General features: G+C 47.0%; 5 protein-coding genes across 10 annotated transcripts; 4 read left to right on the forward strand and 1 right to left on the reverse strand.

Annotated features, from left to right (window-relative positions):
• Window positions 1-11750: 11750 nt before the first annotated feature.
• On the forward strand, window positions 11751-29086 carry NALF2 (NALCN channel auxiliary factor 2). The gene is made up of 3 exons (XM_081848556.1): window positions 11751-12695; window positions 21744-21915; window positions 23995-29086. Exons 1-3 carry the CDS (start codon window positions 11910-11912, stop codon window positions 24381-24383), a joined length of 1347 nt encoding a protein of 448 aa, XP_081704682.1. The 5' UTR covers window positions 11751-11909; the 3' UTR covers window positions 24384-29086.
• Window positions 29087-48344: 19258 nt separating this feature from the next.
• On the forward strand, window positions 48345-100587 carry EDA (ectodysplasin A). 5 transcript variants are annotated; one of them, XM_081847193.1, is made up of 8 exons: window positions 48345-48826; window positions 78296-78401; window positions 91549-91575; window positions 94407-94568; window positions 95242-95276; window positions 96078-96129; window positions 96834-96958; window positions 99264-100587. In XM_081847193.1, exons 1-8 carry the CDS (start codon window positions 48488-48490, stop codon window positions 99513-99515), a joined length of 1098 nt encoding a protein of 365 aa, XP_081703319.1. In that variant the 5' UTR covers window positions 48345-48487; the 3' UTR covers window positions 99516-100587. The 5 variants fall into 5 exon arrangements, with proteins under 5 accessions (XP_081703319.1, XP_081703318.1, XP_081703320.1 ...); XM_081847192.1 differs by having other exon boundaries at window positions 48346-48820; window positions 78293-78401; window positions 96834-96964; XM_081847194.1 differs by having other exon boundaries at window positions 48347-48826; window positions 96843-96964.
• A 1666-nt stretch (window positions 100588-102253) lies between these two features.
• Window positions 102254-109670, reverse strand: LOC309333320 (transforming growth factor beta activator LRRC33-like; the record flags this gene model as incomplete). Its single annotated transcript, XM_081846694.1, has 3 exons — window positions 102254-103869; window positions 104905-107781; window positions 109566-109670. 2 exons carry the CDS (start codon window positions 109668-109670, stop codon window positions 105877-105879), a joined length of 2010 nt encoding a protein of 669 aa, XP_081702820.1. The 3' UTR covers window positions 102254-103869; window positions 104905-105876.
• Window positions 109671-111236: 1566 nt separating this feature from the next.
• Window positions 111237-116364, forward strand: LOC309334255 (protein Wnt-11b-like). The gene is made up of 5 exons (XM_081848494.1): window positions 111237-111606; window positions 112501-112730; window positions 113844-114121; window positions 114297-114589; window positions 114935-116364. Exons 1-5 carry the CDS (start codon window positions 111536-111538, stop codon window positions 115107-115109), a joined length of 1047 nt encoding a protein of 348 aa, XP_081704620.1. The 5' UTR covers window positions 111237-111535; the 3' UTR covers window positions 115110-116364.
• A 4430-nt stretch (window positions 116365-120794) lies between these two features.
• IGBP1 (immunoglobulin binding protein 1) lies at window positions 120795-128675 on the forward strand. 2 transcript variants are annotated; one of them, XM_081848532.1, is made up of 6 exons: window positions 120795-121027; window positions 123880-124212; window positions 124694-124889; window positions 126037-126116; window positions 127310-127422; window positions 128195-128675. In XM_081848532.1, the coding sequence occupies exons 1-6, from the start codon at window positions 120825-120827 to the stop codon at window positions 128332-128334; spliced, it is 1065 nt and encodes a 354-aa protein (XP_081704658.1). In that variant the 5' UTR covers window positions 120795-120824; the 3' UTR covers window positions 128335-128675. The 2 variants fall into 2 exon arrangements, with proteins under 2 accessions (XP_081704658.1, XP_081704659.1); XM_081848533.1 differs by having other exon boundaries at window positions 128198-128675.
• The last annotated feature ends 8453 nt before the right edge of the window (window positions 128676-137128 follow it).

Raw genomic sequence — 137128 nt, forward strand, 5'->3', positions numbered from 1 at the left:
TTCCTACTTTATAAGGCAAACCTCTGCCTCTGGGAAACGGACGAAGCTGTGGGGGAATGCTATGTGCTGCTGTCCTGACACCACAACATGGAGACTTGGGATGAACTGGTTCAGGAAGAAGACATTCCCCCAAAACTGTCAGTGCCCCCTCCCTGGCATCAGTGAGGTATAGTGGTTAGACTGTCGGACTAAGGACCAGGGAGAGACTGGGGTTCAAATTTTCTTCCAGCAGTAAAGCCCACTGGGAGTGACCTTGGTAGCCAGCCACTGCCTTTTGACATGACCTACCTAACAGGGTGAGGGATGCGGGTGGCGCTGTGGGTTAAACCACAGAGCCTAGGACTTGCCGATCAGAAGGTTGGCGGTTCAAATCCCTGCGACGGGGTAAGCTCCCATTGCTCGGTCCCTGCTCCTGCCAACCTAGCAGTTGGAAAGCACGTCAAAGTGCAAGTAGATAAATAGGTACCACTCCGGCAGGAAGGTAAACGGCGTTTCCGTGCACTGCTCTGGTTCACCAGAAATGGCTTTGTCATGCTGGCCACATGACCCGGAAGCTGTACACCGGCTCCCTTGGCCCATAAAGCAAGATGAGCGCCGCAACCCCAGAGTCATCCGCGACTGGACCTAATGGCCAGGGGTCCCTTTACCTTTACCTTACCTAACAAGGTTGTTGTGGGGATTAAATGAGGCCCAGGACCTGGAGACTAGGGTGTGACCTTAGGGGCCTGTCTCCGCATTCTCTCAGCCTAACTCACCTCACAGTGGTGTTGTTAAGGATTAAATGAGGAGGGGGAGAACGATCAAAGCAGCACCGCCAGCTCTTTGGAGGAAAGCTGGGGTGTAAATGCCGTGAGTAAATAAGCTAAATGATGGTAAGATGTAATTTGCACTTCTGGAGGCTGGAAGCCAAGGAGAGTGGTGGGGCTCCTGTCCCTTCGAAAGGAAAATGAGGCTAAGGTTGCCACTCATAAGAACATAAGAAGAGCCAATGCCCCATCTAGTTTAACATCCTGCTTACACAGGAGCCATCCAGATGGGAAACCCACAAGTAGGATCCCAGCACAAGAGCGATTCTTTCCACTTGTGGTTCCCAGCAGCTGGTATTCAGAAGCATTGCTTCCTCCAGCTGTGGAAGCACAGCAGAGCCATTGTGGCTAGTAACCATTGAGAGCCCTCTCCACTATAGTGGGCATCAATGCCGTCTGTGGGAATTTCTTTCATCTTTCACAAATCTCCCGACTGCCATGACCGCGCAACCAACGGAATGACGAGCCTGAGAGGAGAGCTTTTTTCAATCCACTTTCTCCATGCCATGTGTAATGGGGTATGGGGTTGCTTGTGCGTAAGGGGCAAACTTCTCCGAGCTGAGTAGTTTGGTTAAAACTTTCCCCAGGCTGGACAGTCAGTGCACCGTGACTGTCTCAATCACTGGCAGAATCCGTCAGTGGGCGTTTCCTGAATTTCTTCCAACATAGAAGTTCTTTCACACCCAATCGCCGCCTGCCTTCTCTGCGCGAAACCTTTCTGCGCAGAGTGAGCGTCCCCAGAGGAGGTCCCGTGCTCTCCCCCGTTGGCTTCACTGGAAGAGTCCTGGAGCCTTCTCTCCGAAGCTCCCTCAGACTCCCCTTTCTCCCTGTTTCCTTCCCCAGCGGAAGCTTCCTCTCTCTCCTTGCTGGTTCCCTCTCCAGCATCATTATGGAGCCTCACCACCACCCTTGGCTCCGATTGAAGTTTCCTGACATCCACCTCCCTCCCAGGGCCCTCCCCACCCCCGGCCCGGTTCCTGGGCGGCGAAGCGGGAAACCCCTGGAACGAACCATTCCCTTCCTCAGAAGATTCAAACATCGTTCTCCACCTGCTGCTGTCTCCTTCCTCTGGCCAATCTCCCCAATCTGAGTCCTCTTCCTCTGATACCTCTCTTCCCTCTCCCTCTGAAGGAGGATACCCCATAAATTCTTCTTCATCATCCGTGGTCCCAAATTGCTCCTCCCAAAATCTCTCCAATGATTTCGGTTTCCTTGGAAACCGGCGGTGAAACTCCCCCAGCAGACACTCATCCCTGATCTCTCCTTCAGGGACCCACGTGTTTTCTGACTCTGGCTCTCCCTCCCAAGCTACCAAATATTCCACCTGCCTCCCCTTCCACCTTGAGTCAAGAATTTCCGCTGCCTGACCACTGAGTTCCCTCTCCTCCACCTCTGGGTGAGTGGGGATCTCTCTCTCTCACCCCGGAAACTCCCTCCCTTCTCGGTATGGTGAAAGTAAAGACCGGTGGAACACCGGATGCAACTTCATGTTGGTTGGCAGTTTGAGCCTGAAAGCCACAGGATTCACCTGCTGCGTTACCTCAAACGGTCCCAGTCACCTTGGCCGTAATTTTTTACAACCTCCCTTGAACGGTAGCCCTTTGGTTGACAACCACAACCCTTATGGTCTCCCCTTCTCTGCGGTGCTTGTCTGCCTGCCTCTTGTACGTTTCCTTTGCCCTCTCCAAGTTCATTTTAAGCTGCTGGTGTAAGGCCTCCATTTCTTCCACAAATTGCTCTGCCGCAGGCACACTCCACCTCTCCTCCCCCTCCCCTGGGAAGGCCCTGGGGTGACACCCGTAATTGGCCATGAAATGACTCATCCCCGTGGACACATGCTCCGCGTTATTGTAAGCAAATTCGGCCAGCGCTAGCTTTTCCACCTAGTCGTTCTCTCTCTCACTGACGTAGCAGCGTAGGTACTGTTGGAGTATGCTATTGGCCCTTTCCGCTTGCCCGTTGGTTTCGGGGTGACGGGCCGTCAAGAAACTCACCTCCACTTGAAGCAAGCTCATGAGCTTCCTCCAGAACCTGGAAGTGAATTGTCTTCCTCTGTCGGACAAAACCCTCAAGGGAGTGCCATGCAGCTGAAAAACGTGATTTACAAACAGCCTAGCTGTTTCTTCTGCCGATACTGCATGCGAGCAAGCAATGAAATGGCACATCTTGGTCAACAGGTCAACTACCACCATGACAGCTCTTTTCCTCCTGGACTTGGGCAAATCGGTCATAAAATCTATGGATACCACCTCCCATGGTCTCCCCGGAATGGGCAAGGGTTCTAGTAACCCTGCGGACGCTGCTTTCTCCCCCTTAGCTCGCTGGCATTGGTCGCACCCCCGTATGTATTCCCGCACGTCTTCCCTCACCCTTGGCCACCAGAACTGCCTGGTGACAAGCAACATGGTCTTGTATTGACCAAAATGCCCCGCCGTGGGGTTGTCATGTAGTTGCTTGAGTACCCTCCTCCTCAAATCCCCCTCTGGTATGTACAATGCTCCCCTGTAATACAATGCTCCTTCCTTTTCCTCGAAACCCCCCTGATTTTCTCCTGCGTCCTGGAGCTCTCTGATCTTGGTTTGTGCGTACTCGTCGTCCCTCGTCAACCCTGCTAGTTCCCTTTTCCCAACCTATATGCCCCCAAACACCCATCGGTCCTCGGGTATCACATGTCGTACTTCTGGTGCTCCCTCTCCTTCCAAATACTCTGGTTTCCGGGATAGGGCATCTGCTCGGACGTTTTCCTTTCCCGGTATGTACCGAATCTCAAAAGAAAATTTGGAAAACTCCTGAGCCCACCGCATCTGTCTCTGATTGAGAACCCTTGCAGTCCTCCAGTATTCCAGGTTCTTATGGTCCGTGCACACCTGAATCTTGTGTTGAGCCCCTATCAACAAATGTCTCCAGCGTCGGAACGCTTCGTAAATAGCAAGCAGTTCCCTGTCATACACCATGTAGTTTTGTTCTGACTTGCTCAACTTCCTCAAGAAAAAGGCGCACGGTCTCCAGTTGGATTGATTTCCCGGCTGGAGCAAAATGGCGCCAACCGCTCTGTCTGACGCGTCTGTCTCCACCCTCATTGGCTTCTGCAGGTCCACGTGCAAGAGCTGCTCTTCCGAAGCGAACGTTCCTTTTAGTTTCTCAAAGGATTGCTGTGCCTCTGCTGTCCACACAAACTTCTTCTTGCTACTGAGACAATCGGTGATAGCTGCAGTCAAGTGTGCGAAGTTCTTGATGAACTTCCTATAGAAATTCGCAAACCCCAGGAACCTCTGCACGTCCTTCCGGTTCTTTGGAGTCTTCCATTCCAGCACCGCCTGCACCTTGCTTGGGTCCATTGCTAAGCCCTTGTCTGACAACCTGTAACCCAGGAATTCGACCTCTCGGGCATGGAATTGGCACTTCTCCAGCTTCACCCACAACTGGTGCTCCTGCAACCTCTTCAGCACTTCTCTGACATCTTTTACATGCTGTTCCTCATTCTCCGAGTAGATCAGTACGTCATCTAGGAAAGCCACACAGTTCTTGTACAAGAGGGACCCCAACATGTGGTTCATGAACGATTGAAAACATGCCGAGCCCGACTGTAATCCGAAGGGCATAACTAAGTACTCAAAAGCCCCCAGGGGGGTGAACATGGTGGTCTTCCATTCATCCCCTTCCCTTATCCTAATCAAATTGTACGCCCCTCGAAGATCCAACTTGGTAAAAACCTTTCCCTTCCTTACCCTGGTCAAAATGTCATCAATTCTGGGCATTGGGAAGGTCACCGGCTCCGATATCGAGTTTAACCTCCTATAATCACAAATCAGTCTAAGTTCTTTTGAGTCTCTCTTGTCCACAAAGAATACTGGACTGCCCCCCACCGCCCTTGATTCTCTTATGAAACCCCTCTTCAGGTTCTTGTCAATAAACTTCCGCAACTCCTGCATTTCTCTGTCCGACATGGCGTACAGCTTACCCACTGGCAGCTGAGCCCCTGGGAGTAGGTTGATTTGACAGTCAAAGGACCTATGGGGGGGCAGTCTATCCGCCTCCTTCTCACTGAAGACTTCTTTCAAATCAGCGTATTGTGGCGGCACCCTCATCTTTTCCTCTGCCTCCATCCCTGCCACTCTGGCTACGGCCACCCTCGGGGTCTCCCCCCCCCCCCGTGACAGTGTTCTACACAGTGAGCTGACCCAAAGGCTACTGTCCACTGGTGCCATCCCACTACCAGATCATGCAGCGCCAACCAGCTCATCCCCAGTATGATTGGCGGCCCGGCCAGTGTGGCTACGTGAAAGGCAATTGTCTCAGTATGCCTGGAAACTCTCATCTTCATGGGAGGAGTTTGGTGTGTCACTTCTCCCCCCAGGATTTCCCTCCCATCAATGGTCGTTACTTGCAAGGGTCGCTCCAAAGGCAGCAGCTGGAGTTGGTGCTCTAGTGCAAAGTCCTTGCTAAAGAAATTGCAGGAACTGCCTGAATCCAGCAGTGCCTTCACCTTAATAGGATGTCCGTTGGGAAGCTCTAGCTCCACCTCTATGGCTATGGCTGGCCGGGGGGGGTCTGGTTTGGGCACTCTTACTGGTTGTTTGCCTGGCTGCTGTGCCTGCTGATCGGCAGCCAAGCGCTCTCGTTTCCCTGCTGTGAATTCCCCTCCTCCTCACTGCCCGCTGCCCCCACCATCCCTTGCCAAGCCTTTCTCTGAGGGCACACCCTGGGAAAATGTCCCGGCTGTTGGCAGAGAAAACACTTCCTGGTCATTTTCCCCTCCTTTTTGCGCACCTCCCCGGAGTTTGAAACCCCACGTGCACGCGCCTCCGATTTCCATTGGCTCCTCTGGCTGGGAAGGTTGCGCCGGCATTTCAGGAATCCGGTTGTCATGCCAACGCTCTGCTCTCCCTTCCCGCCTCTCTAAAGCCCGCGCCTCTTGGCGTATTCCAACCGCCAGCGCCATTTTGGTCAGCTGATCCATCGATTGCGGGCGGGGCGAGCGGGAAAGTTCATCCTTAACCCAAGGGGCTAAGCCTTCCTCAAACAGCATCTGAATAGGTTCCCAACTCACTTCCCACCCAAGTTTGTGGATTAGCATCGAAAACCGCGACCAGTACTCTCTAACTGATTGGCTCCCTTGCTTGCAACCCATCAGTTCTCTGCGCGCCACGCTCTGCTCCACCTCACTCGAAAACATGTGATCCATGGCGCTAAAAAACTTCTTCAGGTCTTTTAAGGCAGCATTGTCCGATGCCATCAAGGGTCTAACCCAATCCCTGGCGCCGTCTTGAAGATGCCCTATCACATAGGCAACTCTTGCACCATCGTCCACAAAATCATCATACTGCAGTTCCAGTGCATACTGCACCTCCATCTTAAAAGCATTATAGTCTCTTGGATTGCCCCCAAACTTATGCACCAGTCCCGGTACCTTCCTTGCAATGGGGGTGGGTTTCCCCTGAGCATCCTGAGTCCGCCTTTCGTCTAGCCGCGCTGCTAGTAGAGCCAGCTGTTGCTCCAAATCTCTGTTTCTCTCCTCCAGAGTTGGTCCTCCCCTGGCTCCCTCTCCGACGCCTGCTCCTCCTCCGGTCTTACTCATGATGCTCTCTCCACACAAACAACGTCAAGGACTGACGGATTGCTGTAATGGGGTATGGGGTTGCTTGTGCGTAAGGGGCAAACTGCTCCGAGCTGAGTAGTTTGGTTAAAACTTTCCCCAGGCTGGACAGTCAGTGCACTGTGACTGTCTCAATCACTGGCAGAATCCGTCAGTGGGCGTTTCCTGAATTTCTTCCAACATAGAAGTTCTTTCACACCCAATCGCCGCCTGCCTTCTCTGCGCGAAACCTTTCTGCGCAGAGTGGGCGTCCCCAGAGGAGGTCCCGTGCTCTCCCCGCTGGCTTCACTCGAAGAGTCCTGGAGCCTTCTCTCCGAAGCTCCCTCAGACTCCCCTTTCTCCCTGTTTCCTTCCCCAGCGGAAGCTTCCTCTCTCTCCTTGCTGGTTCCCTCTCCAGCATCATTATGGAGCCTCACCACCACCCTTGGCTCCGATGGCAGTTTCCTGACACCATGCATCATTTTATAAATTTCTATCATGTCATATCGTCCTCACCTTTTCTCCAAATTGTCCCAAATTGCTGCAACCTTTTCTCCTTGGGGAGCCACTCCAATTGCCTTGACTGCTTTGCTTGCCCTTTTCTGAACCTATCCCAACTCCACAATATCCTTCCTGAGGTGAGGCGGCCAGAACTCTACACAAATGCACTGTAGATTTGCATAATGGGGCATTATGGTACCTGCAGTTTTCAATTTTCAGTTCCTTTCCTTATGACCCTTAGCATTGAGCTTGCCTTTTTCACAGCCACCAAATACTAGGCCACCTCATTTGGATGAAGAATTTGCAAGAACTCGTCCCACAAAGATCTTTCAGATACCACCACAAAAATGGGCTACCTAGTCCTTGGTACTTCAAAGGTACTTCAAAGGTTTTGGCCTAAAAAGCCTTATGTGCCTTAGGATCCCAATACTGTACATCCCAATTGGAACCGCCCCAGTCCCTACGACCATCATTTGAATTCCTTTTCTTCCATGGGAGGTCTGCAGGTTGGCCATGCGTGAATAGGGCCTTTTCAGTAGTGGCTCCCACCTTGTGGAATGCTCTCCCCAATGAGAGCTCTCCTGGCACCATCATTACATAACTTAAGTGCTAGGCAAAAACATTTCTTTTCTGCTAGGCCTTTTTGGCTTTTAAGTAATAATAGAATTGTAGGGTCTGAAGCATTCCAGGGCTCATCTAATCCAACCCTTGCAATGCAGGAATCTCAGCTAAAACACCCCTAACAAGTGGCCATACAACCTCTGTTTGGAAACCTGCAATAGAGCCACCTTAGTTAACATCAATGATATTCTAGGATACTATATCTTTAACTCCCAGGCAAAAATAAATAAATAAAATCCTCTTTTGCCAGGTCTTTGGCTTTTAACTACGACCTTTTTTTGCACACATGATAAGTTTTAATCTAGTTTGTGTGTATATATATATATACAGTGGCGGGGGGGGGGGAGAAAGTATTTGATTCCCTGCTAAATTTGCCCATTTGCCCTCTGATGAAGAAATGACCAGTCCATAATTTTAATGGTAGGGTTTTTTTGTAGCTGTGAGAGACAGAATAACAACAGGAAAACCCCCCCAAACCCAGAAGACAAAAGTCAGAGATTGATGTGCATCATAATGAGTGGAATAAGTATTTGATCCCCTATCAACCAGCCAGATGTCAGGCTACCTGGTATCTTCGCTGTATGTAATGAGCTGAGATTAGAAGTGCCTGCTGTAGGGGTCTTACCTATAATCCCAGCTCGTTACAGTACAGTGGTACCTCTGGTTACGTACTTAATTTGTTCTGGAGGTCCGTTCTTAACCTGAAACTGTTCTTAACCTGAAGCACCACTTTAGCTAATGGGGCCTCCCGCTGCTGCCGCTCCGCCGGAGCACAATTTCTGTTCTCATCCTGAAGCAAAGTTCTTAACCCGAGGCACTATTTCTGGGTTAGCGGAGTCTGTAACCTGAAGTGTATGTAACCTGAAGTGTATGTAACCCGAGGTACCACTGTACAGCAGTATACAAATATTTCTACAAATAAAATAAACTACCCTCTAAGAGACCAAAGGAGCAAGCATACCAGCCATGTTCTTCTCTAGATTAGTTAATTAAACTGGAATTGGAAACCCGTTCATAGAATTATTGGATTGCAGAGTTGGAAGGAAGCCAAAGGGTCATCTAGTCCAACCCCGTGCAATGCAGCAACTTTTCCATCCAAGCTACTATGTGTTTCCTACAATAAATAACTTTATCATTTGCTTACCAACAGGCGTGTATTTGCAACAAGCAAAGCCGACTTTCTAACAAAGATTCACTCGTTCACAAGCTGCTCACTCTGCATACCAAAAAGGCTTCCAATAGGTAATCAACCCTGTAATCCCATTGCAATGTATTTATGAATTGCATTTCTATCCCATCTTTTTCTTGTAAGAGCTCAAGGTGGCATACATGGCTTTTCTGCTCATTTAACCTCCACAATAACCCTGCAAGGGAGGTTAGGCTGAGAGGCAGTGACCAGCCCCCTAAGTCATGCCCAGAGGCTGTCTTGCCTGGGCAGAGGTCCCCAGAAAAACACCAAGCAGGGGGAGTAATAGTGGTAATAATTTATTATTATGGTCAAAGACCAATTCAAGACCAAGCAGGGGGAGATATATCTGGCCTCTGAGGCTCCCTCCTATGTCTCACCTGCTGCTCCCCACCTTGAATGGCCTTCTGCAGGATGAAGCTGTTTTAATGCTGTGATGCAATTGCTGTTGATGGGCACTTGGGTTAAGGAAAAAATCATACCATTTTGGTGTTTTACAACTGCTTAATGGATTTTAAAAATGTCAAAGTGATTATTTTGAGTTTGTTGCGCATTTTGAAGAAAGTATTGGTATGAAAAATGCCAAAGCTTTGGGGGAACTGATCATTATTGGGGAGTTTTTTTAAGGAAAAGAGGTTTTGAATATTGCTGTTATTACTATCTGTATTTCAACCACACTGTTTTAATCATAAGCAACCTTGAGTCCCAGTCTGGGGGGAAAGTGGACTAGGAGAAGGAGAAGGAGAAGTCTAGACAAACCAAAAAGCCAGTGGTGACATAGTGGTTAGAGTGATTAGCTAGAACCTGAGAGAGCCCAGGATTGGAATCTGCACTCAGCCATGAAGGTCACTTGGTGTGACCTTGGGCCAGTCACTCACTCTGACCCACCTCACAGGGTTATGGAATCATTGAATCTTCTCCGGATTAAACATCACCAACTCCCTTAACCGTTCCTCATCTGGCTTGGTTTCCACACACACAGCTTTATTGTAGTCCATAGACCCAAAATGCACAGTAAAACAAATGGCATATATCAACAGTTATTAAGGCGTAAGAGTGGCTTTGCTAGCCAACAGAGGAGCTTTAGCCCATAGATACTGATTTCTGATTCTTCCTGCCTCTGAGAGAAATTGTGCTGCAGCCAGTGTAATAGAATCAGTCTTATCCTCAAAGAGAACTTTAATATAAAAGGAGTCAGCAAATCTAAGTTGTTCTGTTAATATTGGTTTGATTAAAAGCTGTCTACAGTATAATAAAATGTGTTTCATACATTCAACATCCTGGGAACATGGGCACAGCCAGCCACTGCGTCCTAGCCTGTCCTACCTTACATGATTGATGTGAGGTTTAAAAGAGGGAAAGAACCATTATTCCAGCTTGAGATCCTTAGAGGGGGGAAATGTGGGGTATGTCATTATTATTACATTTAAATTCTCTTTACTATTAATTATAATACAAATTATTATTATTAAATAATTGTTACAAAAGGAGCATGTGCATTGATTAAAATCTACATTAAAAATAAAAAATGAAAACTTTAAAAAATCTTTCTTTTCTTTTTTTAAAACTGCATTAAAACATCCCACGCATGAGCAAAAGGCCACAGAAAGCTAAGAATCAATGGCATGGAGAAAAAGGAACAGTTTTTGTTTTGCTTGGCACTTAAAGATGGTGCCAGGCGAGCCTCCCAGGGAAGAACCTTCCACAGGTGGGGAGCCACTTCTGAAAAGGCCTTGTTCTACTGTCATAAATGAAAAATAATAACTATCATTATCCCCCATCAGAGTGCAAAGTTCAAACAAGCAGGAGTGACTGTCTCAGCTGCTTCAGACTCTCAGATGGGGGAGGCACAGGATGTGATAGAGACCAAACAGAGGGGGACCCACAATTGTCATTATCCCCCCCCCCAACCAGCTGGCAGGGGAAATGGGCCTCTACAGGTTCTGGGAGGCAGACGAACTGGAAGCACCCTCCTTTGTAAGGAGGATGCCTTTGAGGGGTGTGGAGGTGCTTCATACAATACTAGAGTTGGAAGGCACCCCAAGGTTCATCTCGTCCAACCCCATGCAATGCAGGAATCACAGTTAAAGAATCCCTGGCGGGTAACCGTCCAAACTCTGCTTTGAAACCTCCAACAAAGGAGAGCTCGCCACCTTCCCAGGGAGTCCCTTCCACAGTCGAGAGAGTGGGCGTCCAGGCGATGTAGGAGCGGCGGCGGCGGCGGCGGCGGCGCGTGCTTCTTGGCCGAAGGCTGGCCGGAGCTGTCCTTTCAGTACCACAGCGCCAGCGGAGAGAGGCTGTCGCGACAATGGAGATGCTCGGGAACCGTCGACGGAAGCCCGAGGCCCTTTCTCCGTCCCTCCCGGGGAAAAAGTTGCCCGGAGAGGGTGCCTGGAAGGGGTAACGGAGGGGGGTTTCTTGAGGGGAGCCAGATTAGAGGGGGACCCCAGAAGGAGTCTCTGCCCGCTGCCCCACTAGCTGTCCGGCCAAGGGAAGGAGGAAGCGCGCCGCCGGCTCGAGGGGTGTTGGGGCCGGTAGCAAGCAGCGCGCACGCGCCCTCGCGCAGCAGCAGCAGCAGCAGCCCACTCCCCACCCCATTCCTCAAGGTGTTCACGGAAGATGGCGACGGCTTGAAGGCGAGCGATGGGCAGGCGGAGTTCCCCCCGGCGCCAGGCTCCTGCTCCGCGACGCGGCTGTCCGGAGGAGAAGCGGGCGAAGGCGGAGCGGGCGCGCGGCGAGCGATCGGGAGCGAGCCGGCCGGCCAGGCCCCGTCGGAGCTGAGCGGGGATGGGGGGGAGGGGGAGAAGGAGGAGGGCCGAGCGGTGACGGACGGACGGAGCCGGAGCCGGGGGATGCCGACGCGCCGGGGCCGGCCATGGTGAGGGGCCTCCCGTCGGCGGCGACGCAGCACCATGCCCTGCCCGGCGGGAGCCCTTAGCAGCAGCAGCAGCCCCGCGGCGGCAGCGGCAGGAAGAGGCTGGGGGCGCCCTCGGGGCGGGGATCGGCGGCGGAGGGCGCGGCGGCGGACGGGGGGCGCCGCTGCCGCGCGTCGCCTCGTGGCCGGGGATGCTTCTGCCGCCGCCGCCCGTCGTCGCCGAGCCACCATGCCGCGGAGGAGGAGGAGGAGGAGGCCGGTGACATTACCGGGGAGGGGGTGCGGAGAGGAGCCCCGAGAAGGAAGAGGAGCCGGAGCCCCCCAGCCGCCGCCCCCTCCAAAAATATGACCGGCGGCGCCGCCTCCCAGAACCGCCGCCGTTGCATCCGAACCACGCCGAACCCCCCCGAGAAACCGTGCGCCGACTCGGAGCGGGCCCAGAAATGGCGCCTGTCGCTGGCCTCTCTCCTCTTCTTCACCGTTCTTCTCTCCGACCGCCTCTGGCTTTGCGCCGCCGCCGGGGCCCAGCTCAGAGCCCAGGATAGGAGCGTCGCCCAACCGGAGGCCGCGGTGAGGAGCGGTGGAGGCGCAGCCCCGACAGCGGAGGCGCGGCTCTGCCCCAACCAGGATTTGAGCTCAGCTTGTGGCCAACCGGCCGCGCCTCCCAGACCAGAAGCCGCGGCGGCGAGCAGCCCCGACGGCGCGGCCCCGACGGCGCAGCCCTGCCTGGACTTAAGCTCTGCCTGCAGCCACCGCCGCCTCTTGCAAGGGCCGCCCGGGTCCGCCTTCCCGGCCGCCGCGCCTGCTGAGGCGTCCCCGCCGCAGCTAGCCTTCCTGGAGCGGCACTTCCGCGGCTTGCGGCTCCCTTTCTGCCAAGCCTACACCGTCTGGGACCTGCTGCTGGGCATGGCCGCCGCGGAGAGCCTGGACTGCAGCCTCCGGAGCCTGTTGGCCGACGTGGCAGCGGCGGCAGGCGGGGCGCAGCGCGGGGAGGCCTGCAGCAGCTGTCTCGAGGCCTACCAGAGGCTGGACCAACACGCTCAGGAAAAGTACGAGGAGTTCGAGGAGCTGCTGGAGAAGTACCTGCAGGCCGAGGACTATTCCGTGCGCTCCTGCCTGAGAGACTGCAAGGTAGGGTTGTCGTCATCGTTGCTTCTGTTGTTGTTGTTAATTACATTTATAGACTGCCCTGTTTTCTCTAAGGAGCTCAGTGTGGCGCACAGACCATATTTCTCCCTGTTTTATCCTCACAAGAACCCTGCAAGGTAGGCTGAGAGGCAAAGACTGGCTCCCAAGGTCACACCCAATGAGATTCATGGCCACGTGGGGATTTGAACCCTGGTATCACCCAGCTCATAATTCAGCCCTTTAACCTCTACACCATTATCCAACCCCGAGTGGAAGCTTTTAATGTTTAACAGACTATTGTATTTTAATATTTTGTTCGAAACTGCTCAGAGTGGCTGGGAAAACCCAGCCAGATGGGTGGGGTATAAATAATAAATTATTATTATAGTATTATTATACACCACACTTGCTCTCACTTGTGAGAATTTGTAGAATGGGGGGTCACCCCAGGAGCTGAGACTGCCTTCCAGGCTCCTTCCTCTCCCATGGAAGGAATCTGGGCTTTCTCTTATTTCATTACATTTATTCATTGCACTTATTTCCACTTTAGGGGCCAGCCCCTCCTCATTTAATCCCTGCAACAACCCTGCAAGATAGGTTAGCTTCAGAGAAGACAGTGTCTGGACCCCAAGGTTGCACCCAGTGAGCTGTAGGGCTGAGCAGCGATTTGAACCCTGGTTCCTCAGATCCTCATCCTCATTGATCCCCACAACAACCCTGAGAGGTAGGTTAGACTGACAAGCAGATACTGTGTTCCCCGCCCCCGTGAGTTTCCTGGAGTCTGAGAGGGGGTTTGAACCCTGAGCTCTCACAGGTCCATAGTCCAACCTTCTAACCATTATACCACACTGGCTCTCTGGGAGTAAGTTACTTGTTTTGCTTTAGGGATGGCTAGCAGACCCTGTTTTGAGCTCAAGGGTGACTAATATAACCCCATTTGCCTGCCTACCTTACTCATTTGAAGTACCATGTGGGGCCCCTGTGTGGGAAGAAATGGAGGGGCTGCTGGTCTTGTATCCCTGCTTGAGGGATGAGTCCAGGTTGTGCGGGAAGTAGCATGGCTTGGATCTAGGTGCAGAATCATGGAATTGTAGTAAAAGCACAGGAAAACAGTAAAAGCAGGGAAAACAGAGGGTCAGTAAATTGGGAGAGGTTTGCCATCAGTGGCTGCTAGCCATGATGGCTATGCTCTGCCTCCACCGTGAGAGACAGGAATGCTTCTGAATACCAGTTGCTGGAAACCAACTCTCAGAAGTTCATGTGTCTTCCATAGCACCCAGTTACATTATGGGACTCAGGCAGGAGGCAGTGGTGAGTGGCTGTAAAAGAGGACTGAACAAATTTTTGAAAAGGAGAAAGCTATTGATGGCTGCTGGCCAGAATGGCTGTGCTCTGCCTCTAATATCTGAGGCATCAATGCTTCTGAGTACCAGTTGCTGGAAGCCACTGAAGGGGAGAGTTGCTCTTGTGCTTAGGTCCTCCTTGCAGATCTCCTTTTGGGGTATCCAGTTGGTCACTATGAGAATTCTGGACTAGATGGGCCTTTGGCCTGACTTAGCAGGCTTTTCTTATGCTCTTGTGCTCATGTTCCGCATGCTGGTTTCCCGCAGGCATATGTGCCCCTGTTGCAAGATGCTGCTGGACTCCAACTCCCATCAGCCCCAGTTGTCAGCATGTCTAGAGGTCAGGAGGGAGGGTGGGAGTTGTAGTCCAGCAGCAAGTGAACAGCTCTGTCCTGTGGCAACGTTATTAATGCTATCATTATTAATTAAATATACCGTACTAGTCTCAAAGTGACATATAATATTTTAAAGGAATGAACAAACATAAATACATGAAACCATTTTTTTAATTAAAAAAAATCAGCTGTGTATGAATCTCGGCTTATTGCTGATATATACAGTGGTACCTCGGGTTACATACGCTTCAGGTTACAGACTCTGCTAACCCAGAAATAGTGCCTCGGGTTAAGAACTTTGCTTCAGGATGAGAACACAAATTGTGCTCCAGCGGCGCGGCAGCAGCAGCAGGCCCCATTAGCTAAAGTGGTGCTTCAGGTTAAGAATGGACCTCCAGGATGAATTAAGTACTTAACCCGAGGTCCCACTGTACTGCAAATAAAAGCAAGCATATACAGTGAGGGGGGAAAGTATTTGATCCCCTGCTAAATTTGCCCATTTGCCCTCTGACGAAGAAATGACCAGTCCATAATTTTAATGGTAGGTTTATTGGATCTGTGAGAGACAGAATAACAACAGGAAAACCCCCAGAAACCCAGAAGACAAAAGTCAGAGACTGATGTGCATTATAATGAGTGATATAAGTTCAGTATTTGATCTCTTTGCAAAAGATGACTTAGTACTTGGTGGCAAAACCCTTGTTGGCAATTACAGAGGTCAGACGTTTCTTGTAGGTGGCCGCCTAGGTTTGCACACATCCTAGGAGGTATTTTGTCCCACTCCTCTTTGCAGATACTCTCAAGTCAGTAAGATTTCGAGGCTGATGAGTAGCTACTCAAACCTTCAGCTCCCTCCACAGATTTTTGATGGAATTGTCTGGAGACTGGCTAGGCCACTCCAGGACCTTAATGTGCTTCTTCTTGAGCCACTCCTTTGTTGCCTTGGCCATGTGTTTTGGGTCATTGTCATGCCGGAATACCCATCCTCGACCCATTTTCAATGCCCTGGCTGAGGGAAGGAGGTGCTCACCCAAGATTTGACAATACATGGTCCTGTCCATCGTCCCTTCAATGCAGTGAAGGTGTCCTGTCCCCCTAGCAGAAAAACACCCCCAAAGCATAATATGTCCCCCTCCATGTTTGACGGTGGGGATGGTGTTCTTGGGGTCGTAGGCAGCATTTCTTCTCCTCCAAACACGGTGAGTTGCATTGATGCCAAAGAGCTCAATTTTGGTCTCATCTGACCACAACACTTTTACCCAGTTCTTCTCTGGGTCATTCAGATGTGCATTGACAAACTGCACACAGGCCTGTACATGTGTTGTCTTGAGCAAGGGGACCTTGCGGGCTCTGCAAGATCTCAGTCCTTCACGGCGTAGTGTGTTACCAACTGTTTTCATGGTGACTATGGTCCCAGCAGCCCTGAGATCATTGACAAGTTCTCCCTGTGTAGTTCTGGGCTGCTTCATCACTGTTCTCATGATCACTGCAACTCCACGAGATGAGATCTTGCATGGAGCCCCAGACCGAGGGAGGTTGACAGTTATTTTGTGTGTCTTCCATTTGCGAATTATTGCACCAACTGTTGTCACCTTCTCACCAAACTACTTGACAATAGTCTTGTAGCCCAGTCCAGCCCTGTGCAGGTCTACAATCTTGTCCCTTACATCCTTGGGCAGCTCTTTGGTCTTGGTCATGGTGGCTACTTTGGAATCTGCTGGGTTGATTGCTTCTGTTGACAGGTGTCTTTTGTACGGGTACAGTGGTACCTCGGGTTACATACACTTCAGGTTACATACACTTCAGGTTACAGACTCCGCTAACCCAGAAATAGTGCCTCGGGTTAAGAACTTTGCTTCAGGATGAGAACAGAAATTGTGCTCCGGCGGAGCGGCAGCAGCGGGAGGCCCCATTAGCTAAAGTGGTGCTTCAGGTTAAGAACAGTTTCAGGTTAAGAACGGACCTCCAGAACAAATTAAGTACGTAACCAGAGGTACCACTGTACTGTAACGAGCTGGGATTATAGGTAAGACCCCTACAGCAGGCACTTCTAATCTCAGCTCATTACATACAGCGAAGATACCAGGTAGCCTGACATCTGGCTGGTTGATAGGGGATCAAATACTTATTTCACTCATTATGATGCACATCAATCTCTGACTTTTGTCTTCTGGGTTTTGGGGGGGTTTTCCTGTTGTTATTCTGTCTCTCACAGCTACAAAAAAACCCTACCATTAAAATTATGGACTGGTCATTTCTTCATCAGAGGGCAAATGGGCAAATTTAGCAGGGAATCAAATACTTTCTCCCCCCCCCCCCCGCCACTGTATATATATATATATATACACACACAAACTAGATTAAAACTTATCATGTGTGCAAAAAAAGGTCGTAGTTAAAAGCCAAAGACCTGGCAAAAGAGGATTTTATTTATTTATTTTTGCCTGGGAGTTAAAGATATAGTATCCTAGAATTATCATTGATGTTAACTAAGGTGGCTCTATTGCAGGTTTCCAAACAGAGGTTGTATGGCCACTTGTTAGGGGTGTTTTAGCTGAGATTCCTGCATTGCAAGGGTTGGATTAGATGAGCCCTGGAATGCTTCAGACCCTACAATTCTATTATTACTTAAAAGCCAAAAAGGCCTAGCAGAAAAGAAATGTTTTTGCCTAGCACTTAAGTTATGTAATGATGGTGCCAGGAGAGCTCTCATTGGGGAGAGCATTCCACAAGGTGGGAGCCACTACTGAAAAGGCCCTATTCACGCATGGCCAACCTGCAGACCTCCCATGGAAGAAAAGGGCTTCAAATGATGGTCGTAGGGACTGGGGCGGTTCCAATTGGGATGTACAGTATTGGGATCCTAAGGCACATAAGGCTTTTTAGGCCAAAACCTTTGAAGTACCTTTGAAGTACCAAGGACTAGGTAGCCCATTTTTGTGGTGGTATCTGAAAGATCTTTGTGGGACGAGTTCTTGCAAATTCTTCATCCAAATGAGGTGGCCTAGTATTTGGTGGCTGTGAAAAAGGCAAGCTCAATGCTAAGGGTCATAAGGAAAGGAACTGAAAATTGAAAACTGCAGGTACCATAATGCCCCATTATGCAAATCTACAGTGCATTTGTGTAGAGTTCTGGCCGCCTCACCTCAGGAAGGATATTGTGGAGTTGGGATAGGTTCAGAAAAGGGCAAGCAAAGCAGTCAAGGCAATTGGAGTGGCTCCCCAAGGAGAAAAGGTTGCAGCAATTTGGGACAATTTGGAGAAAAGGTGAGGACGATATGACATGATAGAAATTTATAAAATGATGCATGGCATGGAGAAAGTGGATTGAAAAAAGCTCTCCTCTCTCGCTCGTCATTCCATTGGTTGCGCGGTCATGGCAGTCGGGAGATTTGTGAAAGATGAAAGAAATTCCCACAGACGGCATTGATGCCCACTATAGTGGAGAGGGCTCTCAATGGTTACTAGCCACAATGGCTCTGCTGTGCTTCCACAGCTGGAGGAAGCAATGCTTCTGAATACCAGCTGCTGGGAACCACAAGTGGAAAGAATTGCTCTTGCGCTGGGATCCTACTTGTGGGTTTCCCATCTGGATGGCTCCTGTGTAAGCAGGATGTTAAACTAGATGGGGCATTGGCTCTTCTTATGTTCTTATGAGTGGCAACCTTAGCCTCATTTTCCTTTCGAAGGGACAGGAGCCCCACCACTCTCCTTGGCTTCCAGCCTCCAGAAGTGCAAATTACATCTTACCATCATTTAGCTTATTTACTCACGGCATTTACACCCCAACTTTCCTCCAAAGAGCTAGAGATGGTGCTTTGATCGTTCTCCCCCTCCTCATTTAATCCTTAACAACACCACTGTGAGGTGAGTGAGATGAGTTGCAAACTTCATGGCCAAGTGGGAATTTGAACCCTGGTCTCCAGGTCCTAGGCCTCATTTAATCCCCACAACAACCCTGTTAGGTAAGGTAAAGGTAAAGGTATCCCTGACCAAAAGGTCCAGTTGTGACCGACTCTGGGGTTTTGGCGCTCATCTCACTTTATTGGCCGAGTGAGCCAGCGTACAGCTTCCAGGTCAGGTGGCCAGCATGACTAAGCTGCTTCTGGCGAACCAGAGTAGCACACAGAAATGCTGTTTACGGAGCGGCACCTATTTATCTACTTGCACTTTGACGTGCTTTCGAACTGCTAGGTTGGCAGGAGCTGGGACCGAGCAACGGGATCTCACCCCGTCGCAGGGATTTGAACCGCCAACCTTCTGATCAGCAAATCTTAGGCTCTGTGGTTTAACCCACAGCGCCACCCGCGCCCCTCACCCTGTTAGGTAGGTCATGCCAAAAGGCAGTGGCTGATTACGAAGGTCACTCCCAGTGGGCTTTACTGCTGGAAGAAAATTTGAACCCCCGTCTCTCCTTGATCCTTAGTCCGCCACTCTAACCACTGCACCTCACTGATGCCAGGGAGGGGGCACTGACAGTTTTGAGGGAATGTCTTCTTCCTGAACCAGTTCATCCCAAGTCTCCATGTTGTGGTGTCAGGACAGCAGCACATAGCATTCCCCCACAGCTTCGTCCATTTCCCAGAGGCAGAGGTTTGCCTTATAAAGTTGGAAAGGTCCCCAACAGTCATCTAGCCCTGCAGTGCAGGAATCACAGCTTTCTTGTATGTTAAAAATGGGTGGGGACCACATATCTCTCTATCCCCATTTTCTGATCCTTTTCAAGGATGTGATTCAGAGAGAAGGAAGTCCTTCATGCAGCACAGAGTTAAGCTGTGGAACTCCCTCCTACAGGATGGTTTTAAAAGAGGATTAGGGAAATCCTCTTATGATTCCTCAGTGCTGCTCTAGCTGCCTGCTCCTCCCTTGAAAAGCAGAGCCGCCTCCTTCATTTCTTCCGCACATATTTGCATTGCAGCATTTCAGTTTATTCGATGCTTGCTCTTCAAATACTCCTGAGTATAGAAACGTAACTATAAAATATACATGGATTAAAATGGAACAATAAAAACAACAATATAATTCTGAGAAGCAAAGCAACCCCCACCACCACCCGCAAAAAAAGAAAAAGAAAATTATCCTTTAAAGACAGCAGTTATTGGGAATTGCAATTTTATTGCGGTCGGAGCATCTGGATTGGGTCTGTCTCATAAATCATGAATGCAGGGAAATGAGCACTGCTAATGAGATGTTTGAGCATCTGTGCAAGCTCGGCACACATGGTAGCCCTTCAAGGCAGGCTAGAGAAGAGTTCACTCTCTTAGGCAGCACAACCTGTGGGTGGGGCAGGTCCACACCTCACATTTCCATGAGTTTTATAGCATCTTTCAGGGATGCTTTAGTTGTGATTCCTGCATTACGGGGGGGGGGGTTGGACTGGATGACTGTTGGGGCACCTTCCTTACAACTCTACATTGATTGTTCTCAAGCAGAGTTTGAATGGCCACCCGTCAGGGATTCTTTAGTGGTGATTCCTGCATTTCAAGGGGTTGGTCCCAATTACCCTTCTGGGGGTCCCTTCCAGCTCTACAATTCTATGAATTGCATAGGAAGCAGGATGGTCCGTCATTTCCCTTCGAAAGCCGCCAGTTTCCTTCTCCTGCTGGGAAATCCTGGTCCAGCCGCAACACTCAGCTCATGGCTGCCATGGCAACCACATCTGCTTCCCAGTGAAATGTGCAGGATGCATGTGGGGGTGGGCACGTCAGGGCAGCGCAACCAAGTTTGGGGGAGTGAGCAAGCGAGTGGTAGCCACAAGCAAAGGACGGGAAGGGAGGAAACAGCCCCTCTAAAAACTTCCCCTTCTCTAGCGTCACCGAAAAAGAGGCAAGAAGGATGTCCCCACCACCACAAACATTTGGAGTCTGATGCTCCTTATTGATGGTGTCATTGCTAAATGAAGCCCTTTATTGATGGTGGTGTTAGCATTATTTTTTAGTGCATTTATTCACTGGTTTACATAATGTAGAATCATAGAATCATAATGTAGAATCATGCCTGGTTGGAAGGAGACCCTGAGGGCCATCTAGTCCAACCCCCTTCAGTGCACAAATTGCAACGAAGGAATCCCTGACAGATGGCCATCCAGCCCCTAGTTAGAAATCTCCAGTGAGGATATTTCTCCAAGGAGAGTTGGTGTTCTTAGATCATAGAACTGGAAAAGGACAGTGAGGGTCATCTAGTCTAAACTTGCAACGCAGGAATTTCCCTTGCAACGCAGGAATCACAGCTGTGCTGTGTTACTGTGCTACTCCGTTATAACATGACTCCATTTCTTGATGAAGACGTTATCTTGCTGTCCACCAACTCTGGTTCTCACAATATATGGAAGCTTAACCATGCATAACTACATCCCAGATTTTAGTTATCCATTCTCTCCTGAATGGAGTTATCACACACCCACACCCATTTTGACAGATAATGAAATCAAACATGAAATGAAGCAGGATGATGGTGCAGAAAGGAGTGTAGACAAAGCTAGACAAAGGGGGGGGGAGAGAAAGAGGCTGCCGGCAGTGGGGAGGGTAGCATTTGGAAGCAAATAACTGTAGTAGAGCATCATTATTTGTAAAGCCAGGGGCAATATTTTGAGAGAGAAAGGAAATGCTCTGGTGCCAACTTGAACTGTGTCATGCAGAGGAAAGTTTAAAAGATAGATTTTATTTACCCTCTGTGGGACCTGTGCACATTGACTAACTACTAAGAGGAGATACCGTGGAGCTTTATTTCTTATTCCTAACCTCTGTGCTTATACTTTGAATTGGTAGCAAAAATGAGTGCGTTCCGGTTAGGTTTCAACTGCTCAGCCTAGTGTTCAAACGTAGGAGCAAGAGGCAGCAGCGTCACTTGCTAGACCCTGGACCCCCACAATCAGCGAAGGCTGAAATATTACAGGAAAAAGTCCAGCAGGAGAAGCTCTCATGACCATAACTTGTAAACAGGGCATTTAGCAGAAGAGTTTGAGGGGGATGCCTGGAATGCTGTCTCACAGGGTCCGTGGGACCAAGAGACATGGATGGTGAGGGAGCTGCTGCAGTGATCTGCAGCACCTGTTCTGTTTGTCTGCCTGACTGAGAACGTGCAAAAGTCCAGGTCCAGAGGCATTCCTTTATTCCTCAATGGTTAGGGGCATTTGAACACTGTGAGAACAAGATGCTAGACCAGCTGGGCCATTGGCCTGATGCACCAGAGGTTCTCTTACGTTTATTCCAAATCCAGTTGCAGGGGTCTGGGTTTACATTCTTTCTGTACAGTGTTTCTCTTTATTCCTACCTTCAGAACATGCAAGGCTGCTCCCTGTTGCGTCCACACCTCTGTCAACCTTGTGGATCCCATTTTTCTAAAGCCCCCTTCTCCTTCCGCCCTTCCTGCAGGCTGTCTACAAGGCATGGCTGTGCTCTGAGTACTTCAATGTGACCCAACTGCAGTGCCAACACCGGATCCCATGCAAGCAATACTGCCTGGAGGTGCAAACAAGATGTCCCTTCGTCTTGCCCGACAATGACGAGCTGATCTATGGAGGGTTGCCTGGCTTCATCTGCACAGGTGAGGCTTAGAATCTATGTTATAGAATCAGAGAACTGTAGAGTGAGGCAGTGCCCCCAGGTGTCATCTAGTCTAACCTCCTTCAATGCAGGAATCTCAGCTCAGAAATCCCTGACAGATAGCCATCCAACTTATGCTTATGAACCTCTACTGATGGAGAGCCCACCACCTTCATCATAGAATTGTAGAATTGGAACCCGAGAGTCATCTATTCCAACCCCTTGTAATGCAGGAGTTGCAGCTGGATAATCCTTGGCAGACACCATCCAACCTCTGCTTAAGAACTTCCAATGAAGGACAGCACACCACCTTCCGAGGGAGTCTGTCCTACTGTCAAACAGCTTGTATTCCCTGATCATTGGGATTGTTGGATTTGTATATTTGGACAAAATATATTCTGCTTGTCCAAGATACTATCCACAGGGAGTTAGCCTTGGACTTGTCCAAAGCCTGTCTAGTGTTGTTTTTTTTAAAAAAAATAAAGATATTAACACAATTACCAACCCAAAAGTGAAGTAGCAGGGTATTGCATCAATCCATATCCAAAGCAAGCAAGCAAACAATAAATGAAAAGAGAAAGAAATGGTGAGACACACCGATAAAAATTGATACATTCCTACTTCCCAAGTTGGCATGGATGGTAAATGTTGAGCATCTGTGTCCAAAGCACTGGAAATGAAAGTCCCACCAGGTGGCATAGAAGCCTCCTGGATCCCCCAGCCTGGAAACACACAGCTTATGTGTCATTTTTTCCACAAAAGCCAAAGTCCTTAAGTTCTTATACCACCCAGCCAAATGCATATTTTTCAAGCTTTTCCACTGCTGGCCCACTGCTGGCCCATTGAAACCCTAGCACTACAGGGGGTTGCAGCAGATGACCATTGGGGTCATAGCTGTCAAGCGTCCCTTATTTAGAGGGACAGTCCCTTATTCCAGCACCATGCCCTGCTGCTGTCCCTTATTGATGGATGTCCCTTAAATTTCCCAGGTTTCAAAGGAAGCAGCTCCTCTCCCTCCCTCCCTGCCAGACAGGGAGGAGAGAGGCTCCAACTGTGTTGCTTGGCTGCCCGGCCCACCCCCCTCCGGCCTCCTCTCACCAGCCTCAGCCCCTGGGAGCCCCTCCCCGCCGGGACTGATGGGAGCCTCGGGCCCTTCCGCCGCCATCCTCCTTGCGGCCGCCAAACTGAGCATCTCTGCCTGGGGCCTCCCCTCTGCCCCTCTGCTCCCGCTCGGCCATACTGCGGCTGTGCCGCCGAAGGACCCAGATGAGATGGGCAGCCTGGCATGGCCTATGAATTGCTGAGGAGCCTTGAGAGGAGAGCGAGGGCAACCATAGAGAAAGCAGTTCAGAGAGAGGAGGAAGTGGAGGTGGAGGCACGGGCAGGTGTTCCAAGGGCTACAAGGGAAGGACCACAAGCACTTCTCCCATAGATTTGTAGTGGTAGACTAGCATAGATGGTCTGATCTGCGGGTTTACTTCGGGTATCCCCCCCCCTTCCCACCCCACCTGATGGAATTGAGAGCTGCAGATGGAGCACGAGAGAAAAGATACAGAACTGCAGCAGCATCTTTGTAGCTTAGACTTTGTTTTGCGCGAGAAGTGGTTGCTGCTTGTAGTTATTTAATTGCAGTGTTTCATCTGCTGGTGTCTTGAGCAGCAACCTCTGGAAACGAAGGGCTAAAAACTGGCGCTGCTCTCCAAAATTATCTGGTCCCTTTTAACTTCGTATTTCAGTTGGTTTACTAAAATCCCTTATTTTGGCTGCTGGTCCCTTATTTTCAAATCTGTAAGTTGACAGCTATGATTGGGGTCCCTTCCAACTCTTCAGTTCTATGATTAAGGGCTTAAATTCACCCTGTTGATTTCCCATGCCTTGTGCATTAGTATAGAAAGGAAGCCACATTCCCTCCAAATGCTTGCTTCTTGCTTTTTTTACTGCCTATTTGAGGGTTCCTATAGTGCAACCCTGGTTTCCTGTACACCAGTGAGATCTCCTGAAGGTAGCTTTTAGCAGACCTGTGCCATTTCTGATGCCACCTCTTCCTTCTCCTCCTTTGTTTCTGTTCTCATTCTGCCAGGGTTGCTAGAGAAGGAACTGCCTGACCAGGAAGCCAAGTGCTGTGATGTGCGGTGGGACTCCTGCGACCGGCACCTGGAAGGCTATCGCAATGCATCTGCCAAATCAGAGCCATTCCACGACCAACACCACAACACCCCCCATCACCACCAGCAACGGCAGCAGCAGCACTACAACCTCTACTATCACCACACCCAGTACCACCACCACCACCCGTCCCTGCTGCCAGTGTCTGCAGGGTCCCGCCTCAGCAACAGCAAGATCCGGTTCTGCGTCCTGGTCCTGATGCTCCTCCACACCATGGTGTCCTTCTCGAGCGTGCACAGCAGCGGGGGACTAAGCTTGGGGGCCTACCCCACCATGGATGAGACCCTCGCAAGGGACGAGTGAACCTCCTCTGAAAGGCAGGGAAAAAGGAAACCTCCAGCTCTTTTCTCACCTGGAGGAATGAAGGGGTTTGGGTGGGCACAATGAAGCTCTCCCTACAGTGGCGGGGGCGGCGGCACAGGACTGGGGGTGACACAGACAAAGCCACCCCAACGCAGAGCCCCCTCCCACCCCCCCAGAGCAGGTCGTCGCAGGCCCCGCCCTGCGGTGGGTGAGTCTCTGAAGCGTTTGGGGGGCTGTGGGAACAAGCGATTGTTCAACAGCAGGCTTCAGACTGGGCCTCTTGGGGGGAAATGGTTCAGTGAGCAGCAGGCCTTAGGCTGGGCCTCTGGAGAACAGAGTTATGTCAGCAGGAGGCCTCAGGCACGGCCTCTGGGGAAAAGGGTTTGATCGGCTGCAGACCTCAGGCTGGGTCTCTGCAGGGAAAAATGGTTCTGTCGGCAGCAGGCCTCAAGCTGTTGGCCTTCAGCCTCATAGAGGCTCAGAGGCCGAGGAAAGGCCCCCAGTGGGGCTTGGAAAGAACTGCCTTCTTAGGAAAGGCAACCCCCCCCCCCCCGGCCCACCAAGGGCCACTTCTCTGGCCGCCACCACACATAACATGTCTCGTTTATGGGGCCACAGTGATCTCTTCCCCATACTGGGTAACTTGCCCTAGGGGCAAAAGAAACGGCTTGGCAGAGATCCGTTGTTATTTTTCCCCTCCCCCATCATCCTCTAAGCCCAATCCAAACTATAATTGTGATGGTGCACTGCCCTGCTGCCCCCTGCCCCCACCTGTAGGACCCTCCATCAGTCACTAATAATTCCCAAGCAACCTTTTCAGTGCTCTTGGTCAAGCCATGTTATGTGATGGGTTGGCTCTTCAGCATTGCAATGGGTTGGACTAGATGGCACTTGGGTTCCTTCCAGCTCTACTATGATACGGTTTTTCAAGTGGGATTCTCTTGCTGCTTAAAGAGCTTAAATTGAGGGCATGCCTGCATCACCCTTGTCCTCCAGGAGATGTCCTAGGACATGCCACCAACAGCAGGTCCACTCCTGCTCCTCCTCCCACCCCCGCTGGTGTGGTCCAATTTTTCCATTTTTGGAACTGGTTTGGCAATTACTGGGAGTTCCCTCATATTTGAAGTAAGAGTTTATTGGCAGAACTGCAGCTTGGAAGGGAAAGGGTTAAATTTATAGAATGGTATAATTGGAAAGGGTCCCAAGGGTCTTCTAGTAAAATCCCTGCAATGCAGGAATCCAATACAGTAAATCACTCCTGCCTTCCCACTTTCTGTGATCCTGATATTGATTTTAAAAAAACCCCACACCCTTTCCATTGCTGCTAGCCAGGCTTTTTAAAGAAACCATTTTTTAAATGAAGTCTTTAAAGTCAGGTCTCGTTTGGCCCAGAACGGTCAAGAGACAGATTCCCCTTTTGAACGTTGAGTTTCTCCTTGTTATTTGAACTGTCCCTGCTCTGCTAAAGAGAATTTTCCCCAAAGTTCATCCAGTAATCATAGTATCATCATCATCATCATTATAAAGAATCCCCAGCAGATAGCCATCTATCTCATGTTTAGAAAGGAGAGTCCATCTACCACCTTCTAACAGTTCTTACCCATTGAAAGTTCTTCCTAATGTTTAGTTGGAACCTTCTTTCTTGAAATTTAAATCCTTTGGTTTGGATCCTCACCTCTGGAGCAGCAGAAAACAAGCTGGCTCCATCTTCCCTGTGACAGCCCTTCAGATATTTGAAGGTCTCTTAGGTGGCCTCTCAGTCTCCCCTTCTCCAACTCCCTCAGCTGTTCCTCACAAGGTTTGGTTTCAAGACCCTTAATCATCTTGGTCACTCTCCTCTGCAAACCTTCCAGCTTGCCAAATTCCTTAAACCTGGGTGCCCAGAACCAGACACAGGATTCCAGGTGGGGTCTGATCAAGGCAGAATAGAATGGTGCTATTCTTTCCCTTGTTCTGGACTCCATAGATTTCTGTTGATGCAGCCTAGAATTGCATTAGCCATTTTTGCTGCTGCATCACACTGTTGATTCATGTTAAGTTTGTGGCCTGTTAAGACCCCATTTTTTTACATGTACAGCGGTACTTCAGTTTAAGAAAAGTCCAGTTTAAGAACAATTCGGTTTACAAACTCCGCAAAACTGGAAGTAGTGTCCCGGTTTGCGAACTTTACCTCGGTCTAAGAACGGAATCCAAACGGTGGAAGGGCACCAGCGGCGGGAGGCCTTATTAGGGAAAGCGCACCTCAGTTTAAGAATGGTTTTGGTTTAAGAATGGACTTCCAGAACGGATTAAGTTCATAAACTGAGGTACCACTGTATATGTACAGTTTTGTGTTTCTTTTAAAGTTATTTTTGTCTTTCACATCAAGGTGAGAGGTTGGGGGGCAATGGGTCATCTGTCAGGGCTTTAGCTAAGATTCCTGCATTGCAGGGGGTTGGATGAGATGGCCCTTGGAAGATACCTTCCAACTCTATGATTCTATGAAATCTGACTTTCTCCCATCATTTGTGATGCACAGAAAATGCTTCTGCCTCTATTTTCCAGTTCTTTGGAACTGTTTACTACAGCCCGAATGAGACAAGGCAGGATGCACAGGGCCCTGACTCCAAGGTCTGTGATTCTGTTGTTATCACCACCTCACCTCCTGGCTGATGGTGTTTGCATTTTTGTTTAAAACTTGCCTTTTCAGTGCAAAAATGTGTTTAGAGCCCTATCATTTTCTGCCCCAAGTTGTGTCTGTTCATTTGATGGTTGGCAATACAAACACTGTCACCTTCTGAGAAGGACATGGCTTTACCGTGATACTCTCCAGTCCAAGAATGCAGCAGTACCCACCCACCCATCCCCAAACTTTAGTCACCCTAAAAAGGCACTTCTAACTTTTCCTCCATGTCCAAGAGGACATTTCTGGAGAAGCATCCCCCAGGAAGCATTGCAGTGGGTTGGACTGGATGACCCTTGGGGCACCTTCCAGCTCTACAATTCTATGATTCAAAGTTCTAGTCCTTAAACCAAACAAGCTGGAGGTGGGAGGTGGCCAGGCAGCCAATGGAACTGGCAAGGGCAATTGGGTGGGGGGGTGCTCTGATCTAGTATTCAAAATGTGTTGTGTGGGTTCATTTTAAATGTTGCTTTACAATGCTTGTTTTATATATTTTTATTTTAATGATCTCATTTGAAAATACTTCAAGGGCCTTTGTGGTGGACTAGAGCCCCAGCACATTGAAATAATGCCTGCCTCTTCTTGTCACTCCACTGAGTGAGATCTGGTGAGCTAAGAGAGGTTGGGGGAATGTCATTCAAAGACCCGGGGCCTGGTTGCTGCTGAACCCTTCTCAAGTGCTTGTAGGCGCCAAGGCCAGGCCTGCCATGGGGGAAAACAAGTCATTTTTTACAGTACATAGTGGTGAGGTTTAAAAGATTAAAGTCATGTTGCTGAAGTCAACATTTTAAAACCTCCTTTCTACTCTCTCCCTGCCTTGTTTCTGTCCTACTTTCTCCTTTCTGGGCTCATCCACACTTTTGCTTACCCCATGCTTTGATTGTGTCACGTGCCAATTAATTTCCTCCAGGTCCGAGAGCTTTTCTCATTTTTTCCACTGCCGTGCCTTGCAAAAAGTCTGATCTTAACTGCTGAATTGGATCTCACCAGATGTGCGGAAGTGTTGCTTAACAGAGCGCTTGTCTACCCTTTTGCTTGCCCCATATTTCAGTCATATCGTGCTGCTATTCGTTCCCATGATTCTGAGACTTCTTGTTGTTGATCCACCGCTGTGCCTTGTGAAAATCTGATCTTACCCACTGAATTAAAGATCATAGAAAAAAAATTATAGAATTGTATAGTTGGATGGGATTCCAGGGGTCATCTAGTCCTATCCCTTGCAATGCAGAAATCACAACTAAAGCATCCTTGACAGATGGCCATTCAACCTCTGCTTAAAAACCTCCAAGGAAGGAGAGTCCACCACCTCCCAAGGGAGTCTGTTCCACTGTCAAACAGCTCTTACCCTCAAAGTTATTTGCTCAGTTAAGCAAAATCTCTGGATTTTCTACATGTCTGATAAAGATCTGATTCAGAGGTAAGATTGGATTTATGCAAGGTGTGGCCACAGAACAAGAAACTAGGAATTAATTGATACACAATACAATCCAAATATGGGTCGAGTGGAAGTGTGGAGGAGCCCTTAAGCAAAATCTCTCTTTGGACTTTCTGCATAGCTGGCAAAATGTGATTTGGTAAGTGGTACTGGATTTTCGCAAGGAGCAACCGTGGAAGAATGAGAAAAGCTCTCGGACCCAGAGGAATTAATTGGGGCACAATATAATCCAAATAAGGGTCTAGTGAAAGTGCAGACGAGCCAACTGTCATAATAAAGCGACTGTGTCTTTGGAAGGGGGTGGGACGGTTTTCTTACACCACTTGACACACTGTGCTTCATCTTTAGAACTTTTTTGCACTAGTTCCTATTACATTTATTTTCCAAAAACAGTTTGGGAGTTGAGGGAGGGGGGAAGGGGGAAAAACCAACCCAAACAACAAAACCATGCTATAATTCAGTTGTATTAAAACTATTATCCTACTCTGTGTTTTCAGTAGTCTCTGTACCTGTAACGCTTTCAGTTCCATTGTATTTTGGATCAGGGGTTTTCTCTGCTCCTTGTTTAACCCAGTAAAGAAATAAAATGTTAAGAATTGATGATAACTTTCCCTCCTGGTGCATTATTTCAGCTTTGCAAGTTGAGTTTCCACTTCCACATAGTAAAATATCAGCCATTAAAACCTTCCCTAGACAAAGCTGCCTTCAGATTCTTCTAAAAGTTGTGTAGTTCTTTATCTCCTTGACATCTGTTGGGAGGGCGTTCCACAGGGAAGGTGCCACCACCAAGAAGGCCCTCTGCCTGGTTCCTGTAACCTCACATCTCACAATGAGGGAATTGCCAGAAGGCCCTTGGAGCTGGACCTTAGTGTCTGGGCTGAACAATGGGGTAGAGATGCTCCTTCAGGTATACAGGGCTGAAGCCATTTAGGGCTTTAGGTCAGCACCAACACTTTGAATTGCACTTGGAAACATACAATAAAAACAAAGGCATACAATAAAAACCATATAAAAATGTTAAAAACAGGTATCAATCATTGTGGAAGGATATCTTCTTCCTCGCCTGGCAGAATAGAAAATATTTCAGCAGCAGTTTAGAAGTTGTCACAAAAGGCAACTGCTGAATCTCCAGTGGCAAGGAGTTCTATGTGCAGAGGCTTTGTTTCTTGTTATCAGATGAACCTTACCAATTGGGGAAATGTCCAATAATGTTCCTGTAGATGATCTTATTGATCATGCTTTCTTGGAGGTTTTGAAACACGGGTTGGATGGCCATCTGTCGGGGATTATTTAGCTGTGAATCCTGAGTTAAATGGCCCTTGGGGTTCCCTTGCAATGCTACAAAACTATGATAAAGGCAACCCAGGCTGGCAGGCTGGGCCAGGTGTATTATGCTTCATTTCCCCCGAAAGCTGGGTGCCTGCCAATCAGCTGCTTTACCGGAGAGGGGTGGGGCCAGGGTTTGTGGAGGAAGGCCCCAGCATGCCTCCTGGTGGGCTCCTGGCCAACTCCATACACAGACATGCACCCGCCCTCACCTGATCCATATCATCTGTCACCTGCTCGATGTTTTGTCCCCTGGGGGGACGTCCTCCGCTGCTTTGCCGCTGATGCATGCTCACACACACACACCACCTTCTTTCAAAAGAAGCCAATTTGTCTTAATATCAGCTGTCTGGGTGCACCTCCTTTGCAGAAGCATAAAGAGTCGAGGGGGGGCACATGGAGAAGCAGGCTCTGTTATGCTTTAATTGCCACCTGTTGAGGTTTACACAAGGCCAAGTTGTCTCGGCAAAACGGGGGGTGTAAGGGCTGATCATAAAAAGGTAGAGTTGGAGGGCACCCCAGGGGTCATCTAGCCCATCCCACTCTGCAATGCAGGGATATCAGCTAAAGAGCCCTTGGCATATGGCCATCCGACCTCTGTTAAGACATCTCCAGGAGAGTCTGCCACCTTCCAACCACCACCATTCAGCCTTGGTTCATTTATTTATTGTATTTGTAGTCTTTTTATCCAAGGACCTCAAGGTAGCATGTGATTCTCTCAATCACGTGATCTCCACAACAATCCTCTTGAGTGAGTGACGCTAGATGTCAGTTCTGATTGGAGATGAGCCACCAGATCAGCAGTTTACTGCACCTCCGAAATCACATCAGAAGCACGTAAAAAATACTTCGGTTTTGGGGAGCAAGATACCCACATGACACTTAAAACGACCAGTCCCAAATTGAGAGCCAGCGTGGTGTAGTGGTCAGACCAGGGTTCAAATCCCCACTCAGCCATGAAGCTCACAGTTAGTGACCTTGGGAGCCGGTTACTGCCTCTCAGTCTAACCTACCTCACAGGGTTGTTGTGGGGATTAAACATGGAGGCAGAGAACCATGCAAGCCACCTTGAGGTTCTTGGAGGAAAAGATTTATTGCTGCAAATGCAATGAATAAATCAATAAAATAAGTTTCCATTGAAAAAGAGTAGGCTGTGGGATTAAAATTTCCCCCCAAAAGAGAGGAGAAAATAAGTTTCTAGACAAGGGCCAGGTAGAATCTGGCCATAATAATAAGTTCTAGTTTCAATTTAGGAATCTTGTTGTGGACTAATTAGAAAAGTCTATGACCAGTGCAGAGTATCCTAGAATTATAGGGTTGGAAGGGTCCTCTACTGCAGCCCCCTGCAATGCAAGATTTGTGGCTCAAGAATCCCTGGCAACAATGCCCCTTTATAGGAAAGAACAATAAATTAGCAATGTTTTGTTTTGTTTGAGGCTTCTGTTTATGTTTTCCCTCTGAATGAGCCCAGAGGAACATTGTAAAATCCTAATTACTTAATTAATTAGGGAGGATGATGGAAGGAGCTGCACCCAGTCTGACTGGAGCCTTAATCGTGTAGCCTTTCATGGAGCTTGTTAAGAAAGGAAGAGCACCTGAGCAAGACCAGGCAGGACCTTTTTGGAATTTCACTGGGAACAGGTACATCCTGGTAAGGAGCAGCAGCAGGAGGAGATGGGTGGAAAGAGCCCAGCAAATGGATGCTGATGAAATCTGGCCTGCCTCTATCTCTCTCTTTCTCTCTTAGCAAAGAAACTGGTCTGGTAGTGGTGCTAAGCACCTCCATTTTGTTTCACATTTGATTTGTACAAGCAACTCCCAATTTACGCGCTTTCAAGGCACATGTGACTGTGTACTGCCGCAAACCCGGATTTGGCACAAAAGGGGCAAAAACAGCCCTAAAAGAGTGCGAAAATACCAGCTGGCAATACCATCACAAGCCTTTGCTAGTGTAATCCCTCCAAAGAACCCTTCAGTTATTTGGAGAGTTGAAATTTGAGCAAGGAAGTTTGGAGGAAACAATTGTGGTGGAGTTTGGTGGATTTTTGGTTTTTTAAAGGGTTTTTCCATGGTTTCCAAAAGTTTAGAGGGTGTTTGCAAGCTTTTTCAGTGGTATTTCTAATATACACAATTTCACTTAAATGTGTGATGCCTTGGAACACAACCCCCACGTAAATGGGGTGTTGCCTGTATAACAGAAGGCCTCTATAACAGAAGACAGAATTCATGACTCTGCTGGATCAGGCTGAAGGGGGCTCACCTAGCCCAGCATTCTGTTCTCACAGTGGCCAAATGCTCCCAAGAGCCTAGGAAACTAGATAGACTGCATCTGGGCCTGGAGGTTCCATAACAGCATCAGAAGGTGCTTGATCTAGTCAGGCATCCTCTTTTCACAGTGGCCACCCTGATGCCTCAGTGTGAAACCGGCATGCAGGATTTCAGCAGAAGAGCTCTCTGCCCTCCTGTGGTCTCCAGTGACAGCTCTTCAGAAGCTTTCCTGTAGAAGCAGAGCATAGCCATAATAGCTAGTAGCCCCCAATAGTCCTCTCCACCTCCTCTAAAAATATCTCACTCCATTTCTAGGCTTCTTTTGGTCTCCAGGCAAATCTTATGGATTTGATACAAATCCAAAGAGGGCTGATTTAGAGCTCTCCAACTTTCCGTGGAAAAACTCAATTTACCACCGAGTTAAGACTTTTCTCGTAAGGCCCACAAATGAAGTAGGCTTCTGTCAAAGAGAAAACGGTGTGATCTGAGAGCTGCCTCAAAGTGGAAAAAAGAAATTGAAATATGTCCTGGGCTTCCCTTGCTGTCCTTCCAGCTATGAGTCCCATGTCCCCCCTACACACACCCTCAGAGGGACAGGAATGGGACCCCTTCTGATTCTCTTTGCGCCTGCCACTTCTTCTCACGGTAAAGGTGAAATGTTCTGTAGGATTTAAGAGAATCACAGAATAGTAGGATTGGAAGGGACCCCAAAGGGCCATGTAACCCAACCCCCTGCAATGCAGGATTCACAGGTGAAAGCTCCTGTCATCTCGTCGGCTTCTGGGACTGCCACAGGTAGGCAATGGACAAGGCCTGTGGCCTTGATCATGCTAAGGCCCACTTCCTTCATTTGCAGAAAAGGGGCTTGTGCGGAAAAGGGGCAAAGTAAGAAGTCATTGAATCATATACAGTATTTGAAGAGTTTGAAGGGATCCCAAGAGTCATCTAGCCCAACTCCTTGCAATGCAATCCAAAGAGCATAAGAAAAGCCTGCTAGATCAGGCCAATGGCCCATCTAGTCCAACATCCATAGTGACTGCCGAACAGTTGCCTGTGGGAAACCAGCAAGCAGGATTTGGACACAAGAGCCTTCTCCCCTCCTGCAGTTTCCAACAACTGGTATTCAAAAGCATTGCTACCTCCAACTGCGGTGACAGAACACAGCCATCCTGGCTAGTAGCCATTGATAGCCCCCTCTTCCATGGAGAGGAGGAGTTCCTGGCTGTCAGGGATCATTGGGACTTTACCTAGATATTCTGCCAAGGTGAAACACAGGCTGGGCCAACACTTGACATTCAAACTTCTTCCATCTGGAAACCTCCCTAGTTGTTGGTCTCACCAAAATCCACTGGGTGGCACTGATGTCTCTCCCGTTCTTTTGAGAAACAGACATTTAACCAAGCAAACATTTCACTCTACAGCTGTGAAGAACAACCCTAGTCATGCTGAATATGTGAAACTGTTCTGATCTCCTGCAGTTAAGAAAACGACTGGGAATCTCATTCTAGGATGGGGAAAATTTTCATTTTAAAATTAAACTATGACAAGTCATCTAATGCACCATAAATCATGTAAATCATAAATTATCAGTGTTTAGTAACATAGATTCTTATCAATTAAGTTGGGGGGGGGCGTTTAGACTTAAGAAAAGAATATGGAGAGGGAGTATCAGACCCATTGTCAAATATCTGCTCATATGGAAGATGGAGCGAGCTCGTTTTCTGCCGCTCCAGAGTGGAGGACTTGAACCATCAGATTCCAGGAAATAGGATTCCAATTAAACATTAGGAAGAACTTTCTGAGGATAAGAGCTGTTTTACAGTGGAACCGAAGACTTCAGAAAGTGGTGGACTCTCCTTCCTTGGAGGTTTTAAAACAGGTGGGCTAACCACATCTCAGGGATTATTCAGCTGTGACTCTTGCATTGCAGGGGGCTGGACTAGATAACCCTATGCTGGAATCACAGCTCAAGAATACCTGCCAGGTGGGCCATTGGTTTGGGTACTCCCTTTGGAACGGCAGAAAACAACCTTCCTCCTTCCTCCATGTGACAACCCTTTATACAAGCTACCATCACCGCAGTCAGATGCATCCCCTCCCCGTGGGTCTTGCTGTGCAACCATGAGAGGCCGGGCCTCCTCCTCCCCCATTGACCATGCTCTTCCCCACTCCCTTTCCCCACTTGCAGAATTCAGGTGTCTGCATGACATAGTGAGAAGCCATGACGCCTTAAGGGTTTCCATGACAGTCCTGACATTTTCAGGGCAGCTGGAGACTATGCTATTGGGGTGTCCAGAACTGGACACAGCACTCCAGGTAGAGTCTGACCAAGGCAGACTTGACTTCCCTTGAGCTCAACACTTTGATGCACTCTGGAATTGCATTAGCCTTTTTTGCAGATGCATCACACTTTTAACTCACATTAAGTTTGTGGCCTACAAAGACTCCCAGTTCTTTTTCACATGTACTACTGGCAAGCCAGGTGTTCCCCATCCTATACTTGTGCATCTAGTTATTCCTGACTAAGTGCAGAAACTGAATTTTGTCTCTATTTGTCAGTGAATTTTGTCTCTTTTGTCAGTGTATCTGAAGAAGTGTGCATGCACACGAAAGCTCATACCAAGAACTGACTTAGTTGGTCTTTAAGGTGCTACTGGAAGGAATTTGTTTTGTTTTGACTTTGGCAGACCAACACGGCTACCTATCTGTAATTTGTCTCTACTGCAATTCATGTTTTTAATTTGGGCCCAATTCTCCAATTTGTTAAGGCCATATTGAATCCTGGTTTTGTTCTAGCCTAGAACTTACTCTGAGCTGTTAATGGCTCAAGCCAGCCAGTTGCACTCCCTCTGCCTGCCCCTCCTGAAACAGTATAATAAACTGTTTGGTAACTGAGAAAGGGCCAGGCTGGAATCGCAGCCTCCTTTCCAATAAAGCTTTTTTTCAAACCCCCCCCCCCCCAATCAAGGAAAAGTGATGACATTATATTGCACTGACTCACCCTGGCAAGGAAGAGCTTGGGAAGGGAATCTTGTTTGCTTTCACAATACGTTAGCGCCACAGAACTGATTTGATTAAAGCCGAAATGTCAAGTTTGTGTCCATGAATAAAAGCAATGAGATCCAAGAGGGTTGTTTTCTTTTGCAAAACGTTCCCAGAGCATTCCTGCCTGGGGCCTGCTTCAGAAGACTGGCATGCTGGATGAGGCTGACTTGAGCCATTTGTGCTTGAAACTGTCATATGGCTTGGAGGCACACATTGCAAAAAACACTGATGAGCCCTGATCCTATCAGAAAGGGCAAATGGTTATCTACAATGAGACTTCCTTGATGGCACTTTAAAATTTTCTTTCAGTTTCACTGAAACCTCCTTTTGAATAGCGGTTAGATGGCCAGCTGTCAGGGATTCTTTACCTGTGTCCCTGCATTGCAGGGGGTTGTACTAGATCAGGGGTCTGCAACCTTTAAGACAAAAAGAGCCACTTGGACCCATTGGAAGGGAAAAAAACTGGGAGCCGCAAAACCATTGCGACATTTAAAACAAATATGGAGAAGAGGAGGTTAAGGGGTGATATGATAGCCATGTTCAAATATATAAAAGGATGTCACATAGAGGAGGGAGAAAGGTTGTTTTCTGCTGCTCCAGAGAAGCGGACACGGAGCAATGGTTCCAAACTACAAGAAAAAAGATTCCACCTAAACATTAGGAAGAACTTCCTGACAGTAAGAGCTGTTCGACAGTGGAATTTGCTGCCAAGGAGTGTGGTAGTGTCTCCTTCTTTGGAGGTCTTTAAGCAGAGGCTTGACAACCATATGTCAGGAGTGCTCTGATGGTGTTTCCTGCTTGGCAGGGGGTTGGACTCGATGGCCCTTGTGGTCTCTTCCAACTCTATGATTCTATGATTCTATGATTCTATGAAATATATCTCCTGAGCCGCGATCTGACAGCGGGCGGGAAGGTGATGTCGGAACGGTGCGTGACTAATGCATGCACTGCCCCCATGCGACGTCACAGCCAGTACAGCGCCCGCCACAGTGGGGAGTGTCGGGGCGCACAATGCGCCTCCTCCCCTCGCTAGTATCCGCCCTGGAGCCGCGGCAAAGGTGTAAAAGAGCCACATGCGGCTCCGGAACCGCGGGTTGCTGACCCCTGGACTAGATGATCCTTGGGGTCATTTCCAACCCAACAGTTCTATTATTCGTTCCCCAAGCTTTCACCCCAAGCTTTCCACCAGGATGGATATATCTGATGCTTTTGAGAACAGCTGCTATGGCGTTTTGTAATGTTTTAGCGGTTTATAAATATTCCAAATAACCGATTTCGAAACCGGAACTTGCTTCCAAGGAATGTGCCTTGGATCCTGCAATCGGCTTGCAAGCCTAGACACAGTTCCTTGGAAGGTAGTTCCAGATAAATAAACAGGAACTGCCTGGTAAATAAGGGTTTGTGGTGTCAGCCAGATTCAGCTTTAAGTAAATGATCTTGTATTCTCATTCATTCATCCTTCTTCCTTCTGGCTGTTTTTCCTTTTCACTCTTTCACATTTGACCACTGCCCAGATCTATCTTAGGAGTCCCTGCTGATTTCCAGCTATGCTGGTCCACTTACAGCTTAGGAGTCCCTGTTGATTTCCAGCTATGCTGGTCCACTTACAGAGGCTGGCAAGACTGAACATTTGCCAGTGCTCCAGATCAATCAAAGGGGCCCTGCTCTGTTGCCCTCACAGTACTAGCATCTCCACATCACATATATCAGGAGTCAGCAAACTTTTTCAGCAGGGGGCCAGTCCACTGTCCCTCAGACCTTGTGGAGGGCCGGACTATATTTTGGGGGGGAAAGATGAATTCCTATGCCCCACAAATAACCCAGAGATGCATTTTAAATAAAAGCACACATTCTACTCATGTAAAAACACGCTGATTCACGGAGCGTCCATGGGCCGGATTTAGAAGGCGATTGGGCCAGATCCAGCCCCCGGGTCTTAATTTGCCTACCCATGAACTACAGCCAGGAGTCAGCAAACTTTTTCAGCAGGGCCGGTCCACTGTCCCTCAGACCTTGTGGGGGGCTGGACTATAATTTTTTGGGGGGGGGGGATTAACAAATTCCTATGCCCCATAAATAACCCTGAGATGCATTTTAAATAAAAGAACACATTCTACTCATGGAAAAACACCAGGCAAGCCCCACAAACAACCCAGAAATGCATTTTAAATACTTTTTCTTTTTTTAAAAAAAAATATTTTATTAAGGGTTTTCTTGTTTTACAGTGTGAGTGTAATGCCTCGTATTTTTTTTCTCCATGTAACATTTTCACAAATCTGTTTCATTTGTTGAGGCATTAGGGGGAGAAGAAAAAAAAAAGAAAAAAAAGAAAGGGGGTGGAGGGAGGGGAGATGGATGGGGGTGGGGTCGGGTAGCGGTGTTTCTATTATGCTTAATGTATGTAGAATTTGGTGTCAGCGTGTTTGTGTTGTTCACTTGTGTTCCTTTGGTGGTGAGAGAGGTTGGGGTTGGCCTAGGGTGTGATTGTTTGTTTGTGATTGGCTGTGGTGATCTTTGTTTTCGTGTGTGAGTGGGGTGGGTGGGTGTTTTGGATCAGGTTAGCCATATTGATTTGTATGCTGTTGGTGGATTATTGTCATTGTCCTGTTGGGCTGTGTATGTGATAAAGGGGAGCCATACCGGGGTGAAGGTGTCTTCTTCTGTTTGTCCCCGTGTCAGTTTCAGTTTATTAGTTAATTTTTCTAGTAGGGCTGTTTCCCATACTATTTGGTACCATTGGTCCATGCTTACTCCTGACAGGTCTCTCCAGTGTCTGGTTATGGTGTTTCTGGCTGCTGAAAGAAGGTGGGTTATGAGTTCTTTGTGGTGTAAATGGGCATTGTTGTCTTAGAAATGCATTTTAAATACTGTGGTCCCTCGGGTTAAGTACTTAATTCGTTCCGGAGGTCCATTCTTAACCTGAAACTGTTCTTAACCTGAAGCACCACTTTAGCTAATGGGGCCTCCCACTGCCGCCGCACTGCCAGAGCACAATTTCTGTTCTCATCCTGAAGCAAAGTTCTTAACCCGAGGTAATATTTCTGGGTTAGCGGAGTCTGAACCTGAAGCGTATGTAACCCGAGGTACCACTGTAAAAGGACACATTCTACTCATGTAAAAACACGCTGATTCCTGGACCGTCCACAGAGCGGATTGAGAAGGCAATTGGGCCGAATTTGGCCCCCGGGCCTTAGTTTACCTATCCATGACATAGATCCTGTGAAATGCAGAATCTTCACTTTGCACCCAGCTGCCTCATACTGTGGTTCTGTTCTGCCTTGGTCAGGCCGCACCTGGAGCTCTGCATCCAGGATTCAATAGAACCTTAATAGATTGGAGAACTGGGCCAAAACTAGCCAGAGGAATTTCAGTAGGGTCAAATGTCAGTTCTGCACAGGCAGGAATAAATCAGATGCACAACTCTGGGATGGGGGAATACCTGGCTTGACAGCAGGACATGTGAAAACAGATCTAGGAGGTCTTAGTAGACCACAAGTTTATCATGAGTCAGCAGTGTGATGCAGCAGCAAAAATAGCTAATGCAATTCCAGGCTGCATCAAGAGAAGTGGAATGTCCAGATAAGGGGAAGTCATAGTATCACTCTTATTCTGCATTGGTCAGACACCGAGACAGGGAACACAGCGTCCAGTTCTGGGCACCTCAATTGAAGGAGGATATTGACAAGCTGGAAAGTGGGCAGAGGAGAAAAACCAGGATGGTGAAGGATCTGGAAACCAAGCCTTGTGTGAAACAGTTGAGGGAGTTGGTGATGCTCAACCTGAAGACGGAGAGACTGAAAGGTGACATGAGAGTAATCTCCAAATATCTAAAGGACTGCCACATGTCACATGGAAGATAGAACAAACTTGTATTTTGCTGCTCTAGTGATAGTAAGACCTGTTCAACAGTGGAATGGGCTCTATCAGTAGTGGTGGACTCTATTTCGTTTTTAGGTGGCCACCTGTCAGGGATTCTTTAGCTGTGATTCCTGCACTGCAGGGATTTGGACTAGATGACCCTTGGGGATCCCTTCCAACTCTAGAGTTCTATGATCACAGGCTTGGGGGTATCCAGGGGTATCAACCAAACTCAGGCCCTCAAACTCATCACAATATTCTTAAGCTGAGCCAGAAGAGACATAACTCAACCAGACCATTGCCCAGGTAATAAACCTCATGCTTGAAAGGCCAGTGGAAGAAATATGGGTTTTGGGGGCCTTCCAAAAGCCTTTATCACTGGAAGACTGGCATAGGTCCAGTAGAGAAGAATGTGATATTTATTCATTATTCACAGTGAGATATGAAAATGAAATTATGAGATGATATGTTTGCTGCCTGTAGGGTATTGCTTTTTCAAGCCACACTGGTGCTCTTTAAAGGTGAAGGAAACCCTCTGCCACATGGTAGTGACAAAGTCCTGAGTGGCTCATGGCCCTCAACCTGAATTAGCTTCCGAATTGGAGGATTGCTCTTTTTGCAGGGGGTTGAACTAGATGACCCTTGAGGTCCCTTCCAGCCCTACAATTCTGTGAATCTATTGTTATTTCACAGCACAAATACATTATCTGAGGGGCCCTGTTTAATGCTCCCTCAGCCGTATAGGTAAAATGCACAAGGGCACATATCATTTGTTGTGGCAATGTAAATTGATTTAAGGTTTTGGAGTTTAAATTTTGTCAGAAATGACAAACATTACTGAAGAACCCTTTTTGTTGTTCAAGATTAACGTTACTGAATATTTTTGATGATGCCAGTAAATATATATGATAAAAAGAATTGGTCTTATATAATCCTGGCAACTCAAATAGTTATTGCAACAGTATGGAAAACAGCCCAAAATCTTACACTGGATGGTACCACTCACTCTGAGATTTCAAAAAGGACTAGAACCTCCAGGTGTTTTTTTTATGATTTGGCATTCCCTTATTACAACAGAACCATCATTTTCAAGACAAGCTAATTACAATCCTGGCAAATCTAGAACTACATTTGATAGATAATGCTGATGTTCTTTACTCAGACTTCATTATTTTAACCCCTGTGCAAGTGTACTCATTCTATGTGTCTCTTTTATAGGTTTTTCATCTTTTGATTTTCATCTGTTGTTAGAACTGTTTCCTCTGTTTTACATACATTGTAAAAGGAATTTAAAATAACAACAAAAACTTTACAAAAATAAATCTACAAGGGCATAACAAAGGACATGTTCCCAGAAACTGTGGGATCCCCAGAGGATGCCTTTGATGATGTCCCTTTATAGCTTTACAGAGAGCAGTAAATTCCAAACAATTCCACAAGACATTTGGCAACATTTCATTGGTCCTCGGACAGGTGCTGCTTTCTTTTCAATTGCTGTTTTATTGTAAAGGTAAAATAAGAGGGTTTTTTCTGTTTTAAAAGCACACTTAAAATAAAGGCTGGGTTCCCAGACTTGTGAATAATTCTGGTGGCCATAAGAACAGAGGAAGAGGCCTGCAGTGACGGGATCAGACCAAAGGCCTTTCTAAGAACATAAGACCAGGCCAATGGTCCATCTAGTCCGGCATCCTTGAGATCAGTAACAGGAAACTAACAGAACACCTGCATGTACTCAGCCCAAGATTCCAGAATACCTCTCCCAGCAGTTTCATGCACATGGTGAAAAGAATGGGAGACGAATAAAACCATGAGGTAACAGCCAAACGAATTGGCTGTCCGTAGAGACATCACCTTGCCAACAAAGGTCCGTATAGTTAAAGCTATGGTTTTCCCAGTAGTGATGTATGGAAGTGAGAGCTGGACCATAAAGAAGGCTGATCACCGAAGAATTGATGCTTTTGAATTATGATGCTGGAGGAGACTTTTGAGAGTCCCATGGACTGCAAGAAGATCAAACCTATCCATTCTTAAGGAAATCAGCCCTGAGTGTTCACTGGAAGGACAGATCCTGAAGCTGAGACTCCAATACTTTGGCCACCTCATGAGAAGAAAAGACTCCCTGGAAAAGACCCTGATGTTGGGAAAGATGGAGGGCACAAGGAGAAGGGGACAACAGAGGACGAGATGGTTGGACAGTGTTCTTGAAGCTACCAGCATGAGTTTGACCAAACTGCGGGAGGCAGTGGAAGACAGGAGTGCCTGGCATGCTCTGATCCATGCGGTCACGAAGAGTTGGACACGACTAAATGACTAAACAACAGCAACAACAACAACAACACAACAAATTCCTGCACTGCAGAGATTTGGACCAGTCCCTACCAACTCCACAGGTCTATGATTCTACTTTTCACAGCCTGGACACTGTACTGCTGTTGATGCAACCTAGAACCACATTTGTCTTTTTAGCGTTGCTGATTCATGTTTTGCTCGCAATCTAGTAAACCCCCTAGAATCTTTTTTTTAAAAAAAAAACACACACATACCACTGGCTCAATTACTAGTTTTTTGTGAGGTGCTCTCAAATGCATACTTCATTCCCCACAGCATTTTGCATGCTTTCTTGGGGGGTGGGGGGGTGGAATTGGCAGGCCTTGTTAGGAAGGGTTTGCAGAGTTTGACTTTTTGTAGAGGATGATTTAATTCTGAACTAACTGATTTTTTGTTTTTTTTGTTTTTTTATTTGCCCAAAAGCAAGGGTTAGAAAGCCTGTGGGTTTCCATTGCAACATCTGGGCTATTTATGTAACTGGGGGCTTGGGGCGCAGAAGCAGCTACCAGACAGGATGCCTCCAGGCTGCCTAACCCCAGGAACATGTGTCAATACAAGTCACAGGTGGGGCAAGTCAAAACAGGTGTACGAGACTGAGTAAGGGCAGGGTGTGAGCAAAGGAGGGGCAAGCAGAATGGGATCTATTGGAAGCATTTCATTCTACTCCTGTGCTCTTAAAAAAAAAAAAAGGAGGCAATGATACTAGATCTAGAAGGTTCTGAGCTGATTCAAAAATTAAAAGGGAAGGTGGATGCATGGAATAGCTGAATGCTAAATAGCCTGCAATCCTATACATATTTACCCACAGACTCAATGAGACTTACCAAGTGGCTAGTAGACACTGAAGCCTTCCCTCCTTCATTAATTTGTTGAATCTTCATTCAAGTTAGTGGCCATCGCTGCCTTCTGCAGCAGCGAGTTCCATACCTGCACTATGCACTATGGGGGAACAAGTGAATCATGAGAACTGGTATTTCTAAAAAGAGACATACAGTGGTACCTCAGCTTACATAGGCTTCAGGTTACATACACTTCAGGTTACAGACTCCGCTAACCCAGAAATAGTGCTTCAGGTAGCAGCAGGAGGCCCCATTAGCTAAAGTGGTGCTTCAGGTTAAGAACAGTTTCAGGACCTCCAGAACAAATTAAGTACTTAACCCGAGATACCACTGTATCATCTATCATCAGGCCCAGACAGAGGGGGGCCATATGGGCCACTTGTCCCGGGCCTCCGATTCCAAAGGGGGCCTCGGTCAACATATTGTATATCTATATTTTCCATGTTGTCTTTATATGCAGATACGGTTCAAGCCTTGAAATAAAATTATTTGTCAGCATAACTTCTGTGAAAATTATTTATATACTTACTAATTTATAAGACTTCAGTTATCCCCAGGGTAAAAAAAAAGCAGGGGCACATTATCTACCTGGTCTGGGCCTCTGCCTGGTTCTGCAAGGCCCTGTCTATCATATAAATTTTTTTTAAAAAAAATCTTTAAGAAGCAAGAAAAAACCCACAATTATTTCACACCTTGTTTTGCTATTTATTAACTTTTTCACTTACACTTCCTACTTTTAAAACAAAATAAGAGCACTTTCCCTTCCTGCAGTTTCCAGCAATCGGTATTAAGCAGCATTGCTGCCTTGCAAAACCACATGCAACACAAATGTTAAAACAGCTGAACAAACATGCTAATAAGCAACCAAAGATTTAAAACAGGACCACAAAAAGATGAATAAAAAGTGAAGAAGGAATGAAGAAGGTTAGAAATAAAGAAGGCTAGAGGAATGAATAAGTCCCCATGTAAAAGCCAGAAGAGAAGCGTGAAGGGCGGTTCTCAGGGAACAGAATTCCACAACTGTGGAGCCATTCCTTAAAAGGCCCTGTCCCCCCAGCCTGATTGGCCTCAGCGGTGGGCCAGAGAACAGATTTCCCAGGGTCCTATACAGGTTTGCATCGTTGTAGGTAGTCCCAATCCATGCGGCACTTTAAGTGTCAGTACCAACACATTAAGTTGAGCCCAGACAAGAATGGGTAACCAGTTCAACTGACGCAAAGCCAGTGTGGTATGTATCAAAGCACCTACCCTACCCCACTGCATTCAGGAAGCTGAATGTTGCAGCAGCTGAAATTTCTGGTCTGCCTTTAAAGGCAACCTGATATAGACAGATGCCAGTGCTGTCTAGTATTGACAGAATCATGGATGTGTAGCATTGGAAGGATCATCTAGTCCAACCCCCTTGCAATGTAAAAATTGCAACTCAAGAATCCTTGACAGATGACTATCTGACCTCTACTTAAAAACTTCCAGTGAAGAAGAGCCCACCACCTTCCAAGGGGGTCTGTCCCACAGTCAAACAGCTCTTACCAATAGAAAGTTCTTCCTAATGCTTCATTGGAAGCGCCTTGTCATTTGAATCCATTGGTTTGCATTCTCCCCTTCAGAGCAGGAGAGAACAAGCTCGCTCCATCTTCCATGTGACAGCCCTTTAGATATTTGAAGATGGCTATCCTATCACCTCTCAGTCTCCTCCTTTCCAGGCTAAACATACCCTAAAGGTAAAGGTAAATGTACCCCCGACTGTTAGGTCCAGTTGCGGACGACTCTGGGGTTGCGTGCTCATCTCTCTCTATAGGCTGAGGGAGCCGGTGTACAGCTTCCGGGTCATGTGGCCAGCATGACTAAGCCACTTCTGGTGAACCAGAGCAGCCGCTGGAAACGCTGTTTACCTTCCCGCTGGAGCGGTACCTATTTATCTACTTGCAATTTGACGTGCTTTCGAACTGCTAGGTTGGCAGGAGCAGGGACCGAACAACGGGAGCTCACCCTGTCATGGGGATTCGAGCTGCCTACCTTCTGATCGGCAAGCCCTAGGTTCAGTGGTTTAGACCACAGCGCCACCCGCGTCCCGCATACCCTAAACATGATAGTAAATGAGTGCAGATCTGCTTTCTCCTTTTTGGGTTGCAGTTGGGGAAGCTGTCACAGCTGCTAAATTCATCCCTACCTCTGAATGATGTTAATCACAGGTGGACTCCCCAAATGGTGGACCTGATGTGTTAGGCTGCAAATCTCTAAGTAGGTTAGAGCTCTGGCCAAACAACAGGTCTTCACCCTGATCCATTTTAGAACTCCTTCGGGGTGCCTCTTTAAGACTTCCACTGCCTCCCTGAGTAGCAGAAGACGAGAGGAAGACCTGTGTGTACTGGTGACAACTCAGCCCAAGGACCCAGGTGACCTCTCTCAGCAGTTTCATGCAGACATTGAAAATAATGGGAGGCCAATGGAACTCCGAGGCAACTGCTAAACAAATTGGTTGTCTATACATCAAAATTCCTGCATTTCAGGTGGTTGAACTAGATGGCCCTTGGTGTTCTCTTCCAACCCTACAGTTCTATGAAACCTTTGGCTGCAGGTGCCTGGTGTAATTCCAATGAAGACCTTGTTTCGGTTGGTGTTGGGACCAGTCCAATTCAGGGGTCTCTGCAGAACAGATCTCAATTTCCAGGATATATAACATTCCCTGCATTTTTAAAGGTAGGGGGAGGTTTAGGTGTGTGGGTTATTTGTTAAATGATCCCGATTTTCTTCAAGTGGTTGGGAAGGTGGTGGACTTTCCTTTATTGGAGCTTTTAAGCAGAGGTTGGTTCTCCATCCACCAGGGATTCTTTAGCCACAATTCCTGCATTGCAGGGGATAGAACTAGATGACTATTTGGGTCCTTTCCAACACCACAATTATAAGATTCTATTCTTCTGCAGTATTCTTCCTTTCCACCTACAGCTATTTGCCTCAGTGCAGCACTGTGTTGTCAAAGCCTTTCCACTTTGATTATGCGACATCCTTAGCCTGGAACCAGGCAGAAAGGCCTCCCCAAAAGGCCTAAGCCTGAGCTCCTCCAGATTAGAAATCTAAGCACTGGTGGCCAGCAAGAAACAGAACTAGCCAAGCTGTCGGGGCAAGCCAGCAATTGGCAGTGGATGAATGATGACAATCTCCATCAGAGATGCCTTCAAAGAGTGTAGAGAGACCATCTTAAACTGATTTTCTCGTTGAAGAAGCCAGCAGTGTCCCGCTCAGAGATGCAAGAGAATGCAAGAAGAGGAATCATGTGGCAAGCAGGCGGCTGGAATTTCAGGCATATGACTCAACAGGTGTTGACGTGGAGTTTCTTGGCTTCGGAGAAGGACAGAGCTGCAATCCCTCAAATGTGGGAGTTGGCAAGCCCAGCTGTGGCAGGTGCCAAATTGCATTTTAATTAGGTGCTGAAAGTCGGCTGAGTAATTGTAATATTTATGAAACCTTCTTCCCTAGAGTTTAATTTTTTTTGCTTGAAAACCCTGTACTGAATTTGACTCTGGGATTATGTTGGAGGTGAATCCTCTCATTCTCCTACCACGTGCATGGATGTGCATTTGAATGAGTGATCAGATTTTTTGATATCTGGATCACGACAGTCTGAGTGCTCTTCTGAGGCTACATTACTATCAAAGAAAAAAGAGAGAGGGAAAAGGAAAATTCCATACTAGGGATTAGGAAAGGGATTGAAAATAAAGTATCATAATGCCGTTATACAAACATATGGTGTGATTGTGTTTGGAATTCTGTGGACAGTTCTGGTCATCTCAAAAAGCACATTACAGCAGCACCTCGGCTTACGTTACCATTGGTTTGCGAAAGCGGCAAACCTGGAAGTGTTTCGCCGTGCACATGTGCAGAAGCCGTCACTCCTGTTGCAGAAACCTCGGGATCCGACCGGAACTCCAGAACAGATCCTGTCAGCAACCAGAGGTACCACTGTACAGGGTTGGAAATAATTCAAAAAAGGGCAGCTACAATGATCCAGAAGGTGGAATGGCTCCCCTATGAAGAAAGGCTGCAGCATTTGGGACTTTTTAGTTCAGAGAAAATAAGGGACGCGGGTGGCGCTGTGGGTTAAACCACAGAGCCTAGGACTTGCTGATCAGAAGGTCGGCGGTTCGAATCCCAGTGACGGGGTGAGCTCCTGTTGCTCAGTCCCTGCTCCTGCCAACCTAGCAGTTCGAAAGCACATCAAAGTGCAAGTAGATAAATAGGTACCGCTCCAGCGGGAAGGTAAACAGCGTTTCCGTGTGCTGCTCTGGTTCACCAGAAGCGGCTTAGTCATGCTGGCCACATGACCCGGAAGCTGTCTGCGGACAAACGCCGGCTCCCTTGGCCAATAAAGCGAGATGAGCCAGAGTCAGTCACGACTGGCCCTAATGGTCAGGGGTCTTTACCCTTTACCTAGTTCAGAGAAAAAGCAAGTACAGTAATAGATGATATGATAGAAGTGTGGAAAATTATGCATGGCACAGAGAAGGTAGACAAAGAAAAGCTCCCCCCCTCCAATCTCATAACAGAAGAACCTATGGGCATCCCGTGAAGTTGTATGTTGGGAGATTCAGGGCACAAAAATGGAAATCCTTCCTGACGCAGTGCAAAGTTAACCTATGGAACTCCCTACCACAGGAGGCAATGATGGCCACCAACTTAGATGACTTTAACAGAGGATGAGACAAGTTTGTGGAAGAGGAGAAGGCCATCAATGGCTGCTCCCCACAATTGCTATTGTTAGAAAAGTTGGGTGCCTCCCCTCGCCTCTCTGCCAAGTGGCGGCAAAAGCCTGTGATGTTCCAGGCACCCACCCAGGGTCTTTGGTCCTTTGGATAATTGAGGAAACAGTGGAGACTGTCGTCAATGTAAGAAATATGTTTTATTCACCTATTTACACCTTCAGTCTGCAGGGAGGGAGTCCAGATCTTACAGCATGGTCATTGCAGAAGGGGCTTGTCCCCCACAGCAATGAAGCTATGGAGCCCAAGGCATCTATCCCAGTCAGTTCTGCAGCCAGGCTGCCCAAAGATGGATCTCAGTCTCTCTTCCTTCTTCTTTTTCCCAGAACCCCTTGCTTCCAGACTCCCTTTTCAAAGACACAGTTACCCTGGCAACCTTCCAAATCCCTGTCTCTGTTCACACCTCAGGGCAGGGGGTAAGGACAATACTCTAGCATTGCCAATGGCCCTCAAAGGCCCTCCATTGTTTCTTAATGGCCCTAGCTTGGCCAAGTCATTTTGCGTAGGTTAGCCCAGGAATTCCTTTGCAGTTTGCATTTCTTCCTCCACATCCCAAATCATCAAAATCCTACCATTTATTATTTTAAACCCAAATCTATAACGCTATGCTTTGCCTACATGGTCAGATGCAACAATGCTCTGAATCCCAATTGCTGGAAACTGCACGAGGAGGTTAAAGTGCTCACGTGCTGGAATTGTGCTTGCTGGTTTCCCATAAAGGGCACTGGGAGGACAAGGATGCTGGGCTAGCCGGTCCCCTTTGGCCTGATGCAGCAGGCTCTACTTATGTTCCTAAGCCGGAAAAACGGGAGAGGCTGCACCTCCGCTCTTATTCTGCCCGAGGAGATGATTCTATTCTGCTCTCCCATTGTTGGAAGAGTTCGTCTCTGTCTCACTCCTGAAGAGGGCATCGGATCAGAGGAGTCGACTTTCCCCTTAACGTAAGGGAGGAGGGGATGAGCCCCAAGGAGGCGCTGCCGTCCCTCAAAAGGCGCCTGGGTTCACCCCAGCATCGCAACTTCCCCGCACGCCTAGCAGCAAGAGGTGCGGGAGCGAAGGGGGTCGCGGGCAGACTCCGGTTCGGGGGCGGTCTGGCGGCAGCCCTCCAACCGCTAAGGGGGCGGCCCTTGCGGCTGAGCAGCCGCCTCGTAAGGAGGTTTCACTAGGGCTTAGTACGCGAAAGCATCTGCAGGCAGGGGCTGGAGGAGTCCTCTCGCCTGGAAAGCCGGAGCGCCGCTGCTGCCAGCCAGTGTAGGCAGCAGTAGGCAGGGCCATCTGGCTGCAGCGCCCCCAGCAGACTGCCCGCTCAGAAGGCTCCGGCGAAGGGGAGCCCAGCGGGAGCTGCGACCCCTGGGCCCCTCACAAAGCGGCCCCTCGGGCCCCCCTCCGGCGCAGAGGAGGCTCCACCCCCGGCTCCGCCCCGCCCCCGCCTCCGGAGCCCGGACGCCCCGAGCGGCCGTCGAGGGAGGCGGAGACAGCCGCGCTCAGCCCCGGCCGGCCGCTCAGCCAGGCACCCAGCCACGGAGGAGCAGGAGGGCCGCAGCCGGGATGGGCAGGCCGCAGTAGCGCCCCCAGGGGCCGGCGCCATGGGCTCAGAGCCGCAAGCCGGAGGAGAAGGAGGCCGAGGTGGCGGCGGGAGCGGCTGCGGCTCCTGCGGCGGGGCCCGGAGGGGCGTGGGGCGGGCGCTGTCGGGCTTCTTCGCGCTCTCGCTGGCGCTGCACCTCCTCACGCTCGGCTGCTATCTTGAGCTGCGCTCCGAGCTGCGCCGCCGGGAGGCGGAGGCCGCCTGGCCGCCAAGGCAGAGCAGCGCCGCGCGGACCGCAGACGACGAGGACGGGGGGGCGGCGGGCGAGGTCTCCGGTCCCGGCCGGCCCAAGCACCGCTTCGCTCAAGAGTCCGGCAGGCAGCGGCAGCAGCAGCAGCAGGTGGGTCCGGCGGTTGGTCGGTGGGGCGCAGGTGGCGCTGGAGGGGCCGCACGGGGGCCCTGCGGCGCGCTCTCGCCCGCTGCAAATGGGCTGCCAGACTCCAGCTCCCAGCGTCCCTGGGCCCTGGCCGCCACGGCGGGGAGTGACGGGAGTTGGAGTCCGAGGGCGGGAGGGTCGCAGGTCCAGAGCTGAAGAGGGATGGGGAAGCGGGAGGCCGCTGTTGGCCCCAACAACCCTCAGGGAGATCGTGGTTTGGCAGCCCGCCTTGTGGCGGCGGCGATGGCGGGGCGGCGGCTTCGTAGAGCAGGCAGTAACTTTTGTGGAGTTGCAGGGAGCCCCGCAGGATCATCTAGTCCAGCACCCTTGCAATTCAGGACTCACAACTAAAAGATCCCGGACAGACGCTGTCCGATCTCTGTTTAAAAGCCTCCAGTGAAGGAGGAGACGATGCCACCTTCTCCCGAGGAGAGCGCTCGTTTACTGAGTTTAGCACATAAGCAAGTGAGTGTCTGTGATTACAAGAAAGGAAATTCCGACTAAACACTACTTTCTGACAAAGGAGCCAACTCCTAGGGGTCAGGGTCAATTTGCTCCCCCCATAAAATATTTGAGGGGGTCTAGCCCTTTGCCCCCAAGTTGTAGGGCACTGCCATTCAAATGATGTGATCAATTATTTGGGAAGGGGCTTATCTGTCCCCCAGATTTTATTCAAATTGGCACCCCTGCCATCTGATAGTAAGAGCCATCAATAGTGGAACAGAGACTCCCTCTGAAGAAGTTGGCAGACTCTTTTGCTGGAGGTTTTTAAGCAGAAGTCAGATGGACATAGGTCATAGGTCATGGATGCTTCACTTGAGATTCCTGCACTGTGGTGGATTGGACTAGATGACCCTTTTGGTCACTTCCAACTCTACAATTCTGAGGTTCTACAAGTAATTGTGTCACCCATGTGAATGTGAACATTGTAGTGGTGGTGGTAGTGGTGAGGCGTTCTCTCCACACCACCCCCAATAATTATACCAATATGAGACACTGCAATTTATGGTTTCCAGTTGCAAAACACCACCAACTTCCAGGCTGTGCTAATTAATTGTGTGCTTGGCAAAGACTGGCCATAAAATAGATGCCTATTTTCAGCTTTTGAGGAGGATCCTGCTCTGTATGCCCAAATGAACTGACTGGGTCAGTTTCTTTCTTCTGTACTCCATGAACTTTTCGTTGTTGTTCTTTAAAAATGCCTTAAGTCTGCCCAAATGTGAGCAGTAACTTTGGGTTCCTGGTAAAGACCAAATGAATAGTTATGGGCAGCTGCTGTTATTTCAGGCTGTTGCTCTGATTTCTTCTGATCTGATCTGGAGAAGTTGTTGCATTTCAAGACAAGCAGCCCCATCTAACACTTATTTTTAAAAGGATCATTGTTCCTGTTCTGGAATCCTGCTTGTGGATTTCCCATTGAGGTGTCTGTTTGGACACTGTGAGAACAGGATGCTGGACCGGATGGGTCCCCTTCGGTCTCATCCAGGAGGGCTCTGCTAATGCTTTTATGGAAACTTCAGGTTCAGAGACAGTCTATTTAGATCCCTAGGTTCTTATGGGCATTTTGCCACTGTGAGAACAGGATGCTGGACTAGATGGGCCACTGGCCTAATCAAACAGCCAGATTCTTCTAATGCTCTTATACAGTGGTACCTTGGGTTACGTACTTAATTTGTTCCGGAGGTCCGTTCTTAACCTGAAACTGTTCTTAACTTGAAGCACCACTTTAGTTAATGGGGCCTGCCGCTGCGCCGCCGGAGCACGATTTCTGTTCTCATCCTGAAGCAAAGTTCTTAACCCAAGGTAGTATTTCTGAGTTAGCAGAGTCTGTAACCTGAAGCGTATGTAACCTGAGGTACCACTGTATTATCTACCTAATCTCTCGCCGCCCCCCATTTAATGTAACACGTTTTAGCCTAGATTTGAAGGGGGCTCCTTTGTTTGTTGTAATAAACCGTAACTGTAGATATGATTTGATACTTAAAAAGAGCTATCCGTCTTTTAAAAATGGGTGAACAAATTTACCACTATGGTCAGCAGAGTTGTATGCAGTCATTTGGCAGTATCTTCAACCTTTTCAAAACCAGGACCCACTTTTAATCCAAACATGCATTTCTGGACCTTCTTTTTACTCTATGTCTGCAAGGTGGTAGGGCTCCTGTTGCGAATTATCTTGCATCAGGCCACAAACTGCAAGTGTCTCCTAACCTCTCAGCTGAAGACCGATGCTTTAGAACAAAAGTTTTCAACCTTTTTGAGTTCGTGGCTCCCTTGACCAACTGCATTCTTTCTGCGGCTCCCATGTGAGGCTCAGAAGCCCAGTTATGTCACCCTTTGCCTGCAGAGCTGTCAACCTCTCACCCTTTTTTGAACACCCTCCCTTGTAGAGTGTTCTCTTAGCCTCCTCTCCTCTCTCCTCTCCTTGGGAGTCCTCAGGGCAGCCACTGCTGCTGCCCCTGATCTCTGAGCTGCCCCCCTGCCCCAAAGAGAGCTCACACTGTGTCCCCCAGGGGCCTGGGAAGAGGATGCCTCCAGACTTATCTGCCCAGCAGAGACTGGCCAAAGGTGAACATGAGCCCTGCACCTCACCTTGGGTGCCACCAGGCCTGCATGGCAGAAGGTCTCCCCTTGGGTGCTGGGTGCCCCTTGCCTGTAGAGCGGGCAGCCCCATACCCTTTAAAATATCCTCCCTTGTGGAGCATTCCCTCAGCCTCCACTCCTCTCTCATTGGGCAGCAACACTCCCCAAAAAGATGTGCATCCTCATGTCGCCCCATAGGGGCCTGGAAAGAGGATGCCCCCAGACTTAGTGGCCTGACAGAGACTGGCCAAAGGTGAACATGAGACTTGCACCTTACTCACCTTGGGAGGCAACAGGGATCGCTGCCGGGCCTGCATGCTGGAAGGACTCCCTTTGAGCACTGGGCACTCAGCTCTGAGGCAGGCATTGCATACAGCCAGCACAAGGAAAGCCAGTGCGCTGCTTGCTTGCCTGTCTGCCCGGCCTCCCACTTGTCCGCCCATTCCCAACAGCCAGGGCTGACAGACTGGTTGGCTGGGCTCCCTCACCCACTTGCTTCTTAGAGGGAAAGAGGGACAGAGGCCAGGGTTGCCCACGACACCCCTGACCATCATTCAAGGAACTCCAGGGTGCTACAACACACTGGTTGAAAACCACTGCTCTGGAATAACAAGAAGCTGTGTTTTCTTAATGGCAAGATTTATTTGTTGCATTTATATCACGACTTTTTCTCCAAGGGGCTCAAGGTGGCAAACATGGTTCTCCCCATCTCATTTAATTTCCACAACAACTTTGTGAGGTAGGTTATGCTGAGAGAGTCAATGACTGGCCCCCAAGGTTACTCCCAGTGAGCTTCATGGTTGCGTGCGGATCTGAACTCTGGTCTTTCCTAGGTTCTTGTCTGACACTCTAACCATCATGCCACACTAGCTCTAACCCAGTGGTTCCCAACTTTTTTTGACCATGCCCCATGTAAGCATCACTAAAATCCTGGTGTCTCCCCTCTGTGACATATAATACTTATTATTCAAAAAATGAACTCCTATTTATGTAGAGGAAGCCTAAAAGGTCATTCACTGTTAATAACATTCTCAAATTGCCCCCCTTAAAAATCAAATTGCCCGCCTTAAAAATTAAATTGCCCCCCTGTGGGGTGTGTTGGGGACTACAGCTCTTTCCCCTTGTTCATAATTTGACCTAAGCATAGCAATTCATATAGAAGCTGAAATGACAAGGAGTCTCATGGTAAGGCTGATTGTCCTGGTCCTGCCCTGATCCATGAAATAAGTTTGCATTCTGCATATCACTCTTCAGGTAGACAATGGAGATATATATATATATATATATATATATATATATATATATATATATATATGCTTTATTTTGGAAACTGAAGCTCCCTGTGTCTGTGTTCCCTTGGCTTCCACTCATAATCTATTATCTTATTTTATTTATTTGCATTTACATACCTTTTTTCTCTAAGGAGCTCAAGGTAGTGAGCATTATTCTCTCCTCCCCATCCAATCCTCAAAACAAACCTGTGGGGTAGGTTAGGCTCAAGTATGAAGCCTACTAGTTGAGCTTGGGGGTAGTCACTGCCTCTCAGCCTAACCTACCTCACAGCCAGTGTTTGAAATTTGCCAGGCACATTATGCACCTGGTTTTCAACCATTTGCAACCACGTGAAGTTGCCTGGGTGCCAGGATGGTGCCTGACATCTTCACCCTCTGGGAATCATTGGATCTTGTGTTTTCACACACTAATACCCCATCCTGTAGAACGCTTATCAGTTATATTGCATCTGCACAATCAGAATGAATTCCAAAGTATATGTGGACTATCCCTGGTTCAAATGACTTTTCTTGTTTACCGTAAGTTCTCAAAGCTCTTCACCTAGCTCTTCTGAACTAGCCAGATATTTAACTGAGAATCAATCACAGTCATTGTTCGAAAAATAAGACCTTAGAGCTGTCATTCCTACAAATGGCAACTAGACATTCCATTTTGGCGACTGCAACCTTGGTTTAATGAGACATTTGGCGCCTTGCTTCTGTATCCGAGTTTCTAACACCTGTCACAGCATGGTTGTTGTGGGGATCAAATGAGGAGGAAGAGAGAACCCTGGATGCCACCTTGGGCTCTTTGGAGATGAAAGGATGAAATAGAAATGCAAATAAATAAACAAACACCAAGCAAATTTCAAGCTAATAAGAGCTTGTGGGTTTATCATGCAGGGATATAATGTTCTTAAGCACCTTCATAAGCAAAAGGATAAAACCCATCCAATTTGCCACTTAAGAGCTTCTCCTGGTGTTTTCCTCTGTTTGCTTATAGTATATGGATCATTGCCAAGTTTTGTAAGAAATACCCACAGGCTAAGTTGCATATATCATGTCTATTAAAACTGACAGTAAATCTGTAAACAGTTCTTCCAGAGCACCTCTTGCATCTTTTCAGAGAGCAGAGCACCCCGTGCACCTTTCAGAATTGTACACTACCTAATTGTAAAAAGCTCTAAGCATAAAATAATCAATAAAAAAGAAGTAAAAGCAAGTATTCCTAAAAAATCAAAATGTGAATAAAAGCAGCAGTTTAAAATATATATTATTTTAAAAATTATATTAGCACGTCTGCTTTACATAACTGGGTGCGTCAGGAGTGGCTCAGGACTCCATGTCTGCTATGGAAACCATGGGTCTGTCCCACCCAAATAATTTCTGGCCCGGTCCATGCTGCAGGGCACAGTCTGGATTTGGTTTTCTGTCCTGAATTGGTTGATGGTAACCTTAAGAGTGGAGGAACTTTCTATAGTTCCACTGTCATGGTCAGATCACTACCTGGTGGAGTGTAGACTCACTGGAACTCAGAACCTCTGCAGTGGTGGGGGACCAACTACGATAGTGGCTCTTGGGGAGTTTCCTATTTCCTTGGCAGGCATTTGTGTGTGTGTTTTTTTTATTTATTTTTTTATTTTTTTGAAGTAGGGTTGCCATATTTTGACAAGCAAAAAAAGAGGACACATTTGCCTTATGACCATGCGCTCTGGCACACATCACGATGCCCTGTTGCGCCAGAAGCAGTTTAGTCATACTGGCCACATTACCTGGAAAGCTGTCTGTGGACACACACTGGCTCCCTTGGCCTAAAGTGAGATGAGCACCACACCCCTTGGTCGGCTTACCAGTGGTGTCCAAACTTTTATCAAAGAGAGCCAGATTTGGTGAAGTGAAGGGCCGAAAGGGCCGACCCAAGTTTTTTAGGATTGAAGCTGTTGAGCTTTTTTATTATTTTTACCCAAAAGTTGTTAGGGGTTTTTTTTTTTTTGGATTTTACCCCAGGAAATAAACTGCTACAGGGGCCGGATTAAACTAGATTAGGTCCCCGAAACAGACTTTGGACACGTCTGCCTTAGACCGTCTAGGGGTTGTTTACCTTTACTGGGGAATAAGCTCTCAACATATTAATAACCCCTGCCAGGCCAACCAGCCCGCAAAACAAGCACTGATTAAGAATCACTAATATAGCCCACTCAGTTCAGTGGCAGCCATTAATATGTTAAGTCTGCCTATAAAAAATAATGTTCAGGCAGGTTTTAATCAATTCCCAGAAACAGAAAAAAGCATTACAAACAAATTACATGACAAATATTTTTAAAGCCGAAAGCTCATTAAGGGGGATGTGCACATTAAATGTGCCTTAAAATGGCAAACATTTTGCTCATAAAACTCAGCTCAACCATTCTTCCGATGAGATCGAGACCTCTTCCTCCTCCAGCTAGCAGGTAGCAAAAGAAATACATGAGCGTGTGCTTGTGGGGTAAGGGGTAGGGGGCTGGCGAACAGAAGAGAAGGGCAGGCAGGGCAGAGGGGGCAGCAGCCACAAGCTGACATTGGTGGGACACAGTTTCTGATCCCCATGTTTACAGGCGGTTGTCAGGTTTGCAGATGCAGGTGGGGGGAAGCAGGGAGTGCCTGCCATTAAGCCACTGCGCAAGGAGAGAGGCACTTGAGGAGAACAGAGCCAAGGAGACCTGGAGCCGCTGCAGGAGAGGGCGAGTGGCGGACTTGTCTCACATGCCACATTTGGCTGGGTTAGGCAGGGTGGGGGAGAGAAGACGTGATGATTTTTATTTTTTTTTTAAGAAAGGAAAGCAAAATTTGGCAAGAGCCTGATTAAAACAAAGGCACATTTGCACTGGGGCCTAGAGCGGGGCAAGGACTCTTCTGAAACGCACCACCTCCCTCCCCCATCACTGCACGGCTGCATGATGCACCACCTGGCCAAGGCAGGCATTTGGGGCCTTACCTTTCCGCCTATTTGCATACACCATGCTCTCCTCAGCCCCCCCCCCCGCTGTCGCCCAGCCACCTTCCATTCTCTCCCTGCCTCTCTCCCCCCCCCCCACCAGACAAATAAACATTAGACAGTTTTACCCAACAGCAGCCAACCTACATTTTAAATCCTCTTTGGCCAATTTGAAAGGTATAGCTTTGTTTTGGTACACACACCCTGCCACACACTCCAAATATGCCGGGCTTTCCTGCCGACTTTCGACTGGGGTTACATCTAACCCCCCCCCCAACCTTAGTCTTCCAGCCAACCACCACACCATTTCAAAAGCGAGACTATTTGGGGAAAGGAAGCAGCGTGGGGAAACTACTGATTAACATTCACGATCCAATCAGTGTTGTAACGGCAGGGGTGCTTTTCATGCCCATGTGTGGCATTAGGTGCAGCGAGGTTAGCAAGACTTACTCACTTCAGCTCTGCTGGAAAAACCCAATTTCCTGAGCACACCCACGGGAAAGTGGGGGCATGCGGCGGTGGCACCCTCCCCTCCCTTCTTCTTTTCTTTTCCTTCAATAAAGGTAGTTCCACCCATGCCCAGCGCGGGCGTCTTTCCCAGCAAGCAAGGCCTTGGATGTCTCACGCTCGATTTTGAAAACCCCATCCCACCATGCTTGCTTGCTTGCTTGCTTGCTCTCTACTGCTGCTGCTGCTTGCAAGCCGCTCCCTTGGCTGCCAGAGTTTCTTCTGCGACTTTGGCACCTGCCTATGATAAAGCTGCAGAGCTCTCCAAAGCAGCAGTAGCACCACCACCACTGGACGCTGCACGCCCATTCTTCATCCTAGAGCAGCCGCCATCAGCGGCCTCCTGGACAGCATAGACCAGATGTACTCGGGCAGCAGGAAAAAAATCTGGGCATTTTGCATTATTTTAAAAATCCACCTGGGCAGAAATTTTAAAGTTTAAAAAGAGGACATATCTGGGGAAAATCCAGACATATGCTCACCCTATTTCAAGCTCTGGTAGACCTTTGGGATGGAGAAATGACCTGGGTGGCAACCAGGCCCATGGTTCTCTAGGGAGCTGGTGATCATGCAGTATGTGAGATGGGGACTAGAGTGCTTTTGGCAGGAACTCTGAATGAGTCCGACCAAACACAGGCGATTTGAAGGCCTATTTTGTATGGCATTGTGGCAGCAAATAATTTTTTTTCTCTGCCACCATTGCATCAGCGAGGAGTCATCCAGCAAAACTGTTTTGTATGGTCAGGGGTATTTTACACTCTGGCCCACATGAGGAGAATTTAGACCACTCGATGGCTCACTGTGAACAATTACTTAGCAGTTCACTGAGAAGATTGCTTGGCTCTGTTCTGACTTGGATGCTAGAGTAGATATGCATGTAACCTTGGCCTTCTTGTCCAGTGTTTAATAGATACTTTTCGATTTGTGGATGTGGGCAGGATCCTGGAAGTGTGAGAGCAAACACATCTGTGTCAGCACCTTGCCTTTCCTGGCCCATCAAAAGTGGGTGAGGGGAGTGGTCACAGCGTCCTTACAACTAGGCAAGGTTGCAGTGTTCCTAAGGGGGCAGCTATAAGACCTCTATTGAAAAAGCCCTCCCTGAATCCCACTGCATTGGATAAATATTGGCCAATCTCCAACATCCGACTTCTGGGCAACTTACTGGAGCATATCATCTCAGCTACGGGGGTTTCTGGAGAAGACGGATTATCTAGATCCATTTCAATTTGGTTTCAGACCTGGTAATGGGACAGAGATGGCTTTGGTCATCTTGAGAACTGGACATGGGAAGTGTGTCCCTGTTGGTTCTGCTGGACCTTTTGGTAGCTTTCAATACCAACAACCATGGTATCCTGCTTGGCCACCTTTCTGGGATAGGACTTGGAAGCACTATAAATTGTATGAAATCTGGCTTGGTGGCAAATCACAGCCAGTTAGGCCTCTAAGCAGAGGGTATGCTCTGTTGATAGTATCAGTCTTCAGCATTCCAGGCAAAGCGGAAGGGAATAATTCCCGGCTTCATAGTCTCCAGTAGCTGGACCACTGCAGCCAAGCTCTCCTGATCCAGGTGTGGCTGCCACTGTCTTGCCAGCCATCACAGGTGAAAGGCACTCATCCAATGATGTGACAGAAGTATATAACATAAGATGTGCCCGCTGGATCAGGCCGATGGACCATCTACATCATCCTGTTCTCACAGTGGCCAACCAGATGCCTCAGTTAGAAACCCACAGGTAGGATTTGAGCACAAGAGCAGCACTTTCCCCTCCTGTGGTTCTCTGCAACTGGTATTCAGAAGCACTTCTACCTCCAACTGTGAAAGCTGGTAGCCATGGGTAGCCCTCCATGAATTTGCCTATTTCTCTTTTAAAGTCGTCTTGGTTGGCTGCCCTCACTGCCTCCTTTGATCGTGAGTTCCATAGTTCTTAGAATCATAGAGGAGTTGAAGTGGCCCTAAGGGTTGTCTAGTCCAGTGTTTCCCAACCTTGTGCCTCCAGCTGTTTTTGAACTATAACTCCCATCGTCCCTCACTAGCAAGACCAGTGGCAAGGGATGATGGGAATTGTAGTCCAAAAAGAGCTGGAGGCACAAGGTTGGGAAACACTGGTCTAGTCCAACCCTCTGCAATGCAGAAATGTCTACTAGATCATATGCGGCCGGTGGCCATCCAACCTATGCTTAAAAACCTTCAAGGAGGGAGAATCTACCATCTTCCGAGTTTGTCCCACAGTTCTTACCATCAGAAAGCTCTTCTTGACGTTTAGTCAGAATCTCCTTTCTTGTAACTGGAAGCCATTGTTTCAGGTCCTACCTTCTGGAGCAGGAGAAAACAAGCTTGCTCTGTCTTTGATTTGAAGGCCCTTTAAGTATAATATCTCCTCTCAGAGTCCTCTTATCCAGGCTAAGCACACCCAAATCCCTCCACTGTTCCTCCTAAGGCTTGAAAAAGAAGAATCTGTATTATGGTCATAGGCCAGCATAAGGTAAAAGCACCTACATACATAAGTAAGGTAAAGGGACCCCTGACCATTAGGTCCAGTCGTGCCCGACTCTGGGGTTGTGGTGCTCATCTTGTTTTATTGGCCGAGGGAGCCTGCGTACAGCTTCCGGGTCATGTGGACAGCATGACTAAGCCGCTTCTGGCAAACCAGAGCAGCACACAGAAACACCATTTACCTTCCCGCCAGAACGATACCTATTTATCTACTTGCACTTTGATGTGAGCATGCTAAATAGGCAATAGGGCAACTATAGAAGTAAGGGGTACACATACTCATTCTCTCAGTTACGACAGACCAGCAAAAGATAAAAACAGGCTTTGTTTCCTTTATCATCTCGGTTACTCTAGTCTGCACACATTATAAAGATGATGTTGAACAACATCGGGCCTAGGACAGAACCCTGCAACACCCTACTTGGGACTTTTTTCCAGGATGAGGAACCATTAGTAAGCACTCTTTGGGTTTGGTCAATTAACCAGTTACAAATCCACCTAACAGTTACCAGCTTCTCTGCAAGAATGTCATGGGGAACTTTGTCAAAAGCTGTACTGAAATCAAGATACACTATGTCCAGAGCCTTCCCCTAAGTGTCTGGAGGTTCTAGTCCTTGTCAAAATAACAAATTATATGTAATTTTCTCCACTAGAGTTTATTTCAGAGTGAGTGGTACCATGCATCCAGTGTAAGGTTTTGTGATGTTTTCCATTGTGTTGCAATGACTACTTGTGCTCTCAAGAGCAAATATACAACCAATTCTTTTGACATAAAACATATTTAGTAACATTAATTTTGGACAAGAAACAAGGGTTTCTTTAGTATTATTTATCATTTCTGTCAAAATTAAATCCCCTCCAAATCTTGCACCTACTTACATTCCCACCATAAATGATAATCACAGGGAATATTGGTAGTTTATTAATTATGGCAAATGTGCTTGAGATACCTGAAAACTGTTTCTAAGAATTGGATGATCCAGACCTGGGCTACGGTCCCTCTGTATCAATTCTCCCTGGACCTTTGCTTTGACAGCCCCTCGAGACATAACCCAAAAGGCACAGTAGTGACCCGCATTGCAAGATCAATGCAGTCCTAGTTTGTGTGCAAAATGCAACACAATTCTTCCAACAGAAAGTGCTGTAGAGGCGTCACATACTGAGTTACTAAACGTATAAAAGTTATTCTGATTTTTGGCAAACTCTCCTGCCTTTGGGCTTCATGGATCTAATCCAGGAGATGAATTCTGGAATCAACAGTGTCTCCAACTCAAGGGGCTCTGCTGAGAGCTTGCCAGCTATTACTATTTCCAAGGAGAGTCTAAACTATTCTTTCAGAAAAAAATATCTGAGCTAAACCTGTCAAACACCAGTGCATGTTTTTCCATAACAAGTGACTCAAGGAGCCTTGTCTCAGCCCCATTACAAAAGAGTATTTATCTGGTGCCGATGGCAACTTGCTCGAAACAGACATAATGCTCATACAGGCATAGGATTGTAGGGTTGGTTGGAAAGGACCCACAGGGTTCATCTAGTCCAACCCTCTGCAATGCAGGAATCACAGCCTAAGATTCCCTGACAGGTAGTCATCCAACCTATGTTTAAAAACTTCCAATGAATTATAGAATTGTAGAGCTAGAAGGGACCTCAAGGGCCACCCTGTCCAATCCCTTGTCATGCAGGAATTGCAAACTAAACTTTTAGCAAGGAACATTTGTGCAAGACTTGACAGAATAGGATTTTTTTTCCCCATTCAGTAGATTTTGGTCACATCTCAATTCCAGGGTTTTGCTGCCTCTGTCCTGTGGTCCATTCAGGTTATGGGAAGGAGATGGGCTTGGCAACCCCAATGGATGACCTAACACCACAAACTAGGTGGAGGAGAAAGTGTGTTTCTGATGGTTATGGTGAACCTCCTTCTGTATTCCTTCTTTATATTACTAATTGGCTGTCATGAGCCAGAGTCAAGAGTAGGTCAGTAATAAAATACCCAGTGTCAGTGAAGTTAACTCTTAATTCAAATAAATTAGTGCAGGCCTAGTGATCGCAGCAACTCCTCCCAGTAGGTCTTGCCTCAATGAGGCAGTTGCAAAGGCTGCCCCACATTCCCACGATGTCTAAGGCTCCTCCCCCAGCAACCCAAGGCTTTGTCTTCTTGCCTCTCGTTGCTCCACCCTCTTCATTTCTCTGCATGTTCTGGGAGAACAGGAGGAAGGGGGACCACGTTGCAGCAGGAGGGGGAGTCGCCCTGGCTTCTTCAGCAGCCTGCCTCATCTCTATCTCCTGGCTCCCCTTCTCTCCTTCCTATGCCTCTGGACTGCTCTCTGCCACAGCCTCTTCATGCTCACGAAACCCTGTTACCTCTTCAGCTTCCGACACCTTCTCCTCCCAGTCTACCCCCTCTTTTCCCTCCCAGCTGCCCACCAGGTCAGAGTGCACCATACACCACTGATTATAGGAGTGCATGCTAATTCTTATCCAGGAGCCCATCCTTACAGCTGCCTGCTGTAGCCCCATCTTCTTACTCCAGCAACTGTCTACTGTACAATTTAATGCCCACCTCCTTCCCTTGCAGCAAGACGGTTCCTTGCTCCTCCCTGGTCCACCTTGGGCTTTTAAAGGGACCAGTGTACCTGCCTGATCGCCTTATACCATATAGGCCCACTCAGCCGCTTCAACCAGCAGCAGTGACATTGTTATAGGTGCCACGTAATACCCGTCATTTAGTGTGGCAGCACCTGCACTTTGGAGCTCTCTGCGTTTGACATCAAGCAGGGAGCCTTCACTCTATTCTTTTTGGTGCCTGCTAAAAACATGATTCTATGAAAAATCATTACCTGTGAGTCCTGCAATGCAATGGGGTTGGGCTAGATGGACCTCTGGGGGTCCCTCCCAGCCCTAAAATTCTATGCATGTTCTGGAGAACTGAATGCTACTTGCCAGCCGCACCTATCAGCCTTTGCAATCTGACTGCTTGCATCAATCGAGAGGCGAAACCTCAGCCGTAATTTGAAGCAGCGTTCCAGTGGGGCTCATTATGAGTGGCAGGCACGGTGCAAAGTTTGCTGAGCTCAGGCCCCTTTGAGGTTTAGGCTGCAAAAAACTCCAGTGAAACCACAAGAAAGGCCGAGGGTGCATAATTGAGCAGGTGGAACAAATTTGTTAAATCTGTTATTAAGGGAGGGGGGTACAGCAACTTGCTTTCAAGCAGTAAATCAATCCATGGCTCGTTGTTCCTTCAGTTGCAGGAGGACTGCGAGGAGTCTAAAAATATCAACAAATGGCAAGCAAAAATCCCTAAAGAACTGCTTCGAATTAGCGCCCCAAGGTTGCCAGGGCTGGTGACACGGCACAGTTCAAAGCGTATTGAGACATCTCTCACGACACAGATGTTGATGGTGAGAGTCGATGTGCAGAATTAGCTTGGGCTTTAGATAAATGAAATGTAACTGCGGCTTGTGGACCCAGCCAGGAGTCATAGGTCTCATTTATGCTGTATCTGCACCAGAAACTGATAATGTGTTCAGTAACTGTTTCATTACCATCAGCGCTTAGTTAAACTATGGAACTATCTCCTGCAGGAGGCAGTGATGGCCACAAACCTAGAGGGCTTTAAAAGAGGACTGGACAAATTCATGGAGGGCTCGGCTATTGATGGCTATTAGCCATGGTGGCTATGCTCCTCCTCCATGGTCAGAAGCAGCAATGCTTCTGAATACCACTTGCTGGAAACAGCAGGAGGAGAGAGTTCCCCTTGTCCTTGAATCCTGCTTGTGGGTTTTCCCTAATAGGCATCTGGTCAGTCACTGTGAGAAGAGGATACTGGATTGGATGGTTCCCCATACCTGATCCTGCAGGCTGTTCTTATGATCTTATGAAATACTTGCTATCCTGCTGGAAGAATGCCCTGCGTTACGTTAGTGACTTCTGCAGGATGAGCATCTCCTCAATTCATTCATCCAAGTCGTTCCCTCACTGCAAGAAGTGAAGTTACAGGGAACCAGGCAGAAGGCCTTCTCAGTAGTCATGCCTTCTCCGTGGAATGCCCTCTCATCAGATGTCAAACAATAATATGACTTTTAGAAGACATCTGAAGGTAGCCCTGTACAGGGAAGGTTTTTAATATTTGAGATTTTATTGTGTTTTTAATTTTCTGTTGGGAGCCTGCCCAGAGTGACTGAGGCAACCCAGTCAGATGAATGGCATATAAATAATAAAGTAATAATTATCATCATCATCATCATCATCATCAAGATCAAGATCAAGACGTTTAGCAACAACAGGGCCAGGACAGAACCTTAAAGCACCCCTCTTGTCACTTTTTTCCAGGATGATAAGTAATCACAGCATCCTTTTCTAAGAGCTCACAGACCAACTGCTTAATTACCTGTTTGAGGACCTTTTCTGAAATCAGTGTCAACCTCACCTGGGTCTTCTTTCCCCCTCTTTCTTTTCTTTTCTTTTTTTAAAATAATATTTATTAAAATTTTAAATGTTACAAAAAGAGAAAGAGATAACTCCAAGTTAAACAAAAACTTGACAGCACATCACAATAAAGAAAGAAGAAAATAGATTTTTTTAAATAAAAAACAGAAAAATAGAAGCAATTAAAAAACACAACGAACCTTCCCATAACTTATCTTTCATTTGCTTGTTTCCTTGACCTCCTCGCACCTCCCTTTTTTGTATTCTAGTTCGGTTAGCTATTTCAGCAAATCCTTTCCATCCTTCCCAATTTTTATCCTATAATTTATCTTAATATAATGTTACTTTACCTTTCCTCCTTTCATCCATTAACAATCTATTTTTACTTAATCCTTTATAATATTTCTGCTAAAGCCACATAACTTCATTCCAGCCTCCTTCTAACATTCCTTAATTTTTTTCTTTCCCCCTCTTTCTGAAGATGGAGACAACATTTGCCTGCAGGGACCTCACCTATTCTCCATGAATTATCAAAGATTGTAGACAGAGGCTCTGATATGATATCCGCAAACTCCTTTAGTACCCTTGGGTGCAACTCATCAGGGCCTGGAGATCTGAATTCATTTAAAGTAGCTCACCTCTTTTCCTATCTTAGATCATTTATTCCCTCCTTAGATCATTTATTCTGTTATCTCCCTCCTTAGATAATTTATTCTGTTATCACTAGGTTGGGTACCGCTTTCTTTTTGGGTGAAGACAGAGGCAAAGAAGGGATTGAGCAGTTCCACCTTTTCTGTGTCATCCAATAGCATTTCTCTTCTCCATGCACAGAACCTGTTGCTTGCTTGTTCTTCCTCTTGCCTTGAATGATGCCAAATAACCTCTCTTGCAAGAAGCCTGAGCTCATTCTGAGCTTTAGCCCGCCTAATATTCACCCTACAACTTTTGGCTCCTTGTGTATACTCCTTTGTGATTTCAACTTTATTACATTTTTTATACATGCCCTCTTAAATCTCAGCTCCTTATGAGCATAAGCTCCTTATGCAGCTATACTGGTTTCTTTAGATGCCTCCCACTTTTCTTGTCGAAATTGCCTGCATTTGGGCATTCAGTATTTCAGCTTCAAGAAACTACCATCCATCTTGGACTGTCCTTCATTGGTGCTTTTTAAACAGGCGTAGGAATGTATGTATGCCATGCATTCTTAAGCTGTGATACCTGCATTGCAAGGGGTTGGATTAGATGATCCCTGGTGTCCCTTCCAACACTACAATCCTAGGATTCTATTCTATGAGGTGTTTACAACTGCTATAGAGTGTGAAACATTGGGCTTCTTGTCTGGAAGGGGGAATAGAATGTATTTTGTACATTTATCTTAGCTGGGTTGCTTGAGCATCTGAGAGGCAAAATTTTAGAAGCTGTTGCTTAAATGAATTCCATTCACATCAACTTGTTCTTTGGCTGTGAAGTTGTTTTTCTTTTTGGTTTGCTGTTTTTCATCTCTGAATCGTTTTCTTCTTCATTCCTCTAATCCCTTAAATTGTTTATCTAAGATTTTTCTCAGATTTGCAAATACCATCCTCTTTAGTAAGCGGTACAAGGAATGGCTAGTGTAGATAATATCATGTTTCTGGCTTCGCCGTCTTCCTATGATGGAAAGCCTAGAAACTAAAAAATAAAAGTTGTGGAGCCTGCTCTGGTCTCATGTTTGCTGGAATCCTGGGGAGGAGTGGAATGAGGTTGATGTGGACTGCAGATTCTGTCTGCTCTGTCCAACAGGCCACTTCAATCCTCATTAGGAAAGGAATTGAAAATAAAGCTGCCAGTATCATAATGCCCCATTATACAAATCTATGACACAACTGCACTTGAAATATACTGTGGGCAGTTCTGGTCGCCTCAGCTCCAAAAGCATATTGGAAAAGGTTCAGAAAAAGGCACCCACCGTTGTCAACTTTTCACAAAACTAAAAAGTCCTATAGGGTGCAACCTTTCTTCCAACAACACCCCTATGAAGAAAGGTTACACCCTATAGGACTTTTTAGTTTTGAGAAAAGGTGAGAAAGAGGCAATGTGATATAAAATTAGGCATGGCATGGAGAAAGTGGATAGAGGAAAGTTTCTCTTCCTCTCTTGAAAGATAATCAGGGGTGCTGCAGGCAACAGTGGCCTCTGTCCCTCTTTCTTTCCTTCCCTCCCTCCTTTGATACCCTCTCATGTCTCTTCCTCCCAAAGGCTTTTTCGGCTGTTTGCCTCAGGTTCACCTTTGGCCATTTCCATCAGGCTCCTAAGTTTGGGGGCATCCTTTTTCCAGGCCCCTATGAGGCACCTCTCTTTGGAGTGGGGTGGGTTGCTGCCCAGAAGACTCCCAATGAGAGAGGAGGCAAGGCTGAGGGGACACTCCACACGGGAGGGTATTCGAAAAGAGGTGAGGGGCTGCCCCTCTCTACAGACAAGGGGTGACATAACTGGGCTTCTGAGCCCCACAGGGGAGCCACAGAAAGAATGTAGTTGGTCAAGGGAGCTGTGGACTCAAAAAGGTTGGATTAGACAAATCCATTGAGAAAGAGTGTTATTAGTGGCTTCTAGCCACAATGGTTATACTCTACCCAGAAAATGCTCATCAATGGTTCCTCAACATCCTGGAAAAAAAGAAACAAGTGGGGTACTGTCCTGCCCCTGTCGTTGTTCAACATCATTATAAACAACTTGGATATAGAAATTGAAGAGATGCTCATCAAATTTGCAGATAACACCAAAATAAGAGGGGTAGCTAATGCCTCAGAAAACAGAACTGGGATTCAATATGACTTTAACAAATTGGAGAACTGGGTTCCAACTAACAAAATGAATTTCAATAGGGGCAAATGTCAGGTTCTACACTTAGTCAGGAAAAGCCATCTGCACAAAGATAAGCTGGGGGACACCTTGCTTATGTGAGAAAATGATCTGGGTTCTTAGTAGACCACAAGCTTAACATGAGCCAACAGTGTGATGCAGCAGAAAAAGTGAATGCTATTCTAGGCTGCATCAAGGGAAATAAAAGTCCCATTCTGTTCTGCCCTGGTCAGATAACGCCTGGAGTCCTGTGTCTATTTCTGAGTGCTAAAGTTTAAGAATGCCATTGACAAGCTGAAGTGTATACAGAAGAGGGCAACCAAGATGATCGAGGGTCTGGAAATCAGTCCTTATGAGGAACAGTTGAGGGTTAGCCTGGGAAAGAGGAATTGGGGAGGAGATATGATAGCCATTTTCAAATGTGTAAAGGGCTTTCACATGCAAGTTGGAGCAAGCCTGCTTTCTCCTGCTCCGGATTTTAGGACCCAAACCAATAGACTTCAAGTTACAAGAAAGAAGATTCCGACCTAAACATCAGGAAGAACTTCCTGATAGTTATGAGCTACTCGACAGTGGAACAGACTCTCCACCATTGGAGGGTTTAAAGCCAAGGTTGGAAAGCCCCCTGCATTGCAGGGGGTTGACTAGATGGCCCTGTGTCTCCCTTCCAATTCTACAATTCTATGATTATACCTCCACAGTCTGAGGCAGCATTGCTTCTGCATGCCTGTTGCTGGAACGCACTGGAGGGTAGAGTTCTGCTTGCAAGCTTCCCATTGGGGCATCTGGTTGGCCATTGTGAGGACAGGACACTGGCACTAGATGGGCCATTGGCCTGATCTAGCAGGGCTCTTCTGATATGCTTATGGAATCTCCAAGTCCAGCAGCAGCCTATTTCATTTCCTAGTCTCTTAGGGTTATTTGGCCACTGAGTGAACAGGATGCTGAACTGGATGAAACATTGGCCTCATCCAGCAGGGTTCTTCTTACTTTCTTATGTTCTCTGTGTCTTGGTTTGTTAAGAGAAAAAGCTCCTGCAAGCATCCAGAGGAATCACTCCTCCTCAGATAAGCTGCTCCACATCTTTATTTTGGGTTTTCTTGGGCCATGGGATTTCAAAAGGGAATCGTTTTATAGCCCCGCAACTGAACTCAATTGCGGAGTCAGAGACCTTTAATGGGATTTTCCTTTTATCACTAGCAAAGTTTTTACGGGAAATTAATTTTTCTCTAGCGACTTATTATGCAGAGTTGCTCTTTAATGCAGACAGCTGTCACCCAGCTGTGAGCCATATGGAGTGCAGAGTGAGGAAACATCTGGATGCTTTAAGTCTGTTCGATGCTGTAGTGCTTAACTGGCTCATACTCCGTGTCTTATGGCACAAAAGCTTGTCCAACACTCTGCTTGCTTGTCTGACACGAAGGAAGTAGAGCTTTTAACATAGAATCATGGAATTGTAGAGTTGGAACAATCTCCCAAGGGCCATCTAATCTAATCACCTGCTAGGCAGGAATCACAGTCAAAGAATCACAGATTCATCATTCAGTTATAGACCTGGAAGGTCTATAATGGGTCATCCAGTCCAACCCCCTGCAATGCCAGAGCTCAGTGGACTAGCTTTAGGGAAGGAATGTCAATGACAGCTTGCAAAGTGAGGAGTGGGGACCTTCCCCTTGCATCAGTTGAAGAGAACTGCAGCTTAATTGAGTTATCCATATGTAGTTGATTGAAACTGGGGTTTCTGTTGGGTTTCAGTTACAGAGTCTTCCAGGTCCAACTTGGATGGCGTTAGGAAAGGAGGTTAGATACATTCGTGGTCAATAAGGCTATCCATGACTGCTTCTCATGCTTATCACAGTATCATAGAATTTTAGAGTTGGAAAGGGACATCAAGGGTCGTCTAGACCAACTACCTGCAATGCAGGGCTCACAGCCAAGGAATCGCTGAGGAGTGGCCATTCAACCTCTGCTTTAAGACCTCTAATGAAGGAGAGTCCATTATATTCTACCGGAGACAACAATACTCTGAATATCAGATGCTGGCAATTACAGACAGGGCAAGTCACTGTGGCTCTCAGCTCTTGCTTGGGCGCTTCCCTCTGTGGCACCCAGCTGGCCACTGTAAGAACAGGATGCTGAACTCAGGCAGGCCTCTGGTCTGCTGCAGCTTGCTTGTTTATTACATTTTTTAAAACAATTTTTCATTTGAGGAACTCAGAAGTGGTGGACATGGTTCTCCAACTCCCCCTGTTATCCTCACAACAACACAGAGATGGATTGGGGTGGAGGGCATTGATTGCCCCTTGGTCACACAGAAACACTAACCACTACACATTAGCTTGTTTCCTCCCTTCTCATCTCATTTAAACACTGCTTTCAGATTTCCTACAATAGTCTGGTTCATCTCTGTGACAAAAGAATGCTGGACTATATTGACCATTGTTGGCCTAAACCAACAGACAGGTTCTTCTTATGGAACCTCCAAGGTCCAGAAGCAGTTTTAGATCTGGAAGCTGCTGGGGGACCCCGAGGGCAACTAGACCTTTCCAAATGGGACGTTGAGTCAATCACTGGGCCCCACTCATAAGCCTTGTTTTTGCTGTTCCAGACACTAGCAGGCTGAGACTCCATGCCACAACAGGGTGAATTCGATGAGAGATCTGAAGCAAGCTCAGACTTGGCATGCGGGACTGGATCTGGATTGCAGCCCTTAGATTTGCCAGAAAGAGTCTTAGACATAGCCGCAGGCAAATGGGCTTAACAAACAACACTCCTGTATCCCTAGCAAAGAGCTCAACTAAGCATTGAGGTTCATGCATCTAAGAACATAAGAAGAGTTCTCTTGGATCAGGTCAGTGGCCCACCTAGACCAGCATCATCATCTCTCAGTGGCCTAAGAATTGAGACAGACTGCCCCTGCACTTGGAGGTTCCATACAAAAACAGGAAGACCCTGGTTGTTGGATCAGGCTAATGGTTCATCCAGCTCAGCATCCTGTTCTCTCAGTGGACAACCAGAGGCCTGTCATGGGGAACCCACAAGCAGGACCTGAGCACAAGAGCAGCACTCTCCTCTCCAGCAATGGGGATTCAGAAGTATTGCTGCCTCTGACCATGGAAGCAAAGCAGACCTATCATGGCTAGAAGTTATTTATAGACCTGTCTTCTTCCATGAATTTGTCTAATCCTTTTCTAAAGCCGTCTTGGTTTGTGGCCATTACTGCCTCTTGTGGGAATGAGTTCCACAGATTTACTTAGAAGGACTTCCTTTCATCTGCTCTGAAAATATCAACATTCAGCTTCATTGAATGTCCAGATGTTCTGGTGTTATGACAGAGGGAGAAAAGCTTTTATCTCTTCCATTTTTCCATCTACTTTAAAGAGTGGGCTAAGTCTAACAAGTTTATAAAATTATGCATCGTATGGAGAAAGTTGAAGGAGAAAAGTTCAGTTGGCCTCTGTGAGAACAGGATGCTGGACTAGGTGGGCCACTGGCCTGATCCAGGAGGACTCTTCTGATGCTCTCATGGAACCTCCAGGCCCAGAGACAGTCTATGTAGATTCCTAAGTTCTTTGGGGTATTTGACCAATGTGAGAACAGGATGCTGGACTAGATGGGACATTGGTCTGATGCAGCAGGCTCTTTGTATATTCTTACTTTCCATGTTAGCAAGTTATTATGTTCAGGTCTCAAAAACCTTTGCTTGTTAGGTTAACAGAAAAGAATGGTGATGTTTTTAAAAAAGTAACAGGACTATTGAGTCAAGAATGTCATTGGCCACCAGCCTGCCTTAGGGGTAGGCTGGCTGGTTGGAGAAGCAAGTGGAGAATGAGAAGGACTCTCCAATTAGAGCTTGGATCAAATGGAGCTTGAAACGCTGATCCTAAGTAGGCATGCCAGTTTCTGTAAAATGAATGATTAAACTGTAGAGTTGGAAGGAATCCCCAAGTTTCATGTAGCCCAACATCCTGCAATTCAGGAATCACAGCCTAAGAATCCCTGACAGGTGGCCATCCAACCTCTGTTTAAAAACCTCCAATGAATAATATAATCATAGAGTTGGAAGGGACCAAAAGGGTTATCTACTCTCAACTCGCTGCAGACAGTTTGGACTGGAGTCCCAGTCTAGTGGTGGGGGTGCTTGGTGGGGGTAATGTTCTACTGAGCTGACATCAGGGCTGGCTTGGGATTGGTGTGTAAGCCTTTTGCTTCCTTGGTTAGTGTGGCTCTTCCTCCTTAATGCTCATATTGTTTGCATTGTTCCTGGAAACCAGGCTGGAAGAGGAACGTTTGAGGAAGTTGGGGATGATTGAGAGGGGATATGAGAGCCATCTTCAAATATATGAAGGGCTGTGATTCTATGAATTAGTAAAGTTGAAGTAGCTTTGTGGTTGAGTCCCATGTGCCTGAGTTGTTGGCATTTGTCTGTCTCCAGAGACAATGGAGTGCACCACTGGGGGTAAAGCCAAACTGCTGCAGAGTGTGCATGTGAAATTAAGGCCTCTCTGTGAAAACCTTCCTTCTGGCAATGCAACAAAGGGGGGTTTGGCGGCCGCCATATATTTCATCTGCATCTGAAAGCAGTCGCTGATATAGATCAGCAGAGCCCTGTTTTCTGCCAAGGCACAGGAAGCGTTATCTGTGTCAAGGAAGTTTACCCACTGAGATCGGTAAAGGAAAAAAGAGTGGGATAGATAAAAAGTTTTTTTAAAAGAGATTAATTGAATGAATCACTGGGTTTGTTGAGCACCCTGCCTAAGAGAAAAGGTGAGCAAGAGGCAACATGATAGACGTTTACAAAATGATCCATGTTCTGGAGAAGGATGATAGAGAACAATTTCCTCCCCTCTCAATAACACTAGAACTCACGACAAAATAAAAAAATTCCTTCCAGTAGCACCTTAAAGACCAACTAAGTTAGTTCTTGGTATGCGCTTTTGTGTGCATGCACACTTCACGGACATCCCATGAAGCTGAATGTTGGGAGATTCAGGACAGACAAAAGGAAGGATTTCTTGACACAGTGCATATTTAAAATGTGGAACTCCTTCCCTCAGGAGGCAGTGATGGCTACCAACTTCGATGGCTTTAAAAGAGGATTTGACAAATTCATGGAGGGCTGTTGATGGCTACTAGCCAGAATGGCTATGCTCTGCCTCCACTGTCAGAGGCACCAATGCTTTTGAATAGAATTTTCTGGAAACCATAGGAGGGGAGAGTGCTCTTGTGTTTGAGTCCTACTTACTGGTTTCCCTTTGGGGCATTTGGTTGGCCACTTTGAGAACAGGATACTAGAGCAGATAGGCCATTGCTTTGTGTTCTTAAGAGATCTTAAAGAACTGATATGTGACTGGACATCTCCAGAAGTTTCTGTCTGAGGTCTGGGCAGACAAGAGTCCCATATCTGTAAGTGTATAGAGGACCACTTGGACAATAAAAGTAAGCATGTCCAAAACAACAACAACAACAACAACACACCCTGTCACTCTCCTATCAGGTTTATTCTGGTGACCAGAATGTGAACTTCTAAGAATGTCAGAAGAGCCATTCCAGATCCAGCAAAGGGCCAACCTAGTCCAGTCTCCTCTTTTCATAGTGGCCAACCAGATGCCCCAACAGAAACCCCTGCTAGCAGGATCTGAATACAAGATCCGTCTCCCCTCCTCTGGTTTCCAGCAACTGGCATTCAGAAGCATTGCTTCTTCTGACTGTTGAGGCAGAACATAGCCATTGTGGCTAGTAGCCATCAGTAGCTCTCATCTTCACAAATCTGATCCTGTTTTAAAGCCATCCAAGTTGGTGGCCGTCACAGCCTCCCTTTGGGTCCCTCCGAACACTACAATTCTACGATTCTATTATTCATTAGAGATTTTTAAACAGCTTAGGTGGCCACCTATCAGGGATGCTTTAGCTGCGATTCCTGCATTGCAGGGGGTTAGACTAAATGATCCTTGGGGTCACTTCCAACTCTACAGTTCTATGATTCTATGTCTTAATCTCTGCGTTTGGCACAGCTGTACCCTGCACTGAAGGCAACAGCCTGAACAAACAAGCTACTCCTAGTTGAGCCCCGTTCATGTTCGGGCAAACGCCATTCTTTCCTCCTCTGTTTTTACAACACATATTATAATATATATATGGAGCAGTGATGTGATCTGGCAGCATAAATTCAGTTGATGCCTTAATTACCACCTCTGAAGGATGTAATCTGCATTTTTTAATGCGCTACAAGGAACGGCCGTGTTTGGGAAGAAAAGGTGTTGTTAAGTCAGTTGTTGTCAACAGCCTCAGGAGTGATTTGGCTACCTGGCGCACCACGGGCAGAAGCTTAATGGACACAATCCATTGCCCTTGGGCATGTTTATGTTGCCTCCTGTTGGTGCTGGCAAAGCACCACCCCACCCTATGGTCCAATGTAGTGGGAAATGAATTGATATATACATGGATAGATAGCTTCAGAAGGCAGTAAAAAGAAAGCATTAAAACAATGTTCGAGGGCGGACAATATTGTAAAAAAGAGAAATCCTAGAACAGCTTTAGCAACCTGTCCTGTCAGGCAAAGAGCTCATGAATGAACTCTGATTCCCACTGCTGTTAAGGGCGGAGCTCCCTGCCTGGTGATATGGATACCTGGCATCAGGCCTGTGCAAAGTTTGTCTGAGTCCTGGAGCGGGCCGCCCCTCCCACCCCCTGCACAGGCCTGCCTGGCATCTAAAGAAAGATGTATGTGTACATGTGTGCTTGATTTTTTAAAAAAAATGTCCACATGAAAAGGATCTGGGGGTCAACAGTGTGATGCAGCAACAGAAAAGGCCAATGTGATTCTAGGCTGCAACAACACAAGTTGAGTGTCCCATCAAGGGAAGTCATAATATTGCTTTATTGGTTAGGCTCCACTTGGATTCCTGGGCCCAGTTCTGGGGACTCCAGTTTAAGAAGGATATTGACAAGCTGGAAGGTGAGCAGAGGAGGACAAGAGGATGGATCTGGAAACCAAGCCTTGTGAACAATGGTGGAGGGAGTTGTTGTTGCTAACATTTGTAGCAACAACAACTCTGTAGATCTATCTAGATCTCAGGGTGGTTCACAACATACAGTTACAATATAAAACCCCCCACTAAAAATAGGAACAACAAAACCAATAATCCCCGTTCCCATGATACATTTAAAAGGGCATTATATGTCAATCAGCCAAAGGCCTGGTTGAAGAGGAACCTGGCACTTAAAGGTGTATAATGAAGGCACCAGCCAAACCTCCCCAGGGAGAGCATTTCACAAACGGAGCCACTGCAGAAAAGGCCCACTTTGATGTTACCAACGTTCGGACCTCTTGTGGAGGATGCGCACAAAGGAGGGCCTCAGAGGATGATCTCGGTGTGCTGCTCAGCTAAGAAAACAAAGTCCAGAGTTTGGCCTGTCACATGCGTTGGGCCAGTAACATATTGGGACAGCCCCATGGCCATCATGCCAGCCATGAAGTCCTGAGCCATCCCAGAGCCAGTCACCTTGGCATGGATGTTGAAGTACCCCAGAACCAGAAGTCTGGAAGTCCTCAACACTGCCTTTGAGACCAGCTCTGTCAGTTCAGGCAGGGAGACTGGGCAGCAAGTTGGGCAGTAAAGCATCCCTAATCTGTTCCAATTGCCCAATGCCAGGAACACATATTCTAGATCCAGCCCCCCCCCCCAAAAAAAATGGGACAGAGAGCCTGGAGAGAGAGGGAATTTCTATAGCAATTCTGCCCCCCCCACCATTGTCTGTCCTGGTGCTGCACTGAGTACCCAGGTGGGCACAACTGGGTGAGACCGACTTCATCCTGCTCACCCACCCAGGCCTCAGTGATACAGACCAGATCAGCCTCCTCCACAATGAGATCAAGGATGAGGGAGGTCTTACTCCAAGCTGACCTGACATTCAGCAACAGCAGCCGTTTAGCCTGGAGGAGACTGAGAGGTGCTGTGAGAGGGCCCCAAGAGGACTAGAATTTTATGTGTAGGAGAAGGACCAGCATCTGCACAGCATGCAGAAGGTCCCAGGTTCAATCCCTGCTGGCAGCATCTCCTGGTAGGGCTGGGATAGAAAACCTTGCCTGAAACCCTGGAGAGGAGCTGCTGCCAGTCATTGTAAACATCGCTGAGTTAGATGGGTCTACGGTCTTGACTTGGGAGCAGGTAGCTTTCTGTGTTCCTAATAGCTTTATACTTTGTGCTGCAGGGGTGGGTTTTTTTAATGGGTGCGGGTTAAAAAAATCTGCCAGGTGTTTTATTCCATAAGAGTTCTCCATGAAGCTGGTCTGTGTTTGGGTGACCTCAGGCTATGGTTTCCAAAGAGTTCCTGTTTTGTTTGTCCACCATCTCATAATATTAACAGATCAGGTGCTCCATAGAGGACTCTTGCTTGTCATTGCAGGGCTGTTCCTTTTGTTCTTTTCTGATAACAAAGACTTGACCCACTTGGTAGTAGGTGTGAGTCAGCCTTTATGTTACTCCCCTCCACACCCTGAACTGAAAAAGTCCCTAAACTTTGCTAGTTGCAGAACATCTGGGACTCTGGTTGGCCACTGTGAGAAGAGGTTATGGGACTGGCTGGGCCAATGGCCTGATCCAGGAGGCTCTTCTAATGTTATTCTGCTCTTGTACTCAGATACTGCTTGAGTGTTTCCCACTGGGGCATCTGACTGGCCACTTTGAGAACAGGAGGCTGGGCTAGATGGGTCACCAGCCTGATGCAGCAGGTGGTTCTTATCTTCTGATATTCATAACATGCGACAGGTTAATTTGATTTGATTTATTATATTTCTGTGCCATTTTTCATTCAAATAAATTCCAAAGCGGCTTACAAACAATAAATAACAATGACATAATAGCCTAAATACAGCCTAAACCATAAAGAATAATTAAACAATCAATGGAAACAATTACAGTCTGTAAAACACTGTTAGCAAAGTAACAATTTAAAAAAAATAAGTTAAACATCACAATTGAAGCAAAAGTCATATGACTAACAAATCAATACAGCATTTATAATCTATAAAACAATATTAACAACATCAGCAAAGTAGCCACCAAAAAATGTACTTGTAATGTTCACACACACACACACACACACACACACACTCCACACCCCCTTGACTCATAATCCGTCACTCTGTTCAGCTTCTTAAAAAACCACACACACTGCTTGGGGCAGCAACTTCCTTCTGAAGGTTCCTTCCTTGTGCTGGAGGTAGGTAAGCACAGGTGGCAAACAGAGTCTTTCTCCCCTCACAGTTCTTCCTCTGGAATCAGCTCCCTTAAGAAGACTCCTGGGTAATGCAGGTGGAAAGAGCCATTACCTGCTCTCCCCTCACCACTGTGCTTGGCCAGTTGTGATAATAGGATGCTGAATTATATGGGTCACTGGCCTGATCAGTAAGGTTCTTCTTATGTTCTAAGGCTAGCTTATTTTTATTGTTTTATACAATGTTCTGTTGACAGGAGGGGAAGAGGGCTCTTGTGCTCAGATCCTCCTTGCTGACTTCCCACAGACACCTGGTTGGCCACTGTGACAACAGGATGCTGGACTAGATGGGCCACTGGCCGATCCATCAGGTTCTTCTTATCTTCATGCTGATCTTCCAAAGCAACATTGTCTGGTCCTGATGTTGATGCTGGTGGGACCCATCTCGCTGCAGAGCACATGCCACAATTTCAGGGGCAGGGAGGTTTGCTACTGAGGGGCACCCCTGGGGTGCATCGACTGTGTCTCTCGGGAAGAGATCTGGGTTCTCTTCTTGCAAATCTTCCAAGAGTCCAGTGAAAGTGTTGCCCCTGGCAATTTCTTCATTCCACTGGGATGGTGGAGTTGTGATTGCTGCCCATTGCAAACAGCTATCACACCACTTACCGTATTTTTCGCAACATAGGACGCAACGGACAGTAGGACGCACCTTGTTTTAGAGGGGGGAGAACAAGAAAAAAAATTCTCCCCCTCTCTGCCCAGCGCCCCTTCAGCGAAGTGGCAGGAGGCGCTGCGCAGAGAGGGGGAGAATTTTCCCCCTCTTGTTTCCCCGCTCTAAAACAAGGTGCCGTTCAAGTGGCTACCTTGGAAGCCTGGAGAGCGAGAGGGGTCAGTGTGCACCAACCCCTCTCACTCTTCAGGCTTCAGGTTCCTTTCGACCTGCTCTTTGGGGCTGGCAGGGGAAGCCCACCACCAGCCCCAAAGAGCAGGTCAGGGAGCAGCGGAAAGGCGCAGCGGAGAGGCTGCTGCCATAGTCGCGCGTCACCTCTCCAGCTGGGAGAGGGTCGTGGGGCTATGGCTTCTTTAGCCCCGTGCGCGCTCTCCCGGCTGGAGAGGTGATGCGCGGCTATAGAGGCTGCTGCCATAGTCGCGCATCACCTCTCCAGCCGGGAGAGCGCCGGGGGGGGTGTTCTTTTGCCCCGCGTGCTCTCTCCCGGCTGGAGAGGTGATGCGCAGCTATAGAGGCTCCTTCCATAGCCGCGCGTCACCTCTCCAGCTGGGAGAGGGTTGCGGGGCTATGGCGTCTTCGCTCCATAGGACGCACACACATTTCCCCTTCATTTTTGAAGGGGGAAAGGTGCGTCCTATAGAGCGAAAAATACGGTACTCGTCACAGTTTTCTGGGTGTAATTGCTTCCTTGTGTATGATTGCTACCCTGTCCTCTGCCACAATAATAATGCTGCAACAACCATCCAATCTGTTCTCTGTTATGTAAAGTGAAAGACAAATTCTGGATCATGGTGACCTTGAAAGCTGCTATTCTTTTGTTACTTATTACAGCATAAGGTTGCACATTACCATTGAACTTCTGATTCAAAACGTTTTTGAAAAATACATTCTTCCCTGTAAACCTGGTTTATATGTATTTTTGTAGGAAGTTAGCTTAATTATAGTTACTATTGACCAACTTTTCTTAATCCATTCAGATACAGTAGGAGATACACTTCTTTTTCCATTTTTTAGCTATTATAATCTCATCAGCAGTTATGAGGATAAACACTGTTTCTTGGTCATTCTCTGGAATAACATATTTTAGATAACAAAGCAGAAATATTTTAGGTTACATGGGTATACGATATCCTAACATATTAGAGGTGTTAGCTGAACAGATTTCTAGAATATTGACTTTCTTTTAGAGAAAAGCTGTTTCTCCACCTGTAAAGTCCCTTCGGTATTGCAACTCAAGGCAGGTGTAGGATGAGAAGTAAAATCTGGGGTGTAGTGACCTCCCTTAGGGGATCCCACATTCCTCGGCATTGAGGTATCCTCGCCTTTTTGAAACTTTATACCGGCCTCAGCACCTGGGTAATGAGTTTACAGCCTCCAATGCACTAAATTGTAATCTGTGCTGTTGCAAAGAACGTGTCTGCCAAAGAATCCAGAGTGCTCTGATATATATATATGATTATGAGATACTCGTCAGATTTGCAGGTGTCATCAAATTCATGGAGGAGAGGGGTATCAAGGGCTAGTAGCCACAATGGCTATGCTCTGCCTCTACAGTCTGAGACAGCAACGCTTCTCAGTGCCAGGTACTGGAAAATGCACAAGGGGAGAGGGTTCTTGTGCTCAAGTCCTGCTTGCTGGCTTCCCATAGGCATCTGGTTGGCCCCTGTGAGACCAGGGACTAGACTACATGGGGCAACTTTGGCCTGATTCAGCAGGGTTAGGGTTAGGGTCATGTTCTTATAAGAACATAAGCAACATCCAGAGGCCCACAGGTTCCCCACATTGTTAGACAATGCAGAATACCTCCAGGCCTATCTTTGGATGGACAGATCCGTCTTTTGTATTTTGATTAGCAAACTGGTTAAAGATGTATTAATTTCAATATGGGTAAATATCAGGTTCTCCACTTAGGCAGGGATAACCAGACACACACATAAAGGACTGAGGACGCCTGCCTTGACAATATGAAAAGGATCTGGGGGGGTCTTAGGAAACACCAAGCTTAATGTGAGCCAACAGTGTGATGCAGCAGCAAAAAAAGGCTATTATGCAATTCTAGACTGAATCAGCAGACGTTGAGTGTCCAGATAAAGGGAAGTGGTAGTACTGCTCTATTTAGCCTTGGACAGAGTCTGCCCGGCACCCCAGTTTATGGTGGAAATGCTTTTGTGCTTGAATCCTGCTTATGGATTTTCCATTGGAGCATCAGAACTACCCCTGTGAGGACAGGATACAGGACCTGTTGGCCTATTGGCCTCATCCAGCATCGCTCTTCTTACATTCATATAAAGATGGCCATAGGCAGTGTTTACTGTGTGGCATTGTCCCTTTTGCCAGCTGCTTTTTATGTGTGTTTCAGCCCCAAAGGTGGAACTTATGACCCCTTGTCTTCCAGGTGGCATTGCTGAAGTTCTTCTCGCCTGAAGAAAGGCCTTTTTTCGGGGAAGGAAGCCGCCGTGTCCGGAGGAATAAGCGGAGCAAGAACAGCGAAGGATCAGAGGGTGAGAGGGAATCTTTACCTTTTCTGTTTTGATGTTGCACACTTCATATCCAGCAGTCAGGCATCGCAGGGGGTTGGGTTCCCTTACAACTCTATGATTCTTCTGAGCCACTATACGAAGAAAAAGGAGCCGCCTCAAAGGAGCCGCCTCGGCTCTTCTCTCTTTCCCTAAACAGGGAGATGTCCTAAGATCATGTGCTCCATCCCACCTGCCTTTGACCCAGCCATCTGAGGCCAGGCACCTCTCTGAAAGCTGCTCCTCAGGGAAGGAATGCAAGAGCCCTTAGGGCACAGCCTCTGTTGCCTTTCAGAATTCACAGCATTCATCTTTTTGTGGGCTTCAGCTTAAGCTCTTAAGAGTGCATCAGAACACATAAAAGAAGATCCTTCTTCACACAGTACATCGTTAAACTATGGAACTCACTCCCACAGGAAGCTATGATGGCCACTAATCTAGATGGCTTTCAGGTGGCGGTCTCTTCTTTGTTGGAGGTTCTGGCAAGAAACTCAAGACAGCTCTGTGAGATCCTCCCAGAGTCCACCAAGCAAGGTGGAGAGCTTCTAAGCTCTTTCCACACCTGGAAAACCCTGCGCAAAAAGAGCTCCTAAGCTTTCTGCACACTTAATTTGTGCTATTTCAACTGGCTGTCCATCAAACACGTAAAGTTGAAATCATGCAAACTAAAAGGCGTTCAAGTTGCAAGCAACCTGCAGCTCATAGTTCATAGGCGGGGTGAAGCATGCTTAACGGGATCCTTCTTTTCGGCTTGCGTTAAAGGCTACACCACAACTATCTATCGCGCACGGTTCTGCCTTCCCCTGCAGGCGTTGAGGTGGGAATCCAAACAGAGCTCTGTCTGTTACGCAGCTGACAGATATTGCCACAGTTCTAACATATGCAGACTCATGTGTTTCAACAAAATACCCAGAGGGCTCTTGGCTAGAATTAAGAGTTTATTTTTATATACCACAGCACTCTTTTTAAAAAAAAAAAAAAAAAAAAAAAACCTCAATGCCACACTATTAAAATTCAACAAACCAAGCTGCAGTTCAACAGCTGTGTTTTTGTTCCATTTTCTAACACTTAATGCAGAACACTTAAGAACATAAGAATAGTCTGCTGGATCAGGCCAGTGGCTCATCTAGTCCAGCAACCTGTTCTCACAGTAGCCAGCCAGATTCCCGTTGTAGGAAACCAGCAAGCGGAAGAGCCTTGTGGATCAGGCCAATGCCCCTCATAGCTAGTAGCACTCTCCTCCATGAATTTGTCTAATCCTCTTTTCAAGCCATCCAATTTAGTGCCATCCCTTCCTCCTGCAGGAGGATGTTCTATAGTTTAACTAAAGAAGTCCTTCATTTTATCTGTCCTGAATCTCCAAACATTCAAGCTCTAGTGTTACAAGAGAGAGGGAAGCTGGACGGATATGGGAAGATCCTTCCCTGCAGATATATTCTAAGAACGGAAAGCAATCTGCATCAAAAAGGTCAGTTTTAGCCTCTTCCCCAGACCACCCTATATCTGTGTCTGGTCAAGCCTTCTGATGATGTCCCAGACGTTATCAGAACGTACTTCACATGGTAAAGCACCATGAAATTTCCAATAAAGGGCAATAAATAACCTGGTGTCCACTAGTAACCAGACTGGATTTCTATTTGTGATGGAGGGGTTGGCATCATTCTCTAAAGAGAGAAGAGCCAAAAAAGGGCAGAATTAGTGCTGTTACAGGCACCACATAGCCCATCCCACATTTGTTTAGTCTGCCAGACTTTGGAACTCCCTGCCTATTGACACCAGGCAGGTACATTCACTGTATTGTTTTTGGTGCCTGCTAAAAACATTCTTATTTAGACAAGCCTGTCCAGATGTTTATGAAGTTGAGGTGTATTATAATCTTGTTTTTAGCAGGGAAAGAGAAATGCTATTGGGTGACAGAGAAGGCGGAAATGTTCTGCCCCCCTACTTTGCCTTTGTCTTCACCCAAACAAAAGCAGTGCCCAACCAGTTGATAACAGAGTAAATGATGAAAGGAGAAACAACGGTAATACTGTGAGTGTCTGCTATAGAGGGAGTGGAAGGGCCATTGACCTGATCCATCGGGCTCTACTTAGGTTTTCATGTTCTTTGTCCAGAGGCTATCCCAGAGTGTTTCATAGGTGCGGTTTTGAAATTTGTTAAAACCAGTGCTGTTTCAAAAGGCTAAGCCCAGCATCTTGATTCAAAAAGGGGCGCCCAGCCATCTCCAGACATAGATGTTAATCTGCGCCAAGGGACTGCGCCAAGCAGAGCAGCAATTCTCTGCAAGATACTGTGGAAGAATGAACACGTAATTAAAGAAGAAAATATGTGACATTAATTCGACATTGCAGAGAAAACAGATTTATAGGAAGGGAAGATTTCTCTTCATGTCTCAGACTTTTTAAAAAAGACTTCTGGCTACTTCTAGCATAGTTGAACACTGGCTGGGATGACTAATCCTTCTGTCAGCAGGTTTTTTGCTTCATATTTTGTTTGTGGCTCACAGGTGAAGAGAGAGCTGGAGAAATAAACCTCTATCCTTGCAAGCTGCAACCTGCTGCAAAAGGGCAGGAGATTTTCAGGGTTTGCAGTCGCTGAGAGTCAGTAGAGCAATGACTGGTGCTGGAACTGAGGTTCAGGAATGGTTCCCTGGGACAATCCTAGTAGGGTTGGCAGCATGGCCAGTGGACAGTATCATAATGCTATTATACAAATCTATGGTGTGACTGCATTTGGAATATACCGTCATCCGTACTGGTCACTGAACCTCAAAAGGGATACTGTAGAGTTGGAAAAGAAAAGGGCAGATCAGATGAGCAGGGGGGTGGAATGATTCCCCCACAAAGAAAGTTTGCAGCATTTGGGATTTTTTAGTTAAGAAAAGGCAATCAGGAGTTGTCATGATGGAAGTTTATAAAATTATGCATGGCATGGAGAAAGTGGAGAGAGAGAAATCTTTCCTCCCTCCTAACAATAGAACTCAGGGATATCCCATGAAGGTTGTAAGATTCAGGGCAGATAAAAGAAAGGACTTCTATTTGATAAATAGTTGTTAAGCTGTGGAACTTGATCCCATAGAAGCCTGTGATGGTCACCAACTTGGATGGCTTTAAAAGAGGATCAGACAAATTCATGGAGGAGGAGAGAGCTATTGATGGCTACTAACCACTATAACTATGCTCTGCCTTAAAGGCCAGAGGCAGCAATGCTTCTGAATACCAGTTGCTGGAAATCACAGGAGCGGTTAGGACTGTTGTGCTCAATTGTGCTTGCTGTCTTCCCACAGGCATCTGACTGGCTACTGTGAGAATACGATGCTATATTAGATAGACCATTAACCTGATCCAGCAGATTATTCTTATGTTCTTATAGGAGTTGTCATTCAGCAATGTCCAGAGGCCCAGAGTTTCCCCACACTGACCTCAGACACTTCAATCTTTTGTGTTTTGATTAGCAAACTGGTTTCAATATAGGTAAATATCAGGTTCTCCACTTGGGTAGAAATAACTAGATGCACACATATAGGACGGGAGACACCTGGCTTGACAACATCTGAAGGCCCTGATCCACTAGGCGCTGAGGTGGATTGCACCCTGTGCCTTGCAGAGTCAGGCCCAGGATGCCACTGGGCCCAGTACTGGCGGCAGCAACAAGCAGCTCTAGCTCTCCCATTGCCACCCTACCACTGCACTCACCTGACCTGGGGGTTCTGTTTCATGAGCTCTACCTCTCAAAACGGGTGCCTCAGAAATCACCCTCTCCTGCTGGAAACAAACCAGGACTGCTCCAAGAAAATGCACATGGTAAAAAGGAGTGCTAGGCCCTGGTGGGCTGTCCCCTTACCCACTTGTGATTGGCCAAGCGGATAGCCAGTCAGTCGGGATTTTAAAAAAATGATTCCCACCCCACCCCCACTTCTCACTTCCCTCTGTGGTGCCTTAGCCTCATGCTGTGGCCTTCCATTTGTGCAATTTTCACCTGTCTCTCTCCCCCCCCCCCCGGAATATCCTGGGTTCCTCCAGGGGGCCATATGGCCCTTGGTTGGGAAACACTGGGCTAGACGACCCTAGAATTCCTTCCAACTCAACAATTCTATGAATCTATAGTCCTCGTTCACATTACTCCTTATTCACTGCAGGGTTTTGTACACTCAGGTTATTTCCTGAGCAAATCCAAAAAGTGCTTAATTTGCAGAATATGAAAACGTAAGGACAAGAACATGAGCTGGACCAGGCCAATAGCCTATGTAGTCCAGCATCCTGTCCTCACAGTGGCCAACCAAATGCCCCAAAAGGAAACCTGAAAGCAGGATCCAAGCACAACAACAACTCTCTTCTCTTGTTTCCAGCAACTGCAATTCAGAAGCATTGCATGCAATGGGTTTTTCATCTTCTAAGAACACTGACATATATTTCCTGGTCTATCTTCCTCTGTGCCACTCCTTTGTGATCCTCAAGACCGTCCAAGTTTCTTCTTATTTTACTGGTGGATGAATGAAGATCAGCTTCGTGCTCAGCCTTCTGATTTTGCAGCTCCTTTTTCCGTTATGAGCCTGATCTTGATGTCTTAACTCCTCAGCCCTGAGCTCAAGCGGTTGCAATTGCACAATTGCCTTACTCCTGCCAAGACACTTTTGCTGACAAGTTTGGGCTGAATTGGACAAGTATTTGAGTAATTTTGTAATTAGTTGCATGTCTGAGGTTTTCCTAACCTTTTTTTATTTTTTAAGTTGACATTTCTTCATGTTTTGGAGAGCTGACGAGGTTCTCTCAGTCTATATGCATTAAAGGATGAGGCTGACTCTTTCCAACAAATCTCAGCTGCTTGTCCAGAATTCGGGCTTCGTACAGGCTTATTTTTTAAAATTTGTTTCCTAAAAACTTTATACCTCTTAATTGTAAAACAACCTCATGGTTGTTTCCAAAAAAATTATAATAATCCAGGAAAGGAGTTACAAGACTTTAAAACATACAAAAGTTAAAATATTAAAACAGATCAAAACTCACATCAACTTTCGAAGCATCTGGGCAGGCTTAATGAAACAAGAATGTTTTTTGTAGGCACCAAAAAGGGAACAGCGAAGGCACCTACTTGATATCAGTAGGTAGGGAGTGCCAAAGCGTAAGTTCTGCAACACTAAATGATTTGAGTTCTTGCAAATTTGGAACAGGAATTTTGTGGCACCTGTAACAGTGCTTCTTCCGCTAATTGAAGTGGTTGTGTGGGTATTTATAGGGTAAGGCAAAATCTCACAGGTAAACTGGTCCCAGGCTGGAAAGCACCTCCTGTTCGGTGCCACAGCTTGGCTTTTTCCTGAAACTGTTTGTGCAAATCTTGGGAGAGAGTTTATCCTCTAAAATTCATTGTCATTATTGTTATTCATAGGATTGTAGAGTTGGAAGGGACCCCAGGGGTCCTGTAGTCCAGCTACATACAATGCAGGGATAGCAGCAAAAGAATCCCAGTTAACACTGAGCTAGATGAACCCCGAATAAAGAGTGGGCTGAATTCTACATAAAGCAACTTCCCATCTTCCTTGCGGCTCTTCCCACTGAATTCTATAGCCTCTCCTTATTGTGAGTGGCACAGTAAGACAAAATATGCTCAGAGTTGGACCCTGAGTTTGCTTCTTTAGTTCATTTATGTGCCCCCACCCTGCCCCATATATATAGTTACATGCCTCCTTGACCTCCAAACTGTGAGAGGCTCCAGGGGTTCCAGCAATTACCCAGGTTGAGTTTCGTTGGGGCGAAGGTCAGCAGAGACAGTGGTGTCTTTAAGATATGTGGTTTTATCTGCACATATAGACAACCTGACCATAGATTGAAAGGGCTTACACTTCCTCCTCCAGTGAACATGACCCCACACCCAACACCAGTGTTGCAGCTACCACAGTTTCCCAAGTGATAGGAGACTCTGGGCCGGAGTTCCCAGGCTTACCCAGGCTTGGTTTATTTGTAAGGACGGTCAGTGGAGACTTCAGGACACTGTATATGTTTTTATTTACACATATATCCAAGGTGATCATAGAATGGCAGGGCCAAAAGCCTACAAATGTATTATTCTCTCCATCTTGCATTATCAGCTGTTTCCCCCCCCCCCCCCGCCCTGGGAATGTTTCCAAGAGAGACAAGGCCTTCATGAGCTGGAGGCTACAGCTAATTCTCTGAAGTATGAGAAGAGGTTTGACTTATGTCTTCTGTGCCACAGGTTCTCTTATTACACAACACACACCCAAAAAACGTATCTGTGGGACACACATTATCAGCTGTCTCGTTCTGCTGCTCCTGAATTAGAATTGTAGAGAGTTGGAAGGGACTCCAGGGGTCATCTACACCCTACATTGGAGGTTTTTGAGCAGCGGTTGGATGGCCATCTGTAGGAGATTATTTCTGATTCCTGCATGGGAGGCCCTAGATGACCCTTGGGGTACCTCCACACCTTACAGTTCTATGATCCTATGACTTCCTTGAACCAGAAAAGAGTCTCTTCTCAGTTTTTTTGTCTGTTAGGAAGTTGAGGAAAGAGAGCTGGTCTTACTCCACTCTAAAAAGAATGTGATCATAATGCTTAGCCACCTTCCTAAGGAAACCCAGGCAAATGATTTTAACATTGCAATGAATTTGTTCCCAGCTAAGAAGGGTGCCAATTCTTGCAATAAAGTCATAGAATGAAGGGGAAAGGGGAAGAATCTGAGTTTAATTAGGAACTTAAATTCTTCTTCTTTTTAATTGCTCTGATTATATAACGAACTTGGTTCTTTGTGAGGGTGTGGCCCATTGAAGAACATAAGAGTCTGGCTACTGGATGAGGCCAGTGGCCCATCTAGTCCAGCATCCTGTTCTCATAGTGACTGACCAGATGCTGTCATGGGAAAACCTCAGGCAGGATTTGAACACAAAAGCAGCCTTCTCCCTTCCTGGGGATTCCAGCAACTGGTATTCATATTCATTGGCATTGTAGCTAATAATCATTCGTAGCCCTCTGCTCCTCCAAGAATATGTGCACGCCCCGTTTAAAGCCATCCCAAGTGGATGACCATCACTGACTCCTAGGGGAGTGAGTTCCACAGTTTAACCCTGCACTGTGTAAAGAAGGACTTACTTTTCTCTGTCCTGAATCTGCCTCTCCTTCCATTTGTTCCTCTTTTATGTTAAGGGCTTTCAAATAATATCCCAGGACATTAATGTAGCCTGTGAAATATGATTTCATTATTTGGGATGCTATGAAATTGGCTTCCAGTGGGGTAGTGGACAGGTGTAACAAGGGCCTTGGAAAGTGTTCAATTTTGTCAAACTCTGGCAGGATCTTTCTGTTCTCTCTCTCTCTCTCTCTCTCTCTCTCTCTCTCTCTCTCTCTCTCTCTCATCATGGTCACCTAGAATCTATTCACCTCTTCAAAATCCCCCCTCAAAGGCTCACTCTGTAATTCTTAGTTTCTAGTTCTACCAAGCATTGTGGGGAGTTGGACTGGGTGACCCTTGAGGTCCCTCAATTCTATGATTCTGTGTAGGATTGGTGCAGCACATGTTTTTAAGGCTCCCTTTGCATTGATCTTGAAACACTTCATCAAGGAACTGTGGGATGCTCACTTGTGGCCAGCAGCACCCTTTGAAATGGGCCCTGCTAGAGCTAAGTCAGTTGCTCCTCTGTTACAGGTTGAAACACCCCAGTCTGAGAGGAGATTTACCATAAGTGGGATTCCTGCATTTCAGGGGGTTGGACTAGATGGCCCTCGGGGATCTCTTCTAACTCTACAATTCTGTGATTCTTTAGCCATGGTTCCTACATTGCAGAGGGTTGGACTAGATGACTTTTGTTCCACAATTCTATGGATTTCCACAAACTTGCGGGCATCTGAGGTTGTCACAGGCATGCTCCCTGCATCTTCTGGGGTTTAAAAAATGTGTTTGTGGGAAGAATCTCCTGCCCTGTCCAAGAGTTTCCCTCAACTGCACTTGGCACAGATGTACATCTTGTAATAGACGTCCCCCCCATATGGTTCTCATTCCCCCTCAGCTTGCCTTTGAAGAGAATTGGCTCCGTCCGTTTCAGATGCATTTGCCTCACAGTTATTTCTGCTTTCCTTCTGTTTATAATTCTTGCGGTGTGATGTGATCTATGCACATAAACACACACATATATAATTTCATAACACTGACAGGCTGAACGGACAGGTTTGCAGCACTCTGTTTCCATGTCGGGTTATTGAGTTGGGGAAACCCCTGCTGCCTTCAAGTTCATAAGAACATCTGAAGAACATCCTACAGGATCAGGCCAAAAGGGGACCTGTCCGGACCAATTCATGGTGATGGGCATCCAATGAAGTTGAATGTTGGAGGAGTCAGCGATGGCCACCAACTTCAATGGCTTTAAAAGAGGACTGGACAAATTCATGTAGGAGGAGAGGACTATTGGTGGCCATTAGCCATGAAAGCTGTGCTCTGTCTCCAGTGCTTCTGAATCACATTTGCTGGAAATCGCAGGAGGGGAAGAGTTGGTCTTGTGCTTGAATCCTGCTTGCAGGTTTCCTGTAATGGGCATCTGGTTGGCCACTGTGAGAACAGGATGCTGGACTAGATAGGTGTCCATTCGCCTGGACATTGACTGTGAAAGCAGAAACTTTTATGCCAGGGGCAGTCTAGCTCAATGCCAGGACTGGTTCAGCTGCATGTCAGCACAGAGACTCAAGAGACAAGCAGTAAAGTTGATTCTTCATTCAAGGAAACAGAATACAAACAGAGAAACACAGCGAGACTGGCCCAAGTAAAGCAGTTGCCAGAACTGACAATCTGGTCCTCCCTCTTTCCTCTTAAGTCTCCTCCACGTCCAGCTGTTTTCCCTGCAGTCTTAAATTCCACCAGGGAGCGCCCCCTCCCACCCCAGCAACCTCATTGTTCTGCTATATGTAAAGGTCCTTAGCTACAAGGGCAGTGTTTGAAATTTGCCAGGCACATTTTGCACCTGGCTATCAGCTACTTGAGCCCAAGTGAAGATGCCTGTTTTGGCTACCATAACCCTGGTTAAAGGAGCCTTTGATGCCTAGCTTATATATCTGAGTTTCTAGCACTGAATAAGTGGGGAGTTGAATACAATAGAACCAGCAGGCTCATATGAATCTGTTGCAACCTCAGCTCCTACCTCCCCTGGAGCTTGTCTGTTATTCAACTGTTGTGTTTTCTTCCTCTTCTTCCTCACTTTCACTCAAGCCTGTTGCTTGTTCAACACCCAACCATTCTGCCCCGCTTGTTCAACACCCAACCACTCTGCCCCGACTTCATCCTCTGACCTGCCTCTCTTCTGAGACTTCCCTAAGGGATTCTCCAGCTGGAGCCTCCCACCATTCCTTATGGTCCTGCCAGTTCCTGATACTCAGTGTACCAGATGGTGGGGCACACAACTGGAGAGTGCATTTGTGCTCAAGTTTTGATTGTGGGATTTCCATTTGGGGCATCTTATCGGCCAGTGTGAGAACTAGACAAGCCCCCTTTTGCTTGATCCAGCAGTTCTTCTTACGTTCTTATGCAATCAGGTGGTATAATTGGAATCTGATACAAATTGCTGAAATGTTACCTGAAGGTGCGTGGAGAAGGGAGGACAGAGAGGAGATTTATTATCCACCTTCAAATATCTGAAGGGCTATCACAGAGAAGATGGAATATGCTTGTTTTCTACTGTTCTGGAGGGGTAGGACTTAAACCAATGAATTCAAATGGCAAGAACTAAACATTAGGAAGAACCTCCTGATAGTAAGAGCTGTTTATCAGTGGAATGGACTCCCTCAGAAGGTTTGTGGGCTCTCCTTCCTTGGAGGTTTTTAAACAGGTCAGATGTCTGTCTGTCAGGGATTCTTCAGTGTGATTCCTGTATTGCAGGTGATTAGAGGAGAGGGCCCTGTTAATCCCTTCAAACCCTGCAATTCTGTGATTCCTGTATTGCATGGGATTGGCCTAGATGACCCTTGGGGTCTCTTCAAACAATGCAATTCCATATTTCTAAGAGATCTTGCCCAATGGATCTTCCCAGTGGATTTTCCTTATGCATGGCCATCCAGACCTACCAGTGTCAGCTTGTTCATATGAATGAGGGGTCCACCAGAAGATAAACTCCTTTCTAAGTGGGATACATCCCCCTGTTGACTTGAGGAGCTGCATTGGGAATTCACTGACCATGATATTGGTGTTGGGGTGGGTGAGCAGGGTATCTTAAAGAACTCTTGCACCCAAATTTGACTGCTTTTATTCTTGTGAACTCAGCCCTACCATCAATTTCCAACGAGGCTGAACATCCTTGGCCATGCAAAGCATGTGAGAGGAAATAGCCTGTGGGTCTTTGAAGAAGGGTACCCTTCCTTCACTGGAAGTTAGGAAAACAAAGCTTGTGGGCCGCAAAAGAGGGTTGTGTTTTTTTGTTTTCGTCCCCCAGAATCTCCATCTGAAAGGTTTTTGCTGAGTGCTAGACCAGAAAACGGCAGTGAAAGATAAAGGACTGATAGCTGTGTCTTAATGTAGCCTTTGAAATATGAGGAAGTGCCTAAATGCAGAATATTGTACAGCTGGCTGAATTACATACACACATAGATTCATTTGTATGCCATCTTTCCACTGTTCAACCCATGCTCAAGGCAACTTACAACATGAAAAAATACATATGTTGTTGCCATCCATCTGTCTCGGGAGACAATGGAGTGCGCATCCAGCGGTGAAGTCAAATCACTGTGTTAGCAGTACCCAGGTAACCTCTCTGGGGCACAGCCCTGGGCAGTGTGTATGGAGGTCCCGAGCTGTCCTTCCGGCTGCACTGATGTGGTCCAAAGGAAAACAGAGGAATATGTCTGCCACCTACTTGGCTGCAGTAGTTGCCTGAAAGAGGCTAAAAAGGCAACACCCAACTGTCTTAGGGACTCCACACTGGATTTGTGTTGGGTTTACTCCTTAGCATTTTATTCCTCCAAAGATGTCCTGCAAGGCAGCAAAGGTTTAGGATTGTAGTTTTCCTTCTCCTAGATGGGCTACCTTCCCAGGTTGATGAGCCCTATCTGGCCCTCGCTTCCCTTTACAGCACATGCAGAAACTGCCTTTTTGACCCTTGGACTGATTATTGGTCTCATCCGCTCAATCCTCCAGAGGCTGTCTTTGCACACAAGGGAAATCCCTAACTTACTGAGGGTTTGAGACCCATCGGCTACCCTCACTTGGTTTAGCTAGCCAGTTGGAGCTGTTTCCCAGTGTGTGGCCACTGTCATATGCTGACAGCTTCTAGGAGCCACAAGTGAGAGCTGAGTGCAGGGTGGGGCCCCAAGGTGGACAAACTACCCCAGAAGGAGCGTGAAGTGTCCTCTGCCAGTGGTATTACCCCTCCCTAACACACCACACATAAATACAACATAGCAAAAGTGGTCATAAACAATAAATAGAACATTTAAAAATACACAACAAACTGTACAATGTCCACATGAATCACTACAAGATCTAAGATAAAGATACGGAAAGAAAGAAAGAAAGAAAGAAAGAAAGAAAGAAAGAGGAAGGGAGGGAGGGAGGGAGGGAGGGAGGGAGGGAGGAAGGAAGGAAGGAAGGAAGGAAGGAAGGAAGGAACCAGCAACAAGCCCCCCCTGCTGCCACCCAAAACAGAACCCTCTAAACAACACCCCAGCCCAAGATTCTGTTCAGCAGCCTCAGCTTTTGTAGCTGGAATGAGTCAAAGCTCCATCCTCCCTGGCCAGGTGGGAAAGGCCTGCAAAAAAAGGGAGTGGGTCTCCCAGGACTCATAGCCAATATGGTCTTGGGGAACTGCCAGCTCTGTGGAATCATATGATTGTAAAGGGACACCAAGGGTCATCTACTCTGACCCTTTGTAATGCAGAAATCACAACTAAAAAAAGCCCTGGCAGATAGCCATCCAACCTCTGCTGAAAACCTTCAAGGAAGGAGAGTCCACCACCTTCCGAGGGAGAACATGCCACTGTCAAAACGGTTCTTGCCACCAGAAAGTCCTTCCTAACATTTAGCAGGAATCTGCTTTCATAGAATCATAGAGTTAGAATGAACCCCAGTGGTCATCTAGTCCAATCTAAACAAGATGCCAGGTTTTCGCCCAGCGACTTATTTACAATAGGAGCTTCTCCTCTGGCACCGGGTGTCTGGAAAATTGGAAAACTATCCTTCTCGTTTTGCGAAGGAGGTCAGAGGGGCTCCTTTAATGCCAGGTAATTAAAGCCACCTTTCCCTGGAAGGCGATGTCAAGCCGTTTCACAAGACGCTTCACTAAAAGCTTCAATTACTAGAATGACTTTTGCCAAAGGGGAACCAGAGCCGGCTCTTAACTGATGGGGGGAGGGGAGAGATGGGGACGGTGCCCCCTTTCTCTTTCACACAACAGAAGGCATCAGCCACCCTCAGAGGTCTTTATTTGACTTGAAAACCAGGAACTTTCCAGAGTGTGATCCTTAATAGATGATACAAAAAGTATGTCCACAGGATGGATAGATGTCTGCATGCATGCACCAAAATCTCATCATTCATTCCTACTTGGGCTGGAGAAGAGACTGAGAGGTGACGTGACAGCCATCTTCAAATACCTGAAGGGCTGTCACAGGGACGATATTACAACAGTAGTTGAAAATTAATTTGCTAGGCTTCAAAACTATGCTTCCACTGGGTGCATAATAAAGTAATGCCAAATCCTATAAAAAGCATCTGGAGGTTCTCTAGGCCTTGTCGTAATCTCAAGTTATGTGTCATTTTCTCAATTCTAGCTCTGTTCCAGAGTGAGTGGTACCAAGTACCCAGTGTAAGATTTGGGGCTGTCTTCCATCGAGATCCAATGAGCTGCTAAGATGATTTATAAGACCAGCTCTTTCGACAGTACATCTACACTGGTATCATCAAAAGGACTTAGTCACATTAATAGCATTCTAGGATTCATTTGCGGTTTTTAAGGCCTTCTGTCAGGGACTCTTCAGCTGTGATTCCCGCATTGTAGGGATTGAACTTGATGACCTTTGGGGATCCCTTCCAACTCCAGCATTCTGTCATTCTGTCTCCCCATGGTTCCTTTAGGTGGGCATTGATGTCAGTAGATGCGATACGTAATTTCAAGTGACTAAAATGTCTCTTCTTGTTCTTTTGCAGGTGCAAGCCCAACAAAAAAGAAAAAAGGTAAGCAGAAATTCAGACCTCTTCTGTCCTGCTTTGGGCCAGTCACTGCCTCTCAGGCTAACCTACCTTACAAGGTTGTTGTAGGGATTACCGTTTTTGCACCATAACACTCACTTTTTTCCTCCTGGAAAGTAAGGGGAAATGTCTGTGCGTGTTATGGAGGAAATGCCTACGGGTGGCATGCCTACGGATTTTCCTCCTCTAAAAACTACGTGCGTGTTATGGTCAGGTGCGTGTTATAGAGCGAAAAATACGGTAAATAAGGACTAGGATCTGGGAGACCAGGGTTTGAATTCCCAACTCAGCTTTGAAGCTCCATGGGTGACCTTGGGCTGGTTGTTGCCTCTCAGCCTGGCCTACCTCACAGTCTTGTGGGGATTAAATGGGAAGGGGGAGACAAGCCACTGTGTTGCAGTTATAGAGTGTTGGACAAGGACCTAGGAGAGACCACTGTTCAAATCCTCTCACTCAGTCATGAAGCTCACAGGGTGAGGCTGGGGGCCAGTCACTGCCTCTCATTCTAACCCACCTCACAGGGTTGTTGTGGGGAATTAAATAAGGAAGGGGAGAGAACTCCCTGAGCTCACTGGAGGAAAAGAAAGGTGAATTACAAATGCAATAAATAAACGCAGTAAGACAGCGGTCATAGCCTATGATTGATCCAGCAGGAAGAAATAGCTGCTAAAATCCTAGAATTGGAGGCTTGGAAGGAACTCCCAAGGGTCACGTAGTGCGCCCCCCCCCCCAATGCATGAATCAGAGCTGTTGATTCCTGGTGGTTGTGCTTAGCTTCTTTGCAGACTGAAACCCCTCTGCCTTGACCTTAACCCTAACCACAGCTGCCTCTGAGCTTTACACTCCATGCTCGCCTTACCCCAGGAGACCTGGAGAGAAATAAGCAGGGCAAAACCAGGGCCCCTCTCCTTTGAGGTCAAACCCAGAGGCATACAAAGGTCTTGGCCAGGCCACTGCTTCCACATTCTCTGCCCCTCTCCCTCTCCCTCTCCCTCAAGAGGGAGGCTAGTGAGCAGAACATCCTGACAGACTAGCATGGCTTGAGGTAAAAATGTCTTCACAGGCAAAGTTGTATCGCCTGGTGGAGCCAGATTGGCCCTCAGACTGGATTTTTCCATGCCAAATGAAGAATTGTAGGAAGCACAAATGTTGAAAGCTTTCAAACTCATGCTAGGCCCAACCAAGAGCTCTCTTGCTATTTCCGCCTCTTTTCAAAGGTTTTTGGGGTTTTTTTTACAAAGGCCTCCATGGAATTGTAGGAAGCACAAATGTTGAAACCTTTCAAACTCATGCTAGGCCCAATCAAGAGCTCTATTGCTATTACCACTTCTCTTCAAAGGTTTTTAGTTTTTTTTTTTTTTACAAAGGCCTCCTTGGTATTATTGTGGAGAAGCTGGTAAACTGTAGGCTGGACAAAGTACGGTAACTGTTAGGTGGATTTGTAGCTGGCTGGCTGACGGAACCCAAAGAAGGTTTACTAATGATTCCCTGTCATCCTGGGGGAAAAGGGCAAGTGGGGTACCGCAGGATTCTGTCCTGGGCCAGTTGTTGTTATTCAACATCTTTATAAATAACTTTGATGAAGGTATGGAGGGGATGCTCACCCAATTTGCAGATGACACCAAACTGGAAGAGCTAGCTAATGCCACAGTAGACCTTAACAGATGGGAAAACTGGGCCCAAACCAACAAAATGAATTTCAATAGGGACAAATGTCAGGTCACTTAGGCAGGAATAACCAGCTGCTCAAATATAAGATAAGGGACATCTGGTTTGCCAGTTGTATATGTGAAAAGGATCTAGGGGTCTTTGTGGACCACAAGCTTAACATAAGTCAACAGTGTGATGCAGCAGCAAAAAAAACCCCTAATGTTATTCTCGGCTGCATCAACATAAGTATATTGTCCTGATCAAGGACCCAAAGCAATGGATTCCAGTTACAGGAAATGAGATTATGACTATAAACATCAAGAAGAACTTCCTGACAGTAAGAACTGTTCAGAAGTAGAATAAACTCCCACGAGAGGAGTGGACTCTCCTTCATTGGAGGTTTTGAAGCAGAGGTTGGATGGCCATCTGTCATGTATGATCTAGATGCAACTCCTGCATTGCAAGGGGTTGGACTAGATGACCCTCAGGCTCCTTCCAACTCTATGATTCTAAGATTCAAAGATTTTAAGAGCTGTGTCAAAAAATTTAGAGGGGGCTGATCGTACTCCTTAGTGCACTAAACTGATGGATATTGCCCTGCTGGAAAAACTAACTAATAAGCTGAGAGTCCTCAGAGGCTAAAGAAAACAAATGATTTTGTACCTGTTTTGTCAGTCTTCATCTTATTTGTAAGCAAGGAGGAACGTAGCAAAAGTCCCTGCTTGGCCCACAAATGAATATGGCTGAAACAGTGACTCAGGGCATTGAATTCTTGAATTCCTTTTCCGTAGCATGATAGGGCCCATGTTTTGTAACGGTGCCTTGTTTAACCATTATGTCTAAGCTGTAAATAGTTCCAATCGCTACATTCCACGCATTCATGTACTTGTGGTTTATTTATTTTGGTTTTATTTTATGTCTATTTTTATTCGGCAGTGCTCTATAATTGTATATGGACTATGTATATTGTCATTAGATGCTACTTGATTACATAGTATTTTGCAGAATCTCATATAACCTTTAAAAAAAATGGAAACAAAGAAAAAACCTATGTTGGCCAGCGTCTGTGGCAGGGGAGAGTAGTGGCCAATCAGTTCCAGTTTGTGTGTTGGAAGAAAAGTGGGTGCCTGTTCAGAAGCAAAAATTAACACACACTGTTTCCGCAGGCAAAAAACATGGCCCCCCAGGACCGCCTGGCCCACATGGACCTCCTGGCCCCCCCGGAATCCCAGGGATCCCTGGGATTCCTGGCACCGCCGTGATGGGACCTCCCGGCCCTCCAGGACCTCCTGGCCCCCAAGGCCCCCCTGGCCTGCAAGGCCCCACTGGTAAGTGCTGCTTCAGCAAAGGGCGATCATAAGAGCAAAACAGGCCTGTGTAGCCAGGACAGGATTAACTCCATCCTTCCATCCATCAGCTGATACCACAAATGGGGGGAGATGGCCTCGCAGGCAAAACTGGAGCTTCTGGTGGGTCGATATTGAACATTTGGGCAAAGGGCAAATGCCAGTCATGGTGGTTCAAATGCTGAACCACCTGGCTATCCCTGGCTGTAATGTAATAATATAATATAATATAATATAATATAATATAATATAATATAATATAATATAATATAATATAATATAATATAATAGTAAAGGAACCCCTGACCATTAGGTCCAGTCATGGCTGACTGGGGTTGCGGCACTCATCTTGGTTTACTGGCCGAGGGAGCCGGTGTACAGCTTCCGGGTCATGTGGCCAGCATGACTAAGCTGCTTCTGGTGAACCAGAGCAGCGCACGGAAACGCCGTTTACCTTCCCGCTGGAACGGTACCTATTTATCTACTTGCACGTTGACATGCTTTCAAACTGCTAGGTTGGCAGGAGCAGGGACCGAGCAATGGGAGCTCAACCCGTCGCGGGGATTCGAACCGCCAACCTTCTGATTGACAAGTCCTAGGACCTGTGGTTTAATCCACAGCACCACCCGATATTAATACACATTCTGTTTTGCAGGTGCCATGGATAAAGCAGGACCTAGAGATGTACAGGTGAGATATCTATCCTGAGGGAAGAATGACAATGAATCCTCATCTAGAAAAACTCTCCCTTCTAGCTAGCCTTTATTGAACAACAACAAAAAAGCCCTTCTTAGTTAAGCACAGGAGGCAATGATGGCTACCAACCTGGATAGCTGTAAAAGAGGATCAGACAAATTAGCGGAGGAGGAGAGAGTTATTGATGGACACTAGCCATGATGGCTGTGTTCTCTCCCCACAGTTGGAGGCAGCAGTACTTCTGAATGCTAGTTGTTGAAAACCACAGGAGGGGAGGGGGCTTTTATGCTTGAATTCTGTTTGCTGATTTCCCTTTAGGGCATCTTGTCAGCCACTATGAGAACAGGATGCTGGACCAGGTGGGCTGGGAGCCTGATCCAGCTAGGCTCTTCCAGTGCTCTTATGGAACTTCCAGTCCAGAGGCAGTCTATCTCAATTCCTAGGCTCTTCAGGGTATTTGGCTGCTGCAAGAACAGCATACTAGACTAGGTAGGGCCCCACTGATCTGAAACAGCAGCCTCTCCTGAAGGTTACAAGCACACAGACTCTTCCTGTAGCTAAAAATTGTTGAAGAGCAACTATGGTGGTACTCTTTGCCTATCTGAATCCCAAAGAATCTTTTCCTTGGTCACCCAGAACCTCTAATATAATCCTAGAGTTGCCGAGATGGAAGGGACCCAAAGAGTCGTCTAGTTCTCAAGTGCAGGAATCACAAGCAACACAGGAATCTTTGGCACAGCAGCTTTATGTGTGCCTAGCAAAAGTAATTTCAAGTGGTCCTCTTTTAATTTGCAGCCGGCTGTTGTTCACCTTCAAGGGCAGGGATCAGCGATTCAAGTCAAGAATGGTAAGAATCCTGAGGAACTGGACTTTGGAAACTGCACCCCTTCTTCCTTCTTTGGTTCCATATCTTCTAACAAGGTGGGTGTGGGGAGAAAAGGCCCATCCCACGTGGCCATAGCATCCTAGTATTGTAGAGTTGGAAGGGATCCCAGGGGTCATCTAGTTTCACCCCCTGCAAGGCAGGCCTCACAGCTGAAAAATCCCTTAAAAACATCATGTGAATGATGGAATCATAGGGTTGGAAGGAACCATCAAGGGTCATCCAGTCCAACCCACTGCAAACGTAGGTATCCCAGCTAGAGAATCTCCAGACAGGTCATTAACCACCTTCTGCTTAAAAGGCTCCAATGAATCAGAATTGTAGAGTTGGAAGGGACCCACAGGGTCATCTAGTCCAACTCTCTGCAAGTTCAGGAGTCACAGCTCAAGAAAACCCGACAGATGGCCACCCAACCTATTTAAAAACCTCCAACGAAGCATAGAATTGTGATGTTGGAAGGAGCCCCAAGGGTCTTCCAGTCCAACCCCCTGCAATGCATCTAAAGTATTCCTAACAGGTGGCCCCCCGACCCCGGTTAAAAACCTCTTCCTTCCAAGCCCCCATCCGCTTGCCTGCCAAGCGGCTGTTGCCTGTGTTCACGTTGCTCTGGTATTTTGTCTCTCCTCATCCCAACGGGTACTGAGTGACTGCCATTTTCTCATACTGAGATCTTTCAGGGGGAGTCCTCAACGACTGGTCCCGCCTCGCCCTGAACCCCCGTGTCTTCAAGCTGCATGCCCGTAGCGGGGAGCTGGAGGTGCTGGTGGACGGCACCTACTTCGTCTATAGTCAGGTAGAAGTGAGTACGGTCTGAGTATGGTACCTCTGAAATGCAAACCGCCTGGGTCGTCCGGGGCGGGGGCGGCTTTGGAGCAAGCAGAATGTGTCTTTATTACTTACTTTTTAAATCTATTTCTATTCTACCTTTCCTCCAGGGGTCTCAAGGTGGCATGCATATATTTCCCCATTTTATCCTCACAACAACCCTGCAAAGGCAGGTTGGACTGAGAGTGACTGGCACCCAAGGTCTTACCCAGTGAACTTAATAGGCAATTGGGGGATGTGAACCCTTGTCTCTCCTGGGTCCTAGTGCACTTTACCCATACAGCTGAAGGGGCTCACTCACTGGTGACCTTGCAGGGCCAGTCTCAGTCTCACCTACCTCTCAGGATTGTTGTGGGGGATTTAATGAAGAATACACCGTGTACGCCACTTTGATCTCCTTGGAGAAAAAGATGGGATATAAATTTGATAGATAAAGAAGTGTTAACATCCTTTAATTTTTTTAAAAAAATAATACTTGGTTGGCTTGTTAACAAAAAAGGTGCAAACATAACAAAAAGAATTAAAACAAGAATGGAACATTTTTGTTTTCTTAAAACAAGAATGGAACATTTTAAAGCATCACAGCCTGGAAGGACAGAAGTATCCAACGCAGCTCTGAAGGGATAGTAAAGGATCACTCATGCAAAGATCCAATTTACAAGTAATAAAGTTTTCTAAAACATAAAAAGTATTCTCCATCTCTGAGTTCCATCACTAGCAAGAATAAACTCTGTGTAGTCTTGGACAAGCCAGACATAGACACTATGCAGTACGTTAGCTGTTGTTTCCTCATTACAGGGGGTGAATTAGATGACCCTGGGGAGTACAGTTCTTTTAATGGTCATTCAAGCACTGCCCTTTAGATGCTTTTAGATTATGACATACTTTTCAAAAAGGTTTTCGGCCAATTAACCAAATCCTTTTCCTCACAGTCTGGGACATTTTGCTTCCATGCTGCTATCCCGCTGGAAAAGGCCTTCTGTTCCTATTCCCAGAATAGGGTGGCAGAGAGACAACACCGTGACAGAAGGAGGTGCTTTGTTTTCAATCCAGTTGCTTGTGTATAAACAGGTCTCAAAGCATTGTAGGGTTGGAAGGAACCCCCAGAGGACATCTAGTCCAACCCCCTGCAGTGCAGGAATCACCAATGGCAATCCAACCTTTGTTTTAAAAGCCTCCCATGAGGGAGAGTCCAGCACCTTCCAAGGTCATTTATTCCACTCTCGAACAGCTCTTACCTTCAGAAAGTTCTTCATAAGGTTTTGTCATTTGACTCCATTGGTTTGGGTCTTCTCCTCTGGAGCAACAGGAAAACAGCTGGCTCCACCTTCCAGGGGGCAGCACATCGGATGTTGGAAGACCACTATCAGGCATTACTCTCCAACATCTGCTAGGTTCTGCCTGTCATGTTCTTGCATCCTTCCTAGAGTTTTAAAACAGTTGCTTCCCTTCTGCGTTTTTTTTTATGGCTGGCTTTCTAAACGTTTTTGTGCTATATACAACGGTGCAAGACTCCCAGCCATTCTTGCTCCTCTTGCCACGATGTAGGGCAATACAAAGGAAATGATCAAGAGGGTGGAGCCACTCCCTTGTGAGCAAAAGTTGCAGTGTTTGCGGCTTATTAGTTTGGAGAAACAGTGAGTAAGAGGCAACCATTATAGGAGTTTATAAATGATGGAGAAAGTGCAGGGAGAAAAGCTTTTCTCCCTCTCTCGTAACACTGGAAACTCATGGACATCCAATGAATCTGAATGTTGGAAGGTTTAGAACAGGTTTTTAAAAGTACCTTTTTGGCACAGTTTATAGTTAAACTGTGACATTCACACCCCACAGGAGGCAGTTGATGGCCACCAACTTAGCTTTAAAAGAGGATTAGGCAGATTCATGGAAGCGTGGAGGACTTTTGATGCTTACAACCCATAATTGCTGGGCTATGCTGTTGCAGTGCTTCTGAGCACCAGTTGCAGGAAACCACAGAAGGGGCAGTATTGCTCTTGTGTTCTTGTCCTGCTTCCCACAAGGAACTGTTCAGCCTCTTTGAAAACAGGATGTTAGGCTAGATGAGCCATGGGCCTGATTCAGCAGGCTAATCTTATGTTCTTATGAAATACTCTAGGGCTCTTCATTTATTTGAACAAGAAACGTGCTGATTGAAGGTCACTTGGGCATTTCAGTTGCCCTTAGAAACAGAGGTAGAGTTGGAAGGCACACCAGGGGTCATATAGCCTGGCCCCCTTGCCTTCTTAAAATAATGCCCTTTCCCCCCTGTCTAGGTATATTACATCAACTTCACGGACTTTGCCAGCTACGAGGTGGTGGTGGACGAGAGGCCCTTCCTGCAGTGCACACGGAGCCTCGAGACGGGCAAGACCAACTTCAACACCTGCTACACAGCCGGGGTTTGCCTCCTGAAAGCCCGGCAGAAAATCGCCGTGAAGATGGTCCACGCAGACATCTCCATCAACATGAGCAAGCACACCACCTTCTTTGGGGCCATACGGCTGGGAGATGCTCCTGCGTCCTAGAGGGGACTTGGACAGGGAGAACGGACAAGGGATATTTATTCATTGGTGCGGCAGCAGGAAGGAAGGGCATAAAAGGGGGGTCCCCTCTGGGTTTTGCATTAGGGAAAAGGAGATCCCCTAGCATACACTAGGGAAAACTGAGGCTGGGGTGGGATCATATCACTCGGTTCTCTTTGACAAGCAAACGTTGGATCTTAAAATGAGACTCCTGGATATAGAGCCATGTGATCCATGGCCCGTCTGTGCCAATTGTCGTGGAATATTCAGGTGCCCTGTGCCCAGTAACTTGTTCCTAAGTCAGTTCACTGCCCTCTAAGTCCATTCACTGCCCCCCTGAGTTGAGTTTAAGAGGGAATGCAGACCTTTGCAGGCAAAGCAGGCAGACTTGTGTCAGCATCACCAACCCTAAGCTGGGGGAACAAACAGAGTAGCCAGTACTTCAATAGGAGGTTGCTGAACACCTTTTTCATGTTCAGATGTAGTCAGATATTGAACAGGCTGCAATTGGTAAGGATCCCAGAAAAATTTGGTGTTCGAGGACACTGCACATGGATTTGATGCTTACCTTTTACCCAATTTGTGGGGAAATATTTTTAATTCTAACTCTGGTACTCAAAAGTTGTCACCTACTCAGAAGGACCTCCACCATCCCAGCAAGTGACATTAAGAAACACTGCTGCCTCCAGATGTGGAGGTGGAACATAACCACAGTTGTTAGTAGCCATTGATAGCCCCCTCCTGCTCTACAAATTTGTCCAGTCCTCTTGTAAATGCCATCCAAGTTGTTGGCCATCACTGCCTCCTGTGGGAGGGAATTCCATAGATTAACGAAAAATTGTTCCTCCCCTGCAAATTCCTCGGGTTTTGACCATGCTGGTAGAGTGGTGGTTCAGCTCCCCACTGCAGCTTAGGGTGGCCAAAAGGGTCCACGGGCACAGGGGAAATGGCCAGGCGGGCATGTTCTCCACTGTATGGTCTGTATATAGAATATACATAATGTACATAGACAGGGATGTAAGTTTACGTGAATTGTCGATATTTTCCATTGCAAATAAAACTTTTTCCAACCTGATTTTGGATGCTGTGTTTGGAATGGTCAGGCCTTCAGTCGGAGTGTGGGGAAATCATAGAAACGTAGAGTTGGAAGGTATCTCATCCAGCCCACTACAATGCGGAAACCACTAGATTGTAGCAGTGGAAGCAACAGGTGACCATCCAATCTCAGTTTAAAAACCTCCAATGAATCATAGAACTGTAGAGTTGGAAGGGACCCTGAGGATCATCTAGTCCAACCCCCTGCAATGCAGGAATATGCAGCTGGTCCATACAGGGATCGAACCTGTAACCTTGGTGTTATCAGCACCATGGTCTAACCAACTGAGCTATCCAGGGTGAAGGAGAGTTCACCTCTTTTCGATGGAGTCCGTTCCATGGCCGAGCAGCTCTTACCTCATCCTAAGGTTTTGTCTCCTTTGTTGTCACTTGAAGCCATTGGTTTATCTTCCATGTGACAGCCCTTTAGATGTTCGAACTCCCGGCAAGGCAAGAACCACAGTTCAATAATCTTTGACGGGTGGCCATCCATCATCTGTTGACAAACCTCCAGTGAGTCAAAGATCAGAATTGTAGGGTTGGATGTAACCCCCAAAATTCATTTAGTCTAACCTCACTGCGATGCAGGAATCCCAGCTAGAGAATCTGCCCATCACTTGTATGGAGTTAACGCTTCTATAATCCTAAAACCTTGAAACAGATGGCAGACCAGTGGGATCCATACTGACTTGCCTTCACTGATCCCATAGAGAAATAAGAGTCGAAAGGGCCCATCCCCAAGATTCATATAGTCCCAACACCCTTCAATGCAGGAACCACAGCTGAAGAAGCCCTGACAGATGGCTATCTGACCTATCTTTAAAAGCAGTTTTGAATCCATTTGTTTGGTGCCCACCCCCACCCCCCGAGCTGCAGTGTAGATATCCTCCTTTCCAAGCATGACATAAACCTGTGTCCCTTCCATGCACCACCTTGGTATTCGACTCTTAATCTATGGTACAATTTGCAAATCTGTTGTCTGTGGCGACAGAATTTTCCTCACAGGCTTTCTACACTACACTTGATCTTAGCCAAAAGGCCGAGAAGCGATTCTGAGTCTCTTCAGTCCATCCTCACACCATTTTATTCTATTCCTCTTCATGAAATGAATTTCAGGAAGCACCAGACCCTTCATGACAACTCCTACAAATAATTTTATCCTTAAATGCCTGGTGGAAGAACCATTTTTCAAGGTAAAACTTTTCAGTCAGCTCATCAGGTTTGTAGAGCCATTGGATTCATTAGAATCCTAGAACTGTGGATTTGGAAGGGAGCCCCAAGGAACACTTAGTCTGCAATGAAGAAATTGCAACAAAAACCACCCCTACATTATTATTTTTTATTTCCTGTACTGCTTTATGATTTTAAGCAAAATAATCTCATAGTGGTTTGCAAGCTATATTCAAACATCCAATAAAATATTCCAAAATAAAACATCACAGAAAAAGATAAAATATACATTCAAAACTAAGAGGAAAATGTAATCTTAGGTTAAAGGTTTCAAAATACAGTGGTACCTCGGGTTACAGACTCCGCTAACCCAGAAATAGTACCTCGGGTTAAGAATTTTGCTTCAGGATGAGAACAAATCGTGCTCCAGCAGCGCGGCGGTAGCAGGAGGCCCCATTAGCTAAAGTGGTCTTCAGGTTAAGAACAGACCTCCGGAATGAATTATGTACTTAACCCGAGATACCACTGTAGGACATAACACACAAAGGTCATGTATAGAATGCACATTTAACACAGCAAAATTAACAAAAAAAGCAAACATTTCAAAATAGAGCCGTTCTAAAGGGGGTCCAATGTAGAATATGTATTTAGAAGCATAATTAGCAGGGGAATATTGTCTTAGACATTGGAACATACCTGCTGTTGTTGCTTCAGCTGCCAATTGCGATTATTACTACATTTATTTATATCTTGCCTTTTCCCAGACTGGGACTCAAGGTGGCATAGAGAAAATGGCACAGTTAAAATACAGAAAACTAAAAAATCCTAAAAGATAATAAAAAGTAATTCAATTCAGAGGGGTGCAGCTTCCCCCACCACCACCACCACAACCTTCAGCTCTAGAAGAACATCTTTGGACTTCGGCCAGGCAGACAGATCTTCCACCAGTGGCTACCTTTGCTCTAGGATGGCACCTCTGTTGATTGCATTTGCATCCCAGCATTTTCCTCCCAAGAATCCTTTCTTCTCTCCCTCCTCACTGAGAGCCAGGGTGGTGTAATGGTTAAAGAGTGAAGAGACCAAGGTTTGAACCCCCACTCAGCCATAAAGCTCACCAGGTGACCTTTGGGATCAGTCACTGACTCTGCCTAATCTACTAGACAGGGTTGTTGTGTGGATTAAATGAGAAGTAGGGCCTTGGGATGCCGGGGTTCAAGTCCTTGCTCAGCCATGAAACTCACTGGGAGACTGGGGGGGTCTGTCAATGCATCTCAACCTAACCTTCCTCAAGGCATGTAAGCCAGCTTGAGCTTGAAAGAAAAGGTGGGATATGCGTGTGATAAATAAATCCCCACAATAGCAACAACCCTGTGAGATAAGATTATGCTGAGAGGCAGTGACTGGCCCTCAAGGACCCCAGGGAGCTTGGATCCTTTAGATGAGATCCTGGGAGCCCATTGTATGTTCCTGAGGTCGGGAGTGGGTCAGGACTGGCCCAGACCATCCCACTGGGCCACCCACAGTTTTGTTGCCCAAGGGCTACCAGTGTGACTTCAGAGAGGAAACAATAGTCTGCTCAATCTGGGTGGGCTGGGGGATGCCAAAGGCCTAAAGAGCATGAGAAGAGCTTTGCTTGATCATGCCAATGGCCCATCCGAGTCCAGCATCCTGTTCTCACAGGGACCAAATGCCCCTACGAGACTAGGAAGCTAGACAGACTGCCCCTGGACATGAATGTTCCTTAGGAGTGTAAGAAGAGCCTGCTGGATCAAGCCACTGGCCTACTGAGTCCAGCATCCTGTCCTCACAGTGGCCAACTAGATGCCGAAATGGGAAACCCGCAAGCAGGCCCAGAGCGCAAGAGCACACACACCCCACCCGCAGTTTCCAGAAACTGGTATTCAGAAGCATGAATACCTTCAACTGTGGAGGCAGAACACAGCCATCATGGCTAGTAGCCATCAATAACTGTCTCCTCCATGAATGTGTCCAATCCTATTTTGGTGGCTTTCACTACCTCCTGCGGGAGGGATTTCCGTAGATTTGCTAAGAAGTGCTTTATTTTACCTGCCTTGGGTCTTCCTACAGTTAGCTCCTCCCAGGGAGTAAGTGTACATTTCTTTTTTTATATATATAATATTTATTAAGGGTTTTTTAATTACAACACAAAAAACAAAGCATACAAAAATATCACATTTTATAACATATTTTCTTATCCTCTTTGGACTTCCTCACATCTCCCACTCCTACGTTCCAAAATTATAAAAAACATTAGTCCAGCAATTTATCACCTTGTCCCCACCTTAGAATCTAGTTTTCCAATGTTGTATCTTAAATTTTAGATATATTCATTTCACTCTTTAAAACATTTAGCTTAGCCTAATCATTATCTAAAAAATTGATTTTTCCATGAATTTAACTTATCTTCATAATTCACTTCATCTAATTCGATGGTGCCAAATTGTTTATGATCAAGCATCCTCCTTAACATTCATACAGTTTACAATATTTTTGCAAATAGTCCTTAAATTTCTTCCAGTCTTCTTCCACCGTCTCCTCTCCCAGGTCTCGGATTCTGCCAGTCATCTCGGCCAGTTCCATATAGTCTATCAGTTGCATCTGCCATTCTTCCAGTGTGGATAGATCTTGGGTTTTCCAGGGCTTGGCAACGAGTATCCTTGCTGCTGTTGTTGCATACATAAAAAATGTTCGATCCTTCTTTAACACCCCTTGGCCAACAATACCCAAAAGGAAGGCCTCTGGTTTCTTAAGGAAGGTATACTTAAATACCTTTTTCAGTTCATTATATATCATTTCCCAGAAAGCCTTCACCTTGGGGCAAGTCCACCAAAGGTGAAAGAACGTTCCTTCATTTTCCTTACACTTCCAACACTTATTATCAGACAAGTGGTATATTTTTGCAAGTTTGACTGGGGTCATGTACCATCTATATATCATTTTCATTACATTTTCTTTCAGAGCATTGCATGCAGTGAAATTCAGCCCAGTAGTCCACAACTTTTCCCAGTCCTCAAACATGATATTATACCCAATGTCCTGTGCCCACTTTATCATAGCCGATTTAACCATTTCATCTTGTGTGTTCCATTTTAACAGCAAGTTATACATTCGTAAGTGTACATTTCTTTACTTGCCTCAAAACAGAATAAAACGGGGTGGTGGCATGACTTGGGCCAAGGTCTGACTGGGCGGCCAGCTGGCCTGCTTCCTCTGTGCTGCTGCTGCTACGTTGGGTCCAGTGGTGGGCAAAGATGGGATGCCAAGTCCAGGAAGGACCGCCGCCTCCCTCCGCCTTGAAGTCCTTTCTAAACAGGGCTCCATTGGACTTCCCTGAGCATTGTTCCCTTTCCCCCTTCTTTATTGGAGCACCCAGGATTCTGCTTCTCTTTGCTATGCAGGAAACACCCTCTGAGAACCTGCACTACAACTTCCTCTCTAGCTCCTATCTAGAAGCTACATAAACAGTGCTATAAATAGAGGCAGCCAGCAGCCTTTCCCTGGAGTTGCGGGAGTAGAGGAAAAGTTTGGGATCCCCCACTCTCACCATGCCAACAATAGAACTGCAAACTCAGGGATGTTTGCAGAAGGCTATTGCTGATGAATAATGCATAAAGAGATGTAAGGAACCCACAAGAGTCATTTTTAGTCCAATCCCCTGTAATGCAGGAGTTGCAAATAAGGAGAGGGAGGAGATTGTCCCAGTGTGCATCACTTCACACTTACCTGCCTCAATTCAGATTTGCCTTTTCCCTCCTTTTCTTTTATCCCCTCTTACCAGAAACCTTCTCTACCTCACAGCTCATTACACCTTAACCAGGTATTTTATGGCTGAAATGTACCATCCTTGGCTACTTTGAAATTATGGCCATGAGCATATTTGATATTCTGTAAATGTTTTCAGAAGCATGAAGTATTTTTAATTTAATTTAATTTTTAATTTAATTTTTAAAAATTAATTTTGCTGCTTGCACAGATGTAAAGTTGGTTGTGTAATAAACAGCAACTGCTCACTCCAGAGGGGAAAGCAGAGGCAGAAATCCTACAGGCCATTTACAAGGGCAGGATGAATACTTAAAGATTATAAAATTGTAGAGTCGGCTTCCTTGCTTGGAGATGGAGCAGGCTCCACTTTGTTTCTTAGGGAGCCCAGACAGAGTAGCATGCAGGTCTTAGCCTTTTTCAGGAACCAGCGCACACTGGCGCAAAGGAGGCCCACAGTGCACACCAAAAATGCTGTTACAGCCAGATAGACCTTGTACGCATTTCGAGGGCAAAGCTGCCCAGCCTGTTCACCACTGATTTGAGTGGTGAAGCTTTCCTCCCCATTGTGGTAATAACACAGCGTCTCACCCAAGTCCAGCACGGAAGTGCCCAGGATTTGCAGCCACTTTCGCTCGCAGCAGCTGAAGGGGTTTCCAGCCACAGACAAAGCCCGGAGGCTCCTTCTTAGCTGCTTTGCTGCGGCTTCTTCTATTCTCTCCAGCTGGTTTCCTTGGATGTCCAGCTTCTCCAGCGGGGAGCAAAGCAAGCTGGGAGGGATGGCACTCAGGTCATTCCCTGACATGTCCAGGATGCTCAGGGACACCAGGCAAGGGAAATTCAGGCTGGCGGTCTTCATTCGGTTCCCTCTCAAAGAGAGCTCCTGCAAAGATGCTTCCAGACCCTCCAAAGCATAACTGGGCAGGACCAGGCCCTGGTTCTCTGACAGATCCAGGGAGGCCAAGGGCGTTCGGTGGAACAGGCATCCATGCACCAGCCCGAGGTTGTTCCCGCGTAAGCTGAGGTGCCTAAGCTGTGGAAGGCAGTGGAAGGCAGCACAGTCCTCTGTTTTGGCATGGAGGCACTCTCCCTTGGAGGAGTTCCTTGCTCGACAGAGCTGGATGCGGTTGAGGCCAAGGTCCATCACCTCCAGGTCAGGAAGCAGGTCGAAAAAATGTGGCGGCAAGTGGCTGATGGAGTTTCCTTGGAGGTCCAGCATCCGTACAGACAGTGAGGTTTGTTTTTGCCATGCCCTGTCAGCAATGGGACCTGGTGAACTGTGATTCGTGGGCAGCTCCACGGCAATGTCACTGAGGCAATTCCTCGCCAGGCTTAGAGTCCGAAGGGAAGCCAAACCACGAAGAAGCGCAACTGGGAATGATCCCAGGCGGTTGCTGCTTAGATTCAGGTCCATCAGTTTTGCAAAGCTCTGAGAGACATTCTGAGGCATGACGTTCTGGCTCTTGTTAGCCCCTGTGGTGATGGCGTTGTGGGAGAGGTTGAGGTACCGAAGCCGGTTCCTCCTGGGGAGCAGCGGGAGGGCATTCAGCCAGTTGTGGCTCAGGTCCAAGACATGGAGGTGGCAGGAGGCCTCTTCTCCTGCCCCGTCAAAGGACTCCAGTGCATTGTAGCTAAGGTTCAGGACTCGCAGCTGGGCTAGGCCGAAGCCTGTGATGCAGTGGAGGGAATTCATGGACAAGTCGAGGACCTCCAGGGCCCTGAGCTGGGACAAGGCCCCTTCCTCGATCTCAACAAGGGAGTTGCGCCTCAAGTGCAGTTCCCTCAGCCTGGGCACCCCCTGGAAGATGTCATTTGCCAGACAGGTCAAGTGGTTCTCCGACAGGTCTAGCCACTCCAGAGCTGGGAGGTGGTGGAGGTATGAGGCCACCATCTGGTTGTCTAAGCCGTTGGCTGAGACATCAAGGGCTGCCAGGCTCACCAGTGACAGGAAGGCGTTTCCATTGGAGAAATGGTCTTGGTGGAGTTGGTTCCCGGCCAGAATCAGGGAGCGAAGATGGGCAAGGTGCCCCAGGGCTCCCCCGGACAGTGAGCGCAGGTGGTTGTATGACAGGTCCAGCTGCTCCAGCTGTTCCAAAGCAGATGTGTCATGGTCTGTCAGGTTTGAGATGGCATTGTGGGAGAGGTCAATCTGCTTGATTTCATAGCTGAGTCCTTGTGGAAACGTGGTCAAGCCTCTGCCTCTGCAAGAGACAGAAGTCCAGGTCTGGAGAGAGGAGGAGTAAGAAGAAGAAGGAAGTCAGACAAACATGAGAACATAAGAATAGCCCTGCTGGATCAGGCCAGTGATCCATCTAGTCCACCATCCTGTTTTCACAGTGGTCAAATACCTCTGGACCTGGAAGTTCCAGAAGAGCATCAGAAGAGTCTGCTGAATCAGGCCAACAGTCCAACTAGTGCACCATCCTGTATTTACAAGGACCAATCAGATGTCCCAAAGGCAAACCAGTAAGCAGAACCCAAGCACAAGAGCTCTCTCATTCATTCATTCATTCATTTATTCATTCATTCATTTCATTTTTATGCCCCTTTTCCACCCCCAAAAAATCAAACTCAAAGTGACTTATAACAAAGCTAATAGGAAAGTGCTTCAAAATCAAACAGTACAAAGAGCATTTTCATAATAACATAGAAAAACCACACAATACAAATATAATAACACATAAAAAGCAACATTTCAGTCTTCTCCCTTCCTCTGGTTTCTAGCAACTGATGTTCAGAAGTACTGATGCCTCTGATTGTAGAAGCAGAGCATAGCCATCAGGGCTAGTAGCCAATGTTATAAGAATTCTAAGGTCTCGAATATAGAATAAATGTTCATAAATGCACAAGGTAAACACACATACATACGTATATAAACCACATGTCTCAAATAGTACAGGAGAGCAATCCTTGAAGCCATTTGGACTCTCCCAAAGGGACCTCAAATATTTCTCTGTAGTAGGAGGATGGGGAAAACCTTTCAATTGTCTTTTCACTTGCAAATCCCATTAACAAAACTGTCTGGAATCTATGGGGCTTACCCCCTTCCTGCAAATCCAGTCTGGCAAGTTTCTGTTAAGCTGAGCAAACTGTCAATAGGTGTAAACTAGTAAATAAGAGATTTAGGAACTAATCTATTTACCATTTCAAAGGAATGGCCCTGCTACTAGGACAATGTAATTCCCACTGCAGATAAATATTTGAGGTCCCTTTGGGAGAGTCAAAATGGCTTCTTTTAATAAAATTCATAGTTTTATTACAAAAGAACATAAAAATGCAAACTCTGAGACCCTTAACACAATTTATAAATTTATTAAACACAATGGGTGGAGGAAGATTAGTTTCTAAATTGTATTCCATATTGCTTAATTTAACTTACAGATCTATGGAACCCCATAAAAAGATACGGGAGCTGGATATCGGCACAAAAATTATTCCCCGAGGATTGGAATAAAATTTGGGAACTGCCAAAAATCTGTTTCCAGCTTTCTTAGGGAAAGCTCAATGAAATTGATTCACAGATGGCATCATACCCCTTTGTAAATGTAAAAAATAATAATGGTGTTTTTTGTTTTAAATTATTCTTTATTGAGATTCATTATTTATACAGTTAATCCATACATTTTTCAAAATATGTTTTCTTCCATATCAGCTAACTGTCAGACAGGTTGCAATAAACTCAGTACATATTGATGGTAAAATCTAATTTGGTACAATATTTTTGGGATTTAATTTTGACAGAGGTGAAAGCTCACCCTTGAGAGGGCTGTGTGTCCAATAGGTTAGAGCAAGCCTAGGGAACCCGTGACTACAAATCCCATCAGTCTTGACCATTGGCCATGCTGGCTGGAGTCCAAGGACATCTGGAGGGCCATAGATGTCCCCAGCCCTCTTGAAAGATTCTAATATATACAGACCCAACCTCTGTATAAAAAAACTCCAATGAGTGGTTGGACTGGATGACTGTCCCCTTCCAGCTCTACAATTCTGTGATTCTAGGTGCCTTACCTTCCAGCAGGGCAGAAGTTTGGGGGTCTCCTTTTGGCGAGGCCATGCTCTCACAAAAACAGGCAGCAGCACCCAAAACAGGAGGCGTACCTGGAGGAAGCCCATTGCAGCTTCTAAAAGCCACCCTGCAGTGCCTCTTCCACTGTCCCAAAGGAAGGAGGTTTGGTGTATAAATAGACCTGGGTGTCTGCAGGGAAATGATAAGGGCTGTGCATTTCTCAGGACCACAGAAGCCACAGACTAGGCACTGGGAGGCTTAATGGGGAGTGGGGGAAGAGTCCAGAAGGGAAAGCAAAACCAAGGAGGAGCCTCAGAGGACCTGGGAGAGCCTCTTAGCCCCAAAGGGAAATCGGCTATTTGAGGGAAGGGAGCCCAAGGGATTTCTCAGGTAATCCCCCAGCTGGAAAACCCACTGGCTTCCAGGGGGGATTTTGCATCACTGGTAGAGCACCTAGAAGCACACAGAGGGATGGGAGTTCCTACCGATCCCCATCTGTGAAAATCATAGGATTTTAGGGTTGGAAGGAAGCTCTGAGGGCACCTAGCACAACCCCCTGCAATGCTGGAACCACAGCTAAACCATCCCTGACTGATGACCCACCAACCTCTGTATACTTCATCCTTCCTTTAACTTAATGGACCAGATCCTGACTATTTTCAGGCCGGGGGAGCAGAACCAGAGCCCATTTTGATGCATTTCAATGGCTATTTGTTTTAAAAGGTCCCTGGAATGCGTATTCAGTGTAGTCTTACAACTTTCCAATCGTTGCATACTGAGGGCACAGTGGAAGAACCAGGGAAGGTGATAAACGTCCTGTGCGAGTGTCTAGAGTGGTGGTGGTGGCAGACAACAGACTGAATCCTGACAATACAGAAGTACCTATTCTGGGGACAGGGGGCAGGTGGGGGGCATATTCCTTGGTTCTGAGTGGGGTAACTGTGCCCCTGAAGGACCAGGTGTGATACCTGGGGGTCATTTTGGACTCACAGCTGTCCATGGAGGCACTGGCCAATTCTGTGTTCAGGGCAGCTGTTTACCAGCTCCATCTGGTACGCAGGCTGAGACCCTACCTGCCCACAGACTGTCTCACCAGAGTGGCACATGCTCTAGTTATCTCCCGCTTGGACTACTGCAATGCGCTCTACGTGGGGCTACCTTTGAAGGTGACCCGTAAACTACAACTGATCCAAAATGCAGCTGAGAGACTGGGAGTGGCTGCTGGGACCATGTAACATTGGTCCAAAGGATCTCCACTGGCTCTCAGTACATTTCCAAGCACAATTCAAAGTGTTGGTGCTGACCTTTAAAGCCCTAAACGGCCTCGGCCCAGTATACCTGAAGCAGCGTCTCCACCCCCATTGCTCAGCCTGGACACTGAGATCCTCCTCCGAGGGTCTGCTGGTGGTTCCCTCACTGCAAGAAATGAAGTTACAGGGAACAAGGCAGAGGGCCTTCTCGGTAGTCGCAATCCATACACACTGCCCAGGCTTGCTCCCTGGAGAGCAGTTTGACTTCACCCCTGGAGGAGCACTCCATTGTCTCTCCAGACAGATGGACACCAACAACCTTAGGCTCCTTGAAAGAAAAAAAAAGGATGGGGTATAAATGCAAATACAAATACATAATCTCTACATTTCTAGGATCTTCCTTTCCAAGAGGGTGCCCCCACCCCGTTTCACTCCCCTCCCAGGTCGCTTCAATCCACACCCCGCCTGGGCTGCGTTGCAATCCTTCGTACACTTTTCCCGGGAGCGCCACGCTCGCGGGAGGAAGCGGAGACGCACCCCATCTAGTGGGCCAAGGAAGAACTGCAATAGCGTCGTCAAAGTGGCCCGACGGCAAAAGTTGCCTACGGCAAGGCTGGCGACCCTCCCAGTCGCCACCTGGGCCTGGTGACCGCCCATTGCGTCGGGGAGCAGCCCTTTTAAGAGGCCTCTGCGCCCTTCCCCGGCCTTTCTTTCCGCCAGCCATGCGCTGCTCCTGGATGGGGCTTGCCCTACTGCTTCCCAGCCTTGGCCTCTGCGCCGCCATCCAGTGGTTGTGAGTCCCGTTGGGGTGGGTGGGTAGGTGGGTTGGGGTGAGGGGGGTCCTGGCAGGGGTGCGTCTTCTCTGTCCCCAAGCCCAGCGGGGGACGAAGGACTGCCTCACCAGCCCGCTCTGCAGGGTTCAGGGAAGGGAAGCCCCGACGACGACGCCAGCTCCCGGGGATTTCCCTCCACACCAGCCCGCCTTGCAAACACAGCCCAGGACCCAATGGGTCATCCAGTCCAAACCCTCTACCGCCCCCCCCCGCCCATCGCATGCCCGCAATGCGAGAATCACAGCTGAAATCGCCCTGGCAGATGGCCGTCCAACCTCTGCTTCAAAACCTCCAAGGAAGGGGAGAGGCCGCTGCACTCCGAGGCCATAGAAGCGCAGAATTGCAGAGATGGAAGGGAGTAGCCCAATCCAGCACAAGGCAGCAACCAGAGCTAAAGAACCCCTGGCAGATGGCACAGCCCCTCCAATGCCAGCCAGCCTTGCAGGATCAACACAAAGCCTCTCTGATGCCTCCTTTATGCCCCCCCACCTAGGTTTCTAAAGGCGGCAGCGCCATCTGCAGGGAGCTTCCCTCGCCATCCTACCCCCAGGGACTGGGGAGGTTCCCTGACGCCACCCACAGATGGGTAGAGTGCAGTGGCATAGCATGGGGGGTGCAGGGGGGGCCGGCCGCACCGGGCGCAACATCTGGGGTTAGGGCAAATCCACGGGTTAGGGGGCGCAAATCCACGGGTTAGGGGGCGCAAATTACTTGCCTTGCCCCGGGTGCTGACAACCCACGCTACGCCACTGGTAGAGTGACCACTTGTGGGTCCGCTGCAGGCAGTGGAAACCAGGTGTCTTCTACAGGTGTCATGACAGCTCTCATTCTTCTTCTCTCCACCCCCGCTTCAGGAGCCTGGCAGCCAATGGGACGCAAGTGGCCTGGGATAACCCCCAGGACTGCCGCCTTCTAGCATCGGACGCCCTCGCTCGGCTATGCCGGAGGCACCTGGAGGCGATGCCCAGCCTGGTGGAAGCAGCACGCCAGACCAAGGCTGTCTGCCAACAGACCTTTGCCAGCTCCCGGTGGAACTGCTCGTCCGTCGAGGGGGCGCCTCACTTGGCCCCAGACCTACAGAGGGGTAATGATCAACCTTTGTTCCATCTTCATCCCTTCGTCCCTTTCTCTGAGGAAAGCCCCCATGGCTGGATCCAGCCTCCTTTGCCCAGGTGGGAACGTGAGCCACTTACATAGTTCCCCCTCCCCAGTTAGAATCATAGAATTGGTTGGAAGGGACCCCAGGGGTCATCTAATTCAACCCCCTTCAAGGTTCCATAAGAGCCCTACTGGATCAGGTCAAGGGCCACCTAGTCCCACATTCTGTTCTCATAATGACTGACCTGATGCCCATTATAGGAAGCCTACAACCTGAGCACAAGCAAAACTCTTCCCCTCCAGAAACAGGGGTTCAGAACCATTTCTGTGGTATCAGAACATAGCCATTGTGGCTAGCTGCCTTGATAGCCCTCTTCTCCCTGAATTTGACCAATCCTCTTTTAGAGCCATCCAGTTTAGTGGTCATTACTGCTTCCTGCTGCGGGTGGCGCTGTGGGTTAAACCACAGAGCCTAGGACTTGCCGATCAGAAGGTCGGTGGTTCAAATCCCCGCGACGGAGTGAGCTCCCGTTGCTCGGTCCCTGCTCCTGCCAACCTAGCAGTTTGAAAGCACGTCAAAGTGCAAGTAGATAAATAGGTACCGCTCTGGCGGGAAGGTAAACGGCGTTTCCGTGCGCTGCTCTGGTTTGCCAGAAGCGGCTTGGTCATGCTGGCCACATGACCCGGAAGCTGTACGCCGGCTCCCTTGGCCAATAAAGCGAGATGAGGGCCGCAAGCCCCGAGTCGGTCACGACTGGACCTAATGGTCAGGGGTCCCCTTTACCTTTACATTACTGCTTCCTGTGGGAGTGAGTTCCATAGTTTTAACTAATATGTCCTTCCTTTTATCTGTCCTCAATCATGCACCACTTCAGCTTCATTGGAGGTCCACAAGTTTGAGAGAGGGAGGAAAACATTCCTTTGTCCACTTCCTCCATGTCATGCCTAATTTTTAAAACTTCTACTACATCTCCTCTTTGGTAGCCTTTGCTGCCTCCTAGCAATTTAATTAAGATAATAAATAATACTTGCCTCTTTCCACTTTCTCCATGCTGTGCATTGCTTTATAAAACAAATTTCTTGACTCTTTTTCTTGCAGGCACCAGGGAGTCCGCCTTTGTTTACGCCCTGGCATCTTCCGCCGCCAGCCACTCCATTGCCCGGGCCTGCGCTTCTGGGCAGGTCCCTTTCTGCTTCTGTGGCTCCACTCCTTCTGAGGCACCCCACCCCAGCTTTCAGTGGGGTGGCTGTGGGGACAATCTCCCCTTCGGACTCCAGCTGGGCTCTGCCTTTGTTGATGGCCCCATGAAGTTCAGCAAGGCGGGGACTCAGATCTCCAGGGTCCTAAACCTCCATAACAATGCAGTGGGCCGGCAGGTGAGTAGGGTCATTCCTGCACTGCAGGGGATTGGTTTAGATGACCCCCGGGTCCCTGATTTTATTATCTGGTACTGGAGAATCCAGGTGAGAGAATTGTGGGTGCAGGAGGTTCAATTCTCCCCACTCGGGTCCCTGACAGTCCTCTTTATCTTTCCTCCTCCTCCCCTCCCAGGTCCTATCAGACTCCCTAGAGACTACGTGCAAGTGCCATGGGGTGTCTGGATCTTGCACTGTAAAGACCTGCTGGAAAGGCTTGCGGGATTTAGCTACTATTGGCTCAGAGCTCAAATCCAAGTACCTGGAGGCCACGCAGGTGATGCCTTGGCTTGTGGGCAGCAGAAGGCAGTTGGCACCCAGAGGAGGCAGACTCCGGCCCCTGAAGGCAGATGAACTGGCCTACCTTGTACATTCCCCCACTTATTGTCTGAAGAACCCCAAGCTGGGCTCCTTGGGGACTCAGGATAGGTGAGTAAATCCTTGCATGATACATACAGAAGCCTTGATTCCCGAACCCAGAACCTCTGTCATCCCACTGCCAGCGCAGGGGGTTGGATTAGTTGGAGATCCCTTTCATCTCTACGATTCTTTGATTTTGCTTTGTTTTTGTTGGGCTGTCGGCCAAATCTGACAGGGCTTTTCTCATGTTCTTATGGAACCAATGGGCCCAGAGGCAGTCTGCCTAGATTCCTAGGCTCTTAGGGGTGTTTGGCTACTGTGAAAAGAGAATGTTGGGCGGGATTAGTCCCTTTTGGCCTGATCCGGCAGCCAGGCTCTCTTCTCAGATTCTTATATTCTCTCACCCCCCAACAGGCCTTGCAACAAGACTTCAGCGGGCAGTGGCGGGTGCCGCCTCCTCTGCTGCGGCCGGGGCTACAACACATATGCAGAGAGGGTGGAGGAGAAGTGCCGCTGCAGGTACCATTGGTGCTGCTACGTGACCTGCAAGAAGTGCCAGCAGGTGGTTGAAAAACACGTCTGCAAGTGACCAGAGGCTGGGCCCCCGAGTTAAGCTATACCCCTTTCCACCGAGAGGGTTCATATACAGAGAGAGAAACAGATATATTTATATATATAATTTTATATATAATTATATATATTTTAAAAATAGTAATTTAATTTTAATTTTTTTCAAATTTCTTTTAGATTTAAAATCACAGTTACTGTAACTTTTTATAAATGGCAGTATTTCATTTACTTTTTTCAGCAATAGCATCTAATTTTATTTCTTTTCATAATTTTTTTTAAATTCATTTTCATTTTTCAACTGTTTAACATGGTGGCATTGAGATATACCTTATTACAGCATATGACACGTGACAATTACATAAAAATAAAAGTAGAACTACAACCAACACTAAGATAAATGTTTCTGATTATATTATCAAAGTTGTGTCAAAGTATATATACCAAAATTATTACAGTTGTTACAGAAATAATATCTAATTTTAAGAATGCTGTGGCTCATCACTCTTTTAAGTAATGAAGTATCAGCATTTATCAAACAATGAGATTCTGATAAGGTTCAAAACAAAACAATTGACTTTAGGTCAAGCTTGTGACCCCCAATATAACAGCTTTGATGCTCCAAAAATATTTTCACTATGTGTTCATCTTGTCTTGTGAGCTCATAATATTAACAATACTAGCTTGACCAATCTTCTGTCCATTTAAAATCTTTATTTGCTCTTCTGGAGTAATGCAGAGAACTCCAGATGAACAACTATCTAGCCATTTATTACCATTTTAAACAACCCAAAAGTGCAGGAGCAAGCAAAGCAAACAATAAATAATAATTTATCTTTTTTAAAAATGGCCTTTATTACCACTGTTAACAGCCCTCTGCGTTGCAGGGGGTTGGACTAGATGGCCCTTGGAGTCCCTTCCCACCCTACAATGCGATGAATTTTCAGAGGCTTTTCAACAGAGGTTGGCTGTCAGTCAGTCAGGGATTCCTTTTGCTGCCATTTCCGCATATCAGGGGGAGAGTTGGACTAGGTGACCATTGGGGTCCCTTCCAACTCTACAATTCTCTGAATTTGGGCAGTCAAGAGGAGGTTCTTGATCAGATCTGACTCATTTATCATCTGCAAGCTTCTTACAAACAATTAGCTAAAGCAGACTGGGTTTGCCAAGGCTAAAATCTCACCAGACTGACCTTCTCTCTTGTCAATCAGCTTACTGGTTTAGGAGATTTCGCTGGTGCGATTTGTCAAATGTATCTTTCAATCAGAAAACTGATTTTTTAAAAACGGCTTACGAGTTTTTCCACATCTTTCCGAATTCCAGAACTGTAGAGTTGGAAGGGACCCCCAAGGGTCATCAAGTCCAACTCCCTTGGCTTAGATGAAGGTGCATCCTCATCAACTGGCAGAGGGCACAGCTGGCACCTGGAAAAAATGCATCATTTTCAAGAAAGAATGCATTTTAACTTCTGCTGTTTTCTCCAAGTTTGATATGTTAAGTTTTGGGCAGTTTTAATACATTTTTCTTAAAAACAACAACAACAACTTTTTAAGGGATAGAATAGAATAGAATAGAATAGAATAGAATAGAATAGAATAGAATAGAATAGAATCATAGAGTTGGAAGAGACCACAAGGGCCATCGAGTCCAACCCCCTGCCAAGCAGGAAACACCATCAGAGCACTCCTGACATATGGTTGTCAAGCCTCTGCTTAAAGACCTCCAAAGAAGGAGACTCCACCACACTCCTTGGCAGCAAATTCCACTGTCGAACAGCTCTTACTGTCAGGAAGTTCTTCCTAATGTTTAGGTGGAATCTTCTTTCTTGTAGTTTGGAACCATTGCTCCATGTCCGCTTCTCTGGAGCAGCAGAAAACAACCTTTCTCCCTCCTCTATGTGACATCCTTTTATATATTTGAACATGGTTATCATATCACCCCTTAACCTCCTCTTCTCCAGGCTAAACATGCCCAGCTCCCTTAGCCGTTCCTCATAAGGCATCGTTTCCAGGCCTTTGACCATTTTGGTTGCCCTCCTCTGGACATGTTCCAGTTTGTCGATGTCCTTCTTGAACTGTGGTGCCCAGAACTGGACACAGTACTCCAGGTGAGGTCTGACCAGAGCAGAATACAGTGGCACTATTACTTCCCTTGATCTAGATGCTATACTCCTATTGATGCAGCCCAGAATTGCATTGGCTTTTTTAGCTGCCGCGTCACACTGTTGGCTCATGTCAAGTTTGTGGTCAACCAAGACTCCTAGATCCTTTTCACATGTACTGCTCTCAAGCCAGGTGTCACCCATCTTGTATATGTGCCTCTCATTTTTTTGCCCAAGTGCAATACTTTACATTTCTCCCTGTTAAAATTCATCTTGTTTGTGTTGGCCCAGTTCTCTAATCTGTCAAGGTCGTTTTGAAGTGTGATCCTGTCCTCTGGGGTGTTAGCCACCCCTCCCAGTTTGGTGTCATCTGCAAATTTGATCAGGATGCCCTTGAGTCCATCATCCAAGTCATTGATAAAGATGTTGAATAAGACCGGGCCCAAGACAGAACCCTGTGGCACCCCACTAGTCACTCTTCTCCAGGATGAAGAGGAACCATTGATGAGCACCCTTTGGGTTCGGTCAGTCAGCCAGTTACAAATCCACTGAGTGGTAGCATAGTCAAGACCGCATTTTACCAGCTTCTTTACAAGAATATCATGGGGCACCTTGTCAAATGCCTTGCTGAGATCAAGGTAGGCTACATCCACTGTGTTCCCTTCATCTACCAGGGTTGTAATTCTGTCAAAAAACGAGATCAGGTTAGTCTGACATGACTTATTTTTCAGAAATCCATGCTGACTATTGCTGATCACAGCATTCGTCTCTAGGTGCTCACAGACTGTTTGCTTAATGATCTGCTCCAGAATCTTCCCTGGTATTGATGTCAGACTGACTGGGCGGTAATTATTTGGGTCCTCTCTTTTCCCCTTTTTGAAAATAGGGACAACATTTGCCCTCCTCCAGTCTGCCGGGACTTCGCCTGTTCTCCAGGAATTCTCAAAGATGACTGCCAGTGGTTCTGAGACCGCATCTGCCAGTTCTTTTAATACTCCTGGATGCAGTTCATCTGGCCCTGGAGACTTGAATACATCTAAACTAGCCAAGTATTCTTGTACTATCTCCTTAGTTATTCTGGGCTGTGTTTCCTCTGCTGAGTCATTTGCTCCAAATTCTTCAGGTCGGGCATTGTTTTCTTTATCGGAGAAGACTGAGGCAAAGAAGGCATTGAAGAGTTCAGCCCTTTCTGTGTCCCCTGTTTGCATTTCACCATCTTCTCCTCTGAGTGACCCCACTGTTTCTTTGTTCTTCCTTTTGCTACGAACATACCCATAAAAGCCTTTTTTGTTGCTTTTAACCTCTCTAGCAAGCCTGAGTTCATTCTGTGCTTTAGTTTTTCTGACTTTGTGTCTACACGTGCTGGCTATTTGTTTGAATTCCTCTTTGGTAGTTTCCCCCCTTTTCCATTTTTTGTACACATCCTTTTTTACTCTTAACTCAGTTAAAAGTTCTTTAGATAGCCACCCTGGCTTCTTTAGGCACCTTCCATGTTTCCGTCTCATTGGTATTGCCTGAAGTTGTGCTTTTACTATCTCCCTCTTAACAAACTCCCAGCCACCATGAACTCCCTTTCCTTTTAGTATTACTGTCCATGGGATCTCACCCAGCACTTCCCTAAGTTTTATGAAGTCGGCTTTCTTAAAGTCAAGAAATTGAGTCCTAGTATGCTTGGCTGCTCCTTTCCGCTGTATAGTAAACTTCAGAAGAGCATGATCACTCGCGCCTAATGATCCTTCCACCTCTACCACACTAACCAGGTCATCAACATTGGTTAGGACCAGATCTAAAATGGCGGTTCCTCTTGTTGCTTCTCCCACTTTCTGGACAACGAAGTTGTCTGCAAGGCCAGTGAGGAATCTGTTTGACCTTATGCTCTTGGCTGAGTTTGACATCCAGCAAATATCCGGGTAATTGAAGTCCCCCATTACTACTATCTCCCTTCCTTTTGCATGCTTGGCCATCTGTTCCAGGAAGGCATCATCTATGTCCTCCATTTGGCTTGGGGATCTATAGTAAACTCCCACAATGAGGTCCCTGTTATTCTTCACTCCCTTAATTTTGACCCAAATGCTTTCACTTTGGCTTTGAGGTTCTAAATCTTGGATCTCTTCACAGGTATACACATCCCTGACATATAACGCCACATAAAATTGGCTCGATTTGTTTTAGATTTGGGGGTATATTAAAGCCTAAATACCATGTGGGCAAATAGACATCAAATTCCCACTTGGCCATGGAGCCTACTGGGTGACCTTTGGCCAATTGCTGCCTCTCAATATGTCCTACATCACAGGGTTGCTGTGAGGGTTAATTGAGATTATGGTGGGGATGCAGATGCAGCCAAGAACACCAGCAATTTAATATTTTCATTTCTATATTTCTAAACTCCTAAAATCCAATAAAATAAAAAAATAAAAAAAATGATTAATACCAATAACAGCAGCAACAATGAATAATAAAAATGAACAACAGCACTGTGAACAAGCACAGTGATTAATACCATAATAATGTCCATCATTGTTGTTATAGAAAAATTAATGAGATATCACTTTTAACAGTAAAACCTGAGCTGAAAAAGAACGGATTCAATACAGGAGCCATGCATAACCCCAAGCCAACCTCAAGACTCCTCCAGTCACATAGCAGGAAATTCTTCTCTGTGAAACTGGTTTAACAAGTATTGATAACTGTCCAAGCAGACTTGTCAAAGGAGCAGATATTTATCTGCATGAATGAAACAGGTCATTGATAACAGATTCTGGAGTCAAGGTATTCCCCATTTCAAAAGGATCTCTCAGAAAGACAAGGAAGGGCAATTATCAGGTATTGTTGGTCATCTTGATTGGCAGACTTGCAAATATTTTGGAGAAACATGAGCATGATCGGATTTACATGGACAACCCGTTTTGGGATGCATCTGTGGCGTTTTTGGAGTGGTCTTTCTGTGACAGAGGAAGGTACCACCCAAGGGTTAAAAAATTGTAACATGCTTTTGTTCTGGATTCCCTCACCTTCTTGCAAATGCTGCGGGGGGGGGGGTGTCTCTGTTGCAACAGGTCAGTAAAGATCAAACGCTGGCCTTGCTTTCTTTTGTTGTCTCATTGTGTTATCATTTCCTTGATGGGGGGCAGTAAAAGCGTAACCCCAATTTCCCCCATAACATCGTCATCAATAATGATAAGTAATGTAATGATGATGAACCGGGAGCGGAACAAGTGCCAGGACCCCGCCCCCAGCCCCCCTTTCTCTGGAACCCTCCTATCAGCTGACACAACAGCCTTGCAGGGTAGTCCCTACCCTCTCCCACCCCGCCATTGGCTCCTCCGCTTGCTGAGGGTAAGGCGGGGCCTGCAAAGCGAGGAGGCGGCGCCGCTGCGGGGGGCGGAGAAATAGCCCCAAACCAAGATGGCGCCGGCTGTCACTTCTGCTGCCCTCTTTCAGCATGGCGCCGCCGTCTTCAGCGGTACGGTGTCGCCGCTTCCGCCCGAACCCTCTCTTCCTCCTTCCGCCGGTGGAACCCGTGGGCGTCACGGCGCCCACTCTGCAGGCCCTCGTTAAAGATGGCGGCACCTCCTTCAGCCGCAAGACGGTACCACTTCCGTCCCCTCCTTTCCCTCCACATCCGCCTCTCCCATGATGGCGGCGAGCACAACTACGGAGGAGCCGCTTCGGCTGTCGGAGCTGCTGGAGTCCGGCTGGCGACTGCTGGAGGAGGTGGAGGATGGCAGCGCCGCGGAACCTTCGTCGGGGGCGCCCGCTGTGCAGCGGAAGGTGCAGCGCGGGATCGGCCTCCTGGAACGCGCCGCCAGCGCCGTCGCCGAGCTCCAGCTCTTCAGGTGCCGTAGAGCATGTGCAGAGGGCGCCACATGTACACCCCATGGGGGGGGCTGTCCATGGCTCACAGTCTACCTCGGGATGGCAGCGCCTGCCCGATGACCTTTAGAAACCGGCAGTGCTGCAGTCCAATCTTCAGCTTGTGGCTCCAGAGGCACCCTGCGTCTGCCCAGAGGCACCTTCAGCTCCTCGCCGCCACAAGCTTTTGCTTGGGCTGGATCTCACCCCTTCACAGTAGAAGAGGGAGGTGCCCACCCCCACCATGCATTCTCTGCTCAGATCCTGACATTTCATAGGCAGTTTTTCCCAATTTACGGAATAAAAGCTGTTTGATTTGGTTCTTCTATTGCTTTTCCCTGTTTTTGAAATAGTTCAGCAAATAGTGCATGAGATTCTTAGCATTGGGCAAAAGACTCCTATGTTGCCCTGGGTTGGACAAGTTGACCCTCATGGTCCCTTCCAACTCTACAGTTATATAATTCTAAGAGCCTGGCTGCTGGATCAGGCCAATCGCCCATCTAGTTCTGCATCTTGTTCTCACAGTGGCCCACAGGGGCAAAACTAGGATTTATTTTGCCCAGGTCAAAGACCCAGTTCCCCCTCATATTGACTTTCTTAAGACTCATAACTTCTAACAGAGATAGCCAGTGGGGAGTTCTTGATTCTAATAAACTTCTATATCTCTCCCATATTTCTATGAGAGATCTTCTAAAGATGTGGTTTTTGAAACCTTTATGAATCTTTCTTTTCTCACACCATAGATATGCGTGCCAGCCAAATCTGTTATCAAAACCTTCTAAGTCCAATAACTCAGTATTTTTTAACTTTATCCATTCTTTCAACCAGCAGACATGAAGCTTCATAATATGATTTCAAGTCTGGCAGGGCGAAGCCGCCTCTTTCTTTCGCATCCGTTAGTAACTTATACATAATTCTTGACTTCTTACCCTGCCAGATATATCTTGAAATTGCTCTTTGCCACTCTTTAAATATCACTGTCCCCTTAATTATTGGAATTGTCTGAAATAAGAATAACATCTTTGGCAGCATACTCATCTTAATCGTTGAAATTCTCCCCCAAAAGGATAACTTCATTCGGCCCCACACCTCTAGATCTTTCTTTATTCCCTTCCACACTGGCACATAATTATTCTGAAACAAATCAATACTCTTGGGGGTTAACCAGATTCCCAGGTATTTAACTTTTTTCACCACTTCTATCCCTGTTTGTTGTTGCATTGTTTCTATCATACCTTGATCCATATTTTTTGCTAACATTTTAGTTTTTTTCTTATTATTCAATATAAACCCTGCCACTTGACCAAATTGTTCAACTTCCTTGAAAACAACTTTTGAACTTTCCAGCGGTTCTTCCACTGTTATTACCAGATCATCAGCAAAGGCTTTTACTTTATATTCATTATGGCCTACTGACACACCTTTTATCGCTTCATTTCTCCTTATTGAATTTAGGAAAATCTCCAGAACCATTATGAATAACAATGGTGAAAGAGGACATCCTTGTCTCGTGCCTTTTGATATTTTTAATTCTTCCATAGTCATATTGTTTACAATCAGCTTAGCTCTTTGTTCAGTGTATATCGCTTTTATTCCATTAAAAAATTCATTCCCCACCTTCATGTGTTCTAAATTTTTTAACATAAAGTCCCAAGATATATTATCAAAGGCCTTTTCTGCATCCACAAAACTGCTTGTTTCTCATTCCTGGCTGTCAGATATTCTAACAGATTGACTATATTCCTTATATTGTCCTTCATCTGTCTGCCAGGAAGGAAACCCGCTTGATCTTTATGTATAACTTCTTGTAACACCTTTTTCAACCTCTTTGCTAAGATACTTGCAAAGATTTTATAGTCCGTATTTAACAATGAATAACGCTAGTGGGATTTCAAGAAGTTCTGTAAATGATAGAGGACTATTGTATTGATGAAAACTAAGTGTGTGAAGGTTTATAAAATGCAATATAAAATTAGGAAATGCGTATTTAAAAAATTTGAATAATGGATGATTGTCAGAGAGGTTGAAGGAAGTCTAAAAGAGAAAATATGTGATAAATTTATGTTGGATACTATAAATGTATGTTGGAAAATTTAATATATTTTTTTTTAAAAAAAAACAAAGACCCAGTTTGGCACCCCCCCCACGCATTTGTGTACACACACACAGAGGATGGGAGCCTCAATGGCCGCCCTGTGTAGGCTTCACTGAGGGCTACCTAAGCCATTGTGACTAGTAGCCATTCATAGCCCTCTCCTCTTCCATGAACCTGTCCTCTTGTAAAGCCATCTGTGTTTCGTTGTGGTAGGGAACTCCACGAATCAGCTATGTGCTGTGTGAAGAAGGACTTTGAAAAAATTGTCCATGCATTCTAGTGTTATGAGAGAAGTGAGGTTACAGGGAACTAGACAGAGGGCCTTCTCGGTAGTGGCGCCCACCCTGTGGAACACCCTCCTTTCAGATGTGAAGGAAATAAGCAGCTATCCTATCTTTAAAATACATCCGAAGGCAGCCCTGTTTAGGGAAGTTTTTAATATTTAATGCTGTACTGTTTTTAACACTTGATTGGGAGCCGCCCAGAGTGGCTGGGGAAACTCAGCCAGATGGGTGGGGTGTAAATAATAAATTATTATTATTATTATTATTATTATTATTATTATTATTATTATGAGAGAGGGGGGAAACTGGTGGTGGACTCCCCTCCATTGGAGGTTTTTTCTGCAGAGCTTGGCCAGATTCTCTAGCTCTAATTCCAGCATTGCAGCAGGGCTAGACTAGATGGCCCTTGGGGCATCTCTTCCAACTCTATGATTTTTACTCTGCTCTCTCCTTTCAGCCACAACGAAGAGCTGGAGGAGATCTCCTCAGCCGATCTGAAGTTCATGCTGGTCCCTGCTCTGTTGGCGGCCCTCGTCTTGAAGCAGGTCAACCCTAGCAAGCGCCTGGAGCATGTACAGAGGGCCCGTGCTGGCTTCATGGACTTCCTGAAGGTCTGCAAAGACTATGGGATTGGGCGCTTCCAACTCCCACGGGAGGTGGAGGTGGAGGTGGAGGTGGAGAGCGGGGATGAAAGTGAGTCCTCCGGTAGCAACATCAACTCCGTTCTGGGGACTGATCAGCAGACGGCTATCCTTGCCATGGCATCCAACAGGCAGGCGAAGATCGAAAGGTGAGTGGGGAGGCCTTCCTGGATAATGGGTGGCAAATGTCAGTTTCAAGTCATTTTGATTTTAAATATTTTCAATTACTATGATACCTTTTTGGTAATATTTAAATTCTGGTATGTTTCAGAATAAACAATAATTAAATTAAGCCAGAAATAAAACAATAATTTCATTGGAAAAACCATAATTATAAAATAATGCAGTGGGTTGAATACCTTAACTTAAGACAGCAGTTTAGAAAACAGGCTCAAAGAAGCTGTTTTGTAAAACAGGGAAAGCAAAGTGCTCAAATTTAAAATAGACAGGAACATAAATGTTTTTCAAAGCCTTATCCCTTGAATCCTGGAAGACACCTCAGGGATCATCCGGTCCAGCCCCCAGCAAAGCAGGAATCCTTGACAAATGCCTATCCAACCTATCTTTAGAGTTAGAAGGGACCCCTGAGAGTCATCTAGGCCAACCCCTCCATGTCCTTTCCCCAAACAGATATAAGCAGAAGAAGGAGCTCGAGAACCAGCTGGCCACCCTGAAGCCCTTCATCGACGGTGGCCAGGCAGAGGAGGAGCAGATCCGGGAGTTCTACTTGCTCCAGATCAAGAAGTGGATTAGCACAAGCCTGGAGGAAATCGAGAGCATTGATCAGGAAGTCGCTATCCTCATTCGGCGGGATGCCTTGAAGCAGGTAGGGTGGTGGGACACGGGGAGGGGACCACCTTCTCTCCCTTTGTGGGGCCTGAAAGCACTTCAGGCATTGCAGTGGGTTGGACTAGATGCCCCTTGGGATCTGTTCCTGCTCTTCAATTATATGGTTCTACAATGGGGAGATAGCATCTGAGTGGTCCCCTGTGGTTGTGGTGGTAGCGATGTGACCCCTTACATGTGAAAAACAGGGGAGCCCTCTATCAGAATGCCACTCCCCACCCCACAGAGGTGCTACAGAGGCCCTGGAGCAGCCTGGGCTCCCCAGATGTCCTTTGACCACACCCATGAAGACATAAGAAGAGCTCTGCTGGATAAGGCCAGGGGCCCATCTTCCCCAGCATTAGGCCAATGGCCCATCTAGTCCAGCCTCCTCTTCTCACAGGGGCCAACTAGGTGCCCCAAAGGGAACCCATGCAAACAGACTCAGAGCACAAGAGTAGCACTGCAGCCTCTGAATGTGCAGGCAGGGCAGAGCCATTGTGGCTCTTAGCCATCGACAGCCCTCTCCTCCGTGAATTTCCCTAATCCTGTTCTAAAGATTGGTGGCCATCGCTGCCTCCTATGGAAGCGAGTTCCACAGTTTAACTTTGCGCTGAATACCAGTTGCTGGAAGCTGCAGGAGGGGAGAGTTCTGTAATGTTTGTGTCCTGTTTGCTGGCTTCCCTTTGGCGCCTGGTTGGCTGGGTGAGATGGCCAGCTCCTCTTACAGGGCCCTGTGTGCAGAACAGCCCCCTCTTCCAGATCCGGCCAGAGGCAGGGCAGGGCAAATACTTGAATGTTGCAGCTTTGGTAAATTGTATGTAGGAACATAGGAAGCTGCCTTATACTGAGTCAGACCCTTGCTCCATTCAACTCAGTACCACCAACACTGACTGGCAGCAGTGGCTTCCAGCCCTACCTGCAGATGGTGATGGGACTGAACCCAGGACCTTTTGCTTGCAAGGCAAATTCTTCACCACTGACCTATGGTCCTTCCCCACTTGGGAGAATCTGAGGTGACCTGTGGGCAGCAGAATCCGTCACCTGTCACTGGGTGGGTGTCATGGGGTGGGGCCCTTCAGTTGGCTGTGGAGGGTAGAATGTGTCTTTTGGATTGTGTGCTGAAATGTGTTTTTTATCTTCTCTAGGGTACAGGGACGCAGCCTCCACGCCCGCTTGGGCCTCCGTTGAAGCCCTTCATCCTGACCCGGGATACTGCCCAGGCAAAGTATGGGTGCTCTGCTCTTTTCAGGGGGGGGGGGCATTCGGGGGGGGGGGCTGGCTCCTTCCAGGTGTGTGATGCTGGTTACAATTCCTGCATCACAGGGGGTTGGACTGGATGACACTTGGGGTCCCCTCCAGCTCTACGATTCTGCAGAGGTGGGGAACCTATGAGGATGGTCCGTTCTCAGAGGCTGATGGACCCAGTGGGTTTCCAGATGGCCCTGGGGGATTTTTCCAGCTAACCTCTAGGTTAGATTGATGCAATGCGTTCTACATAGGGCTGCCTCTGAAGACAGTTCAGAAACTTCAGCTGGTGCAGAACTTGGCGGCCAGGTTGCTCACCAGGGCAAGATGATTTGAGTATAATGCACCGATCCTGGCCTGATTGCACTGGCTGCCCATTAGCGTCCAGGCCCAATTCAAAGTGCTGGTTTTGACTTGTAAAGCCTTAAATGCCTTGGGACCACAGTACTTCAAGGACCATCTCTCTCCATAGGAACCTACTTGCACCCTCCAGTCACCATCTGAGGCCCTTCTTTGTGTGCCTCATGTGGCAACATGAAAACAGGCCTTTTCTATAGTGGCTCCCCGTTTGTGGAGGTTCACCTGGTGTCTTCATTATACACCTTTAAGTGCTAGGTGACATCCAATGCCCTTTTAAATGTGTTGTGGTGGTGGGGGGATTGGTTTGCTTTTGTTATTGTTTTAATTATGTATTTTGTGTTTGTTTATATTGTAATTTTATGTATGTTTGTGTTGTGAACCACTCTGCATTCTACAGATGAAGGGTGGTATTCAAATTTTAATAATAATAAACATAAGAATAAACAACTGATTCTATGAATAATGGTGATGATGTTGGCAATAACAAAAACAACCACAATCTTCCTTCACTGAATATTTTTAAGTGAAACTTGGATGACTGCCTTTCATGTATTCTTGAACTGTGATTCATGCATTGACTCTCAGGGACACCTTCCAACTCTACAGTTCTGTGATTCTGTAAGTGACAAACCTGTATCCAGGAGTACCCTGTAGCTCTACACTTGTTCCTTCAGAGTACCATCCTAGACCTGTCTCCCGAACATGGGAACCCCGCAGCCAAAGAGACTCCTATCTTACTAGGACTAGAGCACAGCTCTGCTCCACCACTGTGCTGAATGGTTAAATGATAAAAATGTTCATTCCTTCTTATAGGGTGTTTGGCGCTGGCTACCCAAGCCTGGCGACAATGACAGTGGATGACTGGTATGAGCAGCATCGAAAGCAAGGAGCCCTTCCTGATCAGGGCATATCACAAGCGGCCTCAGGTATTTATCTGGGTCAGGGGTGTTGGGGATGGATGCCTCTTGTAATGGTGAGAGACTAGGGCCCGGGAGAGACAGGGTTCAAATCCCCACTTGGCTGTGAAGCTCCCTGGGTGTGACCGTGGGGACCAGTCACTGCCTCTCAGTATCACCTACCTCGCAGGGTTGTTGTGGGGATGAAATGCAGATGGAGAGAGAACTGTGTATGCCACCTTGAGATCCTGGAAGAACAGAGGTGGGACAGAATTGCGATAAATAAGTTGTGTCTATGAGCAGCATAGACTGGGATTGATTGATTTGATTGATTGATTTGATTTGATAAAAATATAAGATAAAAGCACATATAAATAGTTACAACAGAAACAACAAAATAATGCCCCCCTTCCCACAAACACATTTAAAAGGCTGAAGAACATTAATTAGCCAAAGCCCTGATTAATGTCTCCCCCACAATGTCTCCCCGCTGCCTTCCAGCAGCAGCAGATAACAGTAGGCTGAGGATTTAGAATAGTAGAATTGGAAGGAACTCCATGGGGTCCTCTAGTCCAACCCCCTGCGATGCAGGAAAGAATCCCTGCGCACCCACCCTCTGTTTAAAATCCTACAGTGTAAGAGAACTGTTGTGGTTGTTCATGGAATCACAGAACTGTTGGGTTGAAAAGAACCCAGAAGGGTAATATAGCCCAACACCCTGCAATACAGGAATCATAGTGCATTCAGAGTTTTCCTTCCTACTGTGCTCTCAGTCTGGCTTTTCCCTTTTTCGGTCCTGCAGCAGCTACAGAAAAGCAGCAGGAAGAAGAGAAGAAAGCGGAGGAGAAGGATGACGATGAAGCTTTGCGCAAAGCCCGGGAGTGGGATGAGTGGAAGGAACTTCACCCCAGGGGCTACGGCAACCGCAAGAACATGGGCTGACCAAGTGCCTCCTCGAGAGGAGGAGCCTGTGACCCAAGCGCCCTCCACAAGAACCAGAGGATTGAGCCCCCCACCCTGCAGACCCGTCTCTCTCCAGAGGAGAAGGTTTTCAAAAAGAGAAGGGTTTTTTTTGTTGGGGGGGCTTGTGTCAGGTTCCCCTGGCCAGGAATCTGGAAGTAGTGAAAGCATCTTCCCCCAGATGGACGATCCCTATGGAGAAGTTGGTTATCCCTGTTTCCTAAAGGAGTCCTCAGCAAGCTGAGTGGATAAGCCTTATGGAGTTAACTCGTACTTGCTGTAACTTATTCTTTCTGTATTTAAATAAAGTAACATGAAATGCCTTCCTCAGTTTATCACTTAAGCGGGGGGGGGGGGGTGTGTTCTTGAAGTGAATCAAACAAACAGATACAATAAAAATAAGAGAAAGGCAAAAGAGCAGAATGGTATATATAGGAGAGACTTAATTGCAGGAGGTTGGACTAGCTGGCTTTTCGGGATACCTACCAATTGACTCTGTAACCAGTTAAAGAGTGTTGAAGTTCACACAGTTCTCTTGCCTGGTTGCTGGAAGGAGGATTCAGATTAATTGTTCCCGATCTCCATGAGACCTCATTGAGCTTTGGGCATACAGCTGTTGTTTAGTCAGAAAGCTCCAGCCCTCTGGTGCTTGATAAGAACATGACAATATTAGAAGAACCTGCAGGATCAGGTGAGTTTAAGCTTAAGGAGCTACTGGGTGAGATCCCATGGTCAGAAATACTCAAAGAGAAGTGAGTCCAAGATGGAGAGAAGTTTCCTAAAGGTGAAATATTGGAGGCCCAAAGGCAGACAATTCCAACAAGAAAGAAAAGTGGGAGGCATCTAAGGAGACTGGTGTGGCTGCATAAGGAGATTACAGATGCACTGAGATTTAGGAAGGGCATATATAAGAAATGGAAGAATGGGGAACTCATGAAGAGTAGTTTCAGGGAGAGAGTCAGGCAGGGCAAAGCTCAGGATGAACTCAGGCTTACAAGAGAGGTTAAAAATAATAAAAGTTTCTTTGGTTATGTTTGAAACGAGGAAGAACAAGCAAGTAGTAGGTCATCTGTGTGGAGAAGGCGGAGAAATGCTACCGGATGACAGAGAAGGTGGAATTGCTCAACCCCTACTTTGCCTCTGCCTTTCTCCAAAAGGCAAGCAATGCCCAACCTGGTGATAACAGAATAAATGATGTAAGGAGGGAGCTATAGCCCAAGATGGGGATAGAGGTGATAAGGAAACACCTAACCACATTAAATGTATTCAAATCTCCAGGGCCTGATGAGTTAGGGGGTACTAAAGGAGCTTGCAGATGTAATCGCAGAGCCTCTGTCTATAACCTTCGAGAATTCTTGGAGAACAGGTGAGGTCCCTGCAGACTGGAGGCGGGCAAATGACCCCTTCTTCAAAAAGGGGGGTGGGGAGAAGGACCAAGTAACTACTGACTGGTGAGCTTGACATTGATACCAGGAAAGGTTCTAGAACAGATAATTAAAACAATCAGTTTGTGAAAAGGATGCTGTGATTCCTAAGACCCAGCATGGTTTTTTCAGAAACAAGTCATGGCAGACAAATCTCATTTCTTGTTTCGATAAGAGTTACAAGCTTGGTGTGGGTGTGGGTGGCGCTGTGGTCTAAACCACAGAGCCTAGGGGTTGCCGATCAGAAGGTCGGTTCGAATCCCTGCGATGGGGTGAGCTCCTGCCCACCTACCAGTTTGAAAGCACGTCAAGTGCAAGTAGATAAATAGGTACTGCTCCGGTGGGATGGTAAACGGCGTTTCCGTGCGCTGCTCTGGTTTGCCAGAAGCGGCTTAGTCATGCTGGCCACATGACCCGGAAGCTGCGTGGACAAACGCCGGCTCTCTCAGCCAGTAAAGCGAGATGAGTGCCGCAACCTCAGAGTCATCCACGTCAGGACACAACGGTCAGGGGTACCTTTAAGTTTACAAGCTTGGTGTATCAGGAATTCTGTGGATGTAGTGCATTTTTATTTCAGTAAGACTTTTGACAAAGTCCCCCAAGATATTCTTGCAGAGACGCTGGCAAAACATGGGCTAGATGAGGTAACTTTTAGGTGGATTTGTAGCTGGTTGACTGACTGAGGCCAAAGAGTGCTCACTAATGGTTCCTCATCACCTGGAAGAAAGGGACAAGTGGGGTGCCACCACAGGGATCTGTCCTGGGCCCGTAGTAGTTCAATGTCTTTATAAACGACTTGGATGAAGGAATTGAAGGATGCTCATCCAGTTGTGCAGACACAAGAACCCTCTCCCCTGCTGCAGTTTCCAGCAACTGGTATTCAGAGGCATTGCTGCTTCTGACTGGGGGGGCAGAGCATAACCCTCCCCTGGATTTGTCCAATCCTCTTTAAAAACCATCCAAGTTGGTGGTCATCCCTGCCTCCTTTTTGGTAGGTTGGTTGGCATCTGTCTGTCTAGAGAGACAATGGAAAAGTGCACCTTTGAGGGTGAAGTCAAACTGTCGGAAGCTTTCTTGTCATCTGGGTAGCCCAGAACCTCCATTCACACTGTCCAGGCTTGTGCCCCAGGCTTCGATGCTGCTAATGCAGTGGTTTAACTTCACCCCTGGGAGGCACACTCCATTGTCTCTCGAGACAGGTGGATGCAAATAGCTTTTCCCCTCCCTGCCACTTATTGACAGCATCTTCAAGGGAGGATGTATGATGTATGTCCAAATTTCAGTGATTTGCTTTGATTGATTTTATTTTATGAATCCCAAAGCAGCTTTGCAACCAACCAATAATGGGAACAGAACAGAACAGGCTTCCTCAAACTCGGCATTCCAGATGTTTTTGGCCTACAACTCCCACGATACCTAGCTAGCAGGACCAGTGGTCAGGGATGATAGGAATTGTAGTCTCAAAACATCTAGAGGGCCGAGTTTGAGGAAGCCAACAACAGAACATGACAAGTAAGCATCAATCATATAATCAACAAATCATGAATAAAATAATTCCTGTCTATAAAACACTTTTAACAGTCCTAGGCTGCTGAAACAACAAGACCTCCCCTCTTGGCTGCGCTGATGTAGTCCAAAGAAAAGCAGAACTATAAGTTTGCCACGAGCTTGGCTGCACAAGTTGCCGGAAGGAGGCATACAAGGGGTCATCCAGCCAGTTTAGGGACTCCACTCTGGACTTGTGTAGGGTTTACTCCTTAGCCTTTTCTTCACCTGAAGATATCCCGCAAGGCAGCAAAGGTTTAGGATTAGCGCTTTCCTTCTCCTAGATGGGCTTCCTTCCCAGGTTGACGAGTGGTACACAAAGATCAGCTGTGGAACTAAGCTGGTGTTGGGAAATCCTTATGTAAGGGCTGGATGGGGCGAGGCCTTTGCAGCCGGCCTGCCCAGGAGATAATTCAAGCTGCATTAGGAAGACTGCAGTCAAGAGAGTTCAATTAATTACAGATGAGCAGTGACCACCATCTGTCACCACAGGAGATTGGAAGGGCAGCCAGGTTGGGACCTGCCTGAACGGACTCCACATTAAAACCAAAGTAAATAAACAAAAATCACCCCCTACCTGTCAAAACGAAAAGAATATGATTCATTATCTGGAAAGTCTAAAAAAAAATAAATTCAAATGTTTTAAACTAACAATAGGCTTTGAATCATAGAATCGTAGAGCTGGAAGGGATTGTTGTCAGTTGGTGTTGGCAGTACTGAGCTAGACAGAGTGAGGGTTTGACTTGGTATAAGGCAGCTTCCTATGTAAAAAGTAAAGGGACCCCTGACCATTAGGTCCAATCGTGACAGACTCTGGAATTGCGGTGCTCATCTCTCTTTATTGGCCGAGGGAGCCGGCGTACAGCTTCCGGGTCATGTGGCCAGCATGACTAAGCCGCTTCTGGTGAACCAGAGCAGCGCACAGAAACGCCGTTTACCTTCCCGCTGGAGTGGTACCTATTTATCTACTTGCACTTTGACGTGCTTTCGAACTGCTAGGTTGGCACTCCCCATCGCGGGGATTTGAACCACCGACCTTCTGATTGGCAAGACCTAGGCTCTGTGGTTTAACCCACAGCGCCACCCACGTCCTGTGCACAATTTACCAAAGCTGCAACATCTCACTATTTACCCCGCCTTGGCTTCTCCCACCCAGTGGAGGGGGGCGTTCTGTACACAGGGCCCTGTAAGAAGAACCTGCCTGTGGCCCATCTATCCCAGCATCCTCTTCTCACAGTGGCCAACCAGATGCCCCAGAGAGAAGCCCTGCAAACAGCAGGAGATATGAAAAGGATCCAGGGCTCTAAGAAGATCCCAAGCTCACACTGAGGCAACAGTGTGATGCAGCAGCAAATAAAGCAAATGCTATTCTAAGCTACATACAAATCAAGTGCCCAGATCGAGGGACAGAATAGTGTCACTATTACTCTGCCTTGGTCAAGCCCCACCTGGAGTGCAACTGAGAAACCAAGAGACATTGTTTAGGGAGTCTGTGATGTTCAGCTTTGAGAAGAGGAGACCAAGATGTGACATGAGAGCCATCTTCAAATTCCTGAAGGGCTGTTATAGAGAAGACAGAGCCAGCTTGTTTTCTGCTGCTCCGGGGGGGGGGGGGAGGACCCAAACCAATGAATTGAAATGATAAGAAATGGGATTCCAACTAAACATTAGGAAGAACTTTCTGACAGAAGAACAGCCATTAGACAGTGGAGAGGATGCCCTCAAAAAGTGGTGGACTCTCCTTTGTTGGGGGGTTTAAAGCAGAAGTTGGATAGCCGTTTGCAAGGGATTCTTTAGTTGTGGTTTCTGCATTGCAGGAATCGGACTAGATGACTCAAGGGTCATCTTGAATTGGAGTCCCTTCCAATTCTGCAATTCTATGATTTCTTAGAGAGGAAGACTTCATAGTTGCTGGTGGCTCATTTTTGCAACCACCACTCATTTTTCTTCCGAGAAATCTTAGTACCTATGGCTCTCCTTACCTTTCATTTCATCCATAGCTTCTGTTTAATTGCTTTAATCAAAGCTCTTTCTTTAGCCAGCTGCAGTTGTCATTAATACAACTGTATTCCTTTAGCGAGAAAAGGCTTTCAGAGCAGTTTGCAGAAAACTGAACAACAAACTTTCTGTTTAAGTGAAGGCTGGTTGGAGTGAGCGTGTTTCTTGAAACAAGCAAGTTCGTTGCATCCCTTAACCTTGACAGAAATAGCTGCGGCTAATCTGCCGACCTTAAGCTGCTCTGAAGTGAACAATTATGGGATCAGGAGTCCTACCTCTGGGCAACGTGCTCAAGGGCCCAGCGGTTCAGTTTACAAAGTTCTTCACATCAATGATGGGCTCACACTGGGAGGGCTGGCCAAGGAAACTCTCTGAATAATGGTGGCTTAGGCAGAGGCAAGTGTCCCAGACCAACTGAGTCCGTCCTCCAGAGATCTCCATGTTTCTCCAAAACAGCATTGTAATTCATTGGGCATCACATTGCAGGGGGTTGGACTTGATGACCCTTGGGTGTGCCTTCCAACTCTGCAGTTCTATGATTCTATATGTTCTTCATATTTCTGCTGGACTGCTAGTAATTGGAAAGCAAGGAAAACAGTTGTGTTAACTCCCTGTTCATTCATTCATTCATTCATTTGGCTGATGAACTGCAGGGCAACAGAAAAGGTGCTGAATGTGACAGATACACAAAGCAATGTCTGTTTACATTTCTACCTTCTGCATTTGTAAGAACTCGATCATTAATGTGGCAGCACCTACACATCAGAATTCCTTGCCTACTGATATGGACACATGCTGAAAACACTCTTGTTTAGATGAGCCTACCCAGATCCTACTTATATTTACTTCTAAATCAACTCTGCTGAATTCATTGATGCTTCCTCCCAAGTAAGTGTTAAAGGACTGCAGCCTAATAGCCTGATCCTCTTTATGTCTACTCAGAAGTAAATCCAATTGAGCTTAATGGGACATACCCAGTGCCGGATTTGTGTATAAGCTAAACAAGCTATAGCTTAGGGCCCCACTCACTTGCTTGCCCCCCAACAAAAATTATTTCTTCTTAATTGTATTTCAGTTCAACAATTACTTTGATAAGACACATATTTTGTTATGTGCAAATGGCTTTAGATACCTATTAGGTTCATAAATTACCATATAGAATATATTCAACAACAAAAAACAACAGGGACAATTTGTTGTTGACAAAGGACAGCTGGAGATATAAAGGGCCCCATTACCTTCAGTAGCCTAGGGCCTCATCAAATCTAAATCCGGCCTCGGACATACCACTAAGTACGTTGGCACAAGGCTTCAGGCAAAGTCTTATTATTGTGTGTAAGAGCATTGTGTGATTCTGCATGATTATTTTAAGGAAATGCATCTTTGCATGGAAAACATTGCAGTCATTTTGTCTTCTCCCACCAGATGCTACATTCCATATGATTTTAGTGCATTTTTGTTGTTTTGTTGTTGCTTTCTTGCTTGTATGCAAAAATTCATCCCTTGTTAAAATTTATACATTTGAAATAAAAATAAAATAAACAGAATGAAGAAATAGATACCACTCCTGCATTTGTTTATTCCATTTCTACGCTGCCTTTTTTCTTCAAGGAGCTTGAAATGGCATAAATAGTTCTCTCCACATTTCATCAAGTATGCAACGTAGGTTGGGCTGAGAGACAGTGACTAGCCTCCAAGGTCACCCAAGTGAGCTTCACAGTTGTGTGGGGATTCAAACCATGATATCTTGCATGTCCTCGTCTGACACTCTAAGTGCAGAATGACACTTGCTGATAGATCCTACTTGCCATCTTGGTCCACCTAACTCAAAGTACCAAATGCAGAAGGTAAGGGCAGAAATTCTTCAAGAAGACAAGCCAGGGTGAAGGACAGGACCCCCTCCCACACACAGAGAGAAGATGGAGATGCCTGGGATCAGTCTCATTATGGATGGAAGCAGGCTGACCCCATTGACACACTGCACATTGATGCTCAGCTGCGCCGTGGCCTCAGAGATAATCCCGCAGAGGCATGAGGGACACAAAACACAGAGATAAGAGACTTGGCAGGATATATCCTCAGCAGAGTGGGTATTATTACTAGGAGCTAGAGCAGATACTTTTCAAGGAACCCATTTTCACTTTCCCCTCATTTCAAAAACGTTGGCAAAACGTGAAGGCATCTGAGCAGTTTTCCATATGTGTTTTTATGGTTTATTGCTTGTTGTTTGATGCCCTTTGGGAGGAAGAGCAGGATAGAATAACAGAGTGGTGGAATCATTGGATTGGCAGGGATCCCAAGGGTCATCTTGTCCAATCCCTGCAATGCAGGAATCACAGCTTAGGAGTCCCTGACAGTGGTCATCCAACCTCTGCTTAAAACAGAGATTGTCAACCTGGTCCCTACCACCCACTAGTGGGAGTTTCAGGATTCTAGGTGGGCGGTAGGGGGTTCTATGGCACAAGCTGAATCCTCCTCCCATCGAGCACTGGTGGGCGGTAAGGAAATTTTACCATCAAGAAAGATGCATTAGTGGGCGGTAGGTATAAAAAGGTTGACTACCCCTGACTTAAAATCTCCAATGAAGGAGAGTCCACCACCTTCTGGGGGAATCTGTTCTACTCTTTAAATACTCTTGCCATCAGAAAGTTCTTCCTAATGTTTTGTCAGAATCTCCTTGTAATTTGAATCCTCCTCTCTGGAGTAGAAGAAAACAAGCTTCTGTGTCACAGGAAAAAAAACATCCTTGAAGGGAATTCCTGTGGTTGAACACATTGCCCACCTAGACATTTGGGGACATTCCTGCTGGAGTGGGCTCAACATGGGTCATAGTTTTTAGGATGCCCCCAATCTGCCACCTCAAATCTCTCCAAACACATGCTGCTGGTGCTGGCAGGTACTGCACTTGCTCTCCCTCCCTTTACAATGACTGGGGAGATCTGGGGCAGCCCCAGTTGGAGGCAGCAATGTTTCTGAATGCCAGTTGCTGGAAACCATAGAAAGGGAGGGTGCTTTTGCCCTTGAATCCTGTTTCCCACAAGGGGCATCTGGTTGGCCACTTTGAGAACAAGATGATAGACTGGATGGGCCATTGGCCTGATCCCGCAAGGCTCTTCTTATATTCTTAATGACAAAGACCATTTAACCCACTAGAAAAAGTTTCTGCATTGAGTTTCTCAAAACCACAGCAATTTGGAAATCCACACAGAGTATACAGAAAAGAAAGAAACATTATAACTTACTGTTGTTTGCATCCATCTGTCTCAGGAGACAAAGGAGGAATGCATCTTTGGGAGTGAAGTCAAACTGTTGGAAGGTTATGGCCTTATGTGGCTGCAGAGGCCGATACGGGAGAGACATGTTTTGTTGCATCTGGGGCCATAACTTTTCCCTTTTCTTTTCCCTATTTGGAATAAGGGAATTTCCCTTAAAAAGGGGGAAACGTTGACAGCTATGTCTGGGGCAGATGAAGGTGTCTGGTTTCACTGTTAGAGATGCACCATGATGTTTCTTCTCTCTGCACTCCTCCCAGTGGTATTTCCTTCTTTGGTCAATGCTGTGGATACAGGACCCAACTGTCTGTCTCCAGGACTTGTGGTTGTCTACAAGGAATTCCCACATGGCAGAGTTGATGTTGCCAGCCTTTGTGTCACATTTGCAGATGTTGCCAGCCTTTGTGTCACATTTGCAGGAGCCCTTGGGGATCCTGCCATCTTCCATTCTGTGGACGTAGACCAAGCCAGTGTAGATGTCACTGACACAGGAGTGCGAACATGCTAGGAATGTGGGCTTGGAAGGGCAAATAATTT

This window comes from Podarcis erhardii (assembly GCF_964252035.2).
Source record: "Podarcis erhardii genome assembly, chromosome: Z".
In the NCBI taxonomy this organism is placed as follows: domain Eukaryota; kingdom Metazoa; phylum Chordata; class Lepidosauria; order Squamata; family Lacertidae; genus Podarcis; species Podarcis erhardii.

What these genes read in the sequence shown, in the direction of transcription:
- EDA (XM_081847190.1), top strand. Translation starts at nt 48,488, where the DNA reads ATGGGCTCAGAGCCGCAAGCCGGAGGAGAAGGAGGCCGAGGTGGCGGC. An exon ending in AGCGGCAGCAGCAGCAGCAG is followed by an intron (nt 48,827 to 78,295) that starts GTGGGTCCGGCG and finishes CTTGTCTTCCAG; the next exon opens with GTGGCATTGCTGAAGTTCTT. An exon ending in TCGTCTATAGTCAGGTAGAA is followed by an intron (nt 96,965 to 99,263) that starts GTGAGTACGGTC and finishes CCCCCTGTCTAG; the next exon opens with GTATATTACATCAACTTCAC.
- LOC309334255 (XM_081848494.1), top strand. Translation starts at nt 111,536, where the DNA reads ATGCGCTGCTCCTGGATGGGGCTTGCCCTACTGCTTCCCAGCCTTGGC. An exon ending in TGCGCCGCCATCCAGTGGTT is followed by an intron (nt 111,607 to 112,500) that starts GTGAGTCCCGTT and finishes CCCCCGCTTCAG; the next exon opens with GAGCCTGGCAGCCAATGGGA. An exon ending in GGCCCCAGACCTACAGAGGG is followed by an intron (nt 112,731 to 113,843) that starts GTAATGATCAAC and finishes TTTTTCTTGCAG; the next exon opens with GCACCAGGGAGTCCGCCTTT.
- IGBP1 (XM_081848532.1), top strand. Translation starts at nt 120,825, where the DNA reads ATGATGGCGGCGAGCACAACTACGGAGGAGCCGCTTCGGCTGTCGGAG. An exon ending in CGGGATACTGCCCAGGCAAA is followed by an intron (nt 126,117 to 127,309) that starts GTATGGGTGCTC and finishes TCCTTCTTATAG; the next exon opens with GGTGTTTGGCGCTGGCTACC. An exon ending in CATATCACAAGCGGCCTCAG is followed by an intron (nt 127,423 to 128,194) that starts GTATTTATCTGG and finishes TCGGTCCTGCAG; the next exon opens with CAGCTACAGAAAAGCAGCAG.
- NALF2 (XM_081848556.1), top strand. Translation starts at nt 11,910, where the DNA reads ATGACCGGCGGCGCCGCCTCCCAGAACCGCCGCCGTTGCATCCGAACC. An exon ending in CCTGCCTGAGAGACTGCAAG is followed by an intron (nt 12,696 to 21,743) that starts GTAGGGTTGTCG and finishes CCCTTCCTGCAG; the next exon opens with GCTGTCTACAAGGCATGGCT. An exon ending in GCCTGGCTTCATCTGCACAG is followed by an intron (nt 21,916 to 23,994) that starts GTGAGGCTTAGA and finishes TCATTCTGCCAG; the next exon opens with GGTTGCTAGAGAAGGAACTG.